Source organism: Lepisma saccharinum, chromosome 26, assembly GCF_977018435.1.
Source record: "Lepisma saccharinum chromosome 26, izLepSacc3.1, whole genome shotgun sequence".
NCBI classification, from domain to species: domain Eukaryota; kingdom Metazoa; phylum Arthropoda; class Insecta; order Zygentoma; family Lepismatidae; genus Lepisma; species Lepisma saccharinum.
Window position 1 is genome coordinate 32,436,114 of NC_139254.1, and position 144,179 is coordinate 32,580,292.

The following is a 144,179-nucleotide window of genomic DNA, read 5'->3' on the forward strand; positions in this document are numbered from 1 at the left end:
CCATGCCTAGGATCGAACTCAGCACCTTTTATGACGTGATCCTGTGTAGATCCTGTCGTGTGCGTTATGTATAAAATATCATCATTTTTCCACATTGTAACCATCACTTCCGACATCAATATTTAACGGGAATTGAACGACAAATTCCGAACTTTGTGTAGTCCAAGGGTATCTGTAATCCCGTGGATTTTTTAATAAAGGGAAGAAATGAACTTTGATAGAGTAGCGCACAATCATGCACTACCAGATATTTTGTCTGTAATCATGACATAAGCCATGTGTGACGTCATAAATCCAAAATGGCTGCCGCTTCATACACTATCAAAGGAAATCGATCATAACTCTTTCATATTGTTTTTTGACAATTTTGTATAAGGACATTTTTTGGTTCAGAATTTGAAAAAGGAACAAAAATTAGCCTTTCACTTTCATTCATATCTCGCTCTGTTATGGAGATATCTCCGGTGAAATTATTTCGTATCATTTTTGCAAGGATAGTTCCTTCAATGTAAATTTTTAAACTTTTTAAATATTAACAGAAAATATCTGGTTAAAACTATAAACGCACTCTAACCCAAGAGATTGACAAAAAAAAATTATAGATCCACCATGGAGGCCATCTTGAATTTCCGACGTCAAGTACGTTTCCACCAAAACAACTGCTAAGAGGATATTGTATGCTTGCAATTGAAGGCATCACCGATACCTATGTCTTTCCTTCGTGCAAAGTATTAAAATAATCAAATCCATTCCTGCAAGAGTTATGACCGATTTTCTTTATTAATGTAAATATCAGCTGCCATCTTGGATTTATGAAGTCACATAGACCATGCTCCACAATTTCGCGCATTAGTAACGCATCACCGACAGTTATTCCTTCCCTTTATATACCAAATAACTGCAACTCTAGCCGTAGTCCGTGGCAGAGTGGTTAGCACAGTGAACTAGGGGTCCCGGGTTCCAATTCCTGCCTGTTCCTTGATGATCCTTGTGTGTTTCTTCATTAATTTCATCATATCATCACTCATTTTCGAGATTAGCCACAAGTGGCATAAATGTGAAGTTAAATAATCAAATCAATCAATTCTGTATGTCGAGTATTGTATTGTCGAGTCCTATACTTATATTGAAAGGCAACAATATTTCATTGAATTCCCTTGTAACATTATTTTTGCTTATCATCCCCTTATTCTCCCTGTCTTACTTTACTCAAGATTACAATATAGGGACCGGACAATGTGGTGGAGTGGTTGGCACATCGTGCTACGACGCCTGGGGTTCCAGGCTCAAATCCCGACCTTGGTATGGACGTTTGTGAGTGAACATTCATCAATTTCATCACGTCATCGCTCATCCCCATCTTCTCAAATTAGCCAAAAGTCGCACAAAAAGCGAAGTAAAGTAAAGCAAATAAATCAAAACAGTACAGGGTTTGCGTTTGAGTTTTCTTTAAGTCCACTTTATTCACAGAAGGCTAATCAGGAGTGAACCTACATTTTAAATTGGGATCAGAACTAATACGTGCCTCCATCGGGTATCAAACGACGTTAAAACTACGCAATCGGGAAGGCTCTAATGTGGTTTCGCATAAAGGATTTGCCAAATATGAATGATAAAAGAACTAGAAATAAGGATAGAATGCTTAAGTTGCTTTCATTCGTCATTCATCCTGCAACTTAAATTACAGACACTTCCTGTTATAACCACATTTCATCTGATTCCATACGATTATGTAAATGAAGCACTAAATTTTGTACAAATACTGCAGCAATATTTAGGTCTACTGTTAATTCTATTCTTTGTTTCAGCCATATATTGGAATGAATGAATGATTTCAAAATTTTTGGTCCTTCGGCACATATGGTCATAACGCACCTTTCAATGTATACAGGGAAAAAATCCCTTAGCTATCTAGAATCCTTACCACAATGTTAAGAATAGAATGTAAAGATCCCTTGAAAAAGATTAAAAGTGCAAGATCACAAAGATACTTCCACAGAACAAACACAACACATTAAAAGGTAAGGTTATTCTGAAAACTTCTTCCAAAACAGTGGCCCCATAGAAAATGAAAGTACACGTTCTACTTCAACCAAAGACACATTAAATGGAGATTGCAGAAAGGTGCACTATAATATTATTGAGATTGGTAGATTGAGGGTAGTATTACATATTATATTATATTATATTATATTATATTATACTATATTATATTATATTATATTATATATATATTACATATTATATTATAAACCCACCTCGATATTCCCTTGGCTCAATGCTTTCTATTTATCGATGGTTTTGGGTTTCAATCCCCATGTTTTATTTCGTATTTCATATTAAAGGTTTTCTCTTCTTTTTCATGTACTGAATTTTCATTATCTTATGTCAGGAGTAAAAAAGTGAAATTCAATAGACATACAAAAACAGAACAGATTTGAAAACAACTGAATTAAGAATCTTGTAATGAATAAATTACTTGTTTGTGCATATGGCAAAATATTCAAGTTCTTTAAGTACATATTTTGTAGTAGTAGACAAAAATTACAAGATATCTTACATAAGAGAAATATATGTTATTTCATCCACCATATATTATACATAAATATTGCTCTGGAACTTATACGTGTCCCAGAATTCAACTGATTAAGATACATACGATCGTGTGGGTATTTCTTTTCAGAATTGGTTTATATTATGAATTACGAATGTGACAGTGAAGACCAATGTGAAAATTTCCACGAAGTACATTTGTTTCCACAAGGAAACATTAAACAGCGTGGAAAGTATAAAAATATTTTCTTAGTAAGCGATTCTTACAAAAGGTAACATAATCAGGCAGACCTGAAAATAGAATCTGAGGGAAAATAACAGAAAATATTGGGAAATGTTCAATTACAAGTTAATTTATCGCTTCTTTTTCGCCTTCTTGCAATACATTTGTACCCCAGCCCATACAAAGTCACATAACAGCCCTGAGGGATTCAGTGATCTGATTGTGATTCAACGGTAGGTCTCCAATGTAGGACTAAAATGAAGCATGGGATAAATTTTCATACCGGGTTGGTGACATCCAAAAAGGCTGAAAATAGAGTAAATAGCGAGGAATTCACTCTTGTATCAAAGTATAAGGCAAATTATTAATGCGAACAAAATTGTTGCTGTAGAATAATATTTATTTCTTACATTTCTATAAATTCTGCAATTTTTCTTGTTGCTGGTCCGTGCATTTCATTGTGACTGTAGATTCATCTGCTTCTCCATCGACATGTCCTTTCCAGTTTTGGAAATGATTCATATATTTCGTGTCTCTCCCTTTCAGTATAATTGGCCGCGGTGGCTCAGTCGGTAACGCGTCTGACTACCATGCTAAAGGTCCCGGGTTCGATCCCCGGCCGGTTCAAATCCGGGAACTTTCCTAACGATGGAAGCGGCCCCGGCGCCCACCCAGCGTCGAATGACATGGGTACCTGGGGGAAACCCTGGGGGGTAAAGGCGGTCAGGGGCGTGATGCTGATCACATCTCCCCTACTCACGACCGGATCAAGAAAGTGGGGCGTTACCCCCACACCCCCTATACGCCTTAATGGCGTGGTGCTAAGCACAGGGGAGCACTTTACCTTTTACCCTTTCAGTATAAAAAAATAAAATTCTTGCATTATAATGGATTCATAACTTACGTTGCACGTCTCATACAGCTTCTTATAAACACCGCCTGCAGTGCAATTCACACTTTTTACGCGCAAAACATCTCTACTTACGTAGGCAGCGCCCTCTCATCTGATCTCCCAACGACTAGAATTCCACAAGGCTTAATCGTTTACCCCATCTAACGTTGATAAATGAAGACGTTTCAATTACTTTGTTGGACATTGCAGATTATCTCCTCGTCGTTACCTCTGAACTAACTTCAACAACTTGAAATAACAACATTTCCCACAACTTAATTGTGCAATTTTTATAATAACCCGTCCCATTTAGCCTATATATGCATAAAGTGACCTTGAAACAACAACAACTCAACTCAATATAACAATAAGTTTGAACTGCATGTTTAAAAAATGACAGCAATACATCTTCACACGAAGCATGGACTTGCAACTGACACTGACTAATCTTAATAATAATATCGCTTCATTAATTCATGAGCTAAAATGACAAGTAGTGGTAATACATCAAAATTATGTTATACTGCGCATATTGGTAAATGTATTCGAATTGTCAAACCTACCCCACACTTGTTTCGCTCAATTCAATCCTCGACAAATAATTCAGTCCAATCTATTACTTCATATTCGTATGATCCCGGTTGGAACATCCCATGAAAATCCACAACATATTCTTAAGATTTAATCGTAAATGTTCACATGATGTTAGCTCTTAGACACTCCGAAAAATATACAGGGTCGGACAGGACCACCTAGACACCTGGCAAAATACCGGTACGCCCTTTCGTCTCGGCGCCCTTCAGATATCAAGAATTCGGTGCCTCTTCTATTCTACTGATCACAGATATACCAGTAGTGAATAAATATTTTATTTTCTGTGCCTTCGTGGACTTCCACATTGGCGGATTAAGGGCCGAGCGACCAGAGCGACTGACCGGGGGCGCCGCCCTCGGGAAGGGGGCTCCAAATTGGGATGTTTTCCGTTGATGATAGCACCAAAACCTTATTTCTTGTTACATAAGCGTGGCTATTTGTTTGTTTGTTTGAGTTTGTTTTAAGCCCACTTTATGGACAGAAATCTAATCGGAACTGGGTCTATAGTCGAGAGTGGAATCCGGACCATTATGTGATTCTACCTGGTGCGTTGCTAAAACGTTGGATTAATTGAATTTACTACTGGCCTACTGCATAATAAATGGTGTTTCATAAAGTGCGCAGTTTTTTGAAAATTCAATAACTCAGCCAAAATTGCATGAAAGTTGACATTTTGTTTTTTATTATTTTACACATTCACTACGATTTAATAATTTAAAAGTGAAACGTGTCCGGCATATGCCCGTATGCGATTTAAAAGTGAAAAATGATGTCTGGCATATGTCCACCTCCGTTTTGTAAGCAGGCAGTAACTCGATCTGTGAAGTTCACCATGACACTTGTGCAGACGTCTCTGTCGATTGAACCAATTACCCGTCGGATTTCCATCTTCAATTCGGGGATTGTTTGAGGATTGTTCATGTACACTTGTGACTCACATAACCCCATAAAAAGAAATCACATGGGGTGAGGTCACAAGATCTCTGAGGCCACTCCTGGTCACCATGAAGTGAGATCACGGGGCCAGGAAACTTTTCTTGCAGGAAGGTTATTGTGTCGTTGGATGTGTGACAGGTAGCCCCGTCCTGCTGAAACCACTGTGACGGTCCTGTGAATCCGCACAATATGATTATATGTTTATTGAAATTATTAATTTCATATTATAAAAATCACTTTATATTAACGTTTAAAAATATGTATAATTATTACTTTGTACAACGTTAATTATGTTTTATGTTATTTATTGCACTATACGCTGTATAAACGAGATATTTGGAATACTAATGTTGCTATAGCAACAAGAATCAATAGTCATTGTGTGGTAATGTGTGTGAATAAAAATGGAAATATAGGTAATAGTGAACTGCATATTGCTCAGTCATTTCACTAATAGAATAGACCCATAGAAGTTGTATCTTCACCTTCGCGTTTTAGTTTCAAATATATATGAACGAAATGTAATCGTGCAAATGATTGACTTGTGAATGTCACAGTATAATTGGTGGTCCAGTATTGTGGAACGTTATCAGCACGATCTTGAGTGATGTGTTTTGCGTAAGTGTTAACTTACACCATTGTTCTCGTGAATCTAGTTTGTACATAAATTTATATTATGTACGCATCAAGCAATCCTTATAATCTGAGATCCAAAACAAGTCTTACAGCTAGATCTATCAATTGTGGTGATGAACCTGATTAATCACAAAATGAGAATGGTGCCATGAATATGGTGAAGTGCTGCAAAGACCCCGATAAGGAAAGGTTGGTAGCTTGTGAAAATTGTGGCCATTGGTATCATTTACAATGTTTGGGTTTGTCCGATAAGCATTGGGAATTATACCAGTTAAATGAAAATTATTTCTGTACAGATTTTGATCCATCTTATGATCCGTTCAGTATTGAAGCTTTTGTGCAATGGAAAAGAAGTCAAGAAAATGTTCAAGAAATTGACATTCGTCCTTCTGTGTTGGCAGAGACGTCAACGGGGCAAAGTAATGTTCCTTTTCAAATGTTTGATCTGCTGGCAGAGTTAGGAAAAATCAGCGAGTCACAACAGATGGAATTTACAAAAATTAGGGAAACTCAAGATTCTATGAGGCAAATTCAAGAGTCTCAACAGCTTGAGTTTACAAAAATGAGGCAAACTCAAGAGTCTCAACAGCATGAGTTCACAAAAATGAGGCAAACTCAAGAGTCTCAACAGCTTGAGTTTACAAAAATCAGGGAATCTCAACAGGAAATTCAAAATTCACAGCAACTACTCAAGCTTGACTTCCACGAATTGAGTACATCGTTACGAAAGGAATTAGCTGAAGTTGCAGAGTCCTGCAAATTAGCAACACGTTCATTACATCAGGAAATGGAAAGAGAAGTGCAAGGACTAACAGAGAAAATCGAGGAAGTCAACACTACTTGTACAGAGAATTCTGATAAACTTGCTGGATTGACTGATCAGATTACAGAATGCCAGAACAATGTTTCAGGGTTGTCTCGGCAAGTTCAAAGACTTGAAGTCGTTGTGAGCAAGGACGAAGTAACTAAGCGCGTGGAAGCATGTGAGGAAAATATTGCTAAGTTGACATCTAATATTTCGACTAATGTTGAATCAAGTAATCCTGTACAAGTTTACAGTTCTCATGTGAATAGTAACTGTCAACTTGGTATTCCTGCACGGAACCTAACCTCTCCTAAATCATCTGATTCTTCAGCGTGTGATGTTTCTGATGATGAACACAATCGCATTTCTTCACAAAGACACAAACGTTCTGGAAATAATCGAGTGAGAACTAGTAATACTAACAAGTTATGTCAATCAACCCGTTCCTTATATTCTGATGGTTCTGGTCAGGAAAGAAAGAGGCAAGTAAACCAAAGGTCAGCAAATCCGCAGAATCATCGATGTGATTATCCTGACAATTGTATGCGTTCGCTTACTCAAGAACCTCGACGGTTGGTAAGATTGAATGAACTTACTGTTCTTCCTAAATATTCTGGAGATCCTGAAAAATCAAGTCCACGTAAGTTTATTAAAACTTTAACGTCCTACTTAGACTTACTGCAAGTTCCTGACATGCAAAGGCTTGAATGTATTACTAATTGTTTTCAAGGACCTGCAGAAGGGTGGTATAATACTCATGTCGATTCGTTTACATCGTACAAACAGTTTGTTGACGAATTTCTGAATCACTACACGTCTTATTCGTTAACTCAGGCTCAATTATCTGAACTTAGAAGTCGTAAATATGATCCTAAATCGACGAGTAGTATGGAAGTTTTTGCTATTCGTACGCATTCAGCATATTATAATTTAGTTGATCGTCCGAATGATGCAGAAGTTATTGATATTTTAATCAATCAGATGCACACATCTATTGCACAAACAATATTAGCTGCTAGATTAGTTAAAATGGATGATGTAATTGCGTTACTAAAGAGGTTGGATTTAGTGAATTCAAGATCAAACAAGAGTTTTAATGTTCATGATAATGTACGTGAAAAAAATTTCCGACATGATGGGAATAATTCTAAAAGTTTTACCGACAATAATAGTGCAAGGGCAAAACTGAGAGTTCAGAGTGTTGCTAAAAGTTCATCGTTTGTGAACGATGATGAACCTAATGGAAATCAAGGTTCAAGACGTAGCGTAAGACCTAATGATACTGTTCATTTTGTTTCTTCTAGCGATGAAAATATAAGAAATAAGATTCCACGTACAGATGTTCCGTTTGTTGCTGAAAACCAACAATCAAACTCCAGCCAGAAGACGATGATATTTAATAGAAATAATAATTTTGGGAAACCTAACCTAACTAACAGACCATATAATCGTTACAGACGTAATGGTGCAGGAACTCAAAATTTCCTGCAAAATAGAAGTCCACAAAGCTGACGATACTTCAACAATAATGGTAGATTTATGAGCAACAGTTTCAATGCCAGAAACGAGCAAGAACAACAGCAATTTACACTGCGTCCTCACTCTCAGTTCTCTAACCATAATTTCCACTCATTCCAACCATGCAGTGTATGTGCCAATTGCGGATATTCGTCTTCTCAGTTGTCAACGGGAAACAGTTGCAATGCAACTGCAGTGGCGAATACTCCATTAAATGAAAATGCTCCATCTTTCGATCCAAGAGAAACTTCTTGTAAACAGTTCATTTCTTCTGTCCCTGAAGCAACATTAAACGAACGTCGCGGGTGAACGTGGACCAGTTTGCTCGCACTAACATAATGGAGGGTCCGTCTAAATCATATCGTAGTGATAATATAGGCACAACTTGTCAGTATGCTGTATTAAGTAATTCTGTTTTACCTGAATTTGATCATTGTTATCCACTTTCAATATTTTTTCAATTAGATTGGTACGAAGATGAACCTACTTGGATTTTAAATGATACTGGTATACCTACTCCTATTACTGATCAACCTTTGATCACAGGAACAGTTTGCGGTATTACGATACAGTGTGTCATCGACAGTGGAAGCCAGTGTAATTTAGTCAGTTATGAATTATGGTGCAGTATAAAATCAATTATTCCGAGTGCCAAACTGGCTACAGTGGATCAACTTAAGTTATTGCCGTTTGCAGTACATCAGAAGTTTCGTGTTGCTGGTCGGAAGATTATAAGTATTTCAATTAACTCGGAAGTTTTTACTTTGGAGATGTTCGTATTGAAGCAACTGCATGCTGAATTAATTCTCGGAATACCATTTTTAAGGCAATACAAAGCTGTACTCGATTTTAGAAGAAACGAAATTAGTTTGATGGCGTCTACTGGTTCCGAATTGGTTTAGCCATTTAACTCTAGCAAAATCACAACTGATAGGGATCGCTGCCAGATGCAGGAAGTTACTATAGTCAAAGAAGCCGAAAATTTACTTGTCGTTTCTCTAGATCAGATCACAACGAAGGTGCGGTCGTGTGAATCACTCAACACGGAGCAGCAGTCTCAGCTTGAGAATCTAATAATAGAATATCATAGTTTGTTTTCTGATCGACCCCGATCTGCATTCGTAGAACCTTATCAAATTGAACTAGACACAAAGGAACTAATCAAGGCACCTATATATCCTGTACCGTTCGCCAAAAGAGCAGCGTTGGAAAGGGAACTAGAGAAATGGAAGGCCTGGGGAATAATTAAAGAGATGTCTTCGCCTTATTTAAACCCAGTACATATCGTCCCAAAATCTAATGGTGAGTGGCGTCCAGTGGTGGATTTTCGTCGCCTAAACCAACATGTAATTTCACCACTTACCCATGTTGAACCTATAAACGAGCTACTTCAACATTTTAAGGGTGCAATATATTTTTCTTCGATTGATCTCTCCTGTGGATATTTCCAAATACCACTTACGCCCGACTCATATAAGTACACAGCTTTTTCGTATCGAGGACGACAGCACGTGTTTTGTTACTTGCCATTTGGTATAAAATCAGCTGTTTCTGCTTTTGTTGAGAGAATGAATAAGGTGTTTGGACCAGAGACTCATTCATTTCTGATGATATATGTGGATGACATTTTAATATTTAGCCCAACAATAGAGAAACATTTTCAACATCTTGATTATGTTCTACAGACCTTGCAGATGACGAACATGTCCATAAAATTTGCCAAATGCAAATTTTTCCAAACGGAAATTAAGTTTTTGGGTCATGTGGTGTCTGGTTCCGAGATTAAGGTCGATCATGATAAAGACTCAGCTATTCTACAGTTTCCTGTTCCTCAAAACAAAAAGTCACTTCGCAAATTTTTAGGACTGGCAAATTGGAGGAATCGTTTTATACAGGGATTTTCAGATATCGCTAGTCCATTATATCATCTTTTACGCAAGAATGTGCCATTTTATTGGACACCTCAGTGTCAAGAAGCTTTCTTGTTATTAAAGAATGCTCTAATTTCAGCACCAGCATTGAGTCAACCCGACTTTGAGTTGAGGTTTTGTGTTTCTGTTGATGCAAGCCAGAAAGGATTAGGTTGTGTACTTTGGCAAGTTGATAATGATGAAATTCGTGTCATACAATACGGCAGTCGTTCTCTTAGAGGAGCAGAGATTACATATAGTACACACGAATTGGAATGTTTAGCTATATTATTTGCTCTGGAGAAATTTGCTATATATCTTAAAGGAACTGATTTCAACTTATATTCAGATCATAAGTCGTTGTCTTGGCTTAAAACTGCACAATCACTTAATTCTCGTCTTACGAGAAGTGCTCTCAAACTGCAGTGTTTTGATTTCACGTTATATCATGTCCCAGGAGTTTCGAATAATATTGCTGATACGTTGAGCAGATTTCCGCCTTGTACTACTTATTCTGCACTTGATGATAAATTATATATCAATCAAGTAATTATGGAAGATTCACAAGATGATACTTCTTCTATTTGGTTAAAAGCTCAACGAGCAGATGAAAAATGCAATAATATAATTTCTCACCTGGAAGATAGTACAACGGATAAAGACTTTACAAAGTATCTTCTTCACAACAAAATTCTTTTTTATAAACCCAATTCAGATGAAATTTGTAAACTTGTAGTGCCACGTGACCTTATACCTTTGGTATTGCACAAAATGCATGATTTAAATGGACATTTTGGTTATCAGAAGGTTTTAACAGCTTGTAGAAGAGCATATTTTTGGCCGTACATGAGAAAATCAATTAGAAATTACCTGAAAGATTCCTTAGAATGTGCACGAACAAAGATTGTAGGTCGGCCGTTGCGGAGAGATGAATATCACGTCGTTTCTCACAAACCACACGATTTCCTCTCTATTGATTTAATCGGAAAATTACCAAGATCACGTACATATGAATATCTCCTCACAATTGTAGGCGTTATGTCAAAGTTTGTTATGGTTTATCCGTTAAGAAAAGCGACTGCCAGGGAAATTATCAATCGTTTTGAAGATCAATATTTTAAACATTACCCTGTATGCAATGTATTATTATCAGATTGTGGAAGCCAATTTACATCAAATGAGTGGAAAGCCTACATGGATTCAAGGAAAATTAAGCATATTACTACCACTACATACAATCCGAAATCTAATCCTATTGAGAGGTACAATAAGGAGATTGTTAGATTACTGCGATTATTCTGCAATGATAATCACACCAGTTGGTATCCAAAAATAAATTCTATTATTCAGTTAATAAATCATTCATGCTCTTCAGTTACCGGATTATCTCCTAGTGAACTTTTCTTACATGAAGATATGAAGGACTCAATATTTGAAGAAATCGGCTGGCCAGAACAAATTAAATCTTTGCCATGGAAACGCAAATTGTTTTTAGCAGAAATCAAGACTAGACAATCTAGAAGAAGTAGAAAGATTAAGAATGCATTGAACTCGATCAAACTTCAAACAGGAGATTTGGTTATGATAAAAAATAGGCAAGTTAGTTCTAAAATTAACAGCCAGATTCATAAATTGTTCAACTTGTATATTGGGCCATTCCTTGTCAAGGAAATTAAGGACAATAATGCAATTCTTTACACAATGAACCAGCAATATTATGACAAGGTGAACTTTTCAAATCTTCGAGTGTTTAACTGTTCGGAAGAAAAGAGGAATCAACTCTTGTCTGAAAATTAAATTTATGAGAGTAGATACTGGAAAAAGGAAATCATTCTGTTTATTATTTTGTACAATTGAATGTTGTATTATGTTCTGATTTGTTATTACCTGTTAGGCACAAATCTGTTTATGTGCACGTTGTTGTCGAATGTCAGATAATATTCTCCATTTGTAACTTTGTTGTAGTTATGTTGATACACATCTGACTGATTTATAAATGAAAACTCCTCCTCGTTATTTCGTAGTTTTCATTTTCCCGGAGGAGGGGAATGTTGTGACGGTCCTGTGAATCCGCACAATATGATTATATGTTTATTGAAATTATTAATTTCATATTATAAAAATCACTTTATATTAACGTTTAAAAATATGTATAATTATTACTTTGTACAACGTTAATTATGTTGTATGTTATTTATTGCACTATACGCTGTATAAACGAGATATTTGGAATACTAATGTTGCTATAGCAACAAGAATCAATAGTCATTGTGTGGTAATGTGTGTGACTAAAAATGGAAATATAGGTAATAGTGAACTGCATATTGCTCAGTCATTTCACTAATAGAATAGACCCATAGAAGTTGTATCTTCACCTTCGCGTTTTAGTTTCAAATATATATGAACGAAATGTAATCGTGCAAATGATTGACTTGTGAATGTCACACCACATACTCACGGTATCGAGTTCATCCAGAGCAGGAAACACAAAATTTATGATCATGTTCCGATAACGAGGACCGTTCACCGTTCCCATCTTCAAAAAAAAAAGAGAAAAAAATGGGGGCCAATCACACCTCCTGACCAAAATTTCAAACAATCCCCGAATTGAAGAGGGAAATCCGACGGGTAATTGATTCAATCGACAGAGACGTCTGCACAAGTGTCATGGTGAACTTCACAGATCGAGTTACTGCTTGCTTACAAAACGGAGGTGGACATATGCCAGACATAATTTTTCACTTTTAAATAGCATACGGGCATATGCCGGACACTTATCACTTTTAAATTATTAAATCGTAGTAAATGTGTAAAATAATAAAAACAAAATGTCAATTTTCATGCAACTTTGTCTGAGTTATTGCATTTTCAAAAACCGGGCACATTATGAAACACCCTTTATATTAACAGTATCTCAACTGAAAATTCACAAAAAGCAATATTAATATGTAAATAAAGTACGATAACATTCTCTACTACAGTATAAAAATTACTATCGTGGCCTTCATGTTTACATGTTATCATTCAAATAATCGTTTCATTTCTTTTATTTTAAAATTGCCTTCTCTATCAGTGGCGCAACCACAGGGTGGCAGGGGGTCATTGCCTCACCAACCTTGTACGGATATCAATTCTAAGGGGCAAACATTGAAGTAAAAAAGAACACAAGACTAGCTGAATGTAAGAGTAGTAGGACAATAGGATACTCAAGATAGAATTAGTTTCCCCCTATTTGTTGTATTTTTGTTCCAGATGGCCAAGGGCACCTGCAGGGGGGCAAGGAAGAGCTATTGTTACCCTCGAGTTCAAATTTTATACAAATAAAAATACATTTCTGAAAATTTTCTAACTCGCTTCTCTCGCGATTTATGCTTTTCTTATAGTCTCAAGTTCAGAGCAGTAGATAGGGTTTGGCGGGAGTCTGACCTGGGAGCCAAATGATCTAAATGAAAACGTTGTAAAAGAGAATGCAATGGCGCCCCCCTGAAATTATTAAATCAATATTGCTTTCAGTTTGCAAAAAAAAAAAAAAAAAAAAAAAAAAATGGATCTAAATATTTTCTTGCTCGCTTCGCTCGTAATATATATGTATACATGTCATCTGTACAAAACGAATTACATTCATCATGCATTTTCTGTCTTTCAAAAATACAGTTTGTGTGCTTGTTTTCCATTATTAGCTAATGTGGAATTGAACGTGCTAGAAATATATTCTAAATAGTTTGTTCCGACACTATTGCTTTAGCACCGACTTGTAGCCTCTTTTTGCGTGGATCATGAGGATAATAACTTATTTGATCTTACTACTACTACTATTACTACTACTGCTACTACCACTACTACGAATAATAATAATAGTAATAATAATAATAGTAATAAAAATAATAATAATAATAATATTTGCACGTTTATCCTGGTGCTTGCCCCATCGAGACAAAAATTGTGTTTGCGCTTCTGTTCTCTATTGTAATGTGCCTCCTTTTCAGCTTTTACTGTAATGATAGGCCATTACAATCAACGATTTCCTGGGGCCCTCTTAAGGAAAATTTTCACCGGCTGCATGGCAGTCCTAGTCTGGCCTTGCCTGTAATGAATTCAAGAATTAATTATAATTTGTTTCAAAACATTTTTCAGGCCTTTCACAACAATCTTCTTCACTGCATGATGAGATTATATTTAGAGAGAACATAAACACCAGAGTCACCACATCATATCATATAACGTTAGGGAAGTCCCCAAGACAAAATGGAGCTCGTACAGCAAAACAGCCTCAAGTTCATTTCACTGAGTGTATGCAGCTGATAAAATCGCCGCTTTCGATTCAATCTCACTACAAATAATAAAGTAATTATAATAAGATATTTATCTTTACACTCCTCACCTAAAAGATGAAGTTCTATTATATAATAGCCAAAACCTTGAATTTGTAATGACAATGTTATATATAGCAACGTAGTCAAATACTAATTAATTTCTAAATGTGTTTCAATTAACATTTCTGCTTGTCTTAACACCGCTGCTTCATGTTTCATACACTAGAATTATTTCTGAGTTAATATTGTAATTATACTATACAAAAGAGTACGTCAGTTAATGTCCAAGGACGCCTCCATTTTAAGAGGCATTGTTGCATTTTAATTATTTTCTTGATTCTTTTTGATACACTTACAAGTTGCATTTCTGTTCTTTGTGCACACATGTAATACGTATGCATAATTTAATAATTAATTTCTCAAAGTAGTAAGTATACGATTCTTATAAAAACCATTTGATCTTCAGTGGCACGTATTCCATAATCTCTCCTTGACTAACCAAGTGAAATTTCATTTTTTTTTTACCGGTAGGTTGAAAATTAGACTTACGGCACTCACAATATGGTGAAATTGTTCCGAAAGATAAGGTCTTTTCTAAACAAGTATGTACACCAATATCATAAACGTAAAGAAAAATTAACTCCTAAGAGAGACCAGAATGAATGATAGCCTCTAAGAATTGAGAATTTGCCGTTAATCCCGTACAATCTGGTGATGTTGAAAACGACCTTCGTATTCAGACAGATAAACTAACCAAATTTCGTATTTGCACTTTAATGGTTTCGGAGGTATTAAACATTAAAAAAGTATCAATTGTTGACATTCGTTTGTTTAACTTTATGTCATCAGAAGGAGATCAATTCAAAATAAATTATCATGAGTTGATTTTACTGACTTTATTCGTAGAAAAATTCAGATTTTCCCATTTTCTAGTTTCTAAGATATCGTCAGGTCTCGGGCATAACCGATGGTGCAGTGGTCGCGTCATCGCCTTCTAATCAAAGGGTACCGAGTACGATACCCGGTGGATTATTCTCTCTCACGATCAGACAATCGGGGCAGATCGAGTTGTTTATGTTGCTTTGAGCTAATGTTTGGTAGATCTAGAAAACCAAAATTGTAATTATACATATCAGCTTTTGCTTATTGTAACTCTGAAGTTGACTGTAAGACAGGGGTTCCCAAACGTTTTCATTTCACGGCTCCCTTAGTGTTTCAAGATTTTTCCGCGGCGCCTATAGGCCCATTCTCTTCTTAAGGCGGGCGGCCCTCATGCTAGCAAGGGATGTGAGGAGCAGGGATTACGCTTCAGACCATCCAGAAAACTGCGGTGGCGCCGAGAGTCACGACGTCGAAGGGAGGAGGTGCTGCCCGCACCTCGCTCTACAGGCTGCTGCGTTTCACATCGCCTGGATTGGTCGATTCCCTTCTCCCCATTTCCCTTTCCAGCATATAAGGCGCCCGCCGTAAGAGTAGAAAAGACCTATAAGTCGGTATGTAGGCCTATCTAACACTTGCAACGCTCAGTTAGTGTTGTTAGGTTTCTTGCCTTCAGTTAAGAAAATGAACACATATTTCAAATTCAGAAACAATTTACATGTGAAAATTATTAAATAATCACATACCTACACTATGTGGAAGAAAGTCATTGGACACCACATGTCAGCGGATACCATCAGTTTTCTTGCAATCAATAGGAGGTCGGTCCGCCTTTGGCAGCGATAACAGCAGCCACTCGTCGTGGTAAACTGGCCACAAGGTCTTGTAGTACACCGAGTGGGATATTCCGCCATTCCTCCTGCAGTACAGTCACCAACCCTGGAACTGTAGAAGGACAAGGCGATCGCGACCTCAATTGGCGCTCCAGTTCGTCCCATAGATGTTCGATAGGGTTGAGGTCAGGGGTCTGAGCAGGCCAATCCAGTCGGATGATATTATTTTCTGCATACTACTCCGTGGTAGCCCTGGAAACATGACAAGTCGAATTATCGTCCTGGAACACACATTCTTCGTTTCCTTGGAAACTCCACAATGTGGGGAGCATGGACTTGTCGAGAATATCTCGGTAGGACGCAGACGTCATGTGGACTCACGCCATGCCAGCTGAAATAACCCCAAAACATGATGCCGCCACCACCATATTTCACTGTGGGCACTACACACTCGGGTAACAGACGTTCTCTAGGTAATCGCCATACCCACACTCTCCCATCTGATCGAAACAGTGTGAAGCGTGATTCATCGCTCCATAGGACCTTCCGCCATTCCTCCACCGTCCAGTTTCTCCGCTCTTTACACCAGAGTAGTCTCTGCCGCTTATTGTTTTTTGTTATCAGGGGTTTGTGAGCAGCGGCTCGACCATGATAACCGAGCGCATGGGCCTCCTTGCGAAGTGTCTTCGTCGAAACAGTCAAATTGGTCGCACTTTGAAACTCTTCTGCAATCGAATGCATCGGACGGCTCCTGTTTTTCCGAATCTCCCTCTTCAGCACTCTCCTGTCCCGGTCGTCCAATTTCGTGGGTCTCCCACTTCGTGGTGCATTGCTGCAGTGTCCCTTTTCCTTCCACTTCTTGATGACAAAGGCTACAGTTGATTTAGGGACCTGTCGGGCATCAGCTATGCTACGTATACTCATGCCTACTATGGAGCAGCCTACTATGATCCCTCTTTAAAACATGCTGAGCTCTTTCCTGTCCGTCATTTTATCAGCGAATGATCTGAGAAGCCTCCTGCTGCCGTATATATACCCGTCTGTACTCTCTTTTGCATGAGGAGTTCGTTTCAGAGTTGAAACCGGGGTGTCCAATGACTTTCTTCCACATAGTGTATTTGGAAGGATCATATCATTTCAGTGAAAATATTAAAACATTTCGCGGCGCCCCTGTAAACTAGGGCGCCGTGTCTCACACATTGGGAACCATTGATGTAAGAAATATATTATACCCTTTCCCATTTTTCTCTGGAACAAGGTCGCACATAGCGTCAGAGAAGCGGTGGGAATCTAGTAGTCAGAGCGAAACAGTACATGCTGCTGTGAAGGCTTGTAACTGCAGTCGTTTTCCCCTTTCCATACAATCCTATTCCTTCTGGCGTGTTCATGTTTGGAGTCGTCTCGGTTCACTGCTTGCGCAGAGACTTGTTTTCAATCGCTTGCTCTAGAGATGGTTGGGAGGTTTTTTTTCTTGTTTTCTTCTATCCGGGGAACAGAATTCCGGAATTATAACACAGAATAAGTCTCTGTTTTCAAAAATTAGTTAAATAACCTTTGAAGTGATTTGTCATGCATTAGTGTATAATATACGTATAAACGACTTGTAATTTTCTTTTTAAATATTTTTATTTTAAATTTTCTGAAATATTTGTATGCAAGCCAATGTAACACTTGTGAAAAATATGTTAATATTACTTGCGTAGTACTTAGCAAAAATAAAGTTAAGAGCTAGAAATTGTGAAAAAAGTTGGAGCTTGTTGGAGTACAATACCTCAAGATTTTTTTGGGAAAATTGATGTTTTCTAATGAATGTAGTAAAGCACTCTGGAAAAGAAAAGTTGTAAATGCAAACATCTGCTTTAAAAATTAAACGGATTTCCATCTTTCTCTGTGAACAGCTTTTTAATACAAAGGATAAACATGATATCCTACCAAGCCCCTAGAACGCAGATATATAATGTCCATCTTCAATGGTGAATTTTCAACTCCACGGTCCAGATCATCCTCGCTGAGATGGTGTTGCTGCTGAGGTTTATGAGGGTGCCACTTATGCTTTGCATGATAGACAAACGGACAGATTCGATGGGAATATTAAATATCCCATTTCGCTAGCGCTTCGATCAGTTGAATAATTTGATTTTGTAAGGGCAAACGTTCCTAGAATTATGTTGATACTTTATAGACATTTGGGTAGACTTTCTTCTATATTTATTTATTTATTGTTTTGGATGGCGAAGTTAAGGCATAAGGCTTTCTTACACTTAACAATCTATACTTCAGATTTTACAAATTGATTACAATATCTATCGTATTTGCCGGTGTATAAGACGTTGCAAACATTTTTTAGCAATATGCTTTATTACAGAATATATAATTAATTTACAGTATTTCAGATATAAAGTAATATGTGAGTCTACTTTCAACAAATAACTTTCCTAATCTAACTAGGAAAGAAAACATTTTAATCTTCGTTACACACCGCAAGGAAATCGTCTAACTCAGAACAGAGAAAATTCTCAGAAATGAAGGTAATCAAAAACTGAGTATCGGCGTATAAGATGCACCCTGATTTTTAGGCCTATTTTTAAGGGGGTGCAAATACGGCAATTGTTTGCGAAGTATATAAGAACCAAAAACATTAAAATATAAAAGGATTTCAAGATGTCCGCCGGAAACGCGGTATGGTCTATGACATTTTCCCCTTCGCCTAAAACATGTGTAGGGACATTTCATTCCTGTCTGTCGCGTATTTTTTTATTTTTTTTACTGTCCTAAGACTTTAGGCCCACATATATATAGTCATTAAATATATGGATATCCACAGTGACTCATGAGAGATAAGAGGAGGCCGATATACCTCTATTACGGATTATTTTATTACTTATAATTCCATTAAATTGTGCTTAATACATAAAAACTGAAATATTATGTCTTACGATACGATAATTACCGCACATTTCCATCCCTGCCTGGTACTCGATCTTCGCATGCAGTTAGGCATGATGGTATTGAGGCATTACTTTTTTTTAATGATTACTGACATATCTGAAAACGAACTACTTTTAAAAGTGGATGAAGTACACGTGCAAACGTATTGAGAAAATCCGTTTCTGAAACTTTCTGATCGATGTGTTGCAAAGAAAGTTGCCCATGTTCTCATTTACCATTTCATCATTTTATAAATCGTAGAATAATGTTAACAAAAACGTCGCATACTAGAGAAGAATTACATGAATGAAGGAGTTAGAAGGAAATAATATATTTAGTTTATTTTACTTCACTTTTCTGCCATTTTTGGTTAATCACGAAGGTAGTCGATGAGATTGAGGCAATATGGTATATTTTATTTTGTAGGTGCTATATTTTCAAAATTTTCTGCTTCTGAAAAGGCGTAAAAAATGGCGCAAGAAAAAAGATTCTTTCACCTTTAATGATATTTGAAAATCTCAGACTGCTATTCAGAGATTGAGATTAAAAAATAAAACTTTCAGTAATTTTAGAACATTTGCTAGGCTAAAGTATTCCAACGAAGACTTAAATGTAGTGCATGGTTGGAGAGGGCCGAGGTATCAAATATGGGTCAAGTCACCACGCCAAGCCAACAGCTTTAAAATTAGATATTTTATTCTGTAATCATAGAAGCTAGGTACCTGGTATTTCATTTGAATGAGATAAGTCTGAACTTTACAAGACTGGAGGCGTCAGGGGAGATCGCCCCCTTCTCACCCCCGAGAGGTCTAAAATATCGATCATGCCTCGATCTTGCCACCTGAAACAAAACAATTACTACTCCCAACGTAAAAAAAATCACCTGTTATCATAAGAATAAATGGTGTTACCTCTCTCTCTCTCTGAGGTCTAAAACTAAGTCATCAGTCCTCAACATGACGTTTAAAACAAACAGTAAACTTTTAATAAAAATGTCCAAAGAATAAAAGATCCTCCCTTCTCACGAGAGGAGGTGGTTCATACACTCCAAAGTTTACAGCGTTAAAACCCGAAAGGGCAGATGGTATATCGAGGCGATACTTCTCTGTCTCTAGCCTCGTATTTTTCTGCCCTTTCACACAGAAAATATAAATTACTAAAAAATCTTAAGGAGAGAAGAAAATCTTACCAGTCATTTGATTCTATATCAGGCGACTAAGTGCAGTGCAGTGATCTTCCGACGCGACCTTGCAGTTGGTGTACTTTCTGCAAATGATTTACACGTACATGTGCACAGTTATATCGCTTGGTGTGGAAAGAAATCCAAACTCATCACTACAATTTCCAGAGTAAATGCCGAAACACGACTTCTGCAGTTGTTCTACTCTGAACAATAACTGTGTCGTCTGACCAAGTATAAATTTGGAAAGGGAAGGGGAGATCAGCGTAGACTTGAATTTCCAAGAACTTGCAAGGTGCCTTTTCTATGGTCGATCACCTTTTGACAGCAAGGGATCCTTAAAGAAAGCTTGTGTCTGAAAGTGCACCGGATGATTTAAAGTTAAGCTCTCCTCTGTCCCTCTACCACAATGCATTGTTACATGCGAACTTCTAAGCAAAACTGGAAACAGAAGCAGTGAATTCCTTCGGGGATACTTGTTTTGCAGAGATCTGACTGCGATGTCACGTGCTTCTTGCTGTTAACGGAAACTTGGGTGCATGTTCACAAATCTAGTGCAAAAATATTTTTCCAAATATTCTTCAAAACCAAGATAAGTTGAAATAGATGTAGTCTCATTTTTAGGAGTGACTGGGGTGGGGGGTGTGGTAGGAAGGGGAGCAAAAAGACAATCTTACCCCTCCTCTGTGGTTTCTTCACATCAGGCAATGACGAAAGGATTTGTGGGTAGAGGCTGAACAACCAAGGGAGGAACTTTCATTTCTTGGCCATTTAGATTTATTAAAAGTTTACTGTTTGTTTTAAACGTCATGTTCAGGGCTGATGGCTTAATTTTAAACCGCAGAGAGGTAATACCATTTATTCATATGTTCACGTGTGAGTGGCTCTCCGCGTGACAGTCAAACGCCCTACCGACTAGACCTCCGCGTCCTCTCGCATTCGTCTCGAATTTTTTTCACTTTCAACTTTTTACCTTCATCTGTCCACCTGGTTCTGAGTCCTTGCGCAAGATCGTATTTAGGGAGAGGGTCCAGGGGGTCCGGAACCCCAGAAAGATTTACGAAATACTAAAATCAAATAATGTAAATGTACTATTTAGCATTTGTTGTACGTACTATAATCCATGGTTAATTATTTCCTATGAACTAGGAAGACAAGGATTATTGTATTGAGATCATACTGCTTCAAAGGACAGTGCCAAAGAAGATTTATGCACAATACTACTTATGAAAGTATGCATAACATATTAATCAGAAACATCCATTTTTAATTATTCTTTAAGTATTCAATTGTTTATCTATTTGACATTAATTTTCTTATTTTCTTCTTTTTATACAAATTTAAGTACACGCAAATAAATAATAAATATATGCTGTTATATTCGTATTTTTATACTATCCTTTTAAGTATTCATGTAATAGTAAAATGCATTATTATTATTAAATTTACATATTTTAATTAATATTTATTTAAATTATAATTTATTGGTTTTAATTTAAACATTATTGTTATTATTACTATTTGTAGGTCACTTGGTTCGGACCCCCCCGAAATATATTTCTCGATACGTGCCTGTCCTTGTGTTCGTGCAATGTAGTTGTAGATGGAAAAGAAGAGATTTAAAATTCCTGGCCCCCCACCCTTTCCCATCGGGGTACGCTGGGTTTATTGTTTCACACCTACCGCACCTTTGCTTACAATACCTGGTAGATCAAAGAAAAACGAAACAGAAGCAGCGAACTCCTACGGGGATAATTGAATGTTACATTTCATCCATGTCACACATGGATCTTCCTGTCACGTGGTTCTTGCTGGTAGCGAAAACTTGAGTCCACGTTCATTTAACTAGGACAAGAATATTTTTCCATTTTTTTTTTCAAAACGAAACAGAAGTTGGAAAAAATATAGCCTCATTTTTAGCACGCGACCGGGGGGCGGGAGGCAAGAAAACTATCTTGCCCTCCCCCCTCCCTTCGTTTATGAGTGGAGGGCAACTCGTCCCCGACTCTCCCGGTTCCGACGTCCATGACGTGTGTTACAGGAGCAAGATTCATGTAAGAAACCTTTTGGAAAGGTCGCTGTTAATTCGTATTATGAGCGCAACCTTTGGAGTAAAACGTTTATATTCATATAGATCTCCGGAACTGTGTGTGGGAGCATCTGGGATCACTGTGTCAAGGACACTTGATAAAACTTCTTACGACCCATTTTAATTTTCAAGGAAACTTCATTAAGGTCACGTCTTAACACACGCTCCTATTTCATATTATTATTATAGAAACATATTTTATCAAAATTTCTTCGTTCTGACTACTAGATTCCCCCCCCCCCTTCTCTGACGCTATGTGCGATCTTGTTCCAGAGAAAAATGGGAAAGGGTATAATATATTTCTTACAGCAGTGGTTCCCAAAGTGTGGGACACGGCGCCTGGGTTGCCGTGACTGGTGTACAGGGGCGCCGCGAAATGATTTAATATTTTCACTGAAATGATATGATCCTTACAAATATGTCATTATTTAGTACTTTTCACATGTAAAATGTTTCTGAATTTGAAATATGTGTTCATTTTCTAACTTAAGGCAATCAACTCAACGACACTAACTGAGCGTTACAAGTGTTAGATAACCCGGCATACTGACTTATGGGTCTTTTCTACTCTTACGACGGGCGCCCTATATTCTGGAAAGGGAAGTGGGGAGCGGGGAAGCGACCAATCCACGCAGCAGCCTGTAGAGCGAAGTGCGGGCAGCACCTCCTCCCTTCGACGTCATAACTCTTGGCGCTACCGCAGTTTTCTGGATGGTCTGCGGCGTATTCCCTGATCTCCACATCTCTTGCTAGCATGAGGGCCGCCCGCGTTAAGAAGAGAATGGACTTTTAGGCGCCGCGGAACAATCTTGAAACACTAAGGGAGCCGTGAAATGAAAACATTTGGGTACTCCTGTCCTACAGTCAACTTCAGGGTGACAATAAGCAAAAGCTGTTATGATATAATTACCATTTTGGTTTGCTAGATCTACTAAATATTAGCTCAAAGCAACATAAACAACTCGATCGGCCCCGATTGTCTGATAGTGAGAGAGAAGAATCCACCGGGTATCGAACCGGGGACCCCTTGATTAGAAGGCGAGGACGCAACCACTGCGTCATCGGTTATGCCCGAGACCTGACGATATCTTAGAAACTGGAAAATGTGAAAATAAATTTTCAACTAATAAAGTCAGTAAAATCAACTCGTGATAATTTATTTTGAATTAATCTCCATCTGATGACACAAAGTTAAACAAACGGATGTCAACAATTGATACATTTTTAATGTTTTACTTTCTCCAGTATAACCATTACAGTATAAGTACATTCTAGTATAAGTACGAAATTTGGTTAGTTTATATGTAAATTACACGTGTATGTGCATGAAGGGATTTATTTGTTTTCGATCGACCCGTGCATTATTAACCTCTTCTAGTAACAATCGAAATTTTTTTCATACTTCTTGCAAACTAATGTGGATTGGAACATTAAATTCTGTGTCCAGGAACATCTAGGCTATCTAATATTAATCTGAATGATCTCGATCTGATTGCTTGTCTGTCTCATTCAGTCAGACGATCGAAAGTAAACAATTGTTAGAAGCTTAACCTGCCGTTTGTCGACATGTTAGCGCTGCTCTCAAATTGAAATGTATCTACTTATGTACCTGTTGTAAAATACGAAAGCTCTATGAGACGCAGTCTAGCTGTCATTTGCTTTGTTACGGATGGGAAAATACGTGTGATAGGGTGGAGCGCTCTCTTCCGTTATTAAGAGCTGTGCCGTGATTCTGTCAACAAATTGTCAAAATGTAAGCGTGAAGCTCTCGTGTCGACCAACCACTGGACTATATATTCATTTGATTTGTTTATTTTTTGGTTTTCGTGAATTGTATTGGTCTTCTTGTGTTTAAGTGACCTTTTTCATGATGGACAATACTCATATATTTCAATGGTTAATGTACAATACATACTATGAAAGTGTACGTGAGGAGCAGAGGGATATTCTTTATTCAGAAGATAGTGATGTGGACCAGCCTGGCATAAGTGATTATCACAGAAACAGTGGAGTATCAGCCGTAGAAAGATGACAATAAATCTCAAAGATATGTTCATGAGGCACAGCACACTGGACGTTAGCGTCGGGCTCACATGTCGACCAACGGCGTTACTCCGTCATAGTCGACCAACACCGGGTTAACATGTGTTAAATCACAAGAAAATAAAGCTACTCACATGTATTTATATCGACAGTTGTACAAAATATAAATTAAATTCTACATTTTCCAGATTGGTACAATGGAAACAGTCGGACAAATTCATATCTGTTAATTTATCGGAAACTAACGTAGATAACAATCTAAAATTTGGTAGACTGATTGGTGTTTTAAGTACACTTCATGCACAAAAGGCTATTTGGGACTGGACCTACAGTTTCAAGCAGAATATGAACCACCATGTGCCTCGACCGGGAATCGATTTCTGGACCCCTTGATTACAAACCGACGACGCTACCACTGCGCCATCGGGGAGGCCTCGCAATATATAATGAATGACCTAATACTTTTTAGGTCCAAAACACTAGATAGATTTCACCTCTCTAAGTTGAATAGTTTCCGAGATACCTGCTACATATCTCAGATTGTTGTCCTTCATAGCGAAATATCGGTACAAACTCTGAAGAAATTACATATTTTTTTTAAGTAGGCACTCCCCCATTATTTTGTGCTTTTAACTGAAGCAGTTTTTGATATAACTTCAGTTTTAACATTTGGACACATTCGACTCACAAGGCTAGTTGATTTCTACATTGCTGTTTAATACCCTGAAATTACTGAATGTGTGTTATTACTTTCGACTAATACAAGAATCTATTTTGCACAAGTTAATAATATTTATTCAGTTTTGACTAACTTCGTTTAACAATGAAAACAACAAAGACGAGAGTATTCGGTCAGCGTAATTTGTCAATGTTATCTCTTGATAACAGATGTTTACCCCTAATTTTCAGCTGCGTCAGGTCAATGCTTGCGAGTGATAATGGAGGGCAATGTCTAGGTCTGCTGAGCACAGATCCTACGAAGCACTTTTCGAGTAATCGTGTTGAAATATTTTTCAAGTTGTCAGCGGAAATTTTATGGTAAATAACAAAAAGTATCATCCTTGTAAAATTAGATAACTTTCCATCAAGGTCAAGTAGACCGCACTGAAATTCTAAATGTTATGTAAGGAGAACAACGTGCAAATGCAATGATTTTTTTAAGATGGAAAGATCCCTTTATTTATACCAAGGTAGGAACATTTCGGGCTCATACGTATACCCTTTCCCCTCTTTAGGGAATATGCACCAAATTTCAATTTTTTTGGTGTTTCTCATGAGAGTTCGTCAACCTGGAATAATGTTTATATGTCACATTGAAATCTTCTCGTTAGTAAATGCCTGTTCTGCATGAGCACAACAGTATAACTAAATACAGTTAGAGAATTTAATATAATTAATAAATTTACGTACGTTATAGGGACCTGCAACTAACCCTGATGGTTATACTACAGTGCTTTCGAAAAGTTCCCGCACTCAATCTTTAAAAAGAAGCTACCAAAGGCATTCATCTGGATGAGCTGGTAAGCTTGCCGGTAGGGATTGGTTTGACCTTCAAGAACGACTTTATGTTATGATTAGAGCAGTGCCGCAGTTACAGTTCTCGGTGTGAGACTTACAATCACAGTTTGTCAACAATACCTTTTAAGCACATCGCCAACTGAGGCGAAGGGAAACGAAGAGAAATGAGGCAGCAGAACTTCTGTCGTCTGCTTCTATTAAAATCAAATGGTGTAACGCCCACTATAGGGAAACACGCGGAGCCGAAGCACGGAATTTCCTTGCCAGAAGTCTGCAGGTTATCTTGCAGGTATTCGGCCACTGAGATGCCTGTAATGCGTCAGTTGCGTTCAGATGCCACGTTGCTGCGCGTCTCAGTGGGCTTTAATCTTTATGCGCACACAGCGAATCGCTATGTTGGAAGCATATTTTGAGTATATCATATGAAAGACGTGTGGAAAAATGGAGAAGTCCATTTCCCTAGGCTCCGGCATCTGCTAAAACAGCAATGGATGATTGTTTCAATTTTGTTTCAATATTCTTTCTGTGTATTTCACTGCGAAGAAAGCTGGTCCCCATGGCCCAGTTGGTTTGCTCATCGCGCTACGACTCCAGGGGTTCCGGGTTCGAATCGCGGCCTAGTCAAGGTTGTTTGTGAGTGTCCATTCATCAATTTCATCATATCATCACTCATCTCTATCTTCGCAAATTTACCAAAAGTAGCACAAAGCGAAGTAAAATAAACAAATCAAATGAAATCAACTCGCGGAAAGTGGTTTGCCATTTTGTCAGTGTGTTACCGACCTGAGAGAATGCAGTATTAGTCACAATTAGTTTACAAATTATTTTTTGTGTATTTCCAAGTATCGTTAACAAATGTATGTACTCATTACTTTGACAAGTTCAATAAAATATGAGCAAGTACCAAGTTCCTTAACCCCAGTAAAATTATATTCCGACTCGTTACCTAGAGAAACTTCCGTTCAGTGTGGATTAAAAGACCGTCAGGTTTCGTTGCCGGACCCTGTATAAGGCGAGTTTCTATTGTTATCATATTTAACTGTAAGGTGAATTAATCTTAGATTGAAGGAGTATATTTTATTTTATTTCGATTAACAGGTGAATATTATTATGAAGGGGGCTTCGTAAGATAATTAAGTATGTGCTGAATGGCTATAGCCTATGTGTGTATAACAACTTGATTTGATTAATATTTGAAACCTTGCTATTAGTTTGTAAATCGAACAGTCTTACAACGTACTATTTCACATCAATACTGTTTATTTGAACCTTCTTATCTTCATTATAAATGTCACAAAACCTTTTATGGAAAAAAAAAAAGCAAACAACTAAAAAGGAGGATCGAACGAATTCACGTTCCGCGATTTCGTCTTTCGCTTACAAACATTCCTGAAAGAGTACCGCATTTCACCACATAATCATTTTCAAAAAGTAAGTGGGGTGCGACTTTTGCAAAAACTTTGCCGGTATCACTTAAAAATTATTTATTACTAGGTGTATGGTTTAGTGCACATTTCTTCGTGACAGATTAGCTTACATTTTTCGGTCTGATATAAAAGTGATCACATTAGATTTTGCATTATAATCTAAATACGTATTATACTTGAGAAAATTTACAACTTTTTATCGTGAAGTACGGACTTACAAAATTTAATCTTCTGTGTCCGCAGTTTCTACACCTCTATCAATGGTTTCGTTATCTGATGCGATCAATCTTTATAAACCAATTTTTTGACTGAAGAAACAGGGTGCGATGAAATAAGGTAATGAGCGTGTTCTGCGTATCGTTGTGGATTCCTACTCTAATGGTGATACGTTCAAATCTTTCCTGCGGCGAAAGGTAGGTAAGAAATAGATGTGTAGGTCATTGAAATTAACCTTGGGAACAGATGTAACTGTTTTGTATTTTTTTCTTTTAAAGTTGCAAGCAATTTTACAAAATATTTATATTGTACATGTTGTTAATTAGTTATAAGAGATTTTTCTTAAAATTTCAAAATGTTCATCTCATTGGAGATTTGTAAATTGCCTTAAAAGCTTACCTATGTCCACCTTTGGCTCACTTACCTTATAACAACATCTGTGGCGCTTATATGTAAAGCTAATGTGTAAAGAATACGTAGTGTCGACATTCCCCTAAATATGTTGGTCAATCCCGACGGTAAGTTTCGACACACTATATATTTAACAAATATAAGTTATCACAAGTAATAAATGCAATTGCATATAATGGATAAATGAAAGGTCGTAATGAGCCTTGATGTTTTATAAGTGTGTGTATTAGAGTAAATGCATTATGGTGTATTAACAATATCGCAGTTCTGATCCAGAAATTATCTAAGAAGATTTCCAAAGGTGTCTTTGTTATGGTGCTGGTCGAGTTACACGAAACCCATTGTAAAAATTACTTTAGAGGCTTAAAATAGGTAATATTCAACAGTTGCACCTTGTGCGAAGGAAATGGCTGAGAGTCGTAAATCGGTTATAGAGAGACTAAATTCTACACCATCTAATCATAGAATCCTTCCCTCGAATTGCTTTTCTCTTTCATAGGAGAATGTAAGACAACAACAGCGTTCCTGGCAGCATCTTTAACCGTAAACTTCATACTTTCCGGCAGTCACTTCCATTCTGAAGTGTTTCTATTATACTTTCAGACCATCTCCCTAACAACAATAAATAATACAGTTTTGAGCTTATTGATAAGAATAAAACTCTTTACTGTGTCCGTATTAAGTAGGACTGACACGAAATAAATAAGAGAAGTGTCGAAATTGAATGACGGATGTGCCTATAAAAGGCACATATCGTTGATTAAAATCATTTGGAATTGCACGTGAACTTCTCTCCCAAGACAGCAGCACGATCTCGATGCTATCCCTACACGTTACGAGCATTCTATGTTTTCTCACACCTGGAAAATGAGGCGTTTGTTTACAACCATGCAGTCATACCGTTTTCCTGATTAAAGGTATGTTTCAAAAGAACCTTCACCATTTCATTTCTTGTGAAATTCTAGCATGATTTGATATATCACATAACCCCCTTCCAATTTAAAAATATTCATTTGAATTCAATATGGCGAACGTCTGCTTGGAACAAACCAAAATGATTCCCCCAGGCCTAACCTATTTCTATCGTGACCATTTATACCCAGCCTAACTCCGTTACATTTTTGAAGATGGTATTAAGCGACTTTTGAATCGCCCTGTATATGCACGTATAAAAATAATATAGTAAATATGTATTGTAATAAAGGCAATAAAGTCATTCCATGTCAATTCGGCAAATGAAGAACTGACACGGATTTCACGAAATGTTGAATACTCATAGCTTTTACCTAGGTAAGATAACACATCAATTGTTTCTGGGCCTTATACTTTTACACTTACAGAAGGTCAAAGTTTTCAGGATTTGCTCATATGTGTCGCTCCTGACTCTTCGTTCCAGGAGTGTAGTACATTAATAAAATAATTATATTTAAGCACGCAACCTTCGTAGCTCCATGATTTTTTCTGTAAGCCAACCTAATTGAATGATTTGCTTTATTTAACTTCGATCTTGTGCCACTCTTGGTCAATTTGCAAAGATGGAGATGAGCGATGACTTGATGAAATTGATGAATGGACACTCACAAACATCCATGCCAAGGCCGGAATTCGAACCCAGGACACTTGGCGTCGTAAAGCGATGTGCTAATTACTGCACCACGGCGGCCAGCATAAGCCAATCTAAATGTGCGGATTCAAGTAAAAATGCCAGAAGATTTACTAGTTTTTTTCCATTGTTGTAACAAAAATATTTTACATAAAAATGCCCTTTTTTAACTACAAAAGACATTTCATAAATTAATATTTTAGCCTAAGGCGTTTCTTTGGACTTGTCTGTATTTGCATTTAACTAGCCCTCTAAGCATGTTCTAACATATTATGAAATAATAATAATAATAATAATAATTCTGGGAATTTTGTTGGCTTATGTATAAACGTTATGCTAATATATGAAACACAATAATGGTACTGTAGACTTCAATTAAGACAGTGATATTACACATCACCAAGATTTTCTTTTCATTTATTATAACTGTCAACAGACAGTGAGAATGACAATTACAATTTATGACTATTACACAAAACTAACTGCATAAATTTTCGCGCTGCAATATATATTTAAAGCCTCCCTGATGACGTAGTGGTAACGGCAAGTGCTAACCGGGTTTGATACCCGGTGGAGGCACATAGTGGTTCGGATTTCTCTTTAAATTGTAGGTCCAGTCCTAGTTAACCTATCTGTGCATAAAGTGGACTAAAACACAAAAAATCAAACGGTTAATTGATTGATTTGGTGTTTTAAGTCCACTTTATGCACAGTATGGCTAATCGGGACTGGACCTACAGTTTAAAGTGTAATCCGAACCACAATGTGCTTCCACTGGGTAGCGAACCCGGGACCCCAAGGTTACAAGGCAACTACGCTACCACTGCGCCATTGAGGAGGCAAAAGTCAAAGAAGACTCATAAATTTAGAAAATTTATGTTAATTTGCATACAGGGTGGGTCAATGATTTGGAACTACTTCTTTAAGAAAGCGACGAGCTGATACAAAGAAATCCAATGTTGCATAGACGTGATGTGTGTGTTTGGGGGAGGATAATACAATAATAATTATTATTTTAAATCATGTAAATAGTAATAACTTCATTGATTAATCTAATTTTATTAATTATGAACATTGAATCCCACTATTGATAAAATTGAGGGGGAAAAAGAACATGTTGAAATTGCAAATTAAAACGTATGAGCGCTGATTGGGTGAATTTTGCCCAGCCAGTGGTTCTACGGTCTTGTGAGCAGGAATAGCGAACACTCGGGAGGATTCATTGCAAAAGTACTGAGTAGGGTGACCTCAGACACTCATGGGAAGTAATCGAAATATAAATTTCAAGATCAGCTGGGTAATTTTTACCTATTTGCGCGTCTGTACGAGTTAACTAAAATATTGTGTTATTTTAAATAAAATGTTGCAATCTAAGGAAGAGTATTACAGAAATTATTACTATTGGCATGAACTGTACTTCTGACTTACGTTATATTTGTTCCAGGACTCTAGGTTTCAATATTCCAGATACATTGATTGTTATGTAAATGGTTGCAATGCTAAAGTCACATTATAGCTATAATTGGAAAACAGCCGTCTCTTCTCAATCACACGTGTTTAAAATAAACATTATACAGGTATAGTAATGCAAAAAAGTTATTTTTCTACAATAGTAGAAGAATTGCTATTGGATCATTTCGTGGTAGGTCATTGAATTCGCAAACCAAGTTTCATGTTTCTGAGTTAAACGTTTTCGAGATACGACGAGAACACTTTTTATTTTCAAACCAACAACTTTTTTGAACCGTAAAAATGCATATACTTGTTCCAATTACTAATACAATACTTGAGGCGTTTTTTACACTACACTTTTTTGAAAATAAGGAACTGCCAAAGCCTTGCCGTACTTCGGTGAAATATAGAACGGTAAAGATGATTCGGATCTCACTTCTCGCACATCGAATTGAGCTCCGCCCAGCCCTTTGTCTGCCTGACGTTGGAATAAATGCTCCCGTTGTTTAGCTCTATTAGGATAAATAATATATTTTTGGACAAGCCCGGAAAAACAATCGAGCGTATTTACGCTAAGAGACCTAAACTTACCAAGCTTAATCTAACAATGAAAGCTTTCCTCGCTTACGTCAGACAGACGAATGACAGGGTGGAGTTCAATATGGTGTGAAATAAGTTAGGCCCAATGAGTTTAATTTCCTCAATTTTATTGTTGCATTACATTCTTGTTTATTGAAAGTAGTTTTTTGAGTCTTCAGATTAATCCAACAGTCTTTATTCATGGTTACATTAAAATAGTAAAATAACATATGTTGTGGAAATTTTTTGGATTGAACGCAGACATTTCGGAAGCGATAGCAAGAGTACAGTATACCCAACGCTCTCTGGCAGTAGGTGTTTGCAACTACGCATGTTCTTAGAACAAACACAATAGCTATACTTTGAGAGAATTGTTGCTCCCCGAAGATGGTAGGAAACACCAGAATATCCTCCTCAAACATCCGACCCACTGGTGGAGCGAACGAAATAGATGCGAGAAAGCACGTTCCCTTTCAGAAGACTTTGTTTATCGAACTTTGCTTCACAACTATTGACATAGCATTCTTATCGTATCCACTTCGTTTGCCCTCCACGTCATATTGTGAAAGTGTTTTTGCAGCATACGGTCGGACGAAAGATTTTGTACTATTGGGGATTCTGTTTGCAACCAAATTTTTGTTCTAGAAAGCTGATAAGATAAACAAAATAATGGACTATACAATAGTTTTTGGTTACATGTTGATGTAGAAGCAGGAAAATAATGGTCATGTTAATTCCGCGATATAGAAAATGGAAGATTGGAAGGTATACAAAATGAATGTAAATATACCTTCAGACGTATTGCGTCATTTTTAATTATTGAACAAAATTATAATTATTTTAATGTATTTTCTAATTGGAAAATTGAAATGGCAGGAAATTATTTTAGGTACCAAAATTACAGTATATAAAAATACTTTTTAAAGCTTTTATGATGATACTAATTCTGGCCATCTCTGTATGTGTGTTTCTATGTTTTAAGTCCACTTTATGAAAAATAAGGCTAATCGAGACTGGACCTACAGTGAAGATTGGGATCCGAATCTCTATGCGCCTCCATCGGGTATGGTAGTCGTCACCTCTGGTTAGTGAATAAGGTATGATAGGAGAGGGGTGGAACATTTCTAACTTTCTAAAAATCTGATTCTCTTGTGTTAATGCTGATATTGGGAATGTGATTAACAAATAAATGGCTTGTAATGTACATTACTTTTATGGTTCTGAGTCTGAGTAGACAACAATTGTTCCTGCCACGGCACTGATCAAAATAATTGCAAAAAAAAAAGTTTATCAACTGATTGATTGATTTGCTTTATTTTACTTCGCTTTTCGTGCCACTTTTGGCTAATTTGCGAAGATGGGAATGATTGATGACATGTTGAAATTGATGAATAGACACTCACAAACATCCATGCCCATGCCCCTGGCGTCGTAGCGCGATGTGGTAACCACTTCGCCACGAAGGCCGGCAAACTGTTTATCATTTACGATTATGTTAAATACAGTGTTAGGTGTTACTTTGTTAAACATGTGTTGTAATATCAGGAAAATTGGGCCCAAATCCAATCTGTGGCTGTCATAGGTAGTAACAAAGTCTTACAAAATTACAAATAATAATAACAATTGAGTTATTATAATTATTTTGTATTAGCATCTTAATTACTTTCGTTCATTTTGTTGATTGTTGTTATGTAGGGTCGTTTCCCTGTCACTTTTGGCTAATCGCGGCAATGTAGATGAGTAATAACATGATAACATAGATGAATGAACACTCCCATGCCCAGGGCGGCATTCGATCCCGAGACCTCCGTTACGACTTGCATGCATTATTTTTCAAGCAAGTGGCGGCTGTTTAATATGCGCTACCGTGATACTGGACGTTACTGAATTTGTCAAAATGAAAAGAAATGAAAGATAAAATTTCATAGATTTAAACACTGAAGTGAAATGAAACTTCTCACGTTAAGATGCTCCAAAACTTGCACACACATTTTGTACGTTCGTCACGTTTTTGCCAAGGCCGACCGCAGAGTCATAGGAACGTTTATTATAATATTAATATTGCTTTATTGTTATTGTTTTTGATATAATCATAGTAATAATAATAATTAGTATTATTATTATTATTACTACTACTACTACTACTACTACTTTACAAATTATAAAATTCAAATTGAATTAAAAATACTTTGGCGTTGTATACAAGTTCAGACTCGATGTTACTATTTGGATAGAAGGTGAATTTGCCTTTCTTCCTTTCAATAAACGTCTAGCCTATCACTTTGTTGATGAACAGTTCTTTCTCTTTTTGTACTTTTTCACAATGCACAGATATCAATCAGAATAAGATACCACTTAATCTACTGTCCATCATGTACATCTGCTTAATGATTTTACGCGCCGAAGGGTACTCTAAAAGAATAATAATAATAGTTCCTGTAACGTACGACCTGTAAGTCACAAAAAAACAATATATTTTGTTATAAAATATGGCTACAATTTCAACATTCGAACTACATTAACTCTTTTTTAAGAAATCTCTGAGGGGGCAAGTGCTCCCCTGGTCTCGCCCTGCGAGCGCTCTTGGCTGTTGCGCTGCAACGAATGCAGTGCTGATGGCTTCATAGCACGTTTTCGCCAACTCGCGCATGAATAAACCTCCTTCATGACCCTCGTTTCTTACGAGGGATATAAGGTCTCCGTTCCGGAAGATCGTCTGCTTCAGTGCTACATACAGGGTGGTGCAAAATTCCGTTTACAAGGCGGAGGAGGTGAATCGCCAAGTGAAATGAAGACGAAAATGTAAATGGAATTTTGTCAAATGACGTACCGTGTCAGAGCTAGAGGATGCCGAAATCGTGTAAAAATGGACTTCACACCTCCATATGCCGACAAATAGTACTCATAAAGAAAATGCGACACGATATCCCCGAAGAAAACACACCTGGGCTAACGAATGATGCACAAATCGCGTGTCGAAAATGAATGCGGCAGGGATTCCCCACAAGAAGTGAGGGATTCCCGGGAATACGTATGTTCGACATGGAACGCAGGTATCGAATGGGGGTACAAAGGGAAATAACGGAGGTCACAGCACATGAAGAACATTTCGCCAGGAAGTGTCCGAAAAGCAGGCTGCAGATTTATTTATTTCAGAAATTGAACGCAACAGGTATATTACCCATTAATGGCGTTCATTATACAATAATGAACGTTGCATGCATTTCTTTGGGGATATCGTGCCGCATTTTCTTTATGAGTACTATTTGTCGGCATATGGAGGTGTGAAGTCCATTTTCACACGATTTCCGCATCCTCTAGCTTTGACACGGTGCGTCATTCGACAAAATTCCATTTACATTTTCGTCTTCATTTCACTTGGCGATTCACCTCCTCCGCCTTGTAAACGGAATTTTGCACCACCCTGTATAACTGGAGAGGAGCATAAGTGTTGTCATCTCAGTATAAGAAGAATGTTTCCTTCAACGTTCTCGTCTCTATCAGAAAAACATCTTGTAATGTTGTTTCCAAGCTTATCGTTGTTACTAGTGTAAATTTATGTAAAGTTTATAATGTGTCATACATATTAACACAACGTGTAAAGAGTTGGAACAAGAATTTTACAATTCTTCTTAGCCTTTAATCTATTTTGATGGTAAATTGTGAAGATTGCAACTATGAAAGTATAATCAATGTATTTCTGGCTTCGAAAATCGCTTTCTGTTATGCAAAATGTATGTTTGAATATTTTAATTTGATAAGTGAACTAAATGGCTCTTTACTAATTCTAGAAATATGTTCCCTAATGTTTTTACAGCACACCAATGAAGAAAACAAGCGTGCGTTGTTCCGAACAGTTTCAACTCCGACACGAAATTGTGTGGTTTTGAAGGTGTGTCTGTTTTGTGTGTGTATTAAACAGGTATCCCAGAAATTGATGGAAAAACTGTTTGGACGAAATGAATTTGATATCCTGAACATTGCATTTATGCATTCTAATTGTAAGACGGTTTATGAAGGTAAACAAAAGTGCTTACATACCACTTAAATGTATCCGATAATAAATTGAACTCAGGGAAGGAGCAAAACCCAAAGAAACTATAGTTACAAGAGGATGTACGTACCTACATTTCAATTTCATGCAATGTGTTTCTACGTTCATGTTTCAAATCGCTGCTTGGAATGGATATATAATTGTTGAAACGTATTTCATGTAAGTCTTACCTATCAAGAATATTAAAATTTAACCAACATGTATTTCCCTAGTCCTCAAATCTGAAAACTTCAACAGATTTGATTGTCAGTAATGTATCCGCCATGTAGGAATAGGAAAATCGTGTATTAACAAAATAAATCTGTCTTGGTTCAGCCTTCTGGAAAATTAGTTATTTTTTCGTTGGCAACTCACTCAAAATAAAGTACAAATTGAAGCATGAATTTTGAAAATGAAGTTGTTACCCTTTTTATAAGTCGACATTGTATTTTAACATCCTTTCACGCATATGGTGTTCTTCTTCAAGTAGGTTGCAGTAATTGTTTGATTGATTGATTTGGGTTATTTTACTTCGCTGTTCTGCCACTTTTGGTTAACTACGAAGATAAAGGATGAATTATGACGTGATGTGAGATGATAAAATTGATGAATAGGCACTCACTCACAAAGAACTCCCAGGGGCAAGCTAGGATTCGAACACTGGACTCCTGGCGTCGTAGCGCGCTGTGCTAACCAGTCGGCAACGGAGGTCGGCAGGTACCTGAGACCCTTGCCCTTAACTTAAATGGAAAGGTATATTGATAAACAGAAATATAAATTGTGTACTAAATGAGAACAAACTGTGTAATTGAATGGGTGAGAGATTCAACATTTCGGTCTTTTTAAGCTAATATGGCAATTTTATTACTTAAGCTAAGCTGCATCAAGTAATCATGGCTACTCCATTAGCGTAATGGTAATGCTGTAACCTTGTAATTGAGGGGTACCGGGACTGATCTGCATTGGAGGAATAATTACATAGGTTGCTATTTATGTATCCGGAACTGGGAACACTAATGTTGCTAGGTAACATCTAATATACCCATCGTAAAGTTGGACATTTATATGATATATGTACCCAGAACGTTGTGCTTACTGATGCCATTTTTGTTTGTTACAGGGACTTGAAAATTTCATCGGAGGCCAACAATGGAATTAACTCGAGAACATTTTCGAGCAATGATTTCCTACAACTTTCGACGTGGTTTATCTCAACAACAGTGCATCGATCAACTCACTTCGACTTTTGGCGATGAAGCACCATCTAAAAGCACTGTATATCACTGCTTTAGTGAATTCAATCGTGGCCGTCGTTCGCTCACGGACGAATCTAAAGAAGGCCGTCCAAAATCGGTTGATGTGCCAGAAAACATTGATGCTGTGCGAGAACTGATAATGCAAGATCGTCATGTGACATATCGTGAGATTGGGTATTAGTATGACTAGCATACATAAGATATTGCATGAACATTTTAGCCGTGAAGAAGATTTGTTTGCGTTGGATTCCGCATAATTTGACAATCGTTCATAAAAAGGATCGTGTCGATTGGTGCAAACAAATACTCACAAAATACAATCGTGGTGCTTCAAAAGCCGTGTATAACATCTACACAGATGACGAATCTTGGATCTATGCATATGAGCCCGAAAGCATACAGCAGTCGACGGTGTTGGTGTTACAAGATGAGCCAAACCCAACAAAAGTTGTTTTTGCAAGAAGCACTTCGTAGCAAATGGTCTCCTGTTTTTTGGGAAAAATGGACATGTGGGTACAGGGCCACTAGAGAATCGTAGAACCGTCAATTATGAATAGTACACAACCATTTGTTTGCCAGAAGTCTTTGGGGAAATCACAAAAAACAACCAGCGACGCAGGATCATTCTTCACCATGACAATACGAGTTGTCACACATCGGTCCAAACAACTCAGTATTTGACCGGTGAAAAAATTGAATTGATGGGTCATCCATCGCATAGCCCTGATTTAGCACCCAATAATTTATTTTTGTTCCCGTACGTGAAAAATAAGCTACGTGGTCAACGATTTTCGACGCCAGAAGAAGCGATTGATGCGTTCAAAATGCATGTTTTCGAGATATCTCAATCGGAATGGACAAAGTGCTATGAGAATTGGTTCAAACGTATGCAAAAGTGCATCGATCATCATGGAAAATATTTTGAAAAACAATAAAACCATTTTCAAAGATACATTTTTTATTCTCATTCCGGATACATAAATATCAACCCTCGTAATAGTGACTTGGATCCCACCTTAAACTGTAGATCTGATCCTGATTAACCTATCTGGGCATAAAGTGGACGTAAACATTGACGAGCTTATCCATCGTAGCATGGTGTTTCACTTTTAAGGATTAAAGCATGAGCGTAGTTACGTAAGGTTAGAGAGAGCTAAGCCTTCCCAGAACCAGACATTAGCCCCCGCACAAACCCATGCGGTATGTGCACAAAATATTTAAGAAAAGAAAATCTGCCAAAAAATTAGACAATTCATCATGAAACTTTACATCTGAGAATTAACACTTTCATGAATTTACTTTGGTGGGGCCTCCCCGATGGCGCAGTAGTAGCGCCGTTGCCTTGAAATCAAGGGGTCCCGGGTTCGATACCCGGTGGAGGCACGTATTGGTTCGGATCCCACTTTAAACTGTAGGTCCAGTCCCGATTAGCCTTACTGTGAAAACACCAATTCAAACAACCAATCAATGTATTGTGGTTGGACAGTCACACATAAGGAGAGATGTTCAAGATAGGTAGGTACAGAAGCTAGGTCCAGGATGCGATTTGTAGGGGGAACTCCCGCCCCCTCAGTCTTGAATTATTCCATCTTCTGGCTCTGAATGTCATTGTGATTGAATTGGTGTTTTAAATCCGCTTTATGCACAGTAAGGCTAATCTGGACTGCAACTACAGTTTGAAGTGGGATCCGAACCACTATGTGCTACAACTGGGTATCGAATTTGGGACCCCTTGATTACAAGGCGACTACGCTACCACTGCGCCATCGTGGAGGCTATGAATATCATTCGAACCACCTGCTGAGTACGTAAACTATATTATTTAATATATCATTCTATCACCAAAACTGGATGTTGTTGACATCACAATATGTTTATTGAATATTTAACAGCATTTATATTGCAGATGAACATTTGGACATTCCTTTTATATTTTCTTAAGTTGTTCATGAAAGTTAAGATGAATGTATATTTCACGGATACAGTACGTTCCGCATAAGGTTTCAAAGTCAGGAGTCGAGCTAATACGCTGAGGCTATTGAATTAGAGATTGATTTACTTCGCTTATTGTACCACTTTGGACTAATTTGCGAAGATGGGGATGAGTGATGATATGATGAAATTGATGAACGGACACTCACAAACTTCCATGCCCAGGCCGGGATTAGAACCCAGAACCCCTGGCGTAGTAGTGCAATGTGCTGACCACTCTGCCACGGGGGCCGGCGAATTAGAGATAGAAAAAGAATGCATAGGAAAAATGATCATAAAAAAGTATCTTCGAATGCCACACTTGGTGTTATTTAAAATCATCTAATCATCATGGTTATATAAAAACATATGCCCAATTTTTTTTTCAGTTCAAAATTTGCTCATATTGACAGCACTCACTATTTGTATTGAGTTCATAATGCAAAAAGTGACAATTATTTTCTTGACATTTCATTTTTGAAAAAAAAAAACACTGCCCCAAAAATGGGGCGCCGGGCACTGGAGACTACATGTTATTGAAATCAATTTTATTTTTGATTCTTAGTTTTATTTATTTCTTTAACTACTCTAACAGGAGATTTACACAATATGTGCTCAGATAATGCTAAACAATTATTAATATTTCATAAACAAGCAAAAATTATTATAATTTTAACATTTATGTTTTAATAAGTAAAGAAATATGTATGATGTGCAAATACTAATTGTGAAACTTTTCAAAATAATTTGAGTTGTGAAAAATATGATATTGGTTGCACTTTTTTGTTGCGTTCTTATGGCACATCGACTCGGCGTTCGAATTTTTTAAAAAATACGTGTCTTTTCCATCCAAACGCAAGTCATCTGGAACTCTCCTTTTTGTCACTTTCAAAGGTCTACCTATACCAGGACGAGTACTATATCTACCAAGGTAGTACTGCATAATGTTCATTATGAGACCTGAAATTCGAAATCTCCTTTGCCTGCAAGTAATTCTGTATAAGTAGTAAATTGACCACACTGTAACTTAGCAGAAATACAACAAGCTGCTAGATTGCCAGTGCGATTTCTTCATACAAACAGCATTCAAGAGCCTAATCGTACTTTGATCAACATACAAGCCCTGATTACCTTAGAACGTTGCATACTTTTCGGCTCAGTAGCAATCAAATTAATTAATGGATCATTTCAAAACATCTCAAATAGTCAACAGGAGACCTGTCTCTGTTTGTAGCATCTGCCCTTTTCCAATTTCATTCTCGAGATATTGTTAAATCATCATTTTTCCACCTATGGCCTGTTGAACCTCCACTTTTTGGCTTAGGATAATTTGTTTTTCTCACTCGCTTCGTTTCATTCACTTCTTTTCTTCGCTTCTTTTCATTATGATAAACTGACGGATCTTCATCTGAAATTGCTGGCGATCGCACACGCTCATCCAGAATTGGTGTTCCTGAAACTGCTGAAATGCCAGTTTGGCTGGAAGTACCAGGGACATCAAAACGATCAGCTTCGCCTGTTGTAAGAGAAACACACGGATCATTCACGAGATCAGCAACGTCAATAGTTACTTCCTCGACACCATTTTCTGTTTGCCTGTAGCCTAAGTTCTGAATCTCTTAGAAGTTGATTCCCTGATAAATTATTTATATCTCCATATTCATCACCACTTTCTTCGTCACTCAGCATGTTATTTTCTAAAGGGCTGGTGTGTATATATAGCAGCATTCATTTGTTATCCGTTGGTCACACCCTTTCAGAATCTGAGAAGTAAAAGAAATTCTACAAATAATCCAACAGAACACACACAGTCTATGTATTATACATACGGTATAGACTATCATTGCAAAATAAAACACGTAGGCGGTAGTGCTCAGCGCCCCATTATTGGGGCATATGATTATAAATTACGACGCACCCTAACGCGCCCACTGCCCCATTTTTGGGGCAGCACATATTTCAAGTTTTTAACAGAATTAATTAATGAAAATTAACAATTAAATTACATAGGGTGCTTCCTAAATGTACTCCAGTTAGAAAAAATAGCATTTCAAGCAAATAATTGAATTAATTACTGTCATACTTACGTATTTCGAAACGGCATTTTTATAGGACAACGCACGCCTCTCTTACAACAATGCCTGCCAGACTCGCACTGCTGCTGCAAACGGCGTACTGTCAAGGTCATGTGCTGGAGTGCCAACCACATTAAAACACAACCAACAAAATCCGTTGTAAGCAAGTAGAAACTTTAAAAAAAATCAAGTCCATAGCGTACAAAAGTGGGGCTGTTGGCATATATGGCTTCAATGTTAGTCTTGTTTGCAGTATAATTAAATAGCTTGTCTAAATTGCAAATTTCTATATTCTTCATGTCAATATTTATTAGTGAATGCTTAGTAAAAGGAAAGAGAAAGTTCCCCGTGCATATAGTACCCTTCCGTGAAGGCACATATTAGGGGAAGTCGAGGTAGGGCCGCAAACATTTTCGATGTCGGCCATTTTCTAGCTCATGTGATCAGCACAAAGCTTCGACCGCATTTACCCCACAGGGTACCCATTGATTTGAACCTGAGTGGACCCCAGAGCCGATTTATATGGGGAAAGGGCCGGAAAAATCACCGACCCCGGAAATCGAACCTGGGTGTCCCGTGTGACAGTCAGACGTTCTACCAACTAGACCAGTGTTTAAAGTTGACAAAACTGATAAGTTCGTGTTCATTCTTATATTATTTCTAATTTGATAATAGGAAGTACTGGACTACAATCTGACGAAACGAAATTTAGGATGATGTTCATTTCTGTTCCATTTGATATAAAGATTAAATATTAAGCAATGGCATTCAATTATAAGCGTGCACCTATGCAAGTGAAAATCAAAATTTGCATGCGAGGTTTAAATTAACGAGCACATTTTTTAAGCCCATGACTCAACAGCCCTTGAAGGGCCTTGGCCTATCTCCCGACTACTAGTCTCCCTCCCACAATCCTACCTAGAGGTGGTGAAGTGAACCCTAAGCTCTTATAGGAGAATTCCCAGCCCTGGTTACGCTACTCACTCGTAGCTCCACATTTCCTCACGATGGTGGATTGCCACCGGTCCTATGCACAGACTGAGAACCCAGAGACTGAACCCAAGCGGACTCGAACCCATGCCGTCCCCCAGTTGGAGCCCAAGAGCACAGCGCCTTAGGCCGCACCGCCACGGAAGAGGACAACGAACGCCAATTACTAAATAATATTCTTTTCAAGTGTTGGATAAGACAATTACGCAATTGGTGTAGTATCTTAAAGTTTTGTCACGGCAATTAGTGGGGCAAGTTGAGTTCTGTTGTAGTAAAATTAGGAAAATGTATAGTTTCGTTGTAGAGAAATGAAGGAAATTTACATTTAGACTACTCCATTACTTATGTAGATAGTGCTTTCAAATAACTTGCAACATTAAAATTTGTTCATACCATGAACACAGGATTACCCACTAAAATATATACATATTTATAAGAAATAATATTATAACATATTCAAATTATACCTTCTATATTCTAAAGAAGAAATGCGTCATTCATAAAACTATCTACCATATAAAAAAGTGTGTGTATTCCTTTCATACATGTGAAGCGCCATGGGCCTGGGCATGGGGTTGTTTGTCAGTGTTCCCGGGTTCGAATCTTGTCCTGGACATAGATGTTAGAGAGTGTAGATAATTTACTAGTTATACAGAATTACTACAAGGGAAAGGATATTTCGAATTTTAGGTCTCACAATAATTATTATGCAGTACTATCTTGGAAGATATAGTACTCGTCCTGGTATTGGTAGACCTTTGAAAGTGACAAATAGGAGAGTTCCAGATGACTTGCGTTTGGATGGGAAAGACACGTATTTTTTAAAAAAATCGAACGCCGATTCGATGTGCCATAAGAACGCAACAAAAAAGTGCAACCAATATCATACTTTTTACAACTCAAATTATTTTGAAAAGTTTCACAATTAGTATTTGCACATCATACATATTTCTTTACTTATTAAGACATAAATGTTAAATTAAAATATATTTGCTTGTTTATGAAATATTAATAATTGTTTAACATTATCTGAGCACATATTGTGTAAATCTCCTTTTAGAGTAGTTAAAGAAATAAATAAAACTAAGAATCAAAAATAAAGGTGTCACAATGCCGAAGTAAAATAAAGGATATCGATCAATCAATCTTTGTGAGTGTTCCTTAATCAATTTCGTCGTACCAGCACTAAGTCTCATAGTCGCGAATAGTCAAAAGGGGCACTAAAGCTTTGGTAAAAGAACAAAAGTAAAATAAAATAGGCATCAAGGCAATTACATTTCTTTTTGCAGCCTCCCCGATGGCGTAGTGGTAACGCCATCTCCTTGTAATCAAGAGGTTCCGAGTTCAATACTCTTTGGAGGCACATAGTAGTTCTGATCACACTTTAGACTCTAGTTAAAGTCCCAATTAGCCTACTGTGTATAAAGAGGACTTAAAACAACTCAATCAACCATTTATTTTGAATATGATGTGAGATCCCCTATTTCCCGAGGAGATTACAGGCAGGGGCGGGGATAGGGTTCCAAAACTGGGGGAGCAAGGTGTCAAAGGAGAGGGCAAAGGCAGTATATTTCCTTTGTCGATAAGGTTTAGAATAGTGCGGGGGCAAAAGTGACGAAAAGTATGTGGGGAGGCAACTAACCCCCGTCGCCGCCACTGATTACAGGTGTTTTCATTATTTCTTACAATTGAGGGCGCAAATGGAGGCAGCTACTGAAAAAGGGAAATGAACCAAACTGTATGAGAAAAAATACACAGATCGCTTACGTACATTTATTTTTTCTTTCACTTCTCTCTGCTATTTCAAAATCACGTTTACGTATCGAACCGAAAAGTCACACGTCTACATCTACTGACAATTTTCTCAACTACGGACACTTTCGGAGAACTGTTTTCAGCGTATATTATCCCTCCGTTCCGTTGCTCTCCCAAGAGATGGCACCACCATCGAAATCATTACCGCAGAGGAAGGAGCGCGTTCGATTTCCAAGCTTTCTGTGCTTCTGGTTTTCTGTGCTCCACCGGGTTTTCCAAAATTGCAAAATCCTACCAGCTGTAGCTCAAGTAGTGAAACCATGGACACTCTAGTGAACGAAACGTAGTATCTGTAATGAAATTTGGTAAGTGGAACCTTCTCTTCTTGACATTTCACAGGTATTACCGGTTGCTGCGGTGGTATGCATGCTTTAGATATCGGTTACTGTGTTAGTGGAGCATGTGCCAGGGCAATCGATAAAGCATTGTGCATTAATAACATAGAGGCTAGGATATTTCCTCGACGCTTCAGGAAGAAATTTATAACTGTTTTCATATTTCCGGTTTGTTACGAAACTGTTCAGTTTATGAGTGAATATATAGGGGCTTTGTATCTGATTTTCATTTGACATACGAACTTGTAATTTATGCGTACTTTGAATATTATTGAAAACTATAAAAGGCGTAATGGTACAATCACAAAATAATAAATGCTTCGTATGCATTGAATACCGTTTTAGTATATGCTGCTATTCACAATGTGGTCCTAAAAATATCGGTGCGGTTGCATGCGGTTGTTTTTTGATGTACGATATTTATCAGTGCAGTGTCATATTACTTCATAGACTCTTTGGTCAAGGACACGTCAAACACTCCCCTTATACACACATACATACATACATCCACGTGTTCAAAATTTACAAATTATATATGTATTTGATCTGTGTGTGTGTGTGGGTCGATACCCGGTGGAGGTACACAGTGGTTCGGATCCCACTTTAAACTGTAGGTCCAGTCCCGATTAGCCTTACTGTGCATTAAGTGGACTTAAAATACCAAATCAATCAATGTGTGTGTGTGTGTGTTGAAGCGGTTAATGCGCGGCAGATATATTTCAGTACCCAACCTCCATGGAGGAGTGGTTATTTCACCGTGTCACGATGCCAGGGGAAAGGGTTAGAATCACGGCCTGGGTGTGGTGCTCTTTGAGAGTGCCTTTTCATAAATTTCATCATATCACTCATCTTTATCGTAACGACTAAACAAAAGTGGCAAAATGCGACTCTAAATTAGGAAAATCAAGTTAAAATATATTTCTGTTTCACTAGCACGAATTGGTTTCATGTATTGACATGAAAATATCCCAATGTAGATTCACTGTATCAATGAAACTGATACGGGGTAAACAGTGAAAGAATGATAATAATACACGGCTTTATTATTTGATTACAAACTGACAACGTTACTACTACGCTATATGGCAGGCCAAAAACACTAGATCCCAAACAGTGAAATATTGTGTAGTATTTTTATTTGCAATAATTAACCCTAGCTTACCTATGAAGTACGAGAAACTTACTTACCTGAGGGGGGCGGTACCACCCACACGTTTTGTACATCACTGAATTTGAAGAAACGATTTTGTTACTGAATCACTGCCTCCTTTGCAGTTATTAATTTATTATAATAATTAAAAAAATACCATCAATACTATAAAATAATTAGCAAATTCCATGCATGTCACACCATTCATTAAAACTCACAAACACCAAACTATTTTTTTCAATGCCATTTTATTTATATTTGTTCAGTTATATATTAATTATAATAACTAACTAACTCTCTACTTTTCTTAAACCCGAAGGTTTATGGCTACGGCAGCACAAGCCGTTCTGTTCCTATCCTGGCCAAGTTCAATCTAATCTTTTCCATTCTTACCGATTTCCTTTAGGTCCATCTCAGTTTCATGTCTTTTAAAAGGTATGGCGTTACAGGAAACAATCCTCCAGGAACATCCCAGATAGAGACTGTTACACGTTTGGCTTCATAGTACACACTATGTGCCTTTAGTATACAAGAGCGTACGGTTTGTTTCAATGTTTTAACATCCTTTTCAAAGCATTCAGTTTCCTGCGTACCATATTGGAGCTTCCTCCTGTAATTCTGTAATAACGAATGCTGTAACATTGTTCGAAATAAACAGAAAAGTGATAAGAAATCCGTGACTACACAGAGAAAATGCTTATTATTACCAAAATAATAATAATAATAATTTGTTTAAATGGGTGACAAATATCGACCATTTCTTTAGATTATCCGACAGATTCGTTTAAAATTGATTGGGACTAGTACCACATCAGTTTTGCTTCCTGTTGTGCTATTTAACCAAATCTAATCTAGGTCCCGGGTTCGATACCCGGTGGAGGCACAAGTGGTTCGGATCCCACTTTAAACTGTAGGTCCAATCCCGATTAGCCTTACTGTGCATAAAGTGGACTTAAAACACCAATTCAACAAATGTAATCTAACCTAACCTAACCCCATACTGTCTGTGCTAACACTAATGACGTCACGTCACGTCAGACAATCCGATTGCTTAAAACTGTAGTGGCTGCAATCACTACCTTTATAATGACCAAATTTAGTAAACGCTATCATTTTTCTATGTCTACCAAAAATATTGATCAAACGGGTTTTGTTAATGCAAACAAATTAGTTTTTATGTGTACAGTGGGATTCATAAATATTTCCAAGCAAATTGTCAATGAAAATGTTCATTCTCTTGGTTTTACACAATGAGAGCTTCGAGAATTGAAACGAAACAACAAAGGAGCTGCTCACAACCTCTTCACGAGTATACAGAAAAAAAAATCATTCCTTAACTACACGTAGGATTCAAGACAAAAATTATGGAAATAATCGTGGACAATTACCTAGAAATACTTGTGCATTCTACTGACATAAGCTGATCTAGATTTTCCTTGGGGGGGAGGGGCACAGATTAAGTTCTTGGAATCTGAGCTACCACCAGCAGGAAATGAACCTGCAGGACCCTTTTGATTAAAAAATGATAGCAGTGACGACGATTAGGTGGGGCTGTTTCCCCCACACACACTTTTTGCCACTTTTACCCATGCACTATGCTAAACTTAATTTAGCAAGGGAAAATAAAGTGTCCTTGCCCCCCTCCCAAAGTTCTGGCACCTTGTACCCCTAGTTTTGGAACCCACTCGCCGCCACTGAGTGATGGCATAAGTGTAGATTTTTGTAGTTCTTAGTTATTTGCATTAATGATGATTACAGAAAGGGGCAAGCCTGAGAATCCATTTCATCAGGTGAAACTGTCATGAACATTGGAAATATTGAACCTTTGGTTTTGTGTCCATCGTTTGACGTTATTGCCTTGTAATCAACAAGTCCTGGATTTGATTTCCAGTGTAGACTTATTTAATGTGACTAGTAAATATAGTCTAGATTAACGTATGAGGGATTCTTTTATGGACTGAAAGCATTATTTCTCGAACATTGTTAGGTATAATAGAATGTTATCAAAAAATATTTTAAACATACTTAGTCTCCATTATGGTATGGCCACGTGCCCCCTTTGTCCCTCCAGCTAGATCCGCCAATGGAACAGAGCTATAGTCACAAGATTTTGCATTTTTTAAAAAAAGGGAGATCTATAAAATATAATTTAATAAAGATTGAGTTATTTTGAATCGGTACAGTTAGAGCAGATTATAATTTATGTTCTTGAATACCTAGAAAAAAAAACGGCGAAATGGACGTCACATAGGATCCAAGTTGGCCGCAAAGCTTTTGTTGTTAAAAAAATGGAACTTCTACCGTTTTTATTACTTCACTCAAGACTATAATAAACTATAGAGTTTTGTTCCCTATATTATAGAGTATCATAAAATTGGTGGCCCAACGTCTCAAGCAAAGAAGGTGGTAGAGTGTTGAAAGTTTTCAATGTTTCTGAAAAAATATATATACATTTATTACAACAACACTTAATTTTAATTTAAATTTGGATCATTTTCATACTCCATTTGAATTTTGAATTTGAATTCTAATTTTTGGGCCTCCGTCATGTTATACGGTGTCCAGCCCCTTTGATTTCCTAAAATAACTGTAATGTCGTTTACTAAAATATTAAAACATCCTGACTTCGGGTAAAAGCTGAAGCTGTAAAGGAGCACTCAGAACACATAAGGATAAAACACAGACGCCAGGGCCTCGTTAGTCTGCAAAATGCAGTCCAGGAGAGGGTGTACTACGTGGAAGTGAGGTTGACAATTGGGTGTCCTATGTGGAAGGATAACCCCTTGCACCCCTTTCATTCTCTATGATTGTATGCAGCGTGTCCCGTTTGAAATGTCCTATTTTCATTACACTATTTCTCCCAAAAAAGTGTCCGCGGTGGCTCAGTCGGTAACGCGTTTGACTACCATGCTAAAGGTCCCGGATTCGATCCCCGGCCGGTTCAAATCCGGGAACTTTTCTAACGTTGGAAGCGGGCCCGGCGCCCACCCAGCGTCGAATAACATGGGTACCTGGGGGAAAACCTGGGGGATAAAGGCGGTCAGGGGCGTGATGCTGATCACATCACCCCCACTCACGACCGGATCAAGAAAGTGTGGGGCGTTACCCCCACACCCCCTATACGCCTTCATGGCGTGGTGCTATGCACAGGGGAGCACTTTACCTTTTTTTTATTTCTCCCAAAATATTAAACATATCAAAATGAACTAAAAAATAATTAATGTCTGACGCATCAACTTTGTATAGAAAAAATATACCACTTCAACATGTGCCTGACCAGTCACACGAAGGATAACCAACCGATGATCGATTTCTCTCTATGTGCGTTGAAGCATTTCAGGTGTGACGGTTGCAATGACATTTTCAATGCGCTCACGCAGTTGCTGGATGTTCGCTACTTTTGTCGCATGCACCTGTCCTTGACGTACCCCCACAAGAAGAAGTCCAGATGGATTATATCAGCCGAGCTAAGTTCTGCGTACCAGCAAACGACCTGTGCTTTCTCTGCGACGGTCTCCATTTCACTATGCCTGCTGCCACCTGGCGTTGATTTGGAATATCAAACAATTTCCAACAAAACTCGTACGTTTCACCTTCTATATGGCCCCCTAGAGAAAACAAAATATATATACACACATTAATTCATAATCGCAAAATAAAAATAGACATTTGAAATGGGACACGCTGTATTATATAGTTCTGGGCAAATAGACAAGCAGGCTATTTTGTGATCACGTTAACTACACCCTGTCTTGAGAAGGTGTCGACCATAACGGTAGAGAAAGAGAGGAAGCGAGAAAGCGAGTGGGCGGAGCAAAGTAGTGTGACCTGCTGCAAACAGAAGGTAGCTGCAGCCATGTTTACCCCTTCGTGGACTCACTTCCCCTCTCACGCTCTCATTGGGGGAGCCCCCTCCAATCACTATTTGCGAAGAGGGCTTGTTTTGGTTTCCGTGTCACAGAGTGTAAAAGAGTGAAGAAGAAGGGGCTAAAGCTCATATGTATGGAATTTTGAAAAGGCAAACCTATAAAACACACTAGAATAATCCTGTTTGGTGTTTGTTAATTAGTATATGTAACAAGTGCTCTCGGGTTACCAGCCAGAACACTTGAATCACGTCGCCAGGAAAACTACAATTCCTATTTTAATATATGTAATTTGAACATTGGAAATTAAGAAGTAAAGAATATATTACTATAAACCACAAATAATTATTATATGTTCTATGGAAAAGAATAGACAATTCAGTGAATAAATCATTCATTTATATATATAATATAGCGGTGGCTCAGTCGGTAACGCGTCTGACTACCATGCTCAAGGTCCCGGGTTCGATCCCCGGCCGGTTCAAATCCGGGAACTTTTCTAACGGTGAAAGCGGCCCCGGCGCCCACCCAGCGTCGAATAACATGGGTACCTGGGGGAAACCCTGGGGGGTAAAGGCGGTCAGGGGCGTGATGCTGATCACATCACCCCCACTCACGACCGGATCAAGAAAGTGTGGGGCGTTACCCCCACACCCCCTATACGCCTTCATGGCGTGGTGCTATGCACAGGGGAACACTTTACCTTTTTTTTTTTTTTTAATATATAATATATATATATATAATATATAATCACTTAGCCTTCACATGTGACGAAGAAACTAGTCAACTAATTCTGATGAGGAGAGAGGAATTTGTGATTTTCTTTCTTACATTTTCGCTGCTTCAAAGAACTTTCACTTTAAGCCATTTTTCAGAAATTGACACACTTTCATTAACATGTAATATGGATTTGCAAGGATATGCTAGATTATGTTGCTTATTCTTGTCTCGACAAATTATCTAAATTCTGAGGTTCGAACAATACCCGGAATAGCGTGTTGCTTTTCTAATTCCCACTCAATTAAATCTGTCCCGACCTTGGGTTATACGTCATAAACTCCGTCAGGCGAAATGACTCCGCGTATTGATCCGAACTCTGCCACGGTGTCACGTCATATAGTCACGTGACTGCATGCGGTTGGTGAATTGCAAGCAGGTTTTATCTTCCAATCTCAAATACCTGTATTTTCCCTGCAGCAAGAATAGGTATAGTGTACATTATTGTAACATAGCAGGATTTTCAATTTCATCATTCACGAAGGAAAATAATTTAGTGAAGAATATAGCCCCAGTATAAGTTGTACCAAAAATGTATGAGTCTTTATTAAATTATTTACGATTCTTATATCTGACTTCAAGTAAGAAATTACGTTTGTGTGAAAGGCCTGCACGTGAACCGGAGGAAACCCGTCCACAAGGAGGTGCGCCTAAAATAATATGCAACACGCACGTCAACCCTGCTGTTGGACGATTGCGTAAGCAAGCTTGCCTGAGCAAGATTTCACAGGCCTCGAGACGTGCCAGGTTTTTCTCTTTACCGGATCCTAGGAGTCACGTAATATTTGATGTAGTTGCTTCAAGTCCGGCGCGAGGACTACTGTCAGGTTTGTCAACTGCAAATAAATTTCACTACGCATGGAGACATTTGAATTTATGTTAATCGCAGGGGGCCTGAAGTTGTATAACTGTTAGATTTTATAACTTCGCAAATTAATCTTTTTTCCGTAAGAATGTTTGATTATTGTGTCAAAGTTGTGAAGGATCAGTTGCGTTTTATTATTCCATGTACCGGCGTACGCGGGGTTGGAGGGAGCTGATGGGGCTACGCCTCTACGCCTCCTCTCGAAATTTTGAGAAAATCAAAACTTTCAAATGAAAGCAGTAAAGAACTCGGGGAAAGAAAACGTGGGAAATGAAAACTCACCTTAAAATAACCTCTGATTACCATTTCCGTCTTTCAACAGCTTTAAAAACGAAGGAGCGGTGATTTAAAAAAAAAAATGTTTATTCCACCCCTGCCTAGGAAAAGGTATGTAATATCTACGTTTAAAATTTCAGAGTCCTTCGAAAAAAATCCTGGATACGCTAGCGGCTCCAAGTGAGTGTATCCGTGTGTGTGTGGGGGGGGGGGAGGTCAATGTAAATGCAGGAAAGAAAATCACCTGAAAAGTCACGAACGGGAAATAAATTACAATATGCAAAAATCTTTTGTAGTATAAATACTGTTTTAATCACACATTTTATGAACAGAATGTAATGGTTGAATAAGTGCTGCATCGTACCTAAATTAAGGATAAAATTCCCTTCGCTATTAAATTTACGAAAATAAAACAACCTATCTTTGTACCATTCAGGGGATAATAATACTAAGCAAGTCTCGAATAGTATAAATTTTCAAAAAGGGTAGGGTATATTTTGAGCAATAATTCGGGTATTAGAAAAATTTCACCAGAGAGAAAACCTGTAGCAAATGTTTTCAAAGTTCTTCGTAAAATAGTTTAATACAGAAATTCCACTGTGCGAAAATTATATTTACCATGGTGCATTTTGCATAACTTGCTTTGTACTCCTTTGGATCCCAAGCGTCTCGATCGAGATTCACAAAAGTAAGCCACACGGTCCCAAGCGTCTCGATAGAGACGCTTGGGATCCAAAGGAGTACGAAGCAAGTTATGCAAAATGCACCTTGGTAAATATAATTTTCGCACAGTTTTTACGTTATAACTTTTCTATTTTTGGCTAGAATTTCGATTTTTCTTTTTTATATTGTTCCTAACACATGTATTTAACAGAAATGTTTCTTGCACCTTTTTTTTTTCTTCATGAAAACGGAGGTGAAAAGGCGGGAAAAGGGACTTCTCTTTTGCGTCTCTTTTCAAGGGAAAAGATAAATTTCAAACATTTCAACAATTTTTTAAAATAATTTTTGGGGGTTTTCTCCCTTCCCCCTCCATATATACGCCAAATTTGCATAAATTTTGCATTTTGTGCATTTTGACATTTTTTCGTGGGGGGGGGCGGGGGGAAACACCATTTTTTTAAAAGAAAAGTATTTTTGAGGGGATTTCCCCCCTTTCCCCCTCCATATGTACGCCGAATGTGCATAAATTATATATCGTCTGAATCTGTGATTCATTCTGCGTACAACGGTGTATCTTTTATATCTCTAGGGCATATAGTTTCTGAGGTATAGTCATTTCAAGGTATCGCTGCATTTTGAAGCTTGAATCAGTGGCGTGCCCACCATTCCTTTTGGGGTTACAACTCAAGTTACATTGGTCATACGACAATGATGCAAATATTTTTCTGTTTCTTACATGCCAGCGATAATTTCTATGTGTATTTTGAACTTTTCATATCCTTTTTTTCGGGGGGTGGCGGGGGACGAAACCCCATCAAGGGATTTCCCCCCCTCTCCCCCTCCATATATACGCCGAATGTGCATAAATTATATATCGTCTGAATCTGTGATTCATTCTGCGTACAACGGTATATAGTTCATATCTCCAGGGCAAATAGTCTCTGAGCTAAAGTCATTTCAAGGTACTGCTGCATTCTAAAGCTTGAATCAGTGGCGTGCCCACCATTCCTTTTGGGGGTTACAACTCAAGTTACATTGGTCATATGATAATAATGCAAATATTTTTGTGTTCCTTATATGTCAGCGATCATTTCCATGTGCATGTCGACACTGTCATGTACTTTTTTCGGGGGGGGGGGCGGGAGGGGACGAAACCCAATTTTTTTTAAAAAAGTATTTTCAGGGCATTTCCCCCCTTTCCCCTCCATATATACGCCGAATTTGCATACATATCATATACTCTGAATATCTGGTTCATTCCGCTTACAACGGTATATCACTTATCTCTCTAGGGCAATTAGTCTCCGATCTACACTCATTTAATTGAAACTCTGCATTTTGCTCAAAATCGGCTCGGGACCGTGAAGCTTACTTGTGAAAATGGCCTTGGGACTCAAAAGGTTATATTGGTGTGAGCAATACAACCTTCATAGATATATATATATATATATCTTCATTTTCAAATTGATTACATGTGAAGAACATTTCACGTGCTCCACGAAATATTTAGAATCTAAAAGTTGGCAACACTACCTGCATGACTCATGTATCTGGAGCCGTACAGCAAGGTGGGTCTTTGGAATCGTGCAAGGCCTGCCAGTTACACGTGGGCTTTGATGCTCGAAGCTTCAATACCCACGCAGGAAATTATTACTGGCTGACTCGTTAGGTGGGAGAAAGAGAAAATTCCGGCCCGGCGACCAGGCGGGCTTAGTAAGCGTAGTTGCCTTCTCACTTTTTGACACTTTTGCTCCTGCCCCACTATGCTAAAACTTATCTACCAAAGGATAGTAAAATGTTCCCACCCCCACCAGTTCTGAAACACAAACGCCGCCGCTGCCAATGTGTAATAAATTACGAAATTAGGGAAAGAATTGTGAGTATATACTTGACATAAAATTAGTGCGTAAAGACTACATTTACTATACAATGCAGATTTCATAAAATTTAGGTTTTATGTGTGAAGATGAAGAGGAAGTATAACTTGTAATATTGTTCTGCTTAAATTTATTAGGTAAGGTAAAGTATCCCATGCACTACTAGGGGGAGGGCAGTTGATGCTCTCCTTATTTTTTGCCTGTATGGTAAACTTTACCCAAAAAGGGAAAGTAAATCCCCCCCGTTTTGCAACCAAATCGCCGTCCGTGCATAGCACATTTAGGATATAAGAGGGTAGGGCTCCGCATATTCCCGATCTCGGTCATTGTGGAGGTAATGCGATCAGTACCACGTTCCGACCGCCTTTACCCCTCAGGGTGGATCTGAGGCTAGGTGAGTCCCACACCCGCTTTATGTGGAGACAAGGCCTGAAAATTTCAGACCTTAGATCACATACTACAAGAATAGAACCCAGGTCTCCAGCGTGACAATCAGGCGCCTTACCGATTTGAGCACCGCGGCTTAAATATATTATGGAGAGATAGTTATTTATTTGCTTGTATATTTCCACAAGATTAGTAGGAGTTATTTTTATAAACAAAATGGACAGAACCTAGAAGCTTTAATATACGGCAAATGAGTTAAGAACATGGACGTTACACATCCATTTGCTTTCTATTTGTAACGTACTTCCATATCATTCGAAGAAAATTCACATTGATCATTTAGTAATAAGCGAGAAGCTAAGATAAGCTGTAATGAGCTTCCCCAGGTCGTAGTAAATAAAAACTAAATATTAACTTTAGTAAAAGGTTAGCTCCTCGTACACTAAATTTACAAGATGCATGCTTAGGACTTTCCTTTTGAACTAGCCATAAAGGCCGAAGGAGAACGAACAGTCCTTAATTGTGTGCGTTGATAAGTATACTTCTCTCCCTACAGCATCTATTGCCTCGTTGGCCTGGAGATCTAAAAATGTCCATTTGGATTATCGAGTAATCGGTGAGATATCACAAGTCCCAGATTTTTACGAGATTTGAAAACTTAACTTGAAATAGATTGACAAGGGATCTTCCTTTCTCAACCCATTGTCTGCTCGAGTTATTGTTTCAAGTACAATTAATGTACATATAGGCTAGTTAGGACTGAACCTGCAGTTTAAAGTTGGATGCTAAGCACTACGTGCTTGCAGCGGGTATCGAACCCATTGAGTAGAAGGCTGGTTGTCTTGTACACAATTAATCACTGTGCGAATTAAGTTTTTTTTGCTTTGGAAGGGGGCAGGTGCCCACTCAGTTTCGTATTTGAAATTTCATTTCGGGAGAAGGATTCCCGGTTCGATACCCTGTGAAGCCACATGGTGGTCCGGATCCCACTTTAAACTGTAGGTTCACTCTCGATTAGCCTTACTGTGTATAAAGTGGACAGCACCAACTGAATCAACCAATCAATCATTTCGGGAGGGAACTATGGGTTTTTACATGTATGAAAATGTGTATATGTTACCATCTAATAAATTAAATATTGCCTTGCAGTTCTAGGTACCTTATAAAATTGCATGTAACCTACGTAATTAAATCTTATGATAACATTTAAACGTAATCTAGAGACAAATTATCTATTTAGTCTTGCCATAAATACTGTTACAAACTTTTGGCTTGTACGTACTAAACATCCGGTAGGCAGGCTCATGAGCCATGCTTGTGCTGAAGCTCACTACTGACTATTGTGTGTTCAACTGTGGAAGAGTAAGTGTGTGTCTTCTTGTGCTTAGCATGGAGCAGGGCAAATATGAAAACAGATTAGCCGTAATTGCTCTGCATATGGTTGGAAAGCCACTCACTGAGTTTTTCCAGTCCCTAAAACCCTGAAGATCAGCAAAAGGTTTTATCGTACAATCCATAGATTCACTGAGACTAGTGTGAAAGATCGCCCAAGAGTTCGTCGACTTCACACTGTATGAAGAGCGGCGACTGTTAAAAGAGTGGTGGCTCGCGTCCGTCGAAATCCCATCTGGAAGCAAGTGATAATGGCACTTAAGCTGAACATTTCACAACAATCAATGTTCAGGGTGCTTAACGAAGAACTTGGACTTGGAGTTTACCGACAGAATACTGGACATTTCCTGACGCCTCACCTGAAGAAGCAGAGGGAACTGAAATGGAGACGGCCCCTGCAGTGGTACGGCGCCAATTTGCATTGCAGGATCCTCTTTACTCAGGAGAATTTGTTTACCACTGAAGAAAAATTTAACTCCCAAAATGAAAGGGTGTATGCGTCAAGCTCTCGAGAAGTTCGTGAGAGATTTCCCAAAGTTCAGAGATGCCATCAGCACTCCTCAGCCATGGTTTGGTAGGGGTAAGCTATGAGGATTCCACCAGACTTCATTTTTGCAAAAAGGGTTTACAAACCGGTGCGAAATTGTATGCGGAAAGTGTCCTGGACCCTCAAGTGATGCTGTTGACCCAGGCAATGTTTCACAAATAATCACGGAACTTCCAGAAAGATTTTGACCGAGCCATAAAGTGAAGATGACGCAACGGTGGCTGGATCCCAACATTCCTGATTTCACCTCCACTGCTGATTGGTCATCTGTTAGTCCTGATCAAAATGTCGAGGACTACAAACTATGGTAAGTGCTAGAGCGGACAGTCTGCAAGAAGAGGCAACGTATAATTTAAACTTTAAAGCACTCCCTGATGGCAGCAGGCGCAGACTTTCCCATCCAAACCACCCGTGCTGCAATATATGCCTGACTAGAGACACTTCGAGCCTGTGTGGGGGTAAAAAGTGGGCACTTTAAAAACTGATTGGTGCTATTTCTGTGCAATATATGCAAGTGTAACATACTAAAAGAAAATTTAAAAATTTGAAACCATATTCAACTTATTCACAAAATAACGTGTAACAGTATTTATGCCTAGACTAGGTACATTCTAATTGAACACAAACTTATACACAATAAGAGCTTTCAATCTTATAACACCGAAGACTTCACCAAATATTTCTTGCCCAAGTTCAAATTGAAAGTCCAGTGTGTTGTGAACACTTTAATACATGTAATATATCAGCACTATGCCATGAAAACGTATGTGGAAAGCAGCCTGCGGAAATGAGATGAACCCTCTGTTGACTTGTCGAGGTTGGTCAATTGCAGAATGATGTCCTTTAATCCACAAGGCTGCATACTTTAGGCAGGGAAATCTTTGATGACTGAGGCCATTAATGGACACGAATGATTTTTAAACTGTGTTATTTACACAGTTAAGAAATGCTACACTATATGCTTTCAATTCAATTTTCTTGGAGGAGGATAAAAACATCCCTTTCAGGGAAAGAAATAATTTTCCTTTGCCAGAGATTTCCACACGATCTCACCCCGATAATTTGCGCAGTGCAATTAATTACATAATAGAAGACTTCTTAAACTAAGTGTCTGTAGCAGAATTAACATTTAAGAAAATAGTTGAAGAATTAACTGAAAATTTCAATAATATGAAGCTGAGGGTATTACATTTTTATAAGATAACTAGTTGATTACTCGGCGTTGCCCGGGTATTTATTTATCCCAATCTTCTATTATACAGGAATATAATGAATTCTAACTATAGTGTAAAATGAAGTTGGTGTTGAACGGCATTGGGAATGTCACTATTCATTTTAGCGACCCAAAACACCTTGCATTTCACACTAATATCGGTTGTTTTCGATTATTTTTACATGCCACCCCTTCCTACCCCCCATAGGGGTGCCAGGGGTGTCTTACCCACACAGTATTTCTTTCCACATTGTAAGTTGTATGTGTACTAAGTTTGGTCATCGTGAATGTCACCAATTAGTTTAGACACTCCGAAAACTATGGATTCAACAGTAATCTGAATCATTTTTGAGATTTTATTTTTCACTCCATCTCACCCTCCATCCCGATAGGTGATGAACTTGGTATTGAACGGTATTGGGAGTGTCACTATTCATCTTAGCGACCCCAAATACTATGGATTCCACACTAATATCGGTCGTTTTCGATTATTTTTACATACCACCCCCTTCCACCCCTTTCCCTAGGGGTGCCAAGGGTGTCTTGGAGTTGAATGGCTCTGGGAGTGTCACTATTCATCTTAGCGACCCCGAAAACTATGGATTTCACACTAATATCGGCCTTTTTGCATGTCACCCCCTTCCCATCCCAACCCTACGGGTGCAGGGGTGTCTTGGAGTTGAACGACATTGGAAGTGTCACTACTCATCTTAGCGACACCGACAACTATGGATTCTACACTAATATAGGCTGTTTTCGATTATTTTTACATGTCACCTCTTCCCAACCCCCACCCCTAGGGGTGTCAGGGGTGTCTTGGAGTTGAACGGCATTGGGAGATTCACTATTCATCTTAGCAACCTCGAAAACTATGGATTCCACACTAATATCGGTCGTTTTTTATGTCACCCCCTTCCCAACCCCCACACCTAAGGGTGCCAGGGGTGTTTTGGAATTGAACGGCATTGGGAGTGTCACTATACATTTTAGCGACCCCGACAACTATGGATTCCACATAATATACGTCGTTTTCGATTATTTTTATATATCAACCCCTCCCCCCGTACCCTAGGGGTGCCAGGGGTGTCTTACCCCCTGAGTATTCTTTCGAGGTTGCAAGTGATACATGTGCCAAATTTGGTTGAAATCGCTCCAGGCGTTCGAGAGTTATGCTGGAACAAACACATATACATATATACATACATACATACATACCTAGGTACATACATACACACATACGAGTATCCATGTATTAGAGAAGATAAAAAAATGGTAGCTCTGGATGATTCGCAACGATTCACCGGCCTGCATGGGTTTGAATGACTCGCAGATGACTTTGTCTCTGAATAATTTTAGCATGCTGATTCCAAAAATAAAATTCATTTTTATGTTTTTTCTCAGAAAATAGCAATGGCTGCTTCAAAATTATGTGAACGATTTCAATTCCTTATATATATATATATATGTTATTGTTCATGCACATTGCTTTAAATTTTACATGTAATTCCCAAAACTGTAGGCCTACACGTTTCTTTTATAAAATTTTGAACACAGTATCTCACAAATGTTCTATGTGAGTCCCCTTTGTTACCCTGCATACATCAATTCGGTAATCCAATTCCGCCCAGACCAGTTTCAACATGTCTGCATCAACAGTTTGCACTGCAGCAGTAATGCGCTCTTTCAGTTCATTGACATCTGCGGGTAGAGGAGGTTTGTACACAATGTCTTTTAGATGTCCCCACAGAAAAAAATCACAGGGGGTTAAATCCGGGGATATTGGTGGCCAACATAGTAACTGTTGATCATTTTGAGTAGATCGCCTAATCCAGCTGTCTGTCAGTCTGTTATTGGTCTGGTAAAATATTGGTTTTAGAGAATACACATCCTCCAATTTTGAACTATAAATCACATAGAATAAATAGTAAGAATTTAATCCACAAGACACATTGGCATGAAAATTGTAAACTTTGATTACGTAACTTCCATTTTCAAAATCCCTCAGAAAAATTTCCTTCACAAAATGTCCAAGACACAATACTATATGTAATGGGTTGATTGAACTTAGGAGAAAAATCCTGATCTAGGGAAGAAATGTATGTCATGTTCCTTATCAGCATTCTAAATACTCCCAGAATCACTTTTTCGTTTGTAAACAATCGAAATTTGCCTTCTTTAAATTCATTTTATTGCGTTCTGTAATAGGCGTACTGGAATGGCGAATATGAGAATTTTGATTGTGAAATTTTGAAAAATCCTGACGTGATGGGAGGAAATGGATATCAGCAATCGAAATACTTGCACAATCACCCATTGATTTGAAATCATCCGGTATTGTTTCTAAAAATGAAGGGTGGTGTTATTATTATGATTATTTAAGTGAAATTGTTCATTTGGACGGAGTCCAGTTGCAAGTTCAATTGTTTATTACTTATGCTGTTAATTGACATTCATTCAAATAAGCCTAAAACCTACTTTTGTCAATTTGCGTGCTCTTTAGTACCTCTTCCTGGAACTCTTTCTGATAAATTAGAAAATGAATCTACAACCTAGTAATAACTGCAACTGGTCGACAGCGCCTCACCGGTTTTCAGTGCTTTCAGAACAACCCTATCTTCTATTCCAGTATTTACACGTGTGATATATTTAAATGCCTCACACTCAAGAGAGCACGAGAAGTGAAATTATATACAGGGTTACCCAAAGTCCCACACCACAGGCATATGACGATAAATGTGAAATGCTTGTGATTTCTTCTTGCACGTGAATCGTGTGACTCCTGAAGAGAGGGTAGTAGTCATTCTGCTATGTGTGTGTGGAGGCTACCCCCACGGAGATGTCGCAGTGCCGTAGGTTTTGCAGTGTGGGGCTAACAAAAAGCAAAAGATTGTTAGTGCAATCTGTTGTTGCAAAGTGGCTCCAGAGGGCTCTGAATATGGCAACTTTAATTGTGGCCACCTAGCATTAGTTGTACTGTTCAAAAAGGGACCTCCACATTATGAAAGTAATTTTTTTTCACCAATGCTCTTTTCGATTCCGGAGTGAAATGGTGAACCCGTCTTTCGTCACATGTGCTGATGCGATCCAGGAAATACTGGCCTTCCCTGACATAGCGGTCCTTCAGTTCAGTACAGACTTCAACTCTTCTGTGCCGGCCAAAAGCTGAAAGCTGGTTTGGTACCCAGCGTACTCTAACTTTTCGAATAGTAAAATGTCATGAATTATTGTGTTTCCTGTTCTTACCGAACACAATTGCACGACAGGTTAAGCGACGATTGTCAGTGATAAGCTGTTCCACGCGCTGAATGTCCCCCGGAATGACTGCTGTGGGCTGGGAACCACCACGACCGGGATTGTCGGTGACAGACGTACGGCAGCCTCTGAAGCGCTTGCACCATTCAAATGTCTTACTGCGGATGAATGTATCATCACCGTACTGTGTTTGCAGTCTTCTGTAAATTTTAGCTGGTATTATGCCGTCCTTCACTATAAACTTCATCACCACACGATGTTCCGTGTAACGTTCACAATGTTGTCCGCCATCTTGAATACTGGTCTTTGGGTCTCTGTACTGGAGTGTGCAATCAACACCGCCTACCAGTAACAGGACACAATTGCCAGTTCCTACTACATGCACCACCTCCACCCTGGGATTTGTTTTTAAACCTGTAAAAAAAAGTCTCGGATTGACTTGAACAATTTAATGTTTTAATTAATAGTGCAATGTTTTATGTATGAGCATTACATTTTTATCATACCGATATTTATATTATGATTTCGAATGAAAAATTATGTGATTTTGTTCATTAAGGAACCCGCTATTGTGTTTGTCCCTATGGTCGAAAATTATACGGGGGCTAACTCTAGCAAATTCAATAGTGTACGGTCACCACCTAACAATTTGTATATTCCTCAGAGTTTTTACCTAAGGTACCTGGTAAAACCATGTACCCAGTATGTCCTAGTAATATATTTTGTTCTTTCACATCCAAAAATGCATCACAAATTGTAAAGAAAGTTCCACAATGTTGTTTTGATAGGTATATAAGTATGTTGATACACTTATATACCGGGTGGGACAAATAAAAGTGGCCCTGAGTTTGTACCATGGAACTTTGTTCTCCGGGCCACTTTTATTTGCCCCACCCAATGACATGATATTTGCAAATAGAAATAACATTGTTTACAAACCAATAAACAATATACTGGCATGTCACATTTGTTACCAGAAGACCATGGATTAGACAACACAGTCTAGGCAAGTGAAAAGATCCTTAGTGAGTCCCATAAAGTCTACGTGAACTTGAGAGTAACAAATGTCACAATTTACGCATGTTCTTCAAGAATTACGTTGTTGTAAAGTACACATTATGAGCTTTCATAGTATGTATAGTCAGTTTATTTTCGAAACATCTCCAGCTTATTGGGAGTGTCCTACTAGCGAGCCTACCAACAGCCTAGAGCGTGAGCAACTGGGATGCAACGTCCTTTGAGATGACGTCAGCGGCGCGCTCGTTGATTGACGTATTCCGGAATTAAGACTCTCTTCCAAGCTGCCAACGCAAGAAAGCCAAAGATGAATGGAAATGATCCCACTCTACTACAGATATAAACACTTATTAATTGGAAGGTGTATTAAGTTAAATCGTCGGTATGCAATATTAGATCACGCGAACAGAATCACGAGGTCCAGCTATTTCGCTTTTGTCATCAAGTTAATGTACTTCTATAGCTAACAGGTTCAATCATGTCATTTGGACAGTCTAAATACTAATGTCATCTGTTGAATTAACCAGAACTTGGAAAGAGAAAATAGGCCATATTGAGTACTAGACCATATTGAGTTCAGGTACTTTAATGGATCTGAGCAAGTCTTATATTAGTTATCAAATTATAATTATATCCTCACAATAAACAGAGTAATCATGAAACCATAGTCTCTTAAATAACGAAAGAATTCTATGGAAAATATCAAAGGTTACAACATTTATCGGAGTAAAAATTACCTCCTAAATTAGGCATTGTTCGTCAAAAGTTTATTAACAAAATAGTATACCGTCAGTTTAGTTTATTACGCTCTTAAAATGTAATGTAACAGAGATTTCAAAATATCAACCAAATCTGAACAACCAAAATGATAAGAGTCCCTGTTTTGCCATTCTATTTTGAAATAGCACAGCACACATTCGCATCTTATCTTTGACTAAGTGATTTAATTTAGTCTATTGCGGGTCACGAACTTCAAGATACGCCGAAGAGGGCCTGCCGCAAAGAGAAGAAAGTGAGAACAAACACTAGCGCGAGAGGCAAGAAAGGCAAGAAGAATGAAGTAAACAAGGTTTCCATCTTGCAATTTCAGGGTTACAACCTCAATGTGTCAACTCTATATACAATATTTACCAAGCGTTGCAGACTAGGACGTTGTGACATCACGAAGCAGGCGGATATCTAGGTCGGGAGAAAAGGAGTCACGTACAGAGGCCTTCGTGCGGGGGCTATTACCTTCCCGCGCCGCTCTGATCAATAAAATACGCCAAAAACACTGCAGAGCTGGTGACTAAATACGCTAAGAAAAATACAATTTGAATTCAATCACGGCCTGCTACGGTGCGTTGAGAGATAATTCATTTTTCAGTCCAAGTGGAAATATTTGTTCAGGACTGAATTTATTGATTTGTGCTCTTTACGTGGCAACATAGTAATCACTATACTCTGTCCCGGTTATATCTGGAGCAAGTGAACGAAAACAAGTAGCGGCGCAAGTAGTGACGCGAGACGGATCCACTAATGAAAACGCGACAGGGAATGGGATTGCGCGGAGTGGGAAATCAACTGCAGTCACCAGCCTTCTCAGCAGCCTGTACTGTTTTGCTCTACCCACTCGATTTTCCCCCTTCTCTGCCGGTGTGCGCGGCCTTGCTCCAGAGATAACCGAGACAGAGTACATGTATAGTCAATGGAAAAGTAATTGAACAGAAAGAATACTCCATTTTATAAAGTTTTTCCAAGGATTTTTGTCACAATGTCAAATAAAAACACGAAATACTATAAATGGTATTATTGTGAATTGGTTTGTGTAACAAAATTACGTTAATGAAAATACATAATGCAATTATTCAGAAGTTAGAAACACGAACTATTCGCATTTCCAGTATTTTCATTTTATTACTATTATTGCTACTGTCAGCAAAATATCTCACATTATGAGCTCTTTACTTAAGAAAAAGTTTTATCGATTTGAATAATTAAAATCGTTTATATGAGAACATATAATTACATCATTATTGTGAAAATGAAGAAATGCCCCTTGCATTATCCGTTTATTCTATTTTAGAAAGTTCATGGTTTCTTATATCTCTACTTTAATAATCAACATATATGTTTCAATATGATTGGCTGTTCTTCAAAAACGAATAACAATCAATATATGTACAAATTATAAAACTTTCACTCAATATTTTAAAATCAAAATCTTGTTAAACCTTATTAATCCTCTATTCTCTCCGCTGTGCTGCCATCTATTACTCCTGTTAGGAAGTATTATTTTCTCGTGCTGAGTCGTAATTTTTTACACCTTAAATGTATTATGTGGAAACCCACTCGCTTCTCTTGTCTTGCTTGGTCTCAATCAAGGCATCGTATAAGGTAAATCGTCTAATGAACTTATGATAATTAAACCGTGCTGCTGAAATGTATGTGAACATTAGGCTTCTTAGAAAACTTGGATACTTAGCATACATAGTTTTTCAATATTTTTTCCAGATCAGTTTTAAAATCATCACTCAGAAGCGTCCGGAACATCTGGCTGAGAGAGAGAAGCATTTCACAATAACCATGTTAGAAATACGTTTTTAAACTTTTAAGTTCTTTCTAAGACCACTATATACGTATAAAGGCTGATTCGGACTGAACCTACAGTTTAAAGTGGTATCCGAATCACAATTCGCCTCTACCGGGTATCGAACCGAGACCCCTTGATTATAAGGCGACGACTTGACCACTACCCTTGGAATATGTCCACGACCTATGTTCTGGTTGATTGATTTGATTTACTTTACTGGGCTTTTCTGCCACTTATCGAAAAGATAAGGATGAGTGATGATAGGATGAATCTGATTAAGGAACTCTCACAAAGAACACTCATTACGTATCCAGGATTCGAACCCGGGACCTCTGTGTTAGTCACACCTACACGGAAATCGAGGTTGTTCTGAAAAAAGCGCTAGAACTTAAGGTTAAAGGATTAAAACCGTCCGAAGCGCAGTACAAAATTCATATATAACATATATAACCCTGTAATATCAAAAGTGTTAAGCCAGTCTCACACGGGGATTAAGTAGGCCCCCATTTCCCTTACCACCTCCGACTCAAAACTACCATAAGCGTTTTTACGTCTTCAGTTCGCGAATGCAGCAAAAGGGTTCTCACACGATCCTTAAAATCGCATCTTTAAAAATGGCGACTGCGCAAACACGGTATACCACTTCGCAAGTTTAGATGCTAATAACTACTGAAGATTTGGGAAAATTATGTTTTCTCTTAAAAGAGTAAGAGAATAACATTGGCACTGTTTAAAAATGCAGCACATGTAACCCTTGGCAGTGAATGTGAGTATATAATATGTTATTTCAAATTGATATACCACTTCACAGATACACTACATAAAGTTGCATTACTCGTATATTACGATAGAAGTTGTATATTCTAATGAAATCCTTCTCGTACGGTTTTGAAATACCCAGAATTCCCCAATACGAACTAGTCAATTAAATTACATAAACTTAGCAACATCCAAAGTGCAAAAATTGTGGTGTTTACATTAAGTTACCATATTATATTTATATTTCATTGACACCACTTTTCTTCTAAAATACTTATTGTGAAATTGACTTTGAAGAACTAAATACAATTCATAACTTATATATCGTTACAACACTACCAGATTGATTTACTGCGGTGCTACACAGAGCACAGTCTAATTGTTACAGCCAACATACATACGTATGTGGCTGTTCACTGTTCAGTGTTTACTGTTTACTTCAAAATAGTATTCGCTTCGGTTGTGAAAGCTAAATAACCGTTACATACACAGTACGAAATTTAGACATACAAACTATTTATTAAAAAAAACAATAGTAATTAGTAGACTCTTCACTCAACAAATAAAATATTCGCCCCAATCCCAATCATTTATATAGCTGTATTGGTCGAATCTTTTTCTTCTTTAAGCTGCCTTGAATAAAGAATCGAACATCTATTGCCTTTTTTCTTCTTCTACTTCCTACTACAGCTGGCCAGTGTGTTCCTCAATTCCGATTGGTAGTTCTATTAACGATGAATTTAGAGATGGTTTCTAATTCTGTCGGGAACTGAATAAGAGAAAACTCTCACACGATCGTTAAGTAACGAAGCTAGAAGTCGATGGCGAACTGGGTACGTTCCTATCTATCATGTGAGACTGGCTTTAGGAAACCAATAGCTGATTCCTTTAGATTTTTGGCTGCTGATTTCAAAATAAGTATAAGAAAAGTCCCGTCACGTATGGTTTTATCACAAAATCCCTTTTTATCAATCGTTTTCGGTTTTTCTAACCAGCAATGTAAACAACTAGGTCTACAAATCTGATCGCTAGATGGCAGCACTTTGGTTTCTTAAATTAGATTATTAAATTGGTAGAAATAGGCAAATATAATTCAATTAGGAATAATGAAATTAAGCCTCATCATTATTTTATACTGTGTACTTGACATAACTAAATGCTCTAATCAGAAACTAAGATGTCAGATGTATGAAACATCTAACACTCCATTATATACTACAACCTCTCTCATATATCCAATAAACTGTTCAAGATACGAGTCTACAAAAAAGCATAGGTTAGTTCGTATGAACGTTCCAGCCTGATCATTACCAGTGTGTAGTTCGAGATCGGTGTGTTCGTTGAACTCTCCAGCCTAACTATTGCCTATTTTTGTGGGAGCAGGAAAAGGTCTTTATCTATTTTGCCTTGACTCATCTCACCCAACAGGTTAATAGGTGCCGGTGCTTGCCCCGCCGAGTTGATACTTTCCTGGAGATGAGGCCTTGCTCGAAAAAGGTCTATTATCCAGACGAGTCTACTAATTCATCATTGGGACTTAGATACGATTATACCTATTTTGTTTGCCAGAGAGCACAACAATACAAACCAGCTGCGAGATTGAGAAGCCAGACTGCAGAGAGCGAAGAAGAAGATGATATATCATCTGATTTGATATATCACATCACCCCCTTTCCTTTGAAATTTTTGCGTTGAATTCAATATGACGGTCAATAATATGCCGGACCTGCGCTTCACACACACGGCTAGGGATCTCCCTGTGCTTAACCTATTTCTTTCATGACCAATTATACCCAGGATAACTCCTTTACATTTTGTAGGGAGTGTTGAGGGACATTTGACTCGTCGTAGTTCATGTAATGAAGCTTTTATCAGTCACATAGTTACACATATTATTTTGTATCTTCTGATCCCATTGCAGTCCCAGAATCATATTTTGATATGTTTTAGAGTATGGCATGAGGGACCAAATATATTTTTTTCATGATTTTTGGTGATGACAGGTTTTGAGATATTCAAGGTCACGTGATAAAATTATATTTTTATGCAAAAGTAGGCTTGTTATATATCACTGGAAAGCATGTTCAATTCCCTGTACAATAAGCTTTATGTGATCTTCCTACGCGAAATAGGGGCGGAGTTACAGCACATTTAGTACAGCTAAGCGGGCTCAAAAAGAACAATTTATCTGAAATTTGGCCTTGAATAATTTAACAATTAAAAGATAAACGAGACTCAAAATTTCCATAGTTACTAAGTTCCATGCACAGTTTCAACTCTCCAAACTTCATGAAAATCGGTGATGGTCAGGTTGGGGGCTGTGTTGATTTCGCATGGAATGTCTCACATATATTTTATGCATGTGGCAACCCTGAAATTGAGCCTAGCTCTACAGGCAACCAACCAACGCCTTATGTAAATTGGGTTGCCTATTATAAAATGTCGTTGTCCTAAGCCATTGACCCTCACAGAGTTAGTCAGTGACTCAATGCTACCTCAAATCCTCACTTAACGCATGAAATTGGTCTATGAAAGAACAGAACTATCTCATTTTTAGTAACAATTGTACACTCATTAAAAGTTCTTTATCAGTATGACGCACAATAAGTGATCATCCCCCCCACCTGGATCACCCTCTTAACATATGCCACGTGCTGCGGGTAAAACAATAAGTAACTTGCTAATTAGTAATTTGCAACTTTCATTAATCGCCCCTCAGAAGGTATACTATTTCTATCTTTCTGCACACACCCCTCACAATTATATAGCTACATAAAGGCTGGCCATGGTAGTGAGACGTCTTGATTTGTATCCCGGACGGTTAAAGCTGATTTTGCATGTTTCGTACCTTCGTTTATTTCCCTATTATTTATCCTCATCGCATCTATGTAAGAAAGTAGGTTACATAACACAAGCATAAAACCAGAGAGAACGATATCAGGTGAAGGTTGTTCGCCTACGTACAAACAATATTTGAAGTTTAAAAAATTAGACCATTTATGTAGTGACAATATCAAAATTCATATTTTAACACAAAATGAATAAGTACTGTGAAATATAGAATATAAACCAGGAATTAAGTATAATTCAATTACATAGCCAAAATCAATTTATATCACCTTAATTCATAACACGAATATTAATATTTTACACCTTACACTCTGAAAACTAATATTTTCTTTCCCATTAATATAGGTACAATATGGGGCAGCGTTCGTAACGTAATTTAACCCTCCGTCATCCGCGTCCCCATAGTAGCACAAATGTCCCGCGCGCGGCTCTCAGTGGCGCTTTACCAAGACCAACATTATTTACAGGAATTATTGGTGCAAATGGATGTTCAATTACACTGGCACTTACTGGATATCAGGCAAATTTCAGATATTTGTATTTGCTATTAAAATAAATAAAATTTTAAAAAATTAAAATGTATCATAGAATTACAAGCTTAGACTCTTGAAGCAAATGCACCAAAATATTATTCTAGAATTAATTGAAACTTTGCCATATAATGAAGGAACTAAAAAATGACCTCACCATTCACAAAATTTTCAACAGATTTTCTAAAATATTTCAACGTATTTTTCAAAAGGATTTGAAAGCGTAAAACATATACACAATGGGCTTATAAAGGAACTAGTTCTTCCAAAATTCTAAGTCAAAGTCTTCCTGACTCGCAGAAAAAACAATCAAGTGTAGAAAACACAACTCGAAGAAACTTCAAAAATATTTTTAAAATGTTCAAATCTAAATATGTTTCTCCTACTTTTAGAAGATATACGTAAAAAAAGACATACTGACTCAAATATAAGAAACCGAATGTTGTCACTTTTCAATATCGTTATTTTGACAACTCGAACATTTCGTGTGGGTACTGCAATGATCTCTGCATACAAATAATTTGCATTCCGAACAACGTACCGTTGTTTTATTATTCTTATATCCGCCAAATTCATGGCTGGCGTGCTATGATTTAAGGTAGGAAACATTCCCGGGCGCGGTACTGAGTGCCGCCACACTTCACAAGCGTGTAAGCAACTGAATGAACGCTAGAAAAAGGCGCGAACGTCTCTATGTTTTCGTGGGAGTAGTGTAGATAAGTTTCCTAGTGCTTTCCAGACCATTATTGCGCTGTTGAAGAAAATAATTCAAAAATTTTTAAAAGGCGGCACTCATTGCAGCAGCGCGGGTTACGGAAGGTTAAAGATGCAATTATATGAGGAAAAAGGTATTCATATTGAATGACCTTAGTACAGAAAGCAATGCAATTTAGCAGTTAGAGTTTGAACTTGTCAACGGGCCAACAAGTGCCACAGGGAGCCACACATTCTTACATCGGCGTCGGGATGCCCATTACTCGTTCTAACTTGTTTGACAAGATACTAGTAATGCCATCTCTGATGCGATCCATCAGATACTTCTTGCTTAAGGAAACCCTATGAAACGAAGTCCGGACAAGACAAATCCGGGGACCGAGTTGGCCAAGGGATGTCGACATGAAGAGAAATCAATTCCTGTGAAAAGCTCTGTCGCAAGAAACCCACCACACTGCTCAGAGTAACACCAAACAACAACTGAATCTAAATCTACTGCAAATGGCAATTCTTGCACAGTAGAACGACACTGTTGGCATCATGATCGTCATTTCCTACTCAAATTACGCTATGAACGCTGCCCCGGCTTGTACAATAACTAAATTTGTTGGGTGGAGAATATTTCGTAAGACTTTTATTACTTGTATGTAACAAAAAATCATAACTCATGCTGAAATTATTAATCCAGATAAAATAACTCACATGGGACACATTGCAGGTGCTAATTGAAGGGATCTCGTCGAGATAGTGTCAGGAAAACAAACTTTGACAGTTTTAATTATGTTGTAGTTGTAGAGTAATGATAAAAATTAAAATCTTGCCGGCGTTACATATAGCAGAGTATGGAATTTGCGTGTTTCCTACGCTGCATTGTCGTGCATGCTCCAATCTCTAAATGAATCTCGATTCAGATGATCACCTTGACCTGCTGGACTAATTTGCGTGTCCAGTTAGTGAAGATCGATAAAAATATTTGCATGCTCTGGGCGGTGGTTTTCACGGAAAACTCGTTGTATTAAAAATTCTTACCGAAGGCAAGAATAAATATTTGGGAGTCAATCCACAACTGGCAACATTTTGCAAACGTTCCAACCCATCGTCTGTTCGTTCCTTCATGGCGAGTCTATAAATCCTTAAGAGGTTAATATTATCAAATCAAATACAAACTTACACACTTCCACTTTCAGTATATAAACAAGAATGAGGTGATATTTTTAGAGTGTTCGGGAGAAGTGTTGGGCATTGAAGAGGATTCTTCTTTTAACATTTCTTATAAGAGCAACCCTTTTCACAATAAGCAGGAGAGAACCATTTCATTACCATCATGGACACCCGCAGAATTTTTTTCAGGTAGGGGCAAGCAAGGTAATTTTTTTTTGGGGGGGGGCAAGAGCGGCATATTTTGCCCCATAATATAATACTAATAATTATTAATATTATAATTCAAATAACAATAAACTTGTAGATGGTAACAAAATGCCAATAGTTACAGATATAGAATATAAGTGTTTTTATCGTTTCTTGAGTGTCATTTTAATAGTAATGTCTCCTACAAAACATTGCTTCGGTCTTAAATTACCATGTTTCTTCAACGTCCTTACAATAATTAACATAAATTACTCTGACTGAAATGAAAGTATGTGTGAAATATAATTATTAGGTAGACATTCATTTTCTAGGGGTACCGTGCCCCTCTGTTGCCTTCCTTCCAGACGTTCATGTAGATTACTGAAAAGCATTGTAATTTTTGTGAAGTGGTAAGTAGGAAGCGAAAGCGAATTAAATATTTACACCAGTCTGAGCAGCAATAATTAAAGAGAACTGGAATTCATTCGTTCCATGATATGATTCACTGTTTATCGTATTGATCGTAATTGCAGACTCTCCTGATATGCCTGCCGAAGAAGACGTGATTTCGTCAGCCATCGCCTTAGTGCAACAGAATGGGGAGCCACCTGTTGTCGAAAGCAGCAAGTACTACGAGGAGCAGCTCCCGCCGGAATGGTCACAGAGAGCAGCAGCGGAGCTGAACGAGAAGCCGGAAGACGTGCACCAGGACATCGAGAAGCTCAGGAACCTTGTGCTAGGTATTCATATATTATATTCAGTGGCGGCGATTTGGTTCCAAAACTTATTTGAACTATGAAGGATTTCTAGGTTTCCCAGCAGAGGTAGTTGCACATTGTTTCGGATACACCTGTGAAATATACATCTAGCTTCGTTTAACCTATGGAGAATTAAAACAAAATTCACACAAAGGATTTCGAGGTCTCTTAACATCTAGCATTTATTACTCTGTGCGGTAAATTATTAAATAAAGTTATTAACTAATTAATAAATTTCATACGAAATGTGGGCATTATTTACAAATAAAGTTACTTGAATTCAATTCTGTGCAGACAGAATAAGGGCACCAGAGAGGAGCGCCGCGGTATTCAACACCAGACCCCAGAAATATCTTCGAAAGAATAGCAATACGAAGGAATGAAAAACAACCTTTCTTCGTTTATTCGGTATCTCTCTCTGTCTCTTCTCCATCTCTGTGACACACATGACTAGATCTCGGATTTTTATATAATATTAAAATACAAAATATGTACATAAATATGTAAAAATAATTGATCATATATGTACGTACATATGTATTATCAAAAGGATATATAGCTAAATGTGAAGTATCAAAGAATATGTAATATTAATAATAATCGAGTATCCAAGAAATTTCAAGAAATCTGCTAGATATTTATTTTATTTAATATATTCAACTTAATTTTAAGGACATAATTTGAAGTTGTTCAAATTAAAATTGGTATCAAATTTATAAACTGAAAGAAGCACAGCAACATCTACATAGTTAAGAAACCAATTTTGTCAACTATTAATTACTTTTCATATCGTAAATTATTATAGAATATGTAAATATGTGACAGAGCTCTTCCTAACTTTCGAAACAAAATGTAAAGCGAAGCATCTGCAGAAATAACAATTCAAAGAAAATACTAGCTACTTTTATAAAGGGAACGTATTGTGCAACTCGCTACGTACAGGAAAGTAGCTTTCTTGTCCACTGATGCCAAGTTTCTAGGTGCTTTGCCTAAACCTAAAAGCGAAACGAAAATATGTAACCAGAATGAATGGGGGGGGGGGGTAGATACTCCAGCATCTTTCGATAAATAACAGTTCCCGTATTTGTTTTTCTTCAACCAGACAGGCTGTCGACTTGGCAGTCAATTTTAGATGACCGTAAACACTAAACATCTCATTAATTCGAAGATATGACATCACATGAGCTACAAATTTTCATCATGTTCAGAGATCGAAAACACAGGAAAGAGGATAAAGATAGGATAAAATTACGGAAATATGTTGTTTTATGTAAAGTAAACTAGAAAATATGTAAAATATGTAATATCCTGGCAAATATGTAAAAATATGTAACATAAAACTTATGCAAAATCATGTCAGTTATATAATTCGTTGACATTTTACTGTTCAAGGTATGTATCTAGAAAGGAATAGAATATGTAATTATATACTAATACAAGCTCTACATATGACTCTTGTCGCGATTAACCACAGCCGACAAATAAGTCCGAATTCAAAATTCTTCGCAAATGTTGCTTCAGGGCACAAGAGGGCAGCTAGAGTCAACGAGTGTATCTCAACCCATAAACTAGAACTTTGATCCTAAGGTGCGATGATAATTTGTTTTCAGTAAAATCATTCAACTATAACTCTTTATTTTCTACTTCAAACTGTGATCAGCTATTCCTTCAACGTTTCTACCCACGTAAATTCGATCTCACTCTTAGTCGCCTTAACACGTTGAGTGATCCACTCAGATCAAACCATCAAAGATTCAGGGTTGAAGTCGTGGCGTGAGTAGGGTTGTGTGATGGTTACTTCATGGATTTCAACTCACTGGAAAACAATTTTTAACTTTGGAAACGAAAGGGTGATTCTCATGGGCGTATTTAAGGTGGGGTTCAACGGGTCCAAAGCCTCCTTTTGGTTCAGTAAAAATACCAGATTACCTGTTTTATCCGCTTGTTCATAAAAATTTCTTCGGACTTAATTATATTCTCCTAAATTCGAGACATATAGGTAAGGATACGGTTGGGAAGGAAATTACGAAATTCCACACACCAGATGGGACTGAAGACCAAATGTCTGCAATTTCCTATTGTTTTTTTTTTCGGAATTTCTGCGAAGAAAAACTGCATTGGGACTGTCAAATCAGTTATATTTTCCCCCTTGAGTCTTCTTAAATAAATTTGGTTTTTAAAAACGGAGTGCAAGAAAACCAGGTAAACATTCTAACATTCTCAAGTTGTTTGACACAAGATGAACAGAAAAGTATCAATAATAAGTAGCGTGACTTCGTGACTACATACACCCTACCCCCCAACCCCAACAAGCTTCCGGTCAGCAGTGTCCTGGATTTTCACATATGAATAAAGCAACCTTAATCATACCAAAAGTTGCCCCCCTCCCACCTTACGTGAACTATATATACACGTCCATGGTGATTCATATAGTATTTTTTCCGCTGATTTCAAATATGTTTTCTGCTTTTCTCTATCGGGCATAGAATTTTTTAATACACATTCTTTGTTGTAATGAAATGACATTGCCTTATTGAAATTAATATTTGTTACATATTCTGTATACTGATCTAAAATGTACTTGTTAAGGATTTTCTGCTGTATTATGCTTGAGGAACATCTGTCTTGATAGGCTAGCAGTAGTTGACTAACTTTAGTTAGCTCCATTTACTTTAGTAACGGTTTTTCATTGTATATACATGTAGTTTCTGATGTAAGCGTTCTTCATGTTTGTCACTTATACTGATATTGTCAGAGGGAGAAACGTTCAAATGTTAGACCAACAAATGGATTTTTAGGAACATATTATAACAGTTGATGTAGTTATCATGAAGCTTCCTAACAAGTTCGTTGTAGTTATCCGCCTAATGATTTCCCGGGAAATTCTTTACAAGTTTCTGGAGTGGTCCCCTTGCTGTCACCTCAGCTTCATTCAAACATGGGAAGGCCTGGACTTTGAGGCACAGGTATTCATTCTACCCTGTCACAGCTATGTCTGGAGTAAGGCCGCGCATAGAAGCAGAGATGAAATCGAGTTGGCAAAGCGAAGCAATACACGCTGTTGGGAAGATTTGTAACTGCATTCGCTTCCCCCTCAAAGCAACGCCGTTCCTCTCACGTGTTCATTGGTGAAGCAGTCGGCGTCACTACTTCCGCAGACATGTTTTCGTTCGCCTGCTCCAGAGATATCTGGAACAGAGTGTAGTTGAAGGGATATCTTTAGTATTTAACGATATGCCTAGTCTTAGCAGTTATTCCACAGATTTTTTTAACCATTTCCAAATCATGAGTACTCCGATTGGCATGTGACAAATCCTTTCAGCTACATATAACAGGGCCACTCAGGAAGCACAACAGATATGATGGGGTCCATTTTTTTTTCCTGGTCACGTATTTTGCAGCCAAAATAAAGTTCATATTATTTCATAATCAATGGAGTTATGTTTCTTCTTTGAGATTTTGAATTTAACCCACCTTCCACACGGCTACCTCGCATTCGTGTCTAGATGTTATCTTAACAGGAGACTGCTCTCGAATCGCCAAACATGGACAAACGAGAGCCTGCGGTCTCTCGTTCCACGACCTTATTTACCTTGCTTACTCGCTCAATGCTCCGAAATCCAAGCCAAACGTAATTGAATACCGCGATTAAAGAAAATTAACCTCGCTGCTCTAAAAGAAGTGCAAAGTGCTTAGGAAAACGGGCAAAAAAACTTACTGGAAGGGAGGGTGAAGCATCTTAAGAATAGCGAAGAATGCAAACAAGATAAAGGAAAATAGAGAAGAGGAAGAGAAAGGGGTTATCTATGGAGCGAAATGTAAAGAATGTCAGAGAGTGTACATAGGAGAAACGAAAAAGAAGCTTAAAGACAGGTTGAAACAACATAGGGATGATGTACTACTTAAGAGAGAGAGAGAGAGAAACAGGACATGACATAGAGTGGGATGAAGCTAAGCAGATAGGAAGGGAGAAGAGAATACTAGTAGGAAAATGGAAGGAGGCCAAGGAAATAGAGAAGAAAGGTGAAGAAGACGCAATGAACTGGAATGGGGGACTGAAGATAAACAAAGAATGGAAGAAGGTGTTAGAAAGAGCGGAAATGACAAGAGAAAAAGAGGAGAGTGTTAAGTGTGCATAATATCTGAAACGGTATTCAATTGTTTGTAAAGTTGTTATTGATAAAATTGGGAGTTCAGTCATCTTAGATGTGGTTATTGTAAGTTTAGTATTAAATCGTTATTTGGTATCCTCGTTTTTATCTTTATACTCAGCTAAACTGGCTTTACAAAATGTCAAGGTCCTTGTTCCATACGACCAGAATAAAGAAGTTATTATACAGTGTGACGCATCTCAAAATAGATTAGGTTCGCAATTATGCCATAAAGTACAAGGGGAATTGCGTACGATTGAATGCATTTCATGTACGTTAAATAAGCACGAGGTTAAGTATCCTATGCATGAAAAGGAAGCTTTATGTATCGTATATGCAGTGAGGACATTCCAGAAATACGTACAAGGTAGATCGTTTGAAATATGGACAGATTCAATCCCAGCTAAGCAATTGTTAGCTATGGAAAAACCAATTCCTATTATGGCGTCGCCACGCATTCAAAGGTGGTGCTTATTTTTGGCTTCTTTCACATATAAACTAATATGTACTAAAAAGGTTGAACGTGCAGACATGTTATCAAGGTTGCCACTTCCTGACGTACATGATGACGATCCTAGGCAAGAAGAATTTGTGTACCAGGCTACGCTTACGCCGAATGCAAAGCAGGCGATTTTGACGTATTTGAAACGAGATAAGATTCTTAAGTTAACGAAATCTTATTGCAAGAATCGATGGCCACAAGATGTGAAAGGGTTCAAAGGAGATGAATTGAAGGAACTGTTGGCGTACAAGAGAAGACAGGCAGAACTAAGCATTACGGATGAGTTACTGTATTGGGGTCGGAGACCGGTTGTTCCCAAAGGAGTGCGAAATTACATTATTCAGAGAGCCCATGAAGATCACTGTGGTATTGTAAAAATGAAAGTAATGCTCAGAGAGAGATATTGGTGGCCAGGAATAGATAAGGCTATTGAAGAGTATGTAAATAAATGTGAAGTTTGTGCGGCAGTCAAGTCAAATACAAGCGCTAAGAACTATAGTGCATGGACTGAATGCAGACATCCGTGGGAAAGGATGCATGTGGATTTTTTGTGTATAGAAGTATTACTTATATTATAATAGTAGATGCCTACAGCAAATGGGTAGATTGTGATAGATTGGTTGGTTGATTTGTTGTTTTAAGTCCACTTTATGCACAGTAAGGCTAATTGGGACTGGACCTCCGAACCACTTGTGCCTCCACCGGGTATCGAACCCGGGACCCATTGATTACAAGGCGACGACGCTACCACTGCGCCATCGGGGAGGCTAGATTGTGATAGAGTTTCGTCTACTTCATTTAAAGAAGTAAAGCGTTATCTAATTAAACATTTTGCTATTTTTGGGCTACCAAAGTGTATTGTGGTAGATAATGGTCCCCCATTCTCATCTTCAGAATTTAAAACATTCTGTGATGAACGTCACGTCAATTTGTACCATTCTCCTGCGTACCATCCTGAAAGCAATGGTCAGATCGAGCGCTACGTGCAGACAGTGAAAACAAAGCTAGACTGTGCTGTACTGGAGCAATTGAATAAGAATTCGCATGTCAATGTTGAAGAATTATTGCAGAGAGTATTGGTAGCTTTGAGAAGTGAATATAACGCATCAGGTGACAAAACGCCACAGCAAATGATATTTTCCTACATTCTCAGGAATAAATTTGATGCCCAAATGGAAGAAATAATAGATGAAAACTGCGAAAGGGATAAAGCAGAAGCAGATGAAAAGGTGAACCAAAGAGGCGATTTTGTATGGGTGATGTTACCATTTAAGGACAAGAGGAATGCAGGTATGTCAAGGGAAAAATTATAGCACGGAAAAGCAAAGTTACATGGCTGGTGAATGTTGAAAGTAGAAACCGGGTTGTGCATGAAGATCAGTTAAAATGGATGCAAGACAAGAAAGATAGATATAATTTTGAAAGTGAGAAGAAGGAGAAGGATAATGATGAACGAATTCATGGTCCAGATACAGGTCAAGACGGCGGATCAGTTTTCTGCGATGAAGACTTATTCATTACAGGAAAAAGTGGTAGTAATGGTAGTGGTTCTGTGGCGCCTGAAGCTTCTACGCCAAATGACAAACCGTCTACATCGTACTTGGATGATTTCTGCAGCCCACATCAGCGACAACAGCAGCATCAGTGTAGGAGGTCCTCTCGACAGAGAAAACCGCCTGATAGTCTGAAATATAACTAAGTCAAATAAGGAAGAGGGGGAATGTTAAGTGTGCATAATATCTGAATCGGTATTCAATTGTTTGTAAAGTTGTTATTGATAAAATTGGGAGTTCAGCCATCTTAGAAATGGTTATTGTAAGTTTAGTATTAAATCGTTATTTTGTATCCTCGTTTTTATCTTTATACTGTGAAATACCTACGTGTGCGAATCAATTAACCTCTGCGTGTGAATACACGACAGAGAGAAGAAGGAAGAAGAATGAAGGAAAAAGAGCGTGAGATAAAGAGTCCAACCATATTGCAGATGGAAGAAAATGTTTAGCCTTCAGGTGAAAGTACAGTTAACAAGTAAAAGCCACCTGCTAGAATGTTCCAGAATAACTTTCTAATAGTCTGGAGGGTAGTAATTTTTGTGTATATATATATATTCCTGTTTTGCACCTTGTTACATTTGTACTTGGTGCAGAGTCTGAAGAAGACCTTGCTAGAAGGTTGAAACGTTACGTTTAGTTTGTTTTATAATTAAAGAATTTCTGCCTTGGTCAGCATACTGAGTATTTCATATCATGGAAACAAGGCTTAATGGTGTTACAGAATGCCTGTGTACGATACATTTTTAATTTAAAATATTGGGACCACCTATCACCTTATTTTGTCAAATTGGGGTAGCTATGTATGCAAGAAAGACGAACGCTGCACACTCTGATTTTACATTACAAAGTTCTCAACCTCAAGTCAACTTCCTATCTCCTCTCTCGCTTCCAATTTATTCACGAATTTCACGATCGCGACACCAGATCACGCAGCTCCTCATCTCTCTCTATCCCTGTCCACAGCTCAAACTTCTTCTTCAATTCTTTCTCCGTATCCGCTGTAAGGCTGTGGAACCAGTTGCCAGAAAACACTAGAGCAGTAAGATCCGTTGCTTCCCTTAGCAGACGTGTTCGCCACTCTCTTCAGAGTACTATTAGAGTTTCCCCTTTCAAGCAGACTAAAGGGCATATGCAAGTGAACGAATTCTTAAAATACCTTGCAGTTACTTAATTAATACAATTTTAAATTTTGCATTCTTTCATTCCATATTTAGTATTTTGTGTATTATACTTGTATATATATTGCATTTTGTGTTTTATATTCATGGCGTTAAGACTTGTGTGGATGAGTTATCGTATAATGTGTGTGTGTGTGTGTGGACATATGTGAAATGACTTAATGTACTTCGTGTTTAATATAATAATAATGTCTATAATTTTATGTGTATGGTTGAGTGGAAGAAAATGCTTTGTACTGCCTTAACTCCGCCATTTAAAACATTTTATTTATTTAATAAATAAATAAATAATAAACAAAACTTGTTTGTGTGGTTAGCACACTTCTGGGGCATTTTTAAATGTACAGGTACACGCACTGTATGTAAAACAAAATATGCACAAATTAGTGTCAACAAACTTATTTATGTCACAAATGTAAGAGGACAGATTTTCAACTTAAATCTTTCCATTCCGGTTTATTCTGATGACAATATACCAGTATTTTATCATTGTTGTCAACAATGACATTGTTACCAACAATGATTGGCTTGCACAGAAACTGTTTAAGCAAAGGAAGTCACTTTTATCCATGGATTGGAACTCAAAATGCTGTTCTTTTGCTACTATAATAGAACTTAATGATACAAATGGACTACAAGGGGAAAAAATGTTAACGCGTTAAAAAACAAAATGGAGCCCAATAGAGAATTTCTGACTACATGTTCAGTATTAGCATAACAAAATCATTGAAAATCATTCATTGTTGACTAGTTATAAACCCAATAATTATAATCATTCATCAACATCATCATCGCCACGATTAGACAAAAACTGATGAAAATTAGGTAAAACAAGAAAATATGATATCCACAATTTTAGCTAGCATAAGCATATATAAGTCTCTCTCTTATAACCCATCCTCCATGATTCCCTTCTTATCCTAGCTAATTCAACATTTGCTTCATATTATCCATCATTAGGCGGTTCACTCAAAATATTCATATATAGGTATTGTCTTAAATATCGCTCCACGAAATATATATTTATATGAAATGTTTAAAGCTTTTCAATTCCTCCATTTCATAAATATTTTCATTCCTCTTCTGTAGAGGCTTTGTTTATCGTTTCCCCCTGATACCTACTGCTCACATACACTGGATCTTTGTATGCAGCCTTTGGCTCTCCAAGATGAGAAGGAATACGTCGAGAACTTTGATCCCAGATAAGCAGAATGGCTTTAATGTGTGTCGTCTATAGTGTCTTCATTAACCTATTTATTAATGAAAGCGATGGAAATGAAATATAGCATAAATTATTTAAGTTTTATATATTTTAGAAACTTAAGTAATACGTTGTTTCCCATGAACTCACATACATCCTTTGCATATTGAAGAAGAGCATATTTTACATACCTGATTGTGTATAAGTTAATTGTTATCATCATGCATCTGTATATCCATTTCAGCGGAACAAAACTTGCGAGCGAGGACAGATGATGCCTTCCTCCTGCGATTTCTTCGAGCCAGAAAGTTTGATTGCTCAAAGGCCTTCAATATGGTAAGTATTTTCTATCCATATTTATTTATTTGTACTGAACACAATAGAGTGATGACCACTTAACTTAATCCATATTATAGTCATTCATACTACATACACAGTCAGAAATATAGCGTGATACATGTTAGGTAACATTATTTGACAGTATTTTATTTACTGACTCTTTAAAATTTCATGACGACATAGAACGTGTATCAATGTTATCATTATACATCTCTACAACATTGTAGAACACACTCATTCTCCAGATAGTTCACATTTTCATAATATTTGTTCTTGCTTTAATCACATAAAAGGTGTGTTTTTTAAATCGCGCTTTAGTATTTGGAACAGGCTTTTTAATTTGTGAAATCCTACGAAAACAATGAAAATTATAGAACTAAGCATTTTTCAAAGCAGCATAATGTCGAGGACGCTTCTTTGTTCAATTTTGTGCATACTGAACGAATCTAATCTCGGTTAAATACTTTGTAGCTTGCATTCCATGTATCGCATATTTTTTACTTTACTAGTTTTAAGTTTTTAACACGTTTTAAAATTTCATTGTTCCGTAATGCAGAATCACATTCAAGTTTCACACTTTCTAAAACATAACTTAATATCTTTAGAGTTCAAATATTCCTAAACCTTCTCTAATAATGAACCCAGTAACTTTGAAAGCATCACTTAGGACCGGTTATTCAATGTCGGTTAAGCTTTTGGTCAGACAACTACCAGTTGATGTTTATCTCCAGTCTTAACCAACACTGGGTTTTTAAATGTAAAAATAACCACAGGTTCGCTGACAGAGGCGCAAGTACAAGGATAAACGTGCCAATAATTATTTTAATAATAATCATATCATTGTTGTTATTGTTATTATGATTAATGTTGTTATTATTATTATTATTATGTAGTAGTAATAGTAGTATCAAATACGTTATTATCCTCGTAAATCTCACAAAAAGGGTCTAAGTCGGAGTAAAGCGTTTGTGCTGGAACAACGTATTTGAAATATTTATTTTAACACTTTTAGTTTCACATTAGCTAATAAAGAAGAACAAGCACACAAACTGTATTTCTGAAAGATAGAAAACACATTAAATTCTTTTTGTACACATGACATTTACACTTTCATGTACAACATATGTTTTACACGTGTTCAACATGGAGCGACGTAAAATTACTGGAACATGTTACACTAAATTGTGTATGTATTGAAATCTTCTTTAATGTATACGTATAACATATATTATTTAAATTCAGTACATAATGAATTCATCCACATCTATTTCATAACAAACCAACAGCAAAAAATATATGAATTGTCTCTCACATGTGCGCTCTCCTATTCCTCAAAACAATTATTCGTGCATTTAAGACAAAAGTTTCTAGCAGCAACCAGTAGGGTAACAACATATTGCGAAGCCCTGGGCGAGATTACAATGCGAGGCCCAATCCGTTCTTTAATCCTCGCTTGATAACATACACTTGACACCATTCGTTGGTAGCGGGGGTTATTGTAAATAACATAGGTTTCTTTTACGATTCAAATATGATATACATGCCAGTTTCTTCCCTAAGTATTGCTATATGATGCGTTACTTTATTATATTGCAATTTATTTATTTTTTTACAGTTATGAAAGTAAAATTAAATAAAATTGTTAAGTTAAACGAGGACGGATTACGACCAGATGCATACACACTTCGAAGGAGAGTTATTACATGTTCATCTACATTGTTCTCACAATTTCAGATTCTCCGTCTTCATCATCATAGAAATCATTCTTCTCTTTCGAAATTTGATACACAAAATTAGCGAATTCATGGTCAGTCACTTTTTTGAATGTTGCCTCCCCGATGGCGCAATGGTAGCGTCATTGCCTTGTAATACATGGGTCCCGGGTTCGAACCCGGTGGAGGCACATACTGGTTCGGATGCCACTTTAAACTGTAGGTCCAGTTCCGATTAGTCTTACTGTGCATAAAGTGGACTTAAAACACTAAGTCAATCAATCAACGTTTTTGAATGGCATTTTGCATAACTAGAACAAAATGTTCTCATGAGTGGAAGGTAACATGGGTGATACACCACCACAGAGGGTTGATTATTATTATCACCATCAATGTTTTTTCCAACAAAAAAAGCTCATTACAGAGGAAGATTACGTAATCGTGGTTGAAGATTTTAGCGGAAATGCCAACATAACAGTATATGCAAATTTTACTGAAAATTACTCTGGGATGGTAAGAATTAAATTTGAAATCTGAAAGTCAATCCATACCAAATCTTGAGGGAGACGTCAGCAAATTATCATATTTAAATAAAAATAACGATGATAAAATACTGACGAAAATTATATTTAATAATTTCACTCACCCTAAAAATGTCTTTCTCTGTTTTCATGTAGCTGAAATCTGAAGCTGTAGGAAAGAAGGAGGAACTGCTAATATTTTCCATGCCCTCCTCGAGTTGAAAGCAACGCAAGCATTTAAATGTCTTCCAATTCCTTCGTGCCAGTTGGAGATACTTTATTGTTAACATATTAAGTCGGTAGGGCTTTCTATCCTTGAGTAAAAATGTTCATGTAAGTTGACGTGAATTTTTACGTAAATGATTCACGTGAGAAATACGACAATAGCGATAACTTTTTTTCAGGCGTCTTTGGCTTAGAGCCTTGATTTGACTTATTCATTCAAATTCTAACGTTCAACAAGAATATAAATCCAGACAACAACAGAATGTTTTAATGAAGAGGTTTTCTCGGGTAAACAGCCAGGTGATTTCCGGATGGGCTTCCGAGCATTCGAGAACTAACGTCACTCAGCTAACTAGCTCCCTCCCGAAAGTCTATCCGGAAACCACCTGGCTGATTGCCCGAGAAAACCTCTTCAATATTAGCCGCTAGGAAAGCTTCAATAATTATTTCAGAATGTTTAATATTTTATCCACAAAAATTAGCCTTTTCCATGTTTTTTCTCACTTTTATTTTCTTGCATGTTTTGTATCAATGTCATGGGACGCGAGGCTCCTTCAAACTTGAGCTCCTGGGAGGTCGCCCACCCCATGCTACGCCAGTGGCAGCAATAGTCTGAAGTATATATTTCGTCTTACTACTTCTTCTCTCTCTGGTAATTTACAATGCATTACAGAAAATAATATAATATTACGAGCGAAGCAAGGGGGACGAAATAGATCCAATTTCTTGCAAATAGAAACATATTAAATACGACTCAAATAATTTCAAGGGTCGCCATGGCATTCCCTCTTTTACAACTTTTTCATATAGATCGTTCGGCACCCAGGGCCGACTCCCGCGGCCCCCTAGCTACGGCTCTGAACTTGACTTGAGTGTAAGAAATTCATGAATTGCGAGCAAGGTGAGCAAGAAAATTTTACGAAATGTATTTTTACTTGCATAAAATTGGAAATCGAGGGTTAAGTTGCCCCTCTGTGCCACCCCTGCAGGACCTTTCGCCGTCTGGAAGAACAATGCAAGAAATACGAAGCTAATTCTATCTTGAGTATCCATTTCTCCTGATACTCTTAGATTCTGCTAGATCTGTTTTTCTTTTACTTCAATATTTGCCCCCTTGCCCCTCTAGAATTGACTTCAGTTGAAGGATAGGCATTGCCATCTCTGTCACCTGCCCCCCTGCTGGTTGCGCCACTGTACGTTTGCATAAATAATTATTACCTTCAAACTCAAAAATATTTCTAGAGACACTTTTTAATTTTTCGTGTTTGCTTGTATTGTATATTTACCAGGACAATATCTTACAGACCACTTCCAAATGTAAGTCCATAGTTTACTGCATATTTAACCCTGGCTTACCCGAAGGAAGGGGTCTGTCAGGCCCACCTCCTCTATTTTTTCGATTTTTAAACTGTGAAAATTTTTATTAAAAATTTAAAATAAATTGTTTGTTGCCTAAGGTGTTCCCAATATTTCTGTATTAATTTTGTTCATAAAAAAACATAAATGTAATGTATATAGGAGGCAAAATTACTGTGTGGTCTAATCAGACGGCATCTTTGAATACGCGTTATTCGATACACTCATGCCAGTGACAGTGTACAATTGTTTTTTAATGATGATATTTTTATAATAATTATATTTAATAAATAACTTCAGCTCTACAAACAAGAAAGCATTAATCAAGAATTATTATAATTTTTCTGAGTTTTTGTGAATGTTAAAATGTGTGTGTGACAATCATTATTATTTTTTATTAATTACGATAGTTTCGGTAATTATTATATTTAATAAATAACTTCACATATAGCCCATAGCTAATTAACAAAGGAAGCACTGATTCAATAACAGAATGGTTTCTTGAATTTGAGTTATTAAAAATATGTAGGCCTGTGAGGCGGAAGTAAGTTTTTCGTACGGCATAAGTAAGCTAGGGTTAAAATTGTATATTTTGAAACATTAGTGCAAATATATTACCACTTTTACAACTTCTCGGTAGTAAATCTGCTGCTAGAAATGCTAAGAATATTCTTGGTCAGGCCATTACCAAGGAATGTCAAACCCCACTCTCCGCTGGAATGTGGTAGCCTATATGCCAATGAACACAAGCAGTGTAACTGTGTAAATAGTAAATTATAATGCTTTTTTTCTATTTTGTCTTTTAGTTAAAGAGGTATTATGTAATGAAACTTCGATGCCCTGAACTGTTTATAGTCCCAACCCCTTCAGAGAAACAACACGTACTGGAACTACAAGTTCAAAACATGCTGGAGGACAGGGATGACTTCGGAAGGAGAATATACATATTTAGAGTAGGTAAGTGTACTTACTGATTCTATGAATGTGCTAATTGTGTGAATGCATTACAGTATGTCTATATCCTGTAACGACCATATCACTGTTTTCCTTCCAGAAAACTGTGACACATCAAAGGTAACAATCGAAGACATTTTCAGGACCAACGTAATGGCGCTGGAGCAGATAGTGCAAGAACCAATCACGCAGATAGCTGGGCTGTCAGTCATAGTGGACATGAATGGCTTTGGCTTTCAGCACGCCAAGTTCTGTACGCCTTACTATGCCCGCCGAACAGTGGACGTGATACAGGTGAGATTGAATTATTATTATTGTTCCGAAGGGACACCTGGCCTAGTATTCTGTTATTCTATCACTAATATTTTCCATCATTATTGTTTATAAAATCCTTTTGAAGATGTATTATGTGCGTACCATCACCTGAAAGATGTCGGGGATGATTCGGTTTGTGGAATTCGGAAACTTCGTGATGCTTTGATATTGTTCTCAATATGATATGTTTCTAATCTATATTTCATGTTCATAATGTCTGAATATTTGGTTATGTTCCACTATAAATATTATATACTCTTCACGTTTCAATAAATTTCGTAATATACAGGGTGTTTCACTCGCTTTCGGCACTGGTTTTTGCTCAAAAAATCAAATTATTGGTCATAATTTAATGACATTTGCTACGAAAATACCTGGGTATATGAGAAGCATGGTGACGTCATTGGAGAATGCAGCACAGTCTCCCTAGTCCTTGCGTGGGCATGTGCGTGCGTGCCAATCACACGTACGTGTGCTTTCAGTCTGAGTTCTTGGCCATATGTATGACGAGGAACTCCGTAGTGGCTATTTTCAGCAGGATGGCGCCACTTGCCACACATCCAACGCCAGCATGCAAGAAATTGTGTCCTTCTTTGAAGATCGTGTCATTTACAAAGGACTTTGGCTTCATCTTACCCCACCGGATCTCTTCCTATAAAACATGCTGAAAGGAAAGGTCTATCGATACAAGACAATTACTATCATGGAATACAAGACAGCATTCGGCGAGAAATTGACACTGCTACTCCTGATATGTTCGTTTCTACCTTCTGTAGCACAGAGAGGTGTGTACAGACATGCATTGATGCTAATGGCGACCACTTCCAACACTCGGTGTGACGTCGCCTTGCTTCTCATAGACCAAGGTATTTCCGTATCAAATTTCATTACATTGTGACCAAAAGTTTTATTTTTTAAGCGAAAATCAGAGGCCAAGAGCTAGTAAAACACCCTACAGATTAATATTTTTCCTACTGTATCAAATATAGCTGTATATCCTATTAAGTGACTTTCTGTTCTTCACGTATGTAAACGAATATATACCATAATTTTCATACAGGATATGTAATTATTGTGTAAACTATTTTCATTACTTTATTTGCAGGAAAGTTTTCCTTTACGATTTAAGGGATTCCATGTCATAAACCAGCCGTTCTATTTCGATGCGATATTTGCATGCTTGAAGCCTTTCCTCAAGGAGAAAATTAGAAGCAGGGTAAATATGCAAACAGTTTAAAACGACAACTCTTAAATAATAATATATATGAATTTATTGTGCAAAGGCCAAACACATATTACAGTATTAAAATAAGACCAAAAAGAAACTAGACCTTTTCCTTATTTTATCTATTCACCAGTGTAAATGAGGGTCATTTTCATATAGTGTTGTATCTTTCTATTAGGTATAAGTTTTTAAGACATGACTTTTTCTTAAGATCATTTTGTGTAACTGCAGAGCAGTCATACTGAATGACCATACTTTCATAACCATCATATTTGAAATATTTTATTAGTACAAGTTATAACAACATTTTGAAAACATAAAATTGTAAAACAGTAGATAGAATGTAATGAGTTGATATGGAAAAGGATACACATTTTGAAATTCCTGTTAACTATATAGTTTGCTTACGATATGGGAGTTTTTTTTTCTCATTTGTATTGGATTGCTTGCATTTAGCATGTACACTGATGTCTTGGAAAATAAATCCCAGATCACGTATTTTGCAAATAAAGAAAGAAATGATTTTGAATTAGCAGGAATCCGATCACGTGATGATCTCACCCAAGGCAACGTGATCAAGAAACATTTATTTCACTTCAGGATAATGTTCTATTTATTTTCATTGAATTACGGTTTGTTTTATAAAATAATTACAACTTCACAGGAAATTGGTGCCATCACCAATATGATTTTTTTACAAGTTATGGAGGACATATCCGTGCTGAAAACATACAAAATATCACTCAACAGGAGCAATAAAGAAACTAAATGTTTGCATAGCAGCATCTAATTCTAAATAATACGATGTAGATGTAATGAAACCAGCTATTGACGATTTTCACATAACTTCCATATTTTTATATTTCTTTGTTATTCGTATTTTCGATTATTTTCGTGGCAAGAAAATACACTGTAAAGGGTGAGGATTTTCATTACTTTCATCAATTGGTATAGAATGTAAGTATATTTATGCTATCGTTTTATCTCCCTGTTACGTTTTTGGAATATTGAGAATATATGTCTTCTTTATTTATTCCGTAAAACTTAATTTCGATCTCTACACATCATGGTGTCCAAATGTAGAAATTCAACAAGGTGATACCGTTACTGAAATTTTTGAACTCCACGAGCTCATAGGATATATCACAAATATACATTTTACTTCCTCCTAGGAGACAGGCGATCTAAAAGCATTACCATTGTTTTTCTTTGCTAGGAAAGGATTCAAATAAATTAATTTCGAGTCCTCTTACTTGAAAGACCCAGTTTTCAACTATAACGTGTAGAGTTTGATATGATCCATATTTTTATGTGACGTCACAACTTTAAAATATGTTACTGATATATTATACTTTTATGAAAGGACACTTAAATGTTGTGTTATTATATGTAATATTGCAACTTGTTTTAATGTAAAACTTTTGTTTAATGTTTATTGTATTTTATGCTCTGTTATGAGTAGTTTAGTGTATCTTCATGTTTGCGAGAGTGCACTACCTAGGTATGTGAATTTGTATTTCTAAACATGTGTAGATGTCAGTTTTGTTGATAGTATCCTTTTGTAGATAGTGAGTGATTCATCTGTACTTGAATCTGTGTTCTCAAAAATAGTATAAAAGCGAGGATATCGCGTAAGAATCATCACACTTTTTCGCCACGGATCGACGAAGCTTTTAAAATTAAAAAAGAACTCCTCGGTGTTGTGCATACATCTTGGTATGGTAGTTCGAGGCGCAAGCTAGGCCTATGTGATCATAGGTACGTCGATAGCCATGCATTGATGATATGCACAATACTGCAACCATTCGACGTTAAATAATAAAGCTAGCCTAAGGATTAATTTGGAAATAAAAGGCTAAAGAGCAAATATTGGCTCAGTTATCATTGCATATCTCTTGGTGTGGTAGTTCGGGGCGCAAGCTAGGGCTATGTGATCATAGGCTTGCCGATAGCCACGCATTGAGTTTATGCGTTTTAGTTGAGTCAATTCATCGACAAAGCGAAATCCTCGCCTTCGTCTCAAGTATATTTGCATTATAATTGCAATAAATAAAGAACAAAACCTTTCAGTTTATACATACTGCAGAAATGTGGTTTTATTTCTCTGTGCTGTGAATATTGTCTTTGCCTAACACTATCCCTGTACCTGAGAGGAGTCTGTGTACTTCACCGAGTCTCATCGTTCACCGCTGAGTATTATTAAGTTAATATTAATATACTGCTGGACAAAAAAAACCGGACACTTGCATTTTTTGTGATAACGCATAAATTCTGATTCGAAGGCTAAGTAAATGTTGCAGAAATTATTGGAAATAAGAAATCCTGAATATATTCAACAGAAAGCAAACTAAAATTTATTGTTAATAAGTTAAATTAGAACATAAACGAAAGTTACAGAAAACTACCAAAAAAAATCTTAGCAATATATATTTTTTAATATTGTTAACTGGTACTGGTGGGGTCTAATAGCGGGTGTTACCTCCCATGCCATCAATTACAGCTTGTAACCGCCGTGGCATACTTCGAATAAGGTTGGCAATCACTTCTTGGTCCAATTGCTCCCATTCTTCTTGAATAGCACGTCTTAGCTCTTCAATTGTTTCTGGAACTATTGCGCGGTTTCTGATATGTCGTTTCAGTTGATCCCAGACGTGCTCTATCGGATTTAGGTCCGGACTTTGTGGTGGCAATTCTAATCGCGTAATCGCAACTTCGTCCAAGTACTCCGTGACAATATTCGCAACGTGAGGACGCACATTGTCATGCATAAAAACAAAGTCCGGGCCTATGAATGGTGCATATGGTACTACATGATCTGCCACACATTCTGTAATATACCTGCAAGCTGCCATTGCCTCATTATCTACAAGAACCAACTCTGTACGTCCTTGTAAAGAGATACCTCCCCAGACCATGACACCACCACCTCCAAAGGGTGTTATTTCAACGAAACAACATTGTGCATAACGCTCATTAGGTCTTCTATACACATGTTCAAGCCCGTCTGATGAACGTAGGTTGAATTCTGACTCATCGGAGAATAAAACCTTTTCCCACTGCTCCACATTCCAACGTAAGTGTTTTGTAGAAAATGCCAGTCTTCGCTTCCGGTGACGTGCTAACAACCTGGGACCTGCAGCCGGCCTCCGAGATGATAAACCACTTTCATTCAGTCTTCTACGAACTGTTCGTGAAGAAACCACAGTTCTATGAACATTTCTCAAATGCTGTGCCACAATATTTGAAGTCGTACGACGGTCTCTTAAGATTATGATACGCATTAAACGATCTTCCCGTGCTGTTGTGCATAGTTTCTGACCAGAACCCGGTCTTCTACCATAGGAACCGGTTGCGTCATACCGTCTGAGACCTTCATGGATAGTACTTCGTGCTATATTTAGCACCCTAGCAATATAGTGTACACTACGACCATCATCGCGAAGAGCTACTGCTTTTACACTACCTCTTCACGTCTCATTTTCAAGCTAGCAGCAAACTTACAATACACTTGCAAGAAAAATACCAGCAATGACAATGTCAATAATATATGTTACTATGGTTACTATGAACCAAAATTCATGCCTCTCTAGACATTAAACAAAATAACATCAACAGGAATTGAAAATCAATAAATTAAAACAAAATTGCATGAAATTAATTTTGAGCCTACTAAGTGTTCCAAATAAGTAAATACGAGTAAATAAATAAATAAATAAATAAATAATAAACGGAAAACTGTGGAAAATGTTCAATAATGAATGTTCAATTGTTCAATACTTAACTAAGAGCGTAATTCATAAGTAATTGCAATTCAGATGTCAAATATTAAGGTGTCCGGTTTTTTTTGTCCAGCAGTATAGTATAATAATACGAAGCGTCTAATTACAAGAACGTATCAAGTTCATTCCTGGGAAACGATTCAAATGGGAGAAGACCTGGTTCTGTTACTGGGAGACGAATGTATAAAAGAAACATTACGTTAGATGTTCTTTACTAGGAATCCAGTTACTTGTGAACATGGTAAGGATATCGAATCGACCCTTCCTAATAGAAATATGTATAATACAACGTTGGAAAGGGTTTCAAGGGTTCAAGGATTTCAGAAATGTACTATTTATGGTGAGGAAACAATGGGAATGGGGGTGGGGGAGTGGTGTCAAGTGTCAGACATGTCAATTGTAAATGAAACGTAATTGCCTTAATTTACGCGCAGAATGCTCTATTTTTAAGCAAGCACATCACAAAATTACAAACAATAAATGAAAGTGAAAGTAAAGAAAGTGTAATCTAACTAAACGATGTCTAAGCTAATGTAACCTAACCTGTATCGAGCATATACTCAACTCCTATTATATTAACATCGAAACGAAAAAAACACAAGGGTCGTTTTTGCACTATAACATTTGATCATTGCTAAGAAACGAATCAAAGGAAATAATTAAAAATCTTTTGAAGATTGTTAGAGTAGACGTGTTGTATTGAACAATTATGCTAACAGTTCATTGCTAGGAAACGCATAAAAAAATAGAATCTACTTCAAACAAATGAATCTCAATTTCGATCATTTGGAAGAATCAGTCCTCAACAACCAAGTATAGAGTTCATTGCTAGTTTAAATATAATGGGCTATTCCTTTCAAATAGGCAGATTAGAAATTTAAATGCATGTAACATTCCTTACCAGAAAACAAACGGAAGAATAAAAACTAATGATCCTCATCTGCTAGCAACAGACTCCCAATTCTTTGGATTCCTTCGCTTCCCAGAACGAAACCTCAAGATAATCGTATTCCACTAACAGACTCCAGTTTGCTTATCTCAATCGTTTCCTTGCATTATTAATTCAATCGTCTCCAAGCAAGGAAGTCTATATTCAATTGATAAAGACTATTTGTTTCAAATAAGCGAACCTGCAATTAATTTATTTTTATCATAACTCCATTAAGCCTTGTTTCCATGATTACGAAAAACTAAATATGCTGACCAAGGCAGTAATTTATTTTATTAAAAACATAAACTAACGTAACGTTTCAACCTTCTAGCAAGGTCTTCTTCAGACTCTGTATCAAGTACAAAAGTAACCAGATACAACAAGAAGGGTAATATATATACACAAACATTACTCCCTCCAGACTATTTAGAAAGTTGTTTGTAACTTTCTAGCAGATGACTTTCACTTTCCAACTTTACTTTCACCTAAAAGGCTAAACACAATTACTTCCATATAGAATGTGGTTGGACTTTTTAATCTCACGCTCTTTTCCCTTCATTTTTCTTCCTTCTCCTCTCCTCTTTTTCTCTTGTCCTTTCCACTCTTTCCAACATCTTCTTCCATTCTTTGTTTAACTTCAGTCCCCCATTCCAGTTCATTGTGTCTTCTTCGCCTTTCTTCTCTATTTCCTTGGCTTCCTTCCATTTTCTCGTTTACCAGGAATGAACACCGAATATAATTGTTTAATGGAGCTCATCTCCTACCAACACACTGCCAACTGTTCCCTTTAGTTTGTTTTAAACGATCAGATACGATAATTTTTACGCCTTGTCCCCGTATTAAGCGGCTCTGGGGCTCACCCAGCCTCAAATCAATGTGAACAAGGGGCAACCCTGTGGTGTAAAAGCGGTCGGAGCATGGTGCTGATCACATCACCTCCATATTGGCCGATGGAGAATATATGGGGCCCTCCATATCCCCCTAAATGTGCCTTCATGGCACGATGCTATATGCACGGGAACTACCTGTTTTTACCTTGTTTTTAATTTTGAAAAATAATAGATTGCAAAGCCTTTCCTTAAATGTCCATAAAACATAGAACTTTTATGTCTGAATGCGTAATTTACGTACGTATGAATGAAACATACTGTACAGGCAATATTACAATTTGGTTGCTTTTCTAATTAGTTTTAGTAGCAGCGATTGTGTACCAAAACTTGGGAAGGGGGTGGGGGGGCAAAGGCAGTTTAGTTTCTCTTGGTAGACAAGGTGTAGTGTTAAGAGTAAGAGGCAATAAATAGTTCGGGGTAAAATGTGTGTGTGGGGGTGGGGTAACAACTGCCTTGACTATTTATGAAAATGAAGTGATGGTTTGGACTGTTTATACCTCCCACATACACATTTATTAGGGACTGGGAGATCCGCAGAGCTGCTCCATGCAGGGATATCAGTGGAAACTTTCCGAACTTAAACAACTAGCTCTGGGAATCGAACTAGAGTCATAGTGGCGGAGTGGTTAGCACACAGCGCGGTACGAAACCACAGGTCCCGGGTTCTAATCCCGCCCTGGACATGTTTTTTTGTGAGTGTCGCTTCATCAGTTTAATTGTATCATCACTCATCCTCATATTCGCGATTAGCCAAAAGTGACATAAATGGAAAGTAAAATAAAGCAAATCAATCAATCGAACCTCTCTCTTTCGGCACTCAGATGCCCTACACAAGGGATTACCGTGGCTGTCGTGTCTATTTATGTATGTATGTATGCATATATGTATGTGTGGTGTTATATACGCATATGAGGTGTTACGATGAAAGCTGGTACCCCATTTTCGGGACGAAATGCGCAAGCCTGGTCCCTTCAAACGACAAAGACCGAGCGTCACCGACTACAATTTTGGTTACTTATTTGCCTCGACTATATACTCAGAACATTCGGGATATGATAAACCGCATTCCAGAGTTCGGGTACGGGGTCTACTTCTCAACTTAACTTATATACGTACCTACCACCGTGATCGCACCCGCGTTCCGCTGACCAGTGTAAACGTACATGCGGAACACGATAGAAGGAATTCAAAAATAATTAATCAACTTACAACCCGACAGCACCACCACCCCGCTGGCCGGCGGCGGCGGAACACCGTGTTAAGTCGGAAGTCCATCAATATACAAAATCTTAAATTACCTTTAATAATAATAATCATTAGTTATATTTTTCCTTATTACTTTCAAAGATATTAAAGCTTTTCCAAATATTGAATTTATTTACAACTCAACTCTATATTATTCAACCCCTAAAGGTAATACAAAATATACTCCTGATTTTTCATAAATTATTATTACTATTTTTGAATCATGGTCTGAGTTCCTAAAATGTAGAAACCTCTGATCATGCCAGCTTAAACAAATTCCGACAACAGCTAAAGGCTCAAAATATGATAACTTAACTTCAGGTATTTGGCAATAAAATTGGATACAGGAATTACCATAAAACTTAAGAGGACATTTTCATCTATATGCCTGATGAGATTCCCGCAAAGACCAAAGACTGGATTACAATTACTCGGTTACAAAAACTAATCATATTACGAGTACAACAACTTTAAAAAAGGTCGAAGATCTTACTTTGAATTCAATGACTTTACAAAAGGCCGAACTACTATATTCTTCGTAAAATTCCATTTTATGCATTCAAAATTCTTTCGAACTTTCGTCAGCCACTTACATTACATATGCCGCTGCAGAATTTACTCACGTGTTCATAACTAATAACAGGGGAACCAATCTCAACCATTTACAAACCAACTTCGGATACTTATATTAAAAATGCAACTACAGAATTATCTTAAGCATCCATAAAGGGGAACCAATCTTAACCCTTTACAAGCTACCAAACGCAACTTTACAGAATTCACTTAGATAATTCCCCTTCATCAGAAATGTACGACCAATAAATTGTTATATGTTTATCCCGATGATCCGTACTTTTGCAACCAATAAATGAAACCATTCCCTTTTACCTAATAATGACGCAAGTATTCATATTCAAGCGGACATGTATCATATTTATGGAAAGTTCTTAACGTGCACCTTCTGACCAGAAGAGTGTTTCCGGTTTTAGGCAACAAAATTTCAAATTTATTTACTGAACTTCCTGACCAGGAAAGCTCCGAAAGATTTAACTTAAAGAATATTAAAATTCGCAATACGATTTCGAACGTGATAAGCGGATTGCAGATGTTTGAAAACTTGTTTAAAACCCGCGATCGCTCGCGCTATTAGATAAAATCTAACAATTGCAAAACTTTTGTTATTTCTAGATTGTTACTGGAGGTAACAATGCGTTAAGGCTAAAATGCCTCCTTCCATGTCTCTACTTGTCAACACTGTAGCAAATGTTATTGAAATTGAAAGCGAAATCTTATACTAGCGGCTTTGATCCTAGCCGAGTGCATTGTTAGATTTTTTATAACATGCGAGTTATCGCGTCACATTTCCAGCGAATGATTGTACAAGAGTTTTCCTTTGGGAAATACCGCTTTCATTTATTATTCCGTCTGTGTACAGTGTAGTGGAAAGGTGCATTGGTTCTTCCAATCTGATGATTGTTGTTTTTGGCATTGTGTTATTGAAGAGAATAGCAGTAAAATGTCTGACAAACAAACTAAACAGTACATGATGTGGCTGGAAGAAGAAGACACAGATGAAGTGGACATTGGACCTCAAGACACAGGTTGGGAAACCGATACAGACGGTCCATCAGAACATGAGGAAGTGCATACCGAGACAGAACAGTCAGTTAGTGATTCTTATGATTCTGTGACAGTTTCAAGACATGTGAATCGTGATACGTATCGAGGCAAAGATGGATCAACAATATGGTTCAAGCAAAAAGCCCCACCAAGTAAAATCGCCAGACAGAATATTGTCACACAGTTACCAGGTGTGATAGGTGGGGCCAAGAATTTGAAGTCAATTCTACTGTTGGAAACTGTTCTTTCCGGATTCTCTAATCACACGTATTGTCCAATACACAATACAAGCTCAAGGAAATGGCACCTTCCTACTCACGTAATACACAGGACTGCCCTCTAACTGATTTTGAAGAAATTTCAGCATTCCTAGGAGTACTATATCTCGCTGGAGTAAAGAAGTCACAGCACCTAAATACAGATGAGTTGTGGGCAACAGATGGAACTGCACCACACTTTATCATCGCGTCAATGAGCAAACGAAGATTTCACACTCTTCTCCAAGCTGTTAGGTTTGATGATATCACTACACGAGCACAAAGGAAGCAAGAAGACAACCTATCTCAAATTAGAGAAATATTCGATGACTTTGTTAGTGTCTGCATGAATAGTTACAGGCCAAGTGCTTACACTACCATTGATGAGATGTTAGAAACATTCAAAGGACGATGCAAGTTCAGACAATACATTGCAAATAAACCTGCAAAATATGGCTTAAAAATATATGCACTCTGTGATGCTAGAACATTCTACACTCTAAATATGGAAATTTATGCGGGAAAACAACCATCTGGGCCTTACCAAGTTCCCAATGATACACAAAACGTGGTCTTGCGATTAATACGTCCAATTGATAACAGCGGAAGGAATGTGACCATGGACAATTATTTTACCTCCATACCTCTAGCTAATGAACTGTACATCAACCACAGGTTGACACTAGTAGGAACTCTTCGATTGAATAAAAGAGAAATTCCACCGGAATTTTTATCTGTCAAGGAAAGGCTTGGAAACAGCAGCATGTTTGCGTTTGGAGAGAAACCATCTAATAATTGTCTCCTCTGCTCTTATGTGCCAAAGAAGAAACAGAAAAAAAATGTTATGATGATTTCCACCATGCATAATGACGACGGCATTGATCCTGACTCTGGAGAGGCAAAAAAGCCAGAAGTGATTACTTTCTACAATCTCACAAGAGGAGGAGTGGATGTTGTAGATCGTCTGAAATCTGAATATTCTGTTTCAAGAATAAGCAATCGCTGGCCTCTCACAATATGTTTCAGCCTGCTCAAAATTGGAGTAATAAATGCTCAGATAATTTACAAAACAAACACAGGTGACTTGTTGGCTCGTAGAAAATTTGTTACGCAACTTAGTATGATGCTTACAAAACCACATATGATGAGACGGATGTCAGTTCCAAATGTATCATTTCGTCTGAAGGAGAAAATAAAAAGTATTGCAAGCATTGAAAGTCTGCCGAAAACTGAGAGAACTCTTGAATCAGAGGAAAAGTCCCGATGTGCCTATTGTCCCAAAAGAAAGAATCAATTCACATATCATTCATGTAGTAAGTGTTCCTCCCCAATATGTAAAGAACATACAGAAACAACTGTTTATGTTTGCCGTGAATGTGCTGCAAAAGAAGTTGACTCTGAATCTGATTAGAAACATCCTCAATTATAAAACATTTTGAATTTGAATTTAAATCAATAATAAATTGTATTTTAATGTGCTTATTTGCATTAATGTTTTAAATATTCATAAAGAAAAATGCTGTAACAATGTAAAATGATTTCAATGTTTAATAAAACATGTTTGATAAAATATATTTTGAAAATATTAAGTGATAACTGAAAAAAAACAAGTTGTTAAAAAAAATCTAACACGCGAGTTATCGCGTGACACATGAAGGCGCGAGCGATCGCGGGTTAAATATTCATGATTTAAGCGGAGTCACACTGATCAGCACTAACTCCAACAACATTTTTAAAAGATTGATAATTTTAAATGTAAAAGTTATATGTAAGTATTATGAATTAAATATTTACAGACACACATTGTCCACCCTTATGACTGCACTGACCAGCGTTAGCCTTAAGGGTTGGCCCGCAGAGCATTCCGATAGGACAGAGCTGACCAGCTGCTCTTCCCACACAATGTCTACATTCTGAAAGCCTGGCCGACGAATCGTTCAGTATTTATACTTGCTGGATTGTGTCATTTTCTTCCCCGAACAAAAGATTAGGCCTAACGGAAAGTTATTTTTAGCTACAACAATTACCCCTTCCAAAACACACATATAGAAACACAATGGGACTTAAGTTTACTGCTTAACATCAAAGCGCAGGGCCAACTATAACACATACATTGTTGGGACGAAAGAAAAGGCAAGATTCAGTTTGCTCTGCGTTCTCTTTCGCCCGGCAGAAACTGCGTTGAAATGGAACCAAATAAAAATTATACACCCACAAAATAAAAACATTTACAAGTACATACGAGGACTGATCAACATTTATGCAAACAAGAATCAAATTCTACCAAAATTTCCAGATCGTTACATAGCATTCGTTTTAGAACAGCACACATAGATCTTGGTTGTTATTGGAAAATTTTCATAACCATTTAGATAAAGGTTATTCACATAATATTTCTTCTTTTTAGAATTTTCTGTTTATTTTTAATATTTGTGATTAATTATAGATATTTGATAGATTTCATAAAATTTTGTAGATTTTTAGGAAGTCTTAAAGATTAGATGAGCTTCTTAACAGATGAAGCTGTATGCCTTGTTCTGCGCTTAAGACTTAGGACACTAAGCAGTAATGCAAATACGTTTGTGGTATTTTTAATTTCTTTGGACAGAAATATTGTGTTGTAAATAAAATACAGTTTTTGTGTTTAGCTATTAGAAACAATATTTTTCGTTTCGAACGCCAGCATTATTTTGAAATTATTTGAGGAGATTACAAGAGGCGCAATTTTGATTGAATATGCCCCTGTGCCCCCTTCGTACCTTCCGTTTCTGCGCCATTGTTAAACAATTTAAGGTTTCCATGTTAACATGATTGAGATATACTTTGTCCCAGCTAACTGTAGACCAGGCGAACAAGAACAAGTCTCTAGGCAAGTAGTGACGCCAGACAGCTCCACCGATGAACAGTGAGAGGAAAGGGATGCGTAATGGGTGGGAGGGAAGCGACTTGAATTATCCTATTTCCTTGCTTTGCTCTTGCAGCGTTGTCAACTTTTGAAAACGACAATTCCGTACGCACATGGCAAACCGACTGTATTTTTGTCTCCAGGTCCGTACGCTTGCTTGGTTTAAGAGTTTCAAGCATGTACAATCACTGTCGATGCACTTAGTAACAAGCACACGAATTAATGGTCGATGTAAAAATAAGGTTCCTGATCTTCAAATTACAAATTAATGTTTTTTTTTTTTTTTTTTTTTTTTTTTTTTTTTTTTACGAAAACACGTTCACAGTCAACATTTCAATACAGAAGGGATAAAACAGCAAGTGCAAATTTTGACAAGTCGTACATTTAGCGTACGGACTAAGGTCTGGAACGTACGTCCGTACATGACATTAAATTTTAATACATGTATGGTCAGGACCGTACGGATGGAAACGCTGCGCTTTGTTACTTGATTTCTCTACTCCTTCTCTGCCTCTATGCGCGACCCTGCTTCACAGTTAGCTGGGACAGGGTATAGTACCCCCTTGCTAGGGGAATTACACCCGGGCTCCAATCCAAAATGTCGGGTTCGATTCCCAGTGGAGGCACATAGTTGTTCGGAACCCACTTTAAACTGTAGGTCCAGTCCCAATTAGCCTTACTGTGCATATACACACCAACTCAATCCATCAATCAATCAATTCGAAATGTCTTTAAACAATTATTAGTAATGTCTACTTATGAAACCATAGAATGCACATCTAATCACTTTCCCCTCGTCAGATGGGGTGTACTAGGTGGGAGTAAAATTTACACCTGTGTCTCCTCAGACATCCTCCCTACACCCTTCTTGGACATAATGCAAATTACATTAAACACTTCCCTTTACAATTGAATTCATTCTAAGGAAAATTAAATCGGAATAGTTTCGTGTTTTTTTAAAAATATTACGTAAGCTATACTGGATATATATCTATTTGTTTGTTTATTCATACCATGTAAATATTTCAGATATACCTGCATGGGAGAAACCTGCAGTCACTACATGATTTCTTCAGCCCTGAAATTCTACCTAAAGAATATGGTGGTTTGAAATCAAGTTATGATAACAGTCCGTGGCGACAAACTCTTTATATGAACGAGGATAAGTTCATAGGTATGAATATGCTATACTATACTAATACTCCTTGAATTTTAGTGCATTTGTCCGCAAAGATGCTCGTGTTGAAAACAAATTTGACTTTCAAGATTCCAAGTTCAGATTTTTAATGGAAAAGCCAACGTCCAACTCACGGTTTAATATTTAGTTAGAAGTTAAGGTATTTATAATTGTCTTATTGTGGATACAGTTCATATCAAAACACACATATAAATCAAGGATTTAACTGTCGATTTATATTTATTTATAATCGAAAAATATATGCTTGAAAAAAGTATTTTCAATAATAATTTCCTTTAGTACACAATTAATCATGAGCGATATGTATAATGAAACATGGTGTAAACATCATTTACCTTACTTATTTATTTTATAATGTGTCATTCTAAAGTACTATAACTTCCAAACTTTATCTTAGAAGAACTTGTTTAGGAATTGTTAAGAACGATCTGTGGGCAGGCAACATGTGCCCACTATAAGAAGGAAAAAACGGTTAAATATTTTGGTCAACTATCCTTCTATTTCATTCTTTTCTTCTACGAATATCAAGGACAAGACGCATGTAAGTTCGCTGCGAAAGTTTTATTTTAAAAAAACATTGCTAATCGCCCACCTTCCTAAATGTAGGACTATGCGCATTTTTGTAGACGGAGTGCTAATTTTAGTTTCAATATATGATTGTGGTTTTAGGTAATGGGAAAAAATCTAACACTTGTGGTTGGAAAAACCCACTAATGGTTGGAATTCCTTTCTGTGGTTGTATAGCGAATATGTTTAACGCTAATAGTAATATAGCAAATACACAATACTAAAATTCCTTCCAGTAAATAGCGTGGGATTGCTGCATTTGGTCACTAGTCTAGAATTCTCAACAGTTCTTATGATAAACATTCGGTGGAGGCTAATGGCACAATGGTTTGGATCCCACTTTAAACTGTAGGTCCATCCCGATTAGCCTTCCTGTGCATAAAGTGGACTTAAAACAACAACAAATCAATCAATCGATTACGATAAACATTAAATGCCGGCCCCCGGGGCGGAGTGGTAAGCACATCGCACTACGATGCCAGGGGTTCCGGGTTCAAATTCGGGCCTAGATATGGATGTTTTTGAATGTCCCTTCATCAATATTATCAAGTCATCACCCATCCCCATCTTCGCAAATTAGCCAAAAGTGGCACAAAAAGCGAAGTAAAATAAAGGAAATCAATCAATAAATATTAAGTAGGATTTGACATTTAATACTAACATACAAACGTAAATAATTCCACCAATAAGTATAATAATTATATCAACAGTAATGACAAGAACTCTGGTTATATATCTGAGATATTGTTTCCTCAAACTGATATTCGACTTTCCCTCCCCCACCCACAGATATATGAAGAGATCAAACTTTATACTTCGCTTAAGAGCAATACCCCTTTATTAATTGTATTAAATGTATAACATTTACACAATGTAACAATTTAAGCAAAAGCTTAGTAAAGTACCCTTCTTCGCTGTCTCCCTGTTCGTCCATGTCAACTATCGAGATAGCCAGACAATATACTAGAGGCTTTTATTATAAATGAGTTTCAGACCTTGGTTGGACTCTGACTTACATTTTTTTACATTATTCAATATAGCAGGTCTAGTTTCCCCTTTATGATTTCTTCATTCCTCCCCGCAACTGTCGCGGATTGGAGTATTTTAGTGTATCTTCAGGGCGGTTAGTGTTCAAAAAGATACCTTTCGCTGGTGTGTGTAAGAAGTCTCCTTCGTCATTGGTCGTCTATCCTGAGGAGTTCGTAAACGTGACGTCTAGGATCTCTCGGTCCTATTTCACTGGAGTGATGCGGTAGAAGCGCCCAAAATTTGAATTTGATTTTCCTTATTAATTCATAAAGGATTTCCACGACGTAATGTAATCCAACGTTTGGCGTGAATCTGCCAGCTGCTGTTATAATTCTGAGCTTTTTGTTCTGCACTGCGGTAGCACCAAGCATTCATGTCTCAGAGCGATAGAAATAAATTTTGGTGCACTGACAGACCTACTAAATTACAGTTCGACGCAACAAAACTCAACTCGATTAGTCGATCCGTCTGGCCACGAGAAGTAACAATCTATAAAAATTAATCTGTCCATATCTTGGAAATAACAAATGTGAAGATGTAACTTTTCTGGAAATTATGACGACGTAATTACATAATACTTTAACGCCCGATAAATTATTTTAATTGGCACGTGTCCCTGTCTCTGTTGTCAAGGAAATGAAAGTCAACAATTAAGACATTGTTCGTACTTAGACATCTTTGTAACAATCCGAACTAAAAAAATACCAACATTGGTGTGTTGAAATAACTGTGTATTCTCTCCAAGATGCGATCTTAACTTGCCCGATCAACCCCTCCGTTTTCTTTTTGTGGTTAACGTTCGAAACTGATCGATAGCTATCTCTGTTAATGAGAGTCAGAAACTGAAGACAATTGGCATTATAACCTATATTTAGCCAATAAAATTCTAAAAAAAGTAATAAGATAACAAAAATTTTAACAATTATTATTATACTATTTAGTAAATTATAAATACTAAGAGAATGAAAATATGTATAATAAATTCGGTTTCAGGTGGTAATTAACCTTATTAGCAATTCTCTAGAAATCTATAAACGGGAGATAAGCCAATGTGCTGATTAGTACCAATGCAACATATCGTGGTTATGGAGTAAATGCAGCTGAAACTTGTTTCTTAAAAAAATAAGCATGGCTACAGTTAGGACACCAGCACTTTGTTGTAAGACATAGTGTGCATTTCAGATAAGTTGACATCAGTTTTGCTACATGTTCCTTACCTTAGAGGGTCTGGATTTCTCCTACACTCAAATTTTAAAAAAAGTTATGGAGCCAAAAGATAATTATGATTATTATATGCATCCACCATTTGGTGCATGGTTCACAGTGAATTTCGTTTTTGGCCAAAGCGAAGGCTAGGATAACTTCATCTCTGATTTTAAGTGACATCCATTATCGCTTAAAACGAACCTTAGAAAATAAACTTAGGTACACACCAGGGTTGAATCATGCGCTATATATGCCCTACTGTTACTTGAGTCTCTTTCGGATCGGGCATATTTGCATTAAGAGCTTTAGTCATGTGGTATTTTTTGTCGCTCATATGAAATGAATGCTTTCTCCAGTCTACAACTAGAGAGAAAAAGACCAGGCTAGCCAGGTGCGTGCATTTTGCTCGTGTTATGTGAAATTGCAATCCCACTTTTCACCCATAACATTGAAATAAATATTTTTTGTGTTTGTACCATAATCAGGACAGCACACACAATTTAGAACTCGATTTATTAAAAACGAAAACTTGGTCACGTGATATTTATATAGAGATTAAAATAAAACAACATACATCTCGTATAAAATATTTCTATGTTAAGGTTCCATACAAATATAGTAGACATAATTAAATTTTTCCTGATGTAGGCCTAACACACACACACACACACACACACACACACACACACACACAAAATAACTATTTAAATCTACTGATAATTAATTAAAGTTTAACGGGGTTGTAAGATTTGCATTAGATTGTAACATTATCACATCTGTACACCTTAAAATTAAACTATTCTCTTCGTATTTCACCTCCACGAACCAATCTTATGTTGACACAATTTTTTGTAGAAGTGCTTAATGGAGATTCGTCATTTTCTCTTTGAAACTAGACGTAATGTTCAATAACTATTAATATAATTAACTATGGCTAATGGCTGTACATAGGCTATGTGATCAACTATGTCTATATCTCTTTCTATTTGCCTGCATTTCTGTTACTTGGAATAATGTATAACATATATGTACTTTTAAAGTTATTACTCATATTACAATTTAGACACATAGAAAACTTTCTGTGTCATTAAAATCAAATCTATATTTCAGAAATGCGGTCATATGGTTACAGCGAACCTGAACAAGAGAGTTAAGTTGAGCTTTAAAGGAAAGAGTTGCTTATATGAAGAAATAAGAGCATTAATACGAAGCTCAATTCATGTAAGACTTTATAAATGTGCAGGACACAAGAGTATCATTTAATGAATAAGTTTCCATTGATATCAATTTACTATAGGAAAATCATTATGTGTTAAATTAGTTTATTTATAAGAGCCATGGGCAATCACTTTCACACGAATATTATTTTAAATGTAAATTTTTATGCTATGCAAAATGCCAGTGATTATGGTAAATGTGAAGCGCAAACGAACATATATATTTTACTGCTAGTTGTAGTTAATATGATATGTAAGTAACCAAGATATGTCAAGATTATACAGATTGCTAGATTTGTATGAAAAATATTTTTTATGGCTGACGACTCAAAATTTTATCAATATTGTTAGTATTAATTTCATCATCACACTATTTAACATTACTGTATGTTGTGTATTGTAATTTGCTTATTTTCATTTTTATATTATTATACATTTTTAAATAATTAATGTGGTATACAATATTTTAGTTTTAGCTAACATGTCATTAAATTTGTAATATATTTAACCAGTGCTATACATTGAAAAAAATTGGGACCACTTCGAAGTTGTTTATAATGTTAGATTGAGTTTTCGTACTTTTTATATTAGAATGTTTTGTCCACTTCATAATGTTCAAGATACACATGCCTCTAACAACAAGTTCAGTATTATATCTAATTTATGAACAGTATAACGAAATTCCCATGTGATAATTATAAATAACCAGAATTTGAAGGAAATAGTTTTGAAATAATTGCATCAGAATTTTATTTACGAGTATTATAAATTTATAATGTACTTCTTAGATTGTGTACCACGCAGTTTTTGAGTTATGTTTTGATAAACATGAAATGAATTTACAATTTTAGGCAGTAATTGATAAAGTTCCTCCTCAAATTTAGATGCTCAAATGGAATGGAAGTTCTTAATCTAAAAATAATACAAGACAATCACACACTCAAGTAAACGTCCAGAAATGAAAGTACGTATGTTAGAATGTAACCCACTTTCTCAAGTAGGAATGTATCCTATGATGTATTTTCTTGTAGAGTGTGTGATTTGATTTTCCTGTTAATCAATTGGCATTACATTAAGAATGAAAGGAACGTTGTTGAAACTAGTGAAAAACATGTGCGATATTTTTAACTATAAAATGATATTTTTTTCTGAATACCTAATGCATAAGTTAAATAAAACATACATTTTAAATCTGTTACTTCAATTTTGCATTAACTTATATTTATTATTATTTTTTGGCAATACATAGTAGACTATAGCTTCGTAAATGTCAAGACAATATACTTGCATAAATTTGCGTCCATTAGCTATAATTAACAACTGAAATGATCCATTGCCAAATATTCTAGTATGTGCAAATTTATTCCACGCTTATGAAGACAATACTGTAATCATGAAATAGGTTAGTGATGTCAATGCAGTTATTTTGAAACACCAAATACAGTATTTAAACTATATTTGTAATTGTTTATGCTACATATTTTGTGATATTCGTGCTTTGTTATTTGTGTTTCTCGTGATGAACATGTCCTTAGATTAAGTTCAAAGTGGCTAGGTAAATAGAATATTCAATATCATGCTTCTTCCATCATTTATTGGTTTGTACCGAATTGGTTAATTGAGGAAATTAACACCTGCTGTCATATACATAAATTAATGGGAGAGCATGATGATTGGGTTCAGTCTAAAGAATTTTGTCATTTTACAGTGGGATCCATTAGTATTACCGTGAAAATTGTCCATCACCATATTCGTGCACTTTATTTGACCCAATAAGAGCTTCACGAATTAAAACAAAACTCAAAACAAGCTGTTGACAACTTCTGCACCAGCATACATAAAAATCCATCGCTTAAAAACACATAGGATGTAAGAGAAAAATTAATGAATATAGTCATGGACAATTTTCAAGGTAATACTCATGGAACCCATTGTACTTGAAGGGGATATATGGCAACCCTGATAGGATAATATGTTACTGTTTTACAGTGATCGAAGGGTGGAATTTCAAGTTCAAGTAAACATTAATGAAACATAATCGTGAAATTATAATTCAATGAATTGGTGTTTGTGCACAGTAAGGCTAATCGGGAATGGACCTACAGTTTAGAGTGGGATCCGAACCACTATGTGCCTCTACCAGGAATCGAACCCGGGTCGCCTTGACGCTGCCACTGCGCCATCGGGGAGGCCCTAAGTGAAATTGTAATGATAGAAGTAAGTGGCATTTGTACATGTCATGTGTACATACTCCATTTATATTTATTTGGGCTCTTTTATAACACTTTAAAATTTTCTAGATTAACTTGGCAATGAATATGAATGCCTAATGGATGACATAGATTAAGGGACAAACAAACATTATCTTATGGTTGGGATATAGCCTAGATTAGATATCGAACGTAGTGGTTTGGATTTCACTTTAAACTATGTATCTATTCCTGATTATGCTATGTTCATAAAGTATATTTAAAACAGGAATATGAACTCAAACTTAGAACATTGTATAGGCTGGCTTGATCAAGAAAGAAGGAGAGAAACTGTGAAATGTGACAAACACTACACTATCTAAAGCAGGATTGCCACATATGATCCCCTTTAACTAAATATGGTACTTAAAATGTAATGCTACATCTGTGTCGTATATTTTACGCATATAAAGAAACCAGTATTTTTAATATATACGAAAGAGACATACCACGCATTTTTCATTAGTACAAATATTTCAAAAAGAAACAGAAAGATGTACCCACAAATTAATTATATTAATTTTATTTGTAATATATTAGGTATAAAATTTTCTCATCCATCCATATCTGCGAAATGTGATTTATGTTTGTTGATGAACAAACTATGTAAAGTCTTAGAAATAAATTTGTGATGGTTCTTATGCAAGAACTGGACTGCATTCTTAGATCTTTCTTTGTATTATGTACTCAGAAATAATATAGTATATACAGCCAAATCTTAATTAATTAGAATTAGAAATATTAAGTAGGTTTTATGAAGTGTGAATCGTTGTGAGTGCTTATGTAGTAACTGATAAGAGGTGCTATAACGTATGCTAACGAAGAAATATAATCTAACATAATATAAGTTACATGAAATTCATGCTTTATATTCGACTGAAGCTAATAGTGTATTATGCTACGCACACAAGTGTTTTTATTGTGTATTTGAACGAGTGCGAAGAGAAATATAAGCTTATTTGGATTTGTCAATATATATTATTAATAGTACAGGGAATATTTTCTGTACATACACTTTTATTCATTTATGATTGATTGCCTAAAAGTTATAAAGATATCATTTCAGAATTGCATTTTACTTATTGTTTATGTGTATATATGTTACATTTTTCCGTTAATAAAACTATCGTGTTTATATATTGAATTTGAATTTCCAACGCTACCTAATGACTTAGTCCATTCATGGCACTGCTATATATTGAGTCACCTAATCTTTTGTTAAGGAAGTCATAATAGTATTCACTTCCCTAACTCACTTTACGCCTATCAACCAAGCATCAACAGGTTAACACAGCACCTAACAATCTTAGCTGACGAGTTCCTACATACCACACTGCTTGTCGGCGATTTCACAGTTCCAAGAAAATATAACTAAATAAAAGTAATAAACATGACGGCAATATAATTCCATGCTTTGTGTGGTAGAACAAACAATATGAAAAGTGGAAATTTGTATTAACATATCATCATCCAAAGAGAGTGAAAATGTAGTATATCGAATTTGTCATTTTTTCTGCAGTAGAAAATATTCTGAAATAGAATATTTACAGGTGTAATATTTTGGAGCTTGCAACGACCACGAAAATCATAGAAAAACATTAATATTACTATGTATCGTGAATATTGGTATGAAGAGGAATATATTTTATATACGCGCTGTCATCTGTCGTCGCTCCCGCAAAATATTCTGTCTCACCTTCGTGATTGTGTTGGCCAATCGGGCACGTGACGTGTATTATCTGTGGTAATAAGTATATATGTTTCGTATTCTCCCTATTATGCGTTGCTTTTCTAACATTTTGGGGAAATCGCGATTGTATCTTGTGTAAAATCTACAGCAATTATTTTGCTCGTAGATCAATGCGTTTTACCCCTCCCTCGTCGTTGTTTGTTATTTAGCGTCGCATTTTTCCACTTTAAGGCTATTCGCGTCGATGCTATGAAAAATTGATGAAACAAAGAAAACTCTAACCGGGATTCGAACCCAGGACCCCTGAATTAACTAAACAATGGTATTTATCGTTGAAGAACATTTTTATGCACTTAAATAAAATAAATAATACAACCTTACGAGATATGTCCGAATTATTAGCAGAAAATAAAAGCAGGAATGGAAGGGTGGGGTGGGCGGATCATTGCGCTACCCAAAGTGTTCTAAAGGGCGCTCGAGCCATCTTGCAACATTTCCCAAATTGTCTTTTTCTCTTCATAACAATTGCTGCACAGTTTAACATGGGTGGCAATCTGCAGGATACAGCATACTTAATATCAGCAACTGTTTCTGGTGCCGTCACTGAATGTCCAGTATTATAGGGGGATCGGCTGTAATTTTTTCCCTTGTGTACCATATTCAATCGCAAGATGTAGACACTTGTGAACTACCAACGTAGAAAATTCCATTCATCTGTCTATGGACTCATAAAACGAAAGACAAATGCATTCACATTCTCTGCAATTGATATCAGTGGAGTTCCCAGAGAGGGGGAGATTTGATGCTGAAAATGCCAGGGAAACAAAAGACAGGATTCGAAGGTTTTGTCTCAGGAAATAAGAATAAAACATAAAACGTATTATTAAAAACTATTGATGGAACATTAGAGTTATTCATCTAACGAAACCATTACAAATCGGCTGGGGGCTTGTAGGTATGAAATGTACTGGAATAAAAGATATATACAAATATACATATATACATATAGCCAGTGCTTGTTTCCCAAACTTAAAATGTGATGTAATATATTAACAGGACTTTCATCACACAGTTTTTTTTATCTTATGGGTTTGAGTCCACCTGGGTTCAGTCTCTGGGTTTTCAGCCTGTGTATAGGACTGGTGGCAACCCACCATCCTGAGAAAATTGGGGACCTACAAATGAGTAGCGTAACCCAGTCTGGGAAATCCCCTATAACAGTTGAGGGTTCGATGTGCTGATCCCACGACATCCCTTTAATGGTTGAAGATCTCCACACCTCTAAGTAGGGTTGTGGGAGGCAAACTGGCAGTCAGGATATAGGTCAAGGCCCTTCCAGGGCTGTATAGCAGTGGATCTCAACCTTTTTCACTTCGGGGACGAACCTTGAAGGATATTTCACTTCATGGGACCCATAAGATGGGCACCAGCAGAATTACTTTGTAGGGGTGTGCACCCAGTTTATAATCATATATTTGCTAACATCGAAGTCCTCTTTCACAACAACACGCTCTGAATTTAAATTGTTAAAGCAAGATATCTAAGTAATTTAATGTAATAGGTTTTTAAGACCCAGTAAACAAAGTCTCGAGCTCAATTTCCCGACCCACCAAATGTCCCCTCAGAACCCAGGAGTGGGTCGCAGCCTATAGTTTGAGAAACGATGCTGTAGAACCATAGGTTATGTTATGCTGTACATAAAAGTAAATATTTTGGAATATTTTACACTATAGTTAATTTCTATCATAACTTACATTCAGTGTTCTGTAGATGAAATAATAGTTTGGAAAATATAACATAGAAACTAGTTCAGTGCCATCTTCCATGAGAGAATAGAATCAAACAATAGCTTGGTTTGATTTGGTGTTTTAAGTCCACGTTATGCACAGTAAGGCTAATCGGGACTGGACCTACAGTTTATAGTGGGATCCGAACCACTTGTGCCTCCACCAGGTATCGAACCCGGGACCCCTTGATTACAAGGCGGCGACGCTACCACTGCGCCATGGGGGAGGCCCTCAAACAATAGCTGTGAGTGACACAGTTCATTGGAGAAGTTATCAAACCGAATAATATCTGGAAATAAATTGTAATTGTTTTTATTTCCATAAGTCTATTTCTCTGTGAAAACTACTATGATGATGATAATGAATAGTAATGGGAAAATAGAGTAAGAAAAGGTCACGCCTTAAACAAGTTAACCTAGAATGCCTATATAGCAACCACTTCATCTCGAAGTTGTATAAAATGTCACATTTCTGGTTTGCATGAGAGTAATTTCAACCCATTTCTGAAAACGTGTGGATGTTTGTAAGATATATTATTAACAATCATTGCTTGCTTATTCATGTAGTATTTGTCAAACATCCCTAATTTGTCATCTAGAATGGGAGCAGGAATATGTCATACAAGCGAGTTTTGTTCGATATTACTGACTGGAACCATTCTACATATTGACTACAATTTCATCATATGGCATTACATATTTCATAGTTACACAAAAATCTGGGCCCGAAATACGAATGTCTTAGAATACAAATTTAAATGCAGTCATGGAGTATGCAGGATCAAGAATCATACTGATTGAAATTAATTATATACGAGACACCACTGAATGATCCTATTACTTATCCTGCACATACATATATTTAATACAGTATTGAACATGATGCAATTGATATATTGATCATAAATATTGCATGATTGAATTTTAGAGTTGAAAGAGTTGACTGACAAACAAGAAATGCCCAAATTTCAAGCTGATGACAAATAAACCAAGAGGTGACATATGCCACTCTCTGTGTGTAAGTTTTAATGTCGTCTTACCTTTCCAACATGCTGCGCAAATCCCCTGGTGGTCCCTTTACAAGCTTGGATTTGTAAACTCTCTCAAGGGACTCTTTACATCCCTTTTTTAACTTTAAAGCAAGGGATTGAGGTAAAGAGGATTCTTCCTTGTATACTTTGAAGGGTACAAAATGGTCATACATTCCGATGCATTCTAAAATTTGATCTCGTTCATTCATCCATTCATTTCAAACATCTTACTTGCTATTCCGAATGTAAATTATATTTTTAACATTAAATTTACATGGAATGTAGAATAAAATACTGAAATAAGTCTTAAAAATCCTAGATCAAATAATTTCCACTGGATTCAATGCTACCGTAATACTTTTAAACAGAACAGTAAAAGTTTAAAATCATATTTTAAATAATTTTAAAGTAACTTGCAGCATCCCATTTAAATTTCCTGCAAAATTTTCCACACAATAAAGGCATGAAAATAACCTCCAAAATTGTAAGATTGAATGAATTAAATCATATCACTACCTCTTTTTAAAATTTAGAAGAAAACAGTATATGCTAGCATCCCACCGGGGTAAATGTTGGTGAAGCAAGTGAGCAAAGTGAAGGCAGCATTGACGACATTCACAATCCACAATACAATGTACTTACGTGGTTCTACATCTGGAAATGCATGCACGAACTTGTTTCTTGCACTCCACATACTCTTTATTCTTTAAGTTTTGTGAATACCATCTTGTTGCCATAATTCTTTCCATCCATATCATAGCTGTAAGATAAAATAAATTATTTTTTAGATATAATTATACAACGTAATGCAACAAGATTGACATATTTTCCATTTTTTCGTCATTCAAAAAAGATATTTTCCATGGTGCATAGTCATTTGTGATCTAAGGAAAAGCTTGCCATCACAAAGAAATGATACTTAAAGGAATATCCAGTTACTGAATTATTGTTAGTCGCCTCCCCGATGGCGCAGTGGTAGCGTCGTCGCCTTGTAATCAAGGGGTCCCGGGTTCGATTCCCGGTGGAGGCACATGGTGATTCGGATCCCACTTAAAACTGTAGGTCCAGTCCCGATTAGCCTTACTGTGCATAAAGTGGACTTTAAACAACAAATCAATCCAATCCAAATTATTGTTAGTTTCTGTCGAATTGAGACCATACAACTATAGCCATGCATAAAATGAAAGAAAGTCTATTATATTGGGAGAAAATATTACCTGCTTGTAAAAATTTTATTTAATGTAAAATGTTCAATTTCTTCATATTTACTCAATTTTTACATTATTTCGCATTGTAAGTTACATTATTTGCTTGGAACCATAAAGTGTGGGACAATGCAAATACAAAAAAAGACTGTTATTGTAGAAGAGGTATATTGAACTAAATTTCCGAACCTACTCAGCAGTTATGTCCCACTGAACGTTACTACCTAAACTAACTTGTGCCAAAAAAGAAACAAGTTTGGCTAACAATAGCTCCTTCTAGTTCGCTGCACTTTTTCACTCTCCTTGCACTAAACTGTCTAGTTGGTTATACGGTGCACCACCAACTCGTGTACTTCGTCGATTTGATGTCAAGTAGTACATTTGGTGTCTGCATTATATTCTGGAGCGGTGTAGCATGTGGTGTATGATCACGTGGTGCATGCTTACTAATCAAATGAACGTTTCAAGCAGCAGACAGGATTTTTTTTTGAATTTTCTAAACTTGAACACCACTATGTCTAGTTCGTTGAAGAGCATTTCCTTGCACCAAGTGACACCGGGGTACACCTGCACTACACTGAGTGTCAACAAGTGTAGCGAACTAGACAAGGCTAATGTAACTTGGGTTCTACACCAAAGAGTTAAATGTAGTAAGATGCAACATGAATCTGAAGGAAATAAGGGAACTGTAAAAAAGGTAAAGTGTTCCCCTGTGCTTAGCACCACGCCATGAAGGCGTATAGGGGGTGCGGGTGTAAAGCTCCACACTTTCTTCATTCGGTCGTGAGTGGGGGTGATGTGATCAGCACCACGCCCCTGACTGCCTTTACCCCCCAGGGTTTCCCCCAGGTACCCATGTTATTCGATGCTGGGTGGGCGCCGGGGACGCTTCCAACGTTAGAAAAGTTCCCTAAAGCTGAATCGAATTCTATTCATGTAGGTATATAAGTACACATTGATGCACTTTAATGTAGATCACTGTATTTCCATCACTCTAATGCATATGTTTATGTTAGGTATAGGTTTGAGGGATTTTAGCATTATAATTATGCTCCTATGTGATTATGTTGTAACACTCCTTAGGTTTTAAGTGTGATATGTTTCATGGTCTAAATATTGGTAGGTTTCATCGCCTAAGTATTTTCAAACTTTCCATGATCTGTCAAACTTTATGTTTTCAATGTGGTGCTATTAGGAGCACGAGTAATCGCACAACATACGTTTCAATACATCATTAGTACTCAGACATTACAATTTTCTGCATATTTAACACGGACAAATTGTTTTTCTGAACTTTAAAATTATTTCAATCGTGATTTCCAGTATTCACGATGCCTTCCTTCTCCTGTGAAACTTGCAAATATCATTACATTACACAATCTGCACCATTACCCGTTCACACATAGACTGTGAACGATATTACGTGACGTCATTTATAAATAAAGTGACTACAAAATACTAAAGGCGAGGAATAAAATATAAAATCACGTCCAATTGATTACACTGTCCAACAAAATTCAAGTTTTTTTCTATTAAAAGAGAAGTTAGGGGTGATGCTCATTGAATTTGATGTGCTGATTTCAAATCTAATTACAGAATTTTTCCATCACCCATGAAATTTGAGTAACAGGGTACATACAAAATATCAGGTACATACAAATCTTATATAGCCTTATAGTGATACGATGCAATATTATTTACAATGGTATATCTAAAATGTTTTCGAACTTGATTTTCTGCTGTACTTTGCCTAAGGAACATTTCTTTTTAGTAAAAAAAGGTAAAGTGCTCCCCTGTGCATAGCACCACGCCATGAAGGCGTATAGGGGGTGTGGGGGTAACGCCCCACACTTTCGTGATCCTGCCGTGAGTGGGGGTGATGTGATCAGCATCACGCCCCTGACCGCCTTTACCCCCCAGGGTTTCCCCCAGGTAATATCCATGTTATTCGACGCTGGGTGGGTGCCGCGGCCGCTTCCATCGTTAGAAAAGTTCCCGGATTTGAACCGGCCGGGGACCGGGACCTTTAGCATGGTAGTCAGACGCGTTACCGACTGAGCCACCGCGGCCACCTTTTCTTTTTAGTGTCCAGCAATAATCTGCCAACATATTTGGAGTCTAATTTCCCTGGTAGGGCCTTTCCATTTCACCAATTTCCTGGTGGAAACGTTCTCCATGTTCATCGCTAATTGTCCCAAGGTTTTACGGGAAGAAATCGAGGTGGGGGTCTAAGAAGTGTATCTTCAGAGACATATTACACGCCAGAGCATGATAGTTCAGAATCAAATTACTGACAAGTTCTCTGTAATTTTCTGACTTGTAGTTTCCGAGAAAATTTATGCAAACTTCCTTGAAAGATTGCCAAGCAGCCAATTCCAGCTCATTTAGGCTCTTTTCAAAATCATTATCTTTCATTAGTTTCCTGATTTGAGGGCCAACAAATATTCCCTCTTTTAGTTTCGCCTCAGTAATTCGCGGAAACATCTCTTTGAGGAACATAAATCCACTACCCTCACTGTCCATTCCTTTTACAAAATTCTTCATCAGACCAAACTTTATGTGGAGAGGAGGCAGTAAGATTTTGTCTGAACTTACAAGTGGTGGATGAACAACATTCTCCTGTCCTGCGATGAGTGACTCTCTCTTCGGCCAGTTCTTTTTAACATAAAGATTTTTTCTATCTCTGCTGTCTCATTTACACAGGAAGCAGCAAAATGTGGTGTAACCTAGTAGCAATCCTAAGAGGATAGCAATAACTTTTAAATCTCCACCTATCTGCCAAGAGTATTTACAGTACTGGACATTTGTTAACAGTTTCATGTTTTCATAACTTTCCTTCATGCCCCAGGATTATGCTACGGGAATGCTTGGATATTTATTTCCATTGTGCAGTAGAACTCCATTCAAACTTGTTTTCGAAGAGTCTAAAAACAAACGCCATTCTTCACTTTTATGGACAATAACTAGCGACTCTAATAGACCATCGATGTTACAACAGAAAACAAGGTCCTTATCTTCAGCATACATATGTACAAAGTTTTTGGCGTTGCTGGAAAAAAGTAACTCTAGTGTCACTCTCGAACAAATGCCATCATTTTAATCGCGATGCAAGCAGTTCTGCTTTACCTTTACTTAACTCTAGATCTCAAACTAAATCGTTAAGATCCTCTTGAGTTATTAAGTGAGGTTTAGCTGTTGAAACACTTCCCACAAAATCAGGAACACTATGCAATTCGCTACATTTGTTAGGAACACTTTCTCTTTCTTCAGTTACACTGGTGGTATGGGAACTCCAGGTCCATGAGGCACCGGTCCAGGTTCTGATTCTAGTGATGGATATTTAACTGTATGCCTTGATTTCTAATTTATCCCAGATATATTTGTCAAGCAAAAATAGCAGTCTGTTATATGATCCTTAGGTTCCCGCCATATCATAGGAACTCCAAAAGGCATATGACGAGATCCTTTCAGCCAACTACTCAAAAGCGTTACACAGTTCGCACAACAGATATCAGGGGCCCATTTCTTGTTTTCGTCTATCTTATTGTCAAAGTAACACTCATAAGCTCTTCTTTCACGAGGAGAAAATGTTCTCCTACTTGCTTTTAAGGTAACTCACCACAGATATAACAGAAATTGTTCTTGTCGTTTACGCAACTCCTTGACATGATTCCGTCTTTGCTTCAAAACACTCACTGAAACTGAAGAACACTCAGGAAAAGCTTATTTCCTCCAGACAACTTGCTACTGAAATGAGAAGTAAACATAACAGTCAAATCACAGCATTGTGTTGAAAAGTTAATTGTTGTCAAATTTTTCAGTTGGATTGTTTAACAAGTTTAATTGTTGTCATTCATGCAGACATCAATGGCCTAGAGTTACTAGTGTATTGTTGGAGCAAAGACATAAATATTTTAAATATTGCATACCAATCAGCTTATTATGGACTGCATGCTGCAATAATAATGCAGAATTATATTTTTATTGTTACAAAAATATGGTGGGTGATTAACAATTTCTGACATCATTTTCGGAATCAGCAGGTGGCAAAACATTAAGAACTGTTGAAATTTTACTTTTAACAAAACCATTGTTGGACAGTGTTATTATTGATTAATAGAGACTTAAACTAAACTTTTAATTAGAAATTTAGGATTTAGCATCGATGGGCATGCCGACTGGTGGCGATTTCGTTCATGCACAGACAAATGAATTCTGAAATTTACCTTGTTCAGCTTTTTGCAAGGGGCCTGGTGTATTTTTCGTTATTTTTAAGTCATCAAGGAATTAATAGTTTTAGAAATTGGGTAGGGAGTTTTAACAGACTTATTTTATTTTCTTCTTGGAGGTGTGTCCTCAATTTTGTTTTTGTTAAGGGGCTACCCCCGTAATATGTGACGGGCAATAGTAGCCTATGTGGTGATATTACAATACAAGATAAGGAACAACTGCAAAAATGTCAACAACTTGGATATGCTTACACACATATTGCACATATCCGTGCTATCCAAGAGAAAATTATAAAAAACTGAACGTGTAATGAGGTTATCAACTCACATAAACTTCAGGAAACCATGCCTGTATTGCGTCGTCTCGAAGATCCAGAGCGTTAAGTTCTGTGCTCACGATTTCGCCACCAACGGTTCCGCAATTCCAGTGCTAGCGTAGGCATGTTTGTGTCTCTTTGTGAGTGTGTTCTTATGTTTTCACCTCATTATATTCCATCCTCACCTTTGTTATTAGCAAAAGTAGGAGAAAAAAGCGGTCACTCTAGTTGAAAATGTCTTGTTGTTTACACATCACCCAATAGGAGAGATTTTCATTTTCTTTTCTCAAGGTACTCGTCCGAAGTGGGAAACCCATGACGGCATATAACACATATAGCGCATCAGGGGTGTAACTACAGGATTTGATGGACAGGCCAAACGCCAGGGGCGCATGATGTGAGGGGGGCCAACCTGTTCTTCCATCTCTCTTTTTTTTCTTTCTTTACCTGTTCCTAGTAAATCAGTCTAATAACCAATTAAATGCCTGTATGCGTGGCGTGGTGGCTATCACAGCGACGTACGACGCCAGGGGTTCCTGGCTACAATCCACATCTGAATATGGACATTCATTGTATGTGCCTCTGCATAAACTTCGGCTAATCATCACTCATTCTCATATTTGCGATTAGTCAAAAATGGTAAAAATCGAAGTAAAATGAACCAGATCACTCAATTAAATGAACACTAATTGAATTAAATACATAGTGTACGAGTTCTAACATCTGTGTGTTTAAGGAAATAAACTGCACGTCGGCACCATGGTAAGAAACTGTCTAAGCATTTAGCCATATACCGTATTAGCCGGCGTATAACATGCACTTTTTCCTTTAAAAATAGGTCTGAAAACAGGGTGTGGCTTATAGGCTGATACTCAGTTTATGATTACCTTCATTTCTGGAAATTTTCTCTGGTCTCAATTAGACGAATTCCTTGCGGTGTGTGACGAAGAAGATTAAAATCTAATAATTCCTATTTAGATTACGTAAGTTATTTTGTGAAAGTAAACTTACATATGTATTTATATTTGAAATACTGGACATTAATTATAATATTAAGTGATAAAGCTTTTCCCTCAAAAATTTGTACGAAAAATTGGGTGCGTCTTATACGCCGGCAAATATGGAAATTTCCACTTAATGTTTGGGAGACGCGGTAAGTGAGTGTAACCGTATTACTCTGCTAATTTAAGTCGCTATCGCACAGCCTGTTATTCGCAAACTTCGTAAAATAAATAACTAACTATCCTAACTAACTCTCTAGCCTTCTTAAACCCGAAGGTTCATGGCTGCAGAAACACAGGCCATCCATCTGTCCCTATCTTGACAATTTCAAGCAAGGCTGCAGTAGGTGGGTGTAGGGCCTCTAGCAAAAAGAAAATCCAGAGCTTAGAAAACAATTCAGAAATTTTTGCCCTTGGTCTGAAGTATATAATCCCAATATCAACATTATTCCAGTTAGTACACAATTACTTTATATAATACTTTATATATTTTTATGTGCCGATGACCCAATAATTTCAAATCAATGAATCAATCAATTTATTTATTTATATCTTTTTGTCACATTACAACAATAAGTAGACCGTATTGAAGGTTGAATTTATGATAGGCTAATAAAAGTTTACTTTCATTCCCTGTGCAACGTTCCTTATATTTAATTACAAGATATTATTTTCCATACCAAAGTGGCAATTTTTAATATGTTTATTTTTCATTGAATGTGGTGAATACACATTTTTCACATAAAGTAATATTTTTACTTAATGATTTAATTTTAATATTAATTTAGATATTTGGTTTGATTTAATTAGCGTCTTTTTTGGCCACATTTTGCTAATCGCGACAATGAGAACGAGTTGATGAAGACACACACACAAAAAACACCCACGCCCAGACTGGAATTCCAACCCGGGACACATACGCTAACCACTTCTACACGGAGGTTGGCTACAATTAAACGAATAATGTTTATTAACTATTTCTATTTAAACAATACAAGACAATTTCGACGCAGTACTTTGTTTAAAAGATGATTCCACTAATTTTGCATATTTTTAAGAGTGTTAAAACAAACCATCATGTCAGGAAAAATCAGATTAGTTGCTTAATTGGAATAAATTAATAAGACATCCATTAATAATTATCTTCGTCTGACGCAGGACCTCGGACGAACGTCCGAGTTGGTCATTCCTAGGGTTGCTCCTGTTTCTATATTAACTCTTGGGGCCTCCCCTTTGGCGAAGTAATATCATCGTCGCTTTGTACTCAAGGGGTCCAGAGTTCGATACCCGTGGAGGCACATAGTGGTTTGGATCCCACTTTAAACAGTAGATCCAGTCCCAATTAGCCTTACTGTGCATAAAGTGGACTTAAAACTCCAAATCAATCAATCAATCTATCTATCTATATTACCTCTTGTATAATTGTGAGCGTTTTGTAAGAATTAGTGTTAGGATTCCATGTCAAAAATGTGCAAGTGCAAAAGGGATACGCCCGGTATGAAACATTTCTGAGGTCCAGAAAATTCCTGAGTGTGTGTTGTGAAAGTGTCGGCCCCCCTATCCCTCGTTTCTATCCGGCCCTCTTCATTACTTCCTGTCTTAATCCCTCAATCTCTCCTTTCACCTCACCCTGGGTGCCAAGCGAGCAGATTATATTTGCGCCGGAATTACAAAAGGGGGCTTTCACATAATAATTTATATTTTTATGTCCCTGGTTCGTTTACACATATACAGCAAGTGAATATACAACTGGTTAAATGGACAGTACCGTTGTTCTTGAAATTATAACATTCTCGTAGGATATATTGGTTTATTATACGTAGTTATATATATACATATTCTACAGAGCGTTTCCATGAGTGTCTTGCATAGACCAAAATTACCAAATCTCTAAATCAATATACTTGCGTACCTATGGCATAACCATCGGCACTTCCCTTACCACCGAGTTAGCATAACTAGCTCGGTGGGCCTATCCTCAGCTTAAATGATATTCCGTTACAAATGCGTTTCCTTACGCCTTCACTCCTTCTTTTGGGCATCAATTAATCAAATACGGAAATATCCACATAATCAAAGCTTTTTCTAAAAGGGGACTTGGGACAGCAACAGGGGCTGGCATAACCAGATGCTACTTTATTATATCCAGTTTAGCCACCATAAGTGGACTAAACTTGAGGAGACGTTCCTCTTTCGTCGATCAATGGGGAAACACTGTTTTTTCGCTAAAGCCCACTGGCCTTTTTTATAGCCGGGGTAAACGTCCGTGGACGTGGACCCGTAGCGTTGGAAAATTCCACTGCCAACGGTCTTTTGTAAGACAGCTAGCTCCCCCAACCGGGGAGATAAAAAACAGGGGAATCTAACATCCAGCAAAGCACAATCCAATAATATACACTTACATGCAATAATAACATAAAAGTACACTCATGGAAGCATATTACTTAACCCTACACCTTGTAGCTGGCCAGCAATTAATTATTACAATATACCAAAACCAGTAATGGTCAATCCGACCGTTACATAGTTCCCCCTTTCAAGAGGAACAAGAAAAAACAATACACTCAAAAACAAGATCACCATATTTACAAAATCATCCAACACAATTACACAACACACACTAAAGATATTCAACTGTTCTCAGAGTATCTGAAAATGAAATAGTCACTAGTTCATTCACTTTATCACATTGTCCACAATGTTCACAGATTCACCAATTTTCCTCTTCCTTGTAAAGTCCGCCACTAAAGTATCGTCTCTCGCTGTCTTCCTGGCAGCATCTTCCTTGAAGTTGGTTTTCTCCACATATTAATAAATTATGAAATTATATCTCAAACGTTTGCACATCGTTAGCACACGAAAGCACACTATTTATGTTAATAAGCACACAAATATTAACCAAGATATTAAGGAGTTTATTGTGGCGATTCTGGCTTGATATCAAGATAAAATCGCCACAAATCAAAAAATTATTTTTGAGCAACCAAATTGTACTATCTTTTAGGCATTCGTTAGAACACAAAAGCACACTATTTATTATAATACACACACATATATTAATCAAGATATTAAGGAGTTTATTGTGGCGATTCTGGCTTGATATCAAGATAAAATCGCCACAAATCAAAAAAATATTTTTGAGCAACCAAATTGTACTATCTTTTAGGCATTCTTTAGCACACTATTTATTTTAATAAACACACAAATATTAATCAAGATATTAAGGAGTTTATTGTGGCGATTCTAGCTTGATATCAAGATAAAATCGCCACAAATCCAAAAAATATTTTTGAGCAACCAAATTGTAGTATCTTTTAGGCATTCGTTAGCACACGAAAGCATACTATTTATTTTAATAAGCACACAAATATTAACCAAGATATTAAGGAGTTTATTGTGGCGATTCCGGCTTGATATCAAGCCAGAATCGCCACAAATGAAAAAAATATTTTTGAGCAACCAAATTGTACTATCTTTTAGGCATTCGTTAGCACACAAAAGCACACTATTTATTATAATACACACACATATATTAATCAAGATATTAAGGAGTTTATTGTGGCGATTCTGGCTTGATATCAAGCCAGAACCGTCACAAATCAAAAAAAATATTTTTGAGCAACCAAATTGTACTATCTTTTAGGCATTCGTTAGCACACGAAAGCACACTATTTATTTTAATAAGCACACAAATATTAATCGAGATATTAAGGAGTTTATTGTGGCGATTCTGGCTTGATATCAAGCCAGAATCGCCACAAATCAAAAAATTATTTTTGAGCAACCAAATTGTACTATCTTTTAGGCATTCGTTAGCACACGAGAAAACACTATTTATTTTAATAAGCACACAAATATTAACCAAGATATTAAGGAGTTTATTGTGGCGATTCTGGCATGATATCAAGATAAAATCGCCACAAATCAAAAAATTATTTTTGAGCAACCAAATTGTACTATCTTTTAGGCATTCGTTAGCACACAAAAGCACACTATTTATTATAATACACACACATATATTAATCAAGATATTAAGGAGTTTATTATGGCGATTCTGGCTTGATATCAAGATAAAATCGCCACAAATCAAAAAAAATATTTTTGAGCAACCAAATTGTACTATCTTTTAGGCATTCGTTAGCACACTATTTATTTTTAATTAGCACACAAATATTAATCAAGATATTAAGGAGTTTATTGTGGCGATTCTAGCTTGATATCAAGATAAAATCGCCACAAATCAAAAAATATTTTTGAGCAACCAAATTGTACTATCTTTTAGGCATTCGTTAGCACACTATTTATTTTAATTAGCACACAAATATTAATCAAGATATTAAGGAGTTTATTGTGGCGATTCTAGCTTGATATCAAGATAAAATCGCCACAAATCCAAAAAATATTTTTGAGCAACCAAATTGTAGTATCTTTTAGGCATTCGTTAGCACACGAAAGCACACTATTTATTTTAATACACACACATATATTAATCAAGATATTATGGAATTTATTGTGGTGATTCTGGCTTGATATCGAGATAAAATCGCCACAAATCAAAAAAAATATTTTTGAGCAACAAAATTGTACTATCTTTTAGGCATTCGTTAGCACACGAAAGCATACTATTTATTTTAATAAGCACACAAATATTAACCAAGATATTAAGGAGTTTATTGTGGCGATTCTGGCTTGAAATGAAGATAAAATCGCCACAATTCAAAAAAATATTTTTGAGCAACCAAATTGTACTATCTTTTAGGTATTCGTTAGCACACGAAAGCACACTATTTATTTTAATAACCACACAAATATTAACCAAGATATTAAGGAGTTTATTGTGGCGATTCTGTCTTGATATCAAAATAAAATCGCCACAAATCAAAAAAATATTTTTGAGCAACCAAATTGTACTATCGTTTAGGCATTCGTTAGCACACTATTTATTTTAATAAGCACACAAATATTAATCAAGATATTAAGGAGTTTATTGTGGCGATTCTGGCTTGATATCAAGATAAAATCGCCACAAATCCAAAAATCATTTTTGAGCAACCCAATTGGCAATGTTTCGGTTGTTTTGTGGAAAATTCGAAAACCGTGAAGTTAACCCGCCCCATTTTGGAACGCCCTTGTTCCAAAAATATAGCAGCACTAACGAAAGTTTTTACGGCAGAAAACAGTACTAACGTAGCACTAACGATGGACAAAGTTTCATGAGGTTTCTAGATATGTGGCGGGGTACGTGAAGTTAGCCCGCCCTATTTTGGAATTGCCCTAGTTTTGGAATTATAGGAGCACTAACGAAACTGTTTACGGCAGAAACGAGCACTAACGTAGACTAACGATGGACAAAATTTGGTTATTTTTCTAGACAAGTGGCGAGCTAAGTTCACGGACTCGATCGGGTATGCTAAAATTACATTTCAAATATTTTAGCTGCTAGACCGCTTACCTCCAATTGGGCGAAGCTTTCCCCTCTCCTTTCACAAATATAAATACTTCTTGCAACCTAATGACTTTCGCTGTCTCTTGCATTGGTAAACATTTTTTGTCCATATGTTTCATAATTTTAGCATGAATCAAATAACATTTTATTTTCTACGTTCACCTAATAAAGTAGTATGTTGGAAATTCTTTCCTAACTTGAAGGGATACAGTGAGACAATATATCCACTACACAGAACGAAGTACATAGTTGTAAGCATGGATCGGGTAATACAATGAATGGAAGAAAGACTTAAATGAGATAGAAATATGGAGCTTATATCAATATAGAAGAGACATAAGAAATGATAGAGAGGAAAAAACCCTGAGCAGCAAGCAGATCTTTGAGGGCCAGGACCTGCCAGGTGGTTTTCAATAGGAGGCGGTATCGAGTCCCTTCTCCATCTTTTTCTAAAGTGGAGTGAATGGAGAGAATACAGATGAGGAATTTGATTAGAAGAATTGGCAAAAGGGTTACGCATGTGTGTGAGAGAGAAAAAATTGACAAACGTGAGGAAAAGGTATGCAAAGGATAAATAAGAAAATGTGCACCAACAAAAAGAAATTAGGAAAGAAATACAAACGAAATCGAGAGAAAGAGGGAGAGAGAATACATGTTTGTGAATGAATATATATATATTATGTACAGTGCTCGAAAAAATTTCTTCAAAGCTAGGCGCCAGGAAACCACCTACTAGCAATTGTGCATACTAGAGTATGTTTCAAATGTCGCACAATTTAAACTTTGAAAATGTATATCATGAAAATCGTAAGAGATATTTACTCCGGGTTTTCTGCACTAAACTAATCCTGTAGGCTATCACTGGGTTCAAGAATTTATGTTAGCATTTATCTAAATAAAAGCAATTACATTATTTTAAAAAAAGCATTGTTAATTTGCTGAAAACATCTGAGAACTGATTTTCAACCATAAATACCAAGTCTTAAACAATTTGTAGGATCATGTGTTGGTGTTTGGTTGTAAAACAGTTGCTTTGTGAGGTAGCCACAGCACAAGCAGGGCATTTTTCTTTGAAAACTTCTTGCACATGAGTGTAAGAATGAGTAGTAAAATACTCTTCAGCAATGCACAGGCACTGCTCCAATGAATACGCCATACTGAATCAATTAAAACAAACAGGCACAGTAGCGGCGAAAGTGAGCGAAGAGAATTCAATGTAACCAGGGGAAGCCTAGAATTCTCTCAAGAGTCCAATTTCGGCACAAAATCTTGATTTACGATTTTTCACGTAAATGTATAGCCAATACTTAGACACATGTTTGCGACTGTTGGCAATATTTCGATCTGCTAATGTTGCCATATACGAAGATATGTCCCAAAAATGGCACTTTTCGTTCAACCCATAAAATCGCCAGTCAAAAATTCATGAAATGTTGCTCATGACCAATATTGGTCGCAAATGACATGGCATCAGTCATCAAATGTCTAATTATGACACACCCTTCGATAATTTCTTACATATTTTTCTTACTCAGAAGTTCATTTCTGGAAAAATTTGAATGGTGCTTTCCGTCAGTTATTAATTTATATAATTTTCTGTATGGAGTGAACTCAGAATTTTAAGCATTGAAATATATCTCAATGTATGAGGCTTTATAATGCAGAAAACCCGGTGTAAATATCTCTTTTGATTTTCATGATATACCACATTTCCAAAGTTTGAATTGTGCGACTTTTGAAACACTCTGTATGAGATGCTGAGCATCACGGTATTCAAAACATCGCTAAATTATTTGAGAAAACAGGAAATGGGGTGTTGGGGGACAAAGAGTAAGAAATTATTACTGACACTCTGGAATGTTCACAACGTTGATTAAAAAAAAATATCATTTGCTAACTTAAGCTGTACTGCAATTTGAACTTAGAATCATCAAAAGTTCGTACATATTACAGCATACACAGTCACCAGGCTGAAAGTTTTAGTCGCCATGGCGATCTGGCGACCGGGATTTTTCGAGCCCTGATTATGTATGTGTGTATATACATACATACATACACTGCCCTCCCTAATCTATAAATATGTGGATCCTGCCCACCCGGTCAAAATTGTCTGGCACCGCCCCCGAGTTGCAAGACGCTATCGAACATTGTTAAATTTTTAGGACATTACACGCATATAATAATTTTAAAACGTGGCATTTCGTCGTCCTTGTGGATGGCATTTCTTTCTTCGATAGGGACAAATCTCACGAAACTTCACAATTTCTTCAAATCTGCACCAGAAAGGATATACTTTGAATTGGACAGCTCGTTACACATTTAAGAAGATTAAGAATGAATATCGAATTAAAATTGAGTCGCCTATAAATACTTAGGCGAGCCTTATAAATTATATAAAAAATTGACAAATCTAAATTGGTTTGGAGGTTGCTTATTAAAAATTACCCTTCCCGAAAAAGTCGATGTTAGCCATTAAATTTACGAAGAGGCGACACAAATGTTATTTAACTGAAGTAAAATTAACATTACTGATAAGTTTGATAAAGAGATATTTACAAGATCGAACACGCGAACTCAAATCTTCTTTGCAAGTTTACCACATTTTCATGTGGACCTGGTAACCATGATGCCATGACAAAATGTTGTTTCCAGTCTGTCGCTGGGCAATTTTAAGGTGAACACTCCACCCCTTCTCCTCCAGCAAACCATATTGGAAGAAAATGGTAACTTGTGAGACTGTGGCCTTCTTATTTAGTAATCAATGTTCATATTTTTAGATCACTGCTTTTTCAGGTAGCTATCCGAGGCTTGTTTTAGAGAAAGAACGTATGAGGATTCATATAACACCAACCGCAAGATAATATGATAATACTACGTGCAGTGGCGTAGCACAGTACCCTGAGGTTCCCATGCAATTAAAAAAATATTGAGAGCCCCTTAGTAAAAATATCGGAAGTACTACAACGTATACATATCATTGATGACGTCAGAGGGTAAAGGACATACAACAGTTAGCTACCCCCCTTTGGAAGTGTTTAACAATTAAAACAAAATTAAACTACCTTATCACACTATAGCTAAAAATCTAAAATAATCTGTAACACTTAACAGGTGTGGACCATGAGGGAAATTTGTCGCAGTTCTTATTTGATTATAACTCCATTAAGCCTTGTTTCCATGATTATGAAAAACTAAATATGCTGACCAAGGCAGTAATTTATTTTATTATAAAACATAAACTAACGTAACGTTTCAACCTTCTAGCAAGGTCTTCTTCAGACTCTGTATCAAGTACAGAAGTAACCAGATACAACAAGAAGGGTAATATATATACACAAACATTACTCCCTCCAGACTATTTAGAAAGTTGTTAGGAACTTTCTAGCAGATGACTTTCACTTTCCAACTTTACTTTCACCTAAAAGGCTAAACACAATTACTTCCATATAGAATGTGGTTGAACTTTTTAATCTCACGCTCTTTTCCCTTCATTTTTCTTCCTTCTCCTCTCCTCTTTTTCTCTTGTCCTTTCCACTCTTTCCAACATCTTCTTCCATTCTTTGTTTAACTTCAGTCCCCCATTCCAGTTCATTGTGTCTTCTTCGCCTTTCTTCTCTATTTCCTTGGCTTCCTTCCATTTTCTCACTAGCATTCTCTTCTCCCTTCCTATCTGCTTAGCCTCATCCCACTCTATGTCATGTCCTGTTTCTCTCGTGTGTTTAAATATTGCATTTCTCTCTCTCTTAAGTCGTACATCATCCCTATGTTGTTTCTTATTATTTGAATTCTTATTTGAATATGAAAAGACTTGGGCCCACTTTGAAATATTTGGTGGGACGTTACATATTAAATACAACACATAAAACTAATATTAGTTTTAAAAGTTCATGAATTACCAAGTTTTCTTGTATTTAGTCAGTTACTGGAATAATAAATAGAATTCTGGAATAACTATTTTAATCAAATTTATTAGAAAAATAATTAATTTTCGTAGGTCTTCTCATTGTTTTTATAATAATAATAATAATAATCCTTAGCGCGACAGCCCATGAAGGGCCTTGGCTTACCTACCGACTGCCGGTCTCCCTCCCACACTTTCCTTCGTCACCTCTAAGCGTGGAGATCTGCAACCATTATTGGAATAGTCGGGGGGTCAGCCCGACGTATCCCCAGCCGTTATAGTAGGTCGTCTCGACCGGATTACGCTCACTCACTCGGAGCTCCCCAATTTCCTCACCGGTCCTATACGTAGGCCGAATAAATTCCGACTAGAGCCGGATTCGAACCTACGCCGCCCCGCAGCGAACAATCTCAAGACGAGTGAACGCCTTAACCCGCTCGACTACGGAGGAGGACTCTCATTGTTTTTACTTGTGTTAAAAGTTTAATTTGATAATTTTGGCGGCCCCAGAAGACGGCTTCTAGCGCGGTCGCTCCGCTTGCTCCGAGCCTGCGTTTTTAGGGTGATGGAAATGCGAACGCTCAATGTTGGTCGATTTATTGACAAACATAGAAACACACACGCACTAACGAACGAAAAGACGAAAACTACGGTGAAGAATAAATTATGAGAATTTAAGATTTAAAAATATAACTGCACATTAATATTAGTTTTAGTAACTCATAAAAAGCATGTAATTATGTAATGAAATAATTGGTTTTTGAAGAGAGGTGAAGCAATTTAAGGAAATTTACTTTATTAGAACTTTGGTCGGACTAATGACGCCCTCTTTGCGCTATTCCCTGAACAGCAGTGTATCGAAATATGTCTATTATTTGTATCAAATATTCTGTTTTCTTTTACTTGAGCCGCATGTGCTTCACTTATTTAAACTGGCACTTCTTTACCTTGTTCTTTCATTTTAATGTAGGACTCCCACGATAACTGAACAGCTTTGCTTTATGAGTCTGACTGTTGTCATGTTTTCGAAAACCAGAATCTTTATCCAGAGCACGTTTCCAGTTATTAAAGCAGTTTTTTTGTGAATGTAACTATCCTATGTTTAATTTCAGTTCCAAAGTTCATGGGGAAGCAAAAGGCTGAATCAGCTTGAACGCTGTATTCGAACCATTTAAAATATTTATACAAATCACCTTGGAAACTTCTCTTTATATTGTCGATTTTTTTCTGAGGAAAATGCGTTAATACACTTCGCACGTTAATGAAATAAAACAAACTGAGATAGAGAAACTAGAAACGTCCTTCACTTTTTAAGTGAAACTGAGTTATGATAGTCAATTGTTAAGGTCGATTTGTGTGTTTATAATATAATTATTTTCTAGTTTGTTATTTTTAGTTATGTAAATAATGCATGTCATGTATTTATTCTATTTGGGTAGGCAGATGGGTCGGCTGAGACTATTTTAGGGTGGGCTCTAGCCCACCCTGTGGCGACGACCCTGTGTAGATGACATGGGAACCGAAGGTAATTAATCAGTGTTGACATTCGGTTATACTGCCATAGACTGACAAATTCTATGTCTTTGAATTTCAGAAAATTTCAAATCTGTACTTTTGATAGCTTCAGAAATATCGACGCTATTTTTAGATCTACCGTTGTCTCCGATAGCCAGATCTAGCCGATCAAGTTAATATAAGTTGCGTTGATTAGCTGTTTGTTAAGTCAACCAAATTTGTCTTTAGAGATATTGACAGGTGACACGGACGGACGGACGTAGCCGAGGCATGAATCAGGCTATGCTGATTAGTATCCAACAACGATAATGAATTTTTAATTAACATAATAATTTAATGCGATCGCCACCCCTAGACTTGAAGATCAAGATCTGAAATGTCTAAAACAACTAAATTTTTCAGCTTATGATATTGATTTGACTTCTGTTCTTTAGTATCGCTTTCCGGCCACTTTTGCCTAATCGCGACGATGAGGAAGAGTGATGACATTATGAAACTGAAGAAGGGAACACTCAAAAATAATACTCGTGACCAGACCGGGAGCCCTGGCGTCGTAGCGCGCTGTGCTAACCACTCCTCCACGAAGGCCGGCTTGTTGCTTTTTGCATAATCGGGGGAAGCTCCAAAATTTCTGCGTTGATTCAGGATCTTGAGGGTAATTGGAGAGCTACTTGGAATGGGGCTGTATTACACACTATTAGTCGCATTATATTATTTAGCAATTTTACAAATTTAAAAGAACGTTAACAGATTCCGAAAAAATATACATAAACATGAAACAAACATTTGAAATATGATTTTAAAAGAGACAACTTACCTTACAGTACAGTGATGTTCTTGTTGTATCTTCACAGATCCCGATGAACTAACTAACTAATCTAAACACTTCGTCATAGAATTCAACTAAAACTTATTTCGAAAATCCTGGAGCTAGAAACTTTTATGAAATTTAGATAGAGTCTTCTCATTGGTCAGTAATATCGACGTCACTATAGTAAAATTCAACACGGCATCTACTAAAATCTCACGTTCCCATGGGAAAGTGCTAACACTGTGCTCTTGGAGTTGACCCGAAAAATGAACTTTGCAACAGAGTATTGCTGACAATTCAACAAGAAGGTCATAAATTACAGACATCTAGATTGACATCGTGACGTGACGTTTCTGTTGTGACTGCAGGGTTTCCCTTATACTGTTCAACATGTACTGCTATTCTTTTCTCCCAAAAGTTAGTGAATATAACCTAAGATTTTGAGGGTGCAGGTCCGTTCGATTGCCTTTGTAGTTTTGAAGGACATTACTCAAGGGGCTTCCCAATAGCTCAGTAAAGTCCTGTACTGAGGTTCGATACCCGGTTTAGGCACATTGTCCACTGGTTTGTTGGAGTTTGAGTTTCTTTGTTTAAAGTCCACTTTATGCACAGATAATCTAATCGCGACTGAATATAGAATTTAAAGTGGGATCAGCAGCAAGTCCTGATTAGTCTATCTGATCTTCAAGTGAACTTAAAATAAACTTTCATAAGTATTAAAAATTACATCAGGATTTCTGTTTCTGCAATTGGTAACTTATTTTTACAATACATCCGATTTATCAGCATAAATCCCATCCTACTAACTTGTTCTTAAAGTGTTTGAAAAATAAGGTTTGATTTATGAACATTAAAACAGGAGATAGAAGAAGGAAACATCTTTTAGTGTCAGGACAGCGAGAAGTACTCTGGCTCGTCGGTTTCGAAATTATTGGCCTCATTAATAATTCATTAATAATTTAATATTCATCATTGAATGGATCATTGAATCTTGCAATTGAATGTGGAGAAAATTTCTGACATCTTCAGAAAGAACTATCTCCAGACTACATTTTTCAAGGAAAAAACATTACATTAGTTATTTATTTTACCCATGCTGATATTTTTTAGACATTAAACTATAAAATCGTGCTATTCAGGAACATTCAGTGTGAGGAAAAGTTACAAAGGTGTAAACTAAAGAGCTGCAGCAAGGGCTATTTTCTCGAGTGTCTAATAATTCGTACAAAAAAATATGAGCGGTATCTGTTCGAAGACAAGTACGAGGGATGATCGAAAAAAAAGGTTATAAAGCCTATTATGGCGTATGTGTTAGACATAGCTGGAAGATCAACACACCTGATGATGGAGGGCACTCAACACTAGTCCTCGATGTAATCACCTTTTTTGTTCAATCACTTGTCACAACGGTAGATGAGGTTTTCCATACCGGTTGCACAGAAAGCCGCGTCAAGTTCTCGTAGCCACCGTGAGGCAGCTCTTTTGACATCATCACATGCCAGGTAATGGTGTCCAGCCAACCAAATGGTAGTCCCAGCTCAGCTGATATTGAGCGTAATGTTCTTCTGTCCTCACGAATACACTCATCCACAAGAGCACAGTTCACGTCAGTGGTTGAGGTACTGGGCCTACCTCTGTGTCCAGGTTTGTCATTAACAATATACTGTTCGTCCTTATTTGAAGGCACGACACCACTTCGCTACATGTTGCCTTGAAATTGTCCCCTCCCCATACAATTCCACAATCGGCCTATGAATGTCAGCAGGTGCAGTGTTTTTGGCCCACAGGAACGGCACCGCTGTCCTCATTTCTACTCTTGACCAATTTTCTAGACGAGTCACCATTTTAAATGTCCGCTTCTCGGGTATACATAGTCAGAATCCGAAGTCCTCAAACTCGCAACAAGACAAACATGTTATTAATTTACACATACATTTTCGTTACGTTACAGTGAATAGAACAAAAGTTATATGCTTTGTAACCTTTATTTCCGATCATTCCTCGTAGTTCATGTAAAACAAGAATTGGCTGTAGCTAAGTGGGCCCGGATCGTGAAGTGAAAGACACAATGAATAATCATCTCCATGTTAAAATTTAGAGTGTGTTTCACTCGCTCTCCGCTCCTGATTTTCTGTATGAGTAATGCAGGCACTTATTCAAGGGTGGGGGAGGGGGTTAGGGTGCTCGAGCACGCCCCGAAAGTTTTCGGTTTAACTAGATAAAATGAGGTTTTTGGTTTCTTGTGGTGTGAAATAAAATAATGTGAATATATATAATTCAGGGTGGGAAATAATTATCGAGGAAAGATGGAGAATGTCTTGTAACTCTGTTATTGATAATAACACGTATCCAAGGTGGGGTACAGGGGTATCGACGCCCCCCCCCCCCTAGGAAATTCTTCAGTTTACACTACATAAATTAGGTTTTGGATTCTTGAATAATGTGACGATAATTTAAAAGAGAGAAATAATTATCGAGGCAGGACGGAGAATGTTCTATAATCCTGTTATTGTTAATAGCGCGTATCCAAGGTGGGGATCAGGGGGCTGAAGCCCCCAGGAAATTTTTTAGTTTACATAAAATTAGGTTTTTGTCTTCTTGAATAATGTGACTATAATTTAAGGAGAGAAATACTTATCAAGCCAAGGCGGAGAATGTTCTATAACCCTAAACTTCTCTTTCACTTTCGGCGTTGTCGCAGCGAACTTGGGCACTTGTCAGCAATTGGAAGCTGCACAACAAAGGTCCACACGTTGGACGATTCGTTGTAATTTTTAATCTCTGGAAGGCGCGAGAGGGAACGTTCTTGAACTACTGGCAATATTAACGAATCGTTTTATCTGCGGAATGTTCTAGAATGAGGATATAAATACGCTGCTTCAATTTCCTGGTTGATCTGTACAACAGAATCGGTAAATGAGACTTAAGAGGTAAGCGTGACAATTCATACAGTCGATTAGTGATCAGTCAGTGTCCATTGGTTGCTTTATAAGATCTAGTGACTTGAAAATGAAAAGAACTAAATACCGTAAAGTAACGAAGTCTACTACTAATTCCAGTTCGGGTCCAAAACTGAAAACTTTGACGACAGCGGAACTTCTGGAGCCTCAATGTAGTGCTATAGTTCAGGTCGAGGGCCGAAGAGATCGAAGGTCTCTCTCTCTCTCTCTCTCTCTCTCTCTCTCTCTCTCTTTCTCTCTCGCTTTCTCTCTCTCTCTCTCTCTCTCTATCTATCTATCTAAAGTGTATATTTAAGCAGTACCGGGTATTGGAGCGGTTTATTAAAAAATAAATAAGCTGCACAGATCAACTGCAAATTAAAGTTTCGAGTGATGATTTAGTTGTGCCAGGGCCGAATTTCGTGTATGCAGTCCGAAAATTTCATGGCATAAAAGGATACTTCTGTTTAAGCTTACTGGATTCGACACCCACTCAAACACTTAACTACCATAAAGTGTAACGATTGAAAAATTTTTGGCAAATCTTTTTAATATTTAATAGCCCTCGTATAAATTCATTTGGAGTTTTAATCTTTTGAATGTACATTTTTATCTTTTATCTTTGTTAACATTGTAACGCAGTTTCGGCCCAACGAGAAAGAACGCAAAGCAAGTAGAAGCTTGCGTTGTTTTTCTTCCTTAACAACAATGAGTTCTTTTCGTTCGGCGCTGCGTGGGTTTGTAAATAAGTTTAGCTTGCATTGTGTTTCTGGATATGTCTTTTGGAAAGGGTAATTGTTAGATGCTAAAAATAACTTTTCAGTTTGTCGAAATCTTTTGTTGAGAAATAGGATTGCGCAATCTCGCAAGTATAAATATCAGCGTTCTCGCTGGCAGATTAATTCAGTATAGCAGTAGATTCCGGAATCGTTAGGTGATTAAATCGCTTGTCGAGGTCCAGGGCTGGGAGAACACAGGCATTGTGAGGGGAGTGGCTGGTCAGCTCTCCCTTCTACAATGTCCTGAGTTTTCCGTAAGCCACCTTTCTGGATTTGTGCTGGTCAGCATGATCCTTAAAGGGGATTTTGGCAGGCTTGTAAATAATTTGATTTATACATAATTAATCTTAATAATTTAAAATTTTGTTTCATAAATTCTATCGAAGTTGGCACTGGTCAGTGTGACTCCGGTATAAATTCAAGATATACATTCTTCTCGTCGAGTTAATTTTTATTCTTAAATCATCCTGAATTCTCCTGGTCAGGAGGTTCATTTAAATAAATTTGTTTCTTTGATACTTAAATCCGAGAGCATACCTCTGGTCAGAGGATGTCTCTTAAATCTAATAACTTATATAGTTTTACGTCCGTTTCTAAAGTCTGAGTATCCGGAACGTTTAATGGGTTTTCTTATTTTGGTTTTATGTTAGATATAATTTTGAAACAGTTATAATAGGTGACCGGTCGAGTAAATGTTTTTATAGAAATTCGTTTTATGTAAAAGTCTATTGTTTTGCTTTTGCAATGTAAGTAGCCAAAGAGGGTAGACAGTGTCCCCTGTTATGTTATGGAATTCCAAGCGAACATTTGTAGTTTGTGGCCGAGAGATGGCTTTGGTGATTGGGTAGAGACAGGCTCCCCTTATCTTTAGTAATGAATGTTATTGGAGGTTGGCCCCGAAGAGGGTAGTATACCTCGAGAGTTCTAAAGAACATAACACTGAAGTGAAAATATGACAGAAGCACAAATAGATATTTACGGATAAGAAGTTTATGTAATTTTCTTTTGGTTTTGGTTAATGGAAATTGTCGATCATTACTGTTAATTTGTCACCTGTTTATTGAAACCAAGTTAAGCTGGGATATGGACGATATATATATATCTATATAAGAGAGAGCTCTCTGGTTTGTATTTTATGAGAAAGCAAGTTTCAGTCTATGTTTTTCGGAAGTTATTTGAACAGAAATTAAATTTTGGCATTGTAAATTTTTCTCGATCTGAAGATTGTATACTTTCTTTTATCCTAACGTATATATGGATTAGTAAATACATTTATAATCGTTATTTGGTATTTCTTTGTAGTAAGTTTGCCTAATAAGTATAAATTAACTGACTTCCTTTTGGTTGGAGAGGTGTCCCGCCGTTACTGGTCAGTGAGGCGGAGGCCTTATCAATCCAAAGGACGCCAGAATTGATTATGCTGATTTCAATCGCGAATCGTATGCGTATCCTCACTGGTCAGTGGGATGCGGGTGCGATTGCGGTGGAGTTCAAGCATGAGAAAGGGCTAATATAATTTGAAGTCTTGGTTATGTAAGTGTAAATTTAACTTTTGATTATATTATTATCTTGAAACAGACCCTTACCCGAACTTTGGGATGCGGGGTCCCATGCCCCGCAGGAACTGAGCGTAGTCGTGGCATATATATATATATTAATAACAGAAAGATATTTGGTAGGCAGCGACGCCCGGTCTTTGTCTGTCGAGGGGACCGAGCCGGTGTGTCGTGTGTCTTGGCAACGGGCAATCCGCCTACTTGTTGCAAGTGGCGCCCATAACGTGGGGCAAATCCGCCTACTTGTTGCAAGTGGCGCCCAACGTGGGGCCCGATAAAAAAGGGAACCTGTAATTGCTCATATTGAAAAAAAAAATAGTTGTTTATTATTCCATTAAATATTCTTATTGTATATAGAATGCATGCACAAAAGTAAAGTGAAAAGACACTGGATGTAGTGCAGATAAGTGAGAATTGTGTTTGAACTGAGATTGTCTTGGAAAGTGGACTACAATTTGAAGTGACACACTTATTGATACCTGACTGAAAGTGAAGATTCTTGGACTTTGACGAAACCCGAGGAAGAGATTGAAATGGAAATACGTAGTAAAACCAGCAGAGAAAATGGACTCTTTGGAAATTTGTGACTTGGTGAAAGCAGAGGATGAGATAAGTGACACGAAATTTTAGTGCAAATAATTCCAGTGTCAAAATGAAAGAAAAGTAGAATGCTGTTGAAGAAGTTTCGTCCAGAGAACACCTCGTCTGGAAACAGTAGACTGAGACAATGGATCGCCAATCAATGAAGACCTCAAACAGGATGAATGTGTCCACGAACATAGTGCAGTGAGTTCCGGTGAAGAGTACAGTGAACGAGAAAACAGCGACAATGGATCGCCAATCAATGAAGAAGCGGGAGATAATTTGGATGGTTGGAGTTTCTCGTCACGTGAAAGAGAGGATGAGGAAGTGATACAGGTGTACCGCGACCTACTTGAAGATGGAAAAATGTCAGTTGGAAAATTAATGAAAGAACTTGAGCGCCGAGGGATAACAAAGACCACTTGTGCGAACTTTTTTTGGTTAAAAAGAAAAGCCATCGTGGTAAAAAAGGGCATGGCTTTTCTTAAAGTCTGAGGTATTTGTTTGAGTGTATATATATATATATATATGTATGTAAATTAGTATTGTCATAGCGTGTAGATTAGTAAGTAAGTTAAAGGCAATCGTTAGCTAATTGAATTTTCATTTGAGAATTTTTCTCCAAAAGGAAGGAAATTATTTTTTTTTTCTTTTGAGAAAAATTCTCCAAAAAAAAGAAAGGGGCATATTGTAACGATTGAAAAATTTTTGGCAAATCTTTTTAATATTTAATAGCCCTCGTATAAATTCATTTGGAGTTTTAATCTTTTGAATGTACATTTTTATCTTTTATCTTTGTTAACATTGTAACGCAGTTTCGGCCCAACGAGAAAGAACGCAAAGCAAGTAGAAGCTTGCGTTGTTTTTCTTCCTTAACAACAATGAGTTCTTTTCGTTCGGCGCTGCGTGGGTTTGTAAATAAGTTTAGCTTGCATTGTGTTTCTGGATATGTCTTTTGGAAAGGGTAATTGTTAGATGCTAAAAATAACTTTTCAGTTTGTCGAAATCTTTTGTTGAGAAATAGGATTGCGCAATCTCGCAAGTATAAATATCAGCGTTCTCGCTGGCAGATTAATTCAGTATAGCAGTAGATTCCGGAATCGTTAGGTGATTAAATCGCTTGTCGAGGTCCAGGGCTGGGAGAACACAGGCATTGTGAGGGGAGTGGCTGGTCAGCTCTCCCTTCTACAATGTCCTGAGTTTTCCGTAAGCCACCTTTCTGGATTTGTGCTGGTCAGCATGATCCTTAAAGGGGATTTTGGCAGGCTTGTAAATAATTTGATTTATACATAATTAATCTTAATAATTTAAAATTTTGTTTCATAAATTCTATCGAAGTTGGCACTGGTCAGTGTGACTCCGGTATAAATTCAAGATATACATCCTTCTCGTCGAGTTAATTTTTATTCTTAAATCATCCTGAATTCTCCTGGTCAGGAGGTTCATTTAAATAAATTTGTTTCTTTGATACTTAAATCCGAGAGCATACCTCTGGTCAGAGGATGTCTCTTAAATCTAATAACTTATATAGTTTTACGTCCGTTTCTAAAGTCTGAGTATCCGGAACGTTTAATGGGTTTTCTTATTTTGGTTTTATGTTAGATATAATTTTGAAACAGTTATAATAGGTGACCGGTCGAGTAAATGTTTTTATAGAAATTCGTTTTATGTAAAAGTCTATTGTTTTGCTTTTGCAATGTAAGTAGCCAAAGAGGGTAGACAGTGTCCCCTGTTATGTTATGGAATTCCAAGCGAACATTTGTAGTTTGTGGCCGAGAGATGGCTTTGGTAATTGGGTAGAGACAGGCTCCCCTTATCTTTAGTTATGAATGTTATTGGAGGTTGGCCCCGAAGAGGGTAGTATACCTCGAGAGTTCTAAAGAACATAACACTGAAGTGAAAATATGACAGAAGCACAAATAGATATTTACGGATAAGAAGTTTATGTAATTTTCTTTTGGTTTTGGTTAATGGAAATTGTCGATCATTACTGTTAATTTGTCACCTGTTTATTGAAACCAAGTTAAGCTGGGATATGGACGATATATATATATCTATATAAGAGAGAGCTCTCTGGATTGTATTTTATGAGAAAGCAAGTTTCAGTCTATGTTTTTCGGAAGTTATTTGAACAGAAATTAAATTTTGGCATTGTAAATTTTTCTCGATCTGAAGATTGTATACTTTCTTTTATCCTAACGTATATATGGATTAGTAAATAAATTTATAATCGTTATTTGGTATTTCTTTGTAGTAAGTTTGCCTAATAAGTATAAATTAACTGACTTCCTTTTGGTTGGAGAGGTGTCCCGCCGTTACTGGTCAGTGAGGCGGAGGCCTTATCAATCCAAAGGACGCCAGAATTGATTATGCTGATTTCAATCGCGAATCGTATGCGTATCCTCACTGGTCAGTGGGATGCGGGTGCGATTGCGGTGGAGTTCAAGCATGAGAAAGGGCTAATATAATTTGAAGTCTTGGTTATGTAAGTGTAAATTTAACTTTTGATTATATTATTATCTTGAAACAGACCCTTACCCGAACTTTGGGATGCGGGGTCCCATGCCCCGCAGGAACTGAGCGTAGTCGTGGCATATATATATATATTAATAACAGAAAGATATTTGGTAGGCAGCGACGCCCGGTCTTTGTCTGTCGAGGGGACCGAGCCGGTGTGTCGTGTGTCTTGGCAACGGGCAATCCGCCTACTTGTTGCAAGTGGCGCCCATAACGTGGGGCAAATCCGCCTACTTGTTGCAAAAGAGACCGCCGAAAATTTTATGAATGTGCAGAAGAGAAAACAAGAAGAAGTAGACATTTTAGGAAATTGTAGGCTCTACCAGGACCCGAATCAGGCCTCTACCAACTGAGCCACAGAGCCACCCTTGACTTCGACTGATTTTTCGTTAAAATGCCTACATAGTACATGTCCTGTATGTGTCAAATCGTAAGATTGCCTGTACAGTGAACAAGCCCAGAAAATAAAGGAGGAAGAAGACTGAGGGACATTCCCACCGGTTGGTTTTTTCTTCTTCTGTGGTTAACAAGAGCTACCGCTTCGAGGTGACGATGACAGTGGCCTACTAACGGAGATTCCACACCGTGTCGCCTGAGGATTTCACAAGTCGAAAGTAGGTTCGTGCGGTATATTTTGTCGCTACGGTGTGAAACGTTGCTGTTGATTGGCTCATTCCAAACGACATGTATCGCGTGTCCCTTCGGTCTGAAATCTTCCTAAGTCTTGAAGATCCAAGTCACAAGAATGGATAATTAGGGCTTTGTGAAGGTCAGGTGCGAAGGCAGGCGACAGTGCCCTAAAGAATATTATCCAAACCTGCATGAAGAACGCCGCATCAGTCTACAATAAGAAGTTATAAAAAAAACTTCTGGTGAGTTGATTTTAAAAAATGTGTCCGAGATAAACAGTGGCGTTCCCAGGATTTTCGGAAGGGAGAGGGGTTATGCATACAAATTTTGGTAGTCAGTCCTCATTTTGCCATCTCTTCCTGTATTGACGTTCTTTTTTTTTTTAAGGAATAGCTACTGGGTCAAATGGGGTTATGAACCCATCAACACTCCCTTGGGCACGTCACTGGAGATTAATGAGTAAGCATTTGATCATTTTGGGAGACGAAAGATTAGATGTGTTGGGAACGGAAGGGTTTTCACTTTGCATTAATTGTTTCGCGATCCAGCTGTATTCTAGAAGACTTCCTTTGTTTCGTGCCGATATATGACAAGACTGCGGAAGCTCTGATAGACAGTTTTTAACACTTTCGATTGCTTAGGCCTGAATATGAACAATTTTGTGGTATTGGCTTTTATAAGAGCTGCAAACATAGGAGGATTTGATTGATTGATTGATTGAATTGTTGTTTTAAGTGCATTTTATGCACGGTAAGGCTAATCGAGACTGGACCTAGAGTTTAAAGTGGGATCCGAATCACTATGTGCCTCCACAGGGTATCGAACCCTGATTACAAGGCGACGACGCTACCACTGCGCCATCGGGGAGGCACCAAACATAGGAGGGCAAGACACATTAGTGATGTTCAGGCTCGAATCAGATAGAAATATTCGAGAACTATCTGCGTCCAGTTCGCAGCCCACAGTTTGAATCTCACGTTGTCGAGTGAATTGTCCATCTTGTGCATATGTATCAGCTTCGTAAAAACACTTCTGATACATATATGTTTTGATGCCTGATGAGAAGAAATGGACAAACACACATACTGAGATGGTTCCGGCATACAAAGTTAATGCATGGAAACAGATGAGTCGAGTGGTAAAAAATGTTCCGATTTCACGTTCTGATTGAAATGGGTCAAATGGGGTTATGACCCCATCAACCCTCCCTTGGGCACGTAATTGGAGATTAATGGGTAAGCAGTGAGTAAACAGTTACAACGATTTAAGGGATAATTGTACCCAATTTTTTTTGCGTTCACACTATCACACTATAGCCTCTTAATGCTAAGCTTTGTCTAACACGAGAAAGTAAACTTTTCTTGCAACCCCCCACCCCTCCCCTCGTTTTGGAACCCAATTGCCACCACTGGCCTTAAACATACAATTGTGAGGTTCTATCTATACCCCATAAAAATGGTGTTCGGCATTGCCCCGAAAGATATTCCTGGATATGTGTCTGGAGTAGTGGTCTTCAAGAGCATCAATGGATGCCTGCCTGCACAGGTTGTATCCAGTTCATTCACCAAATATTGAATGGAGAACTTTTCTGGCAGTTTCTGGACCCCAAAACTCGTAATAAATTGTTGCTAGCATGCCTTTATGGATTCGGTTTTTCAGTATGTGCAAACGATCAACACACGCTGTTCCACTGAGTACTGACTCATACTGTACTGCATTGTTACTGTAATCACGAACCACTGATTGTAAGCACGAACTTTCAACCGAACCCAAACAAACATGAACCACTATCAGGTGTGTCACAGCAGGGCCAATAACTCAGACTGAAAGCACACGTCCGCACGATTGCCATTTAATGTCAGAATCAACCAGACGCACGAGCATGCCCATGAAGGGACTAGAGAGACTGTGGTAGCATGTTTGAGCGTGGGAGACTCGAACGAGTATCAGCGAACGAAAGTGGTCCCATGCAGTCAGTACTCTAGTGTAAGAAAAAGTTTTTGTATGAACTAAAAACAAACATGGATAAGAGACAGCTGTGAAGGCGCTTGAAAAGCTTTTCAACGTGTATCGATGGTCTCTGTGGGCAGTTTACACAATTGATAAAAGAACAATAAATTTTTATGCATTGCAGACGACTTAGGGGGTAATTATAACTTGTTCACGAAGAAGCATTTTTTAAAAATTATGTGGTCTACTGGCAACATTGATTGGGTCAGAGGGCAGTATCAGGTGTGCCTGATATCTGGTTATGATAGTCAGTGTCCAGATGAAAGAAAATATTTGAAATTTATTGTACAAAAAATAGGTTAGGTTAGGTTCATACAATAAATTTCAAATATTTCTTTCATTTGGACATTCTTTTATCAATTCGGTAAATACCTCCAGAGACCAACGGTACATATTGAAAACTTCTTGCAAGCGACTCCATAGTTGTAATTCATCCATGCTCATTTTCACTTCGTACATTTTTTTAAACCTTAGTAACTTTCCACCATACTGAATGTTCATGAACAGCACAATTTTCTAGTTTAAAGTTTTAACACATTGACTGCCGTGTGTATGATATGTCATACACATGGCTTCTTGCTTCTGGGCCACGTGTATGCTACTCCATACACAAACAAGAACCTGATTCTTAGCCGCGTGTATGGAAACGCATACACAGTTCAAGCAAAACTATATGACTGTTAAATAGCAGTGGCGTACAGCTAAGATGGGGCAGTAATAATTTTAATTTTTGTAATGTCTTACAAGAGTAAAAAAATCTTCAAAACTTTATTTACGCTTACGTATTCTTTTCACTAGTACAAATGTATTGACAACTAAAAAAGAAGGGTAAATGTGTAAATGCAATTTTTTTCTGGTTGGAATTCACAGTAAACGATTATACATTATGGAGTACATTGCTAGTACATCATAATTCTTACAAAACGATTCGTTATATAATATTTTTTTGTAAACTTATGTTCCTTGTAGATATATAGATAGATTTAAGGATGACATATTTTATACCGAACACTTTGGAAGTTCAATGGTTTTTGTTGAAACACTCCCGGCACATAAAAGGATGTTTGGGACATTTGTCAAATACTGTCTTCACCCACCTGGCAAACTTCCTTCTTGTCGAGTCAGAATTTCCACTTCTGCCATAGATTTTGTAGCAATGTTCACAGCGTCCTTGCTTCTTTCTTCCATTATCCCCTACTTTGTTTATCAAGTGATGAGTTTGAGTTTTTCTGCCTTGTTGCACAGGTAAAGTGAGTTTGCTGTCCAGGAGGTAATTGTTCAGAAAGAATATTTAGGATTACAAGTTTCCTGAATTCATTTATGTGTATATTACTGGACTGGATGCAGTCACTGTAGATAATGTAGGCATTCATGAGAGCCGTTCCCCATATAAATTCAATAATAACTTTCTTGTACCATTTTGTAGTCTTTCGCAGAGCATTCCCATATGAAGCGAATTGATCACTTACGTCAATGAAGGACTTGCTAGTAATGTAATCAATAATTGCGGTAGGCTTTCTAATTTCTGAACTACGTCTTTCTGTTACAGTTACCTCTTCAGCAGAGTGAGCTGTCGATAGGACTATAACACATCTCTCTTATCTTTCCACTTCAGAATAGTCACACCTTCCTGAGTTTCCATTCCTACAATATCACCTTTCCTCAATTTATCTTGAACAACATCTGCTGGCAAATATTTACGGTTAGACCTAATTGTACCGATCAGATGGCTATTATTGTCAATGGCAAGGTAAGCAAGAGGAACGCTGGTGTAATAATTATCTCTGTAAAGACGCCGGCCTTCACCGAGAAGATCTCTTACAAGCTGTAACACAACAGTTTCAGGAACTGACATGTTACCGGCCGTTTATATTTCCAACGTAAAGAATAATGTTCCATGTATAGCCCCTGCTGGCACACAACTTGAAAACTTTCACTCCGTATTTATTATTTTTGGAAGGGATTTACTGCCGAAATGAAAGTCTTCCCCGCCATGGTATCATACTTTCGTCGACACAATTTTTTCCCCCTGGTGTGTATATTTCTTGGAATTGTGAAATGAGTTTTTTTGGTGATGTTCGTAATTTTATGTAATCTATCATTAGGGACAGCACGTGAATTGTCTGCAAAATGCCACATTAGTAGAAGCAGTTCAAATCTGTTTCTACTCATTATACTTCTGGGAAGAGGAAAATCAAACAAAGCACTAGTGCTCCAGTAGTCTGATAATTTTGGTACTTTGATCACCACAAAATTTTAAAACAGCGTGATATTCGGAAAGAACAAGACAAAATGTGGTAACACAAAGCGAATAATTACGTGTATGAAATCATATACACGTGGCATACAACGTCAAATTGAAAACCTACGCCGCGTGTATAGAAATGCATACACACCACATAAACCTCAACAATGGGCTTAATTTCAATTGTATTGAGATATTATGCATACACATTTCATTCACAGTCGGTCAGTAACAAGAAAATCGGATTGGCCCAGAAGAGATACATTTTCAGTTACACGGTGGCAGTCAATGTGTTAAAAATATCCACATGGACAAAGTTAATACCTAGTAGAAGATTCATGTCTCAATAACTATTTGTACAAAAGTAACGTACGTTCAAAGTCTTGGTTCCTTGACTTTTTGGACACCCTGTAGAAGAAATGGCAAGTATGTGTCTCTTCGTTCCTACACCATGTAAAATTATTTAGCTAATTTCAAAATATGACATTACTAACCTCTAAACTCTTCTAACACTGCAAGTGAAATAGGTTAGCCACAATTGGTAAACTTTGCAAAATTTCAAGCCAGCTTTTTATCGAAAAAAAAACCCAGTCCATTCAAAAAAGCAGGCTTTACACACACACACACAGTGCAAGCAAAAATGAGCTACAACGTAACGATAGGCTATCACTGCGTTAAGAAGCAAGTGCTGGAAACAAAAGAGGAACACGTACACATTTGGGCACTAGAAATAATATGATAAAATAGAAAAAATGATATCTAGTGGGGGGTGTTGGATTCGGTAAGATGGATGGACACATCAGTACAAAATCAAATAGTGACACATAATGGATATAGAAAAGAATGGTATTGTCTGTCGCACAAAGGAATAAGGAATAGCAAGGAAGTAGTGTAAGGCGAGTTACAACAATTTGGTAGGGAACAAAGAACGGGTGTGGGGGGGGGGTGTACATGGTTCAGGAATGAGAGAAGAAATAAATAAAAGTGTGCTGCTTGACAAGCTCTTGTTTACTCTTACGGCGGTGCTCTACATGCTGGCAAGAGAAGTGGGGAGCGGGGTATACGCAGTAAACCAACCAGACAACAGCGGTGGAGCCGAGAATTACAGCCTGGCGGGAGGAAGTACTACACGCACCTCGTTCTACATACAGGCTGCTTCGTTTCTTATCGCGCTGGATTGGCCAAGACAAATGGGTAAAAATATAACGCAGTGGATAACAAAGTTATAGAAGACACAAACAACACATCATTCTAACCGTTCCACAAATTTTATATTGCAGACTATCTTAACAAACTTAGAATGCATTTGTACATATATATATATAATTATCAAAGGCACATAATTCGTATGTACACTTCCTACGAAGAAAATGCCAAAAAGATAGTACAATTTGGTTGCTCGAAAATATTTTTATTTTTTTTTTATTTGTGGCGATTTTATCTTGATGTCAAGCCAGAATCGCCGCAATAAACTCCTTAATATCTTGGTTAATATTTGTGTGCTTATTAAAATAAATAGTGTGCTTTCGTGTGCTAACGAATGCCTAAAAGATAGTACAATTTGGTTGCTCAAAAATATTTTTTTGATTTCTGGCGATTTTATCTTGATATCAAGCCAGAATCGCCACAATAAACTCCTTAATATCTTGATTAATATTTGTGTGCTTATTAAAATAAATAGTGTGCTTTCGTGTGCTAACGATGTGCAAACGTTTGAGATATAATTTCATAATTTATTAATATGTGGCGATTCCCACTTGACGCACGTCCTCCACCTCACAGCAAAAGCTGGTGGTTTATGGCTGGACGAGTGGCCTGGTTCACCTTCCACAATCGGACAATCATTCCCATTCTTTGCCCTGTAAGTATCTTCTTTAATCCTTCCAGACATTAAACATGGACCTGAGTGTTCCGTTTCAAGTTCACCATTAACGCCACGCAATCTGCCAGATGTAGTGTGCTCTTTCAGCCACACCTTGTCTCCAATGCGAAATTTACATGGCCTACGTTTAATCTCGTTCTCTTCATCTGGAACACCCGAAGTAAAGCTGGGCTCGTTTTCTTGTATTTCAGTCTCACTTCTTCTGTCTTCCTTTTGCTGGAAACAGTACAGGGAACGCAACTTCTGACGTAGCGAGCGATATCTCGTGTCATTCCAAGCCACGAATATTTCTCCTTGATTTTCGACAAAGTTTTCTGCTTCCCATTGTGTCCTGCAAATTCAGAATCGTGATGTGACGTCAATATTTGAGATTTCAAACTCAACGGGACCCATATCCTGGCTGTTCCCTTAGGATCTTGCTGCACAAAACTCCGCCCTCATTAAAAAACGACTGATTGGCCAACTTAGCAACTTTCTCCTTATACTTCCTACTCCCAGAGAAATGCTTTCCCTTCAGTTGTTTCATTATTTGAGATAACAAACTGTCTCTCATTTGCTCCGAAACAAGCGATGAAGTTTTTTGTAGCCTCTCAGAAACCAGTAATTCATCATTTTCATTGTCCTCTAAAGCAGAAGGCAACAATGATAATGAATGGTTCTTCTCGTTCGTAGAAATGGAATATTTTCGAGGAAATTTGCATTCCCTTTTTATTCCGTTCCTCCGTTTTCTCTTCACCTCTTTCGAGATTTTCAGAGAGCATAATGCACCAGCGTTTGCAGTCTTCTGAACTTCGAGACCTTGGGAATCGACTAATTGGCCCGTATCCTCATTCGTAGACTTCCCGCCATTCTCTTGTGCATGTGTGTTGCATCCATCCAGGCTCGAGTGATCTGATGAGTTATTCCTTTCCTGTACCACGTTATTTCTCTGCATAACTGTAACAGCGAATTCTCGTT

At 37.2% G+C, this 144,179-nt stretch overlaps 1 protein-coding gene across 1 annotated transcript; it reads left to right on the forward strand.

Moving 5' to 3' along the window:
- Window positions 1-43,834: 43,834 nt before the first annotated feature.
- LOC145979547 (clavesin-2-like) lies at window positions 43,835-104,580 on the forward strand. The gene is made up of 8 exons (XM_083112518.1): window positions 43,835-43,983; window positions 70,601-70,807; window positions 79,655-79,746; window positions 84,370-84,520; window positions 84,618-84,811; window positions 85,938-86,048; window positions 98,714-98,858; window positions 102,795-104,580. The coding sequence occupies exons 1-8, from the start codon at window positions 43,974-43,976 to the stop codon at window positions 102,836-102,838; spliced, it is 954 nt and encodes a 317-aa protein (XP_082968644.1). The 5' UTR covers window positions 43,835-43,973; the 3' UTR covers window positions 102,839-104,580.
- The last annotated feature ends 39,599 nt before the right edge of the window (window positions 104,581-144,179 follow it).

Excerpts from the sequence above, each read along its gene's own strand:
- LOC145979547 (XM_083112518.1), top strand. Across the intron at positions 70,808-79,654 it reads GCTCAGGAACCTTGTGCTAG|CGGAACAAAACTTGCGAGCG; the intron begins GTATTCATATAT and ends TATCCATTTCAG. Across the intron at positions 84,521-84,617 it reads AATATACATATTTAGAGTAG|AAAACTGTGACACATCAAAG; the intron begins GTAAGTGTACTT and ends TTTTCCTTCCAG.